Source organism: Mercenaria mercenaria, chromosome 1 (assembly GCF_021730395.1).
Source record: "Mercenaria mercenaria strain notata chromosome 1, MADL_Memer_1, whole genome shotgun sequence".
Taxonomy (NCBI): Eukaryota; Metazoa; Mollusca; class Bivalvia; order Venerida; family Veneridae; genus Mercenaria; species Mercenaria mercenaria.
In genome coordinates, this window is record NC_069361.1 from 19,464,652 (window position 1) to 19,571,084 (window position 106,433).

The 106,433-nt window shown below is 35.1% G+C and overlaps 1 protein-coding gene and 1 long non-coding RNA gene across 5 annotated transcripts; one reads left to right on the forward strand and one right to left on the reverse strand.

Annotated features, from left to right (window-relative positions):
- Positions 1-6,696: 6,696 nt before the first annotated feature.
- Positions 6,697-10,126, forward strand: LOC128556392 (uncharacterized). Its single transcript, XR_008370617.1, has 3 exons — positions 6,697-6,770; positions 7,703-7,822; positions 9,596-10,126. It is a non-coding gene; the product is annotated as an uncharacterized LOC128556392 (long non-coding RNA).
- An 8,023-nt stretch (positions 10,127-18,149) lies between these two features.
- On the reverse strand, positions 18,150-100,403 carry LOC123524136 (uncharacterized). 4 transcript variants are annotated; one of them, XM_053541387.1, is made up of 13 exons: positions 100,355-100,403; positions 90,512-91,052; positions 89,502-89,603; positions 88,212-88,274; positions 86,261-86,400; positions 83,944-84,151; positions 79,565-79,680; positions 78,103-78,308; positions 75,331-75,458; positions 64,353-64,389; positions 38,366-38,695; positions 28,633-28,694; positions 18,150-23,137 (listed from the first exon to the last, which is right to left on the reverse strand). In XM_053541387.1, the coding sequence occupies exons 2-13, from the start codon at positions 90,653-90,655 to the stop codon at positions 23,003-23,005; spliced, it is 1,671 nt and encodes a 556-aa protein (XP_053397362.1). In that variant the 5' UTR covers positions 90,656-91,052; positions 100,355-100,403; the 3' UTR covers positions 18,150-23,002. The 4 variants fall into 4 exon arrangements, with proteins under 4 accessions (XP_053397362.1, XP_053397359.1, XP_053397370.1 ...); XM_053541384.1 differs by having other exon boundaries at positions 100,299-100,398; XM_053541395.1 differs by having other exon boundaries at positions 100,292-100,371.
- Positions 100,404-106,433: the final 6,030 nt, after the last annotated feature.

Below are 106,433 nucleotides of genomic sequence, written 5' to 3' on the forward strand. Positions count from 1 at the left end.
AGTTTCACACAAAAAAAGTCAGTTGCCCAGGGGTGAGTTCACTATGAAAAGCCCTGTCGTCAGGGGATTAGTATCATTATTTAAGTCATTCGTCAGGGGATTAGTATCCCCATGTAAGTCAGTTTGCATGGGATGTAGTATCACATGTAAATTATCATCAGGGGATGAAGGGGTCACTATGTAAGTCAGTTTGAAAGGGGATTATTACCACAAATGTAAGTCGGTCGTCATGGGATGTAGTATCAAAAAAGTAAGTGGGTCGCAGGGATGTAGAAACCACTATGTAAGCCCAGCCCCGTCATGGAAATGTATATCACTATGTTTAGTCAGTGGGTCATGGGATGTAGTATCACTAGTAATTTCATCGCCCAAGGAAAGTAGTATCCATTTAATCAGGGGCCCAAAATGGGATTTTGTATCACTATGAAAGGCCCGTTGCCAGGGGACGTAGTTTCACTAAAAAAGTCAGTTGTCAGGGATTTGAAACCCTATGTTTTTTTCCGTTGCCGGGGGACGAAATTTTAAACTATAAAAGCCCAGTTGTCGGGGTTTGTATATCACTAGTAAATCATTTGCCTTTGGAATTTTTATCACTAGTAAGTCATTTTTGCCATGGGAGGGTAGTATCACTATGTAAGTCAGTTGTCAGGGAAAGTAATTCACTATAAAAAGTCAGTTATCAGGGGATGTAGAAATCACTTTTGTAATCACTTAAAAACTGAAACATTATTAAAAACCAGCCCATTTTGGTTCCCGGAACATCTAACACTTCATGAAGCTACTAGCAACGCTAAAAAAAGGGAACTCCCAAAATTTTCCTATAAACAAATGTCCTAAAAAAGAGCTGGGTATGGAAAGTAACACGGACTTTTTAGCATAAATTATTCATTATTCGACCATAACCTTTTGCTGGGGTTTTTTAATTAAAATAAAAAAGACACTTTTAACACTTTTGTTGTTTAAATTATTGGTTTTTCCAGAAACGATGATGCCCCCTCCTGAAGCCCGACGTATCATTTTTCCCGTTTTCCCTTCAAGACAGGAATAAATTTTTTTTTCTCTCTTCTTTTGTCCCGATACCCCTTTCTCGTTGTACCCCCCGGGGTGCGGGCCAAAAAATTGAAAGGAAAAAACCTAGACGATAAAAAACCCCAAAAAAAGCCGTATTGTAAGGTCAAAAAGAAAGGGTTTTTTTGGCGTCTTTTGTTTTTGGTTTTAACGTGTTTGGGGTTGGGAAACAAAAACACAAAGGGTAGCTGTTTTTCTTTCTTTCTTTTTTTCCCTTTTTTTCCCTTTCTTTTTTTCTTTATTTTTTCATTCATTCATTTTTTCATTCTTTCCCTTTTTTTATTTATTTATTTTTTTTAATTTATTTATTTATTTTTTATTTTTTTTTTAAATTCTTTTTAAAAACTGACATATTTCCGAAATACAAAATCGGGACCTTTTTAAAATGTCTGTAACTTACATTTTTTAAAAAAATATTGTCGGGACTGAATAAAAAATTAAAAGAAGAAAATTTTGGGGGGGGGGGGGGCATTTTTAAATGCAAGAAAATATTTAAGTCAAACAAAAACAAACTGCTAAATCGGGCTAAAAATTTAAAAAAGGGGGAGGCCCTATGATCCAAGTTTCCGGCCCATTTTAAACATTTCATTGTAAAAAATTTTTACCTCAATAAAATTTACTTTTAAATTTCTAGCAAGATATTAGGAAAGTATTTTCATAAAAAGATTCTAACTAAATAGGAATTTACTGTTTGTACTAACGGAATATATGAATAAAGGGTACTTAAAAGTAAAAAATTTTTGTTCCGGTTCCCTTTTCGAAAGCCCAAAAAAAACAGCTACCTTCCACAAAAGAGTGACGAGAACCCTTTTAAAAGTAGTACCCAAAACAATCATAAGATATCCATTATTATGAAAAATTGGGGGAAAAAGTCTAAGCATGATGCCCCCCTTTTATATAAAGCCGGGGCTAGGGAAAAAACCAAACCCTAGGGGTTTTTGCGCCCAAAGCATGGTCCAACCAGCCTCGAAATTCCGCGCATTCGGGTCAGGCTCCATGCTTTTCGTTTTTAAAGCCTTTTGGGAAATTTGGGAAAAAACTTTTAGCAAACAGCATGGATCCTGACCAGACTGCGCGGATGCGCGGGCTGGCCCGGGATCCATGCTGGTCGCATACCCATTATTTTGGGTTTTTCCCCCATGGCACGGCTAAATTTTGGGGCCCCTCGTAAAAAAAAAACCTTTAAAAAGTGAAAAAGGGCCTTTCTTTTCAGAAAAAAAAGAAGGGAACAGGGGAGAGCTTTTAGCCCTAGGGGTTTTAAATCCGAACCCTTTTAAACGATTTTTAATAGAAAATTTAACGAGGGGCCATATGCCCCATAAGCATTTTCCCTTATTCAGAAGAAAAGGGGATTTTGGCTTTTTTTCTTTGTAGATCTGGAAAACCCAATTAAAAGTCATGTTAAAAAAATCTAAAAAAATTTTATCACGAGAAAGCGACAAGTACATTGTTTTCAACTCCCCTTTTTTAAACCAACAAAATTAGCCCCTAAATCAAAATTTTAAAAAAAGGGGTTTAATTCAATTTTCAAATAGAATAGGTTACCACTTTTTAGTAAATTGCATCACTAAATGGGGAACACTTTCATTAACCACACTTTTAAAGTTGAAGTACTACTCGCTAAAATCTTTTCCTGAAAAAAATAAAAAAAACCCTTTTGGGGCGGCGCATTTTTACCGGAATTCCCTCGTCCTTCCGAGAAGCGATCTGTGTAATAAAGCTTTTAAAACATTCGTTTTTTTTTTTCCCCCTTTCCCAGGAGGGGATTTTTAAGGCTTTCGTTTCTTTAAAAAAACTTCTTTTCCCTCTAAAAAAAAAAATGGGAAAAACCAAGTACAAGAAAAAAGGTCCCTCGCATTTCTAAATAATACATGAGCCGCGCCAGGGGAAAAACCCAAAATAAATTTGGGGTTTGGGGACCAGCATGGAAACCAGAACACCGCGCCAAATCCCGGTCAATCAATTTCTGTTCGCTAAACCCCTTTCTTAAATTGGAATAGGCTTTTAAAACGAACAGCATTTGGGTCCTAACCCAAATGCGCAGATGCGCAGGCTGGGCTTTGGGCCCCCTGCTAGCGCAAAAAAAACCCCCCCCTATGTTGGTTTTCCCCAGGGGGCCCGGGTCACAAATTTGTTCTTATGTTTTTCATAGAGAATTTAAAGGTTTGTGCCTAGATGAGAAAAATTTACGGGGGAGGTGGAGGAAAGGTTTTCGGGTGAGGGCCCATATAAGCAATTTTTTTTTTTTAAAAAAAAAAAAAAAATGTGCGACAACCGTTTTTAAAATGAAAGTCAAATTCGTAATGACGTCAAATTATATAATAAAGTAATCAACGACAAAACCCCAAAACTCTTTTTGTTTTTTTAAAAAAACTCAATTTTTTGACCACTATTTTCCCTTTGTTTTGGACATTTCCAACACAATGGTGATTTTTTTTCAAAAGCAAATTTTTTCAAAAATTTTTTTATGACAACAAATCGACCCTAAGGGCACATGATTAACTGACCTATAAACACTGTTCCCCATGTTAAATGACCATTATCAAGAAAGATATAAGGCACCCCCGATATCGGGGCGAAAAAACCCGCAATGACAGGAAAAATTTAAAATTTTTTGGTATTTGAAAAAAGGGCCCCTTTTTAATGAAATTTTATGTTATAGTGATGTTTTGGAAATTTTTGTGCTTTCGGGAAATCTACACCTTTTCCCCTTTTAATTTTTTTTAACCCTTTCAAATTTTTGTTTTTTTCCATCCCAAGTTTGGGGACAGAAACCCTACCCTTTGATATCGGGGAAAAGGGGTTTTGCCTAATTTTAAAACTTAATCAAAAAGTTAATGAATCCTACTTAAAAAAAAAAAACAATAAAAACAAAAAGCCCTTTAATTTAACGTACAAGGGCAAAAATGCGAAAGTATTTTTTGAAAAAAACAATTTTTTTTTTACAAAACCGAACAATATTTAACCGTGAAAAAAAAAAAAAGTGAATGGAGGGGGGGCAAGAAGGACTCATCAAAAGAGAGTAATTTAAATTTGGAAAATTTAAAAATACCTAATATGTTTTAAATTTAAATTCCCCCACAATCGTCCCCCCAATTCGTTAAATTCGGCCGGATCTGTCCTTGATACAATTTTTTTCGAAAAATCTCCCAACGATAAAAGTGTTTGCCCCACGGGCTCGTGCACCAACTAATCCGTTTTGGGGTTTTTGCAGAAAAATTGGTTTTCATGAAAAAACGTGCTTAACCCTACTTTATAAAAATACTTTTGGGTTTTAAAAAATGAAATCAAATCACCCCCAAAACGTGTAAAGGGGGATCTGAACTTTAAAGTTAGAAAAAAAAATTACAATGTTTTAAATTTTTACACTTTTGGGATGTTTCGCCTAAATTTCCTTTGTTTTATATAAAATTTTTTAACCCAAAAAAAAAACCAAAAAAAACAAAACACCCGGGCCCATATAAGAATATATAATACATGCAAAAAACAACTTACTCTGAAAATCCGAGGAATATAAAATGCCTTGTTTCCCGTTTGCAGTAAAACCTTTCCACTTCCGGTTTTTCGAGAATTTTTTAATCCCGCAAATAAATTTCAAAAATTTTAAGAACGTAAACACAAAAAATTTAAATTTTATTTTATTTTATTTTTTGTAAAAAATTTAAGTTTGGGAATTTTTAAAAACTTAAAAAATGGGAAAAAATCATGAATTTCTGTCAAAGTTTTTTAAATATTCACAAATCAGTGTTTTTTTTGGGAAAAAAAACAAAACACTCCCCGACCCAAAAATTTTCTTCTTTGTAAAAAAAATTTTTCAAGGGAGCAATTTTAAAAAATTTCATAAAATTTTTAAGAATTTTTTTTTAAAATTGCTGGGCACTTTTAAAAAATTCAAAAAACTTAGTGTTTTTTGAACAAAACAAAACATTTTTACGACTTATTTTTTTAGAAACAAAATTGAAGGCCCAAAAAAATGCAAAAAAAATTTAAAATTGATTTTAAAAAAAAAATATCTTTTTTTCCAAAATTTCGATTAATGGTGTTTTTTTTTTTTAAAACTTTTCCGACACTTAAATTTAAATTATTATGTTTTGGGGTTTTTTTCAGAAAAGTTTTAAATAAGACCCAATGGGAAAATTTTGATTTATTTTTCCCAAAAGATTTCAACGAAATGTTTAAAACCCATGCCGTGGGGGAAAAAAATTTAAACAATGTAATTTTAAAAAATCAATATGTTTTTTGTTACCGCAGGTTAATAATTTTTCCTGTTCTTAGTTATTTCGATTTTAAAAAAAAGAGCGAAAGTCAAAAAAATGTACTTTCATTTAAACTCGGGTAGGGAAAACCCGAAATTTTTTACTCTGAGCTGGGACAGTTACAACACCTAAGCACTAATTGAGATATTTTACTTTTTTTGGGGCAGTCGGAAATGGTTTTTTTGGGAAGAAGGCGTACCACTGTTTGCTTTTCTTTTGGGTTTAAAAACAATTTAAAAAGAATTTTCATAAAAGACTTTTACGAAACCCGTTTATCCAAATTTTCCCCAAACCCAACCCTTTGGGAAATAAATTGAAAAAATTTTTCCCGCAAGATAAGAGGTTGGGTTTCAAGCTCTGAAATTTGGGGGGCATGTGGGACCTAATGGGAAAAATTTAAAAAGAATTATACCAAGATTCTTCCGGGGAAATATTAAAGCAACTTTAGTTAAAAACAAACCGGGTCATTTTTTCCCGAAAAGAAAGAAAAGTGCAACTCCCGCCCCCGCTCGCTGTAAACCAAAAAACGCCCCACACCCTCGTTTGTTTTTTTGTAATCTAAATCCTTTTTTTCAAAAAAACTGCCGTTGATCTGGGGAAAAACGTTTTCGTAATTTGAACCCCTTTCCTTTGGGTTGATATGACTCGGGAAAATTTTAAAAATTACTTTTAAATATTTTTTAAGTCGGTAGATCTATTACTATTTATTTTTTTTCATTAAGGGAGATTTCTTAGCATCAATGAGAAACAAAACAATTTGGGGTGTAAAAATTATTCAAGACAGCTAGTCTAGCAGCTGAACTATGTACACTTAGTATTCTAAACAGACCAGTGCTTGCTAGGATTTCGGAAAATACAGAAGTGCAGACAGATCCCTAGTTATTGTCAATAAATATCGCAAATATTTTACAAGCAAATTTTAAGACTTTGGCTTGGCTGAACATGCATTCTGAACAAAGAGTCATTTAAAATATCTGTATAGTTAATCAACAAACTTTATGATTTAAGGGAGGTAACGAAGCAGTATAGAGACGTTGCAAGTTTATGTACCTGCAGACTTTGTCTTTATAAAAACAAGTGTACTGTTAGGATATTTTAATAAGTTTTAGTCATCGAGAGTATTTACTTAGAAGACAAGAGCTGTCGGCAGGACAGCACTGAGCAGGCTTGACTTTTCTCAGTGCTTGACTCTGAATTATCTTATATAGTACCAAAGTTATGTCCAGAAAACGAAGTTTGTTAAAAAATTTAAGTATGAAAGTAGCATAATTTAGTCAAAAATACAAATCAGTTACGGGAATTGTTACCACACATGCAGATAATGATGATAAAGGTACATTTTAAGTTTAAAATCTTTATCATATATTGCATTAAACAGGGTGCATGTACCACGTGACTTTTTCGCTAATCTGGGGTGCCAAAAACATGGCGGATTCCTCGATAAAGGTAACATTTTCTTAAATATCTTTTCACCAACTTGTTCAAATAAAAAGAAACATAGATGAGTGCCGTCTCATATGAAAATCCAACACTCGGCTGCAAGTTTTTTGTTTCAAAATCCGCTCGTTTTCTCTAAAAGTGCAACAGCGCATCTGAAGTGAACAAATTTGAGGATGTTAAGACGGGGGACATTTCGCAAATTCTATAGATAAACCCTTAAAAAGGCCATAAAAGACTATTTTGCGACACGGATATTTGTACGAGTGTTGTCTTGACGTATACACTTTAAGAAATTACAAATTAAGAGCCTTCAATAGCTTCCGAGTCCAGATTTATCAAATTGCTAAGCAGGGGTCCGTTTTTCTTGATGCTAAGGCGGGGGCGTGATTAAAAGATATGTTATTGGAAGTTTTGTATTTCATTAACCTGCTTCATTTAAGTTTTTTTTCCATGTTTATACTGCTTACTTTAAGAAAAATCTAGCTATATGTCTGGTAAATTTCAAATTGTTATGACAAATGAAAGCTTTTCGCCGACTGTAAACTGTAAAATTTTACCTAAAGTGAACTACTTAGTACTTAATTTGACTGATTTAATTGAAAATGCATCAACTTTCACTTTATGTACTTCATTTCTAACGCGATTGAAGTGTCATGTCTAGATAATTTTATAGTAACCATGTAAAGAATACTGTTAAGTTTTTGAAAAAGCATCAGTTTATATTGAATTCTGATTCAGCCGCGTTAACTTAATTTTTTTAGGCTGAATAAAATACATTTGCGCATCTGACGTTAGCGATAGTAAGTTGTCAAAAGAAATCGAAATGTATGTTATTTCCAGATATCTTATTTTAAGACATTTTGTTAAGAATGTCCTTTTTGGTTTAAAAATATGAATTATTATTATCATTGTAGTACTAAAGTGCATTTACATTTCAGACATTTGTGTGCCAGGAATGCGGAAGGGCTTATAATTCCAAAAAAAGCCTTCTGCACCACGAAAGAGGCCACAGAAATCTTGGACCTTACATGTATAACTGCGGCGAGCGGTCTTTTCCGGTGAGACTAATAACATTATTATATTACGATCTCACATTGGCATATTTTAAGCATTGCACATTTTGTCCATCTCTTCTTACTTCTAGGAATTGGTTTGACTATAATTTGGATTACTTTACATTTTTCACAGCTGATACTGCCGTGGATTGCAGGAGACCGTTTGGTCCTGTATTTCAATGACCCTTAGTATGATCTGGTGCCCAACTTCTCAATCAAAGTAAATTTGAAAATCATTTCGAATTTCAAAATATGGTCATTTATGATTTACTTTTGGTCGGAAAGGTAGCGCTTTTCCCCTTTATTTTTTTTTATTAATTATTGTTCTTCATCAATTTCAACTGAAGTGCATTTAGTATATTAATAAATGGGTTCAAAAGGAAATTCTGTGACAAAAATGCATTTAAGAAAAATTCTTGTTGATAAGAGTTCCTTTATTTTTGAATGTGAATTGAGGCATTACAACCTGGAATGATTGTACTCGACTGCCTTGATTGTAACCAAATGTTTGAAATTATTGTTACCAAAACTGTTAGTTTGTTGCTAGGCACGTTTTTGTTTCGATGATATTGTTGGTAAAAATATATGTTGTTTTTTTTTGTACCGAATAGCCTACACAGCCCACAGAATATCATTTTACTGAGCCTGTAAATGTCTCAAGTCGTTTGAACGAAGAATCGGTCTGCGATGTATATGCTTGAAACCGATTCTCATCTTTTTTGTAGATCGAAAGGGACTGAAATTGGCTTTAATTCTTTTTCAGTGCTATTAGCTTTGCAACAACTTACTAAGAAACTAGATAGTGTCAACGTTTTTGCATGCATTCATAAATGATTTTACCTTCAACTTATTAGTCATTTATTCATTTTATGAAATTTAATGCCAGTTGTATTGTGGTCAGTTTATCAAACCATCGTTCCTGGGAAGAACCGGCACCATATTCAAATCTTCTTAAAGAAAATGTCCACTTTCTTTCATAAGAGACATGGTCGGTTTCGGGCTTCGAATCACGGTCGTCTGTGAGAGAGATCTTAGAACTTGACCTCTTTATAGTATGATTAAGTATCAAAATGATCACTGCGTCTATTAAACTTGCAATGTGTTTTATGATAAATATTGGCTCTGAATTATGTTTTCTTCTGTGGTAATCCAATGGTTTAAAAAAATTCTTTAAACTTTAACCTTCGAACATTTACTATGATTTCACAACACATGTGAAGAAATTACCGGCACATACTCTGATAATTCAATACATGTATCTAAATAACATTATTAAGACTTCAGTATGATAATTTATTTCATTTCAAACTGCAGTTTAGATATATATTCCAATAAAAGCCGTAAAAATAGCACACAAGATCTAAAAAGACAAATTTTGAGATTAACATTGCTGTGCAGATTCTAAACCATTTTCAGAAGCAAAGCAAAAGCAAGAATGGTTCACATTCTTAATAATTAGAGACCTGTTTCATCTAGAGTTATCGAAAGTTAAACCAAAGAAACCAATTAACTTAAACAATGAAGACAAAACGAATGCGATAAAAAACAGACTTTTCCAAAGCCGGCTTGGAAATGTAGTAATATTGTTAAGAAGCGTCAACTTGACACATAGGGTGTCACCCAGGTATTGAAGTACTTCCGGGTCGTTGTATCCTAGGAAGCAGTTCTTTGAAATTTGAAGTTCCCAACTTGAGGCCATCTCTACTTTGACTTGTTAAACATTTTGTGTCATTTCTGATGCCTTTAACAGTTGTTTTGTTCGTGTGTTTTTTTCAGGACTACATTTCTGTGCGGAAAGCTATTCCAGACTGGCGGCCATGACAGATGTGGGTTGGAAATCATAAAGAGTGACTGAGTACTTTGATATGTAGCAAAGAAGTTCAATGTTGATGATAGTGTTTCTTTATGATTTATTGAATACGATCAGAAATACAGAGCTCTCAATGCTGTAAACTTTTTGTTGTGAAATTCGCCGCTGAATCCATTTCCAAAAGTGTTTGTTTTACTATACAGCAAAGAAGGAGAAATTGTACCGGGCCGACACCACAGAGTGAAAGTTGGCGCATTTTTCATTAAATCAGTCATATTAAGCATTTCACTTTAGGTAAAATATGCAGTTTAAAGTCGGTAGAAAGCTTTCATTTGTCATGACTATTTTAATTTTAACATACATATAACGGGATTATTCTATAATGAGCAGTATCAATATGGAAAAACTTTAACAAAGCGGGTAAATATAATACCAAAGACTTCCATTACCAAATCGTTGAATCATGCCCCCGTCTTAGCATTAACAAAACCGGACCCCTACTTAGCAATTTGATAAATCTGGCCCCGGAAGCTATGTAAGGCTCTTATTTTGTAATTTCTTAAGGTGTATATGTCGCGAGAATATTCATACAAATATATGTGTCGCAATGTAGTCTTTTTCGGTCTTTTAAAAGGTTAATTTATTGAATTTACGAAAATGTCCCCCGTCTTAACATCATCAATTTTGTTCACTTCAGTTGCGCGGTTGCACTTAAAGAGAAAACGAACGGACTTTGAAACAAAAAACTTGTAGCCGAGTGTTGGATTTTAATGTAAGACGGCACTCATCCATGTTTCCCTTTATTTGAACAAGTCGGTTAAAAGCTATTTAAGAAAATGTCACTTTTATCGAGGAATCCGCCATGTTTTTGGCACCCCAGATTAGCGAAAAAGTCACGTGGTACATGCACCCTGATTAAAGTTATATCCAGGAAGTGATGATTGCAAAAAAAACTTTAAGTACAAAAGGGGCATAATTCTGTCAAAAATACAATAAGAGTTATGGAGTTTGTAACCACACATGCAGATGATGATTATAAAGAAATATTTTTAATTTCAAATCATAATCTTTTAAAATACCAAAGATATGTCTATAAACGAAGCTTTTGTAAATATTCAACATGAAAATAATTCCAAGTATAACAACTTTGTGACCTTGACCTTGGGTATAATGGGCCCAGCCCCTGTACATACTTTGTTTGTATGCTGGACAATGTTTATGTAAAGTAACAGTAAGATAAAAGCATAGTAACAAATGTATGACAGAACAAGAGATCACAGAGTGATCTTGGCGCCCACCAATGTGTCATTTTTGTGTGTTTCAAATTTCAAGACTTACTGACTAGCTCAAGGTCAAACTTCATTTCCATACACAACACTGTGCATGTGGTCTAAATTCGAAAGCTGTAACTTGAGAAATGTGAAAGTAGGTCACTAGATCAATTTCAAGGACAAAGTTCTTTGTACACAAAACTATGCATGTGCATCAATTTTGAAGACTGTAGTTTGAGAAATTTGAAAGTAGGTCACTAGGTCAATCTTAAGGTCAAAGTTTATTTCGGTACACAAAACTATGCAAGTTGTCCAAATTTGAAGGCTGTAGCTTGAGAAATGAGAAAGTAGGTCACTAGGTCAAAATCAAGGTCAAATTTCACTTCACAACACAAATCTATGCATGTGGTCCAACTTTGAAGCCTGTTCCTTCAAAAATGTGAACGTAGGTCACTAGGTCAATATCAAGGTCAAAGTTTGTTTCGGTACACAATCCTATTCATGTGGTCTAAATTTGAAGCCTATAGCTACAGAAATCTGAAAGTAGGTCACTAGGTCAATCTTAAGGTCAAAGTTCATTTCGGTACACAAAACTATGCAAGTGGTCCAAATTTGAAGGCTGTAGCTTGAGAAATGTGAAAGTAGGTCACTAGGTCAAAATCAAGGTCAAATTTTATTTCGGAATACAAAACTATGCATGTGGTCCAAATTTGAAGCCTGTACCTTCAAAAATGTGAAAGTAGGTCACTAGGTCAATGTAAAGGTCAAAGTTTGTTTCGGTACACAAAACCATGCATGTGGTCCAAATGTGAAGGCTGTAGCTTGAGAAATGTGAAAGTAGGTCACTGGGTCAAAATCAAGGTCAAATTTTATATCGGAATACAAAACTATGCATGTGGTCCAAATTTGAAGCCTGTACCTTCAAAAATGTGAAAGTAGGTCACTAGGTCAAAATCAAGGTCAAATTTTATTTCAGAATACAGAACTATGCATGTGGTCCAAATTTGAAGCCTGTACCTTCAAAAATGTGAAAGTAGGTCACTAGGTCGATGTAAAGGTCAAAGTTTGTTTCGGTACAATTACCATGTAGGTGGTCCAAATTTGAAGGCTGTAGCTTGAGCAATGTGAAAGTAGGTCACTGGGTCAAAATCAAGGTCAAATTTCATTTCGGAACACAAAATTCTGCATGTGGTCCAAATTTGAAGCATGTACCTTCAAAAATGTGAAAGTAGGTCACTAGGTCAATGTCAAGGTCAAAGTTTATTTCAGTGCACAAAACTATGCATGTGGTCCAAATGTGAAGGTTGTAGCTACAGAAATGTGAAAGTAGGTCACTAGGTCAAAATCAAGGTCAACTCATGTCAAGGTTCATCTTGCCACTCAAAACTATACATGTGGTCCAAATCTGAATGTTGTAGGTTATTGACAAGAAGTTTTTATAAGCTTTTCCCTATATAAGTCTATATGAACCATGTGACCCCCAGGGCGGGGCCATATTTGACCCTAGGGGGATAATTTTAACAAACTTGGTAGAGAACCACTAGACAATGCTACATTACAAATATCAAAGCCCTAGGCTTTGTGGTTTGGACAAGAAGATTTTCAAAGTTTTTCCCTATATAAGTCTATGTAAACCATGTGACCCCCGGGGCGGGCCATATTTGACCCTAGGGGGATAATTTGAACAATCTTAGTTGAAGACTACTAGATGATGTCACATACAAAATATCAAAACCCTAGGCCCTGTGGTTTTGGACAAGAGGTTTTTCAAAGTTTTTCCCTATATAAGTCTATATAAACCATGTGACCCCCGGGGCGGGGCCATATTACACCCTAGGGAAATAATTTGAATCATATTGGTAGAAGACCACTAGATGATCCTTCATACCAAATATCAAAGCCCTAGGCTCTGTGGTTTGGGGCAAGAAGATGTTCAAAGTTTTTCCCTATATAAATCTATGTAAATTATAGAAATAAACAAAGGGCCATAACTTACTAAACATTTGTTGAACCAGTCTGATTTTCAAGGGGACACAACTAGGGTACCAATACATCATTCTGACAAAGTTTGGTCAAAATCCCCCTGGTAGTTTCTGAGGAGATGCGATAACGAGAAATTGTTAACGGAAGGACGGACGGACGTAAGGACGACGGACCACGGACGCAGAGTGATTTGAATAGCCCACCATCTGATGATGGTGGGCTAAAAACAAAGGTTGTCAAAAAACTTTAACCTTAACAAGAGATCTAAGAGTGATCTTGGCGCCCACCAATGTGTCATTTTTGAGTGTTCCAAATTTCAAGTCTTACTGACTAGCTCAAGGTCAAATTTCATTTCCATACACAACACTGTGCATGTGGTCCAAATACGAAAGCTGTAGCTTGAGAAATGTGAAAGTAGGTCACTAGGTCAATGTCAAGGTCAAAGTTTGTTTCGGTACACAATCCTATGCATGTGGTCTAAATTTAAAGCCTGTAGCTACAGAAATGTGAAAGTAGGTCACTAGGTCAATCTTAAGGTCAAAGTTCATTTCGGTACACAAAACTACTATGCAAGTGGTCCAAATTTGAAGGCTGTAGCTTGAGAAATGTAAAAGTAGGTCACTAGGTCAAAATCAAGGTCAAATTCTATTTCGGAATACAAAACTATGCATGTGGTCCAAATTTGAAGCCTGTACCTTTAAAAATGTGAAAATAAGTCACTAGGTCAATGTAAAGGTCAAAGTTCATTTCGGTACACAAAACTATGCATGTGGTCCAAATTTGAAGGCTGTAGCTTGAGAAATGTAAAAGTAGGTCACTAGGTCAAAATCAAGGTCAATTTTTTTTTCGGAATACAAAACTATGCATGTGGTCCAAATTTGAAGCCTGTACCTTAAAAATGTGAAAGTAGGTCACTAGGTCAATGTAAAGGTCAAAGTTCACTTCGGTACACAAAACTATGCATGTGGTCCAAATTTGAAGGCTGTAGCTTGAGAAATGTAAAAGTAGGTCAATAGGTCAAAATCAAGGTCAAATTCTATTTCGGAATACAAAACTATGCATGTGGTCCAAATTTGAAGCCTGTACCTTCAAAAATGTGAAAATAGGTCACTAGGTCAATGTAAAGGTCAAAGTTCATTTCGGTACATAAAACTATGCATGTGGTCCAAATTTGAAGGCTGTAGCTTGAGAAATGTAAAAGTAGGTCACTAGGTCAAAATCAAGGTCAATTTTATTTTGGAATACAAAACTATGCATGTGGTCCAAATTTGAAGCCTGTACCTTCAAAAATGTGAAAGTAGGTCACTAGGTCAATGTGAAGGTAAGTTTTTTTCGGTACACAAAACTATGCATGTGGTCCAAATTTGAAGGCTGTAGCTTGAGAAATGTGAAAGTAGGTCACTAGGTCAAAATCAATGTCAAATTTCATTTTGAAACACGGAACTATGCTTATGGTCCAAATTTGACACCTGTACCTTCAATAATGTGAAAGTAGGTCACTAGGTCAAACTCAAGGTCAAAGTTTTTTCCAGTGCACAAAACTATGCATGTGGTCCAAATTTGAAGGCTGTAGCTACAGAAATGTGAAAGTAGGTCACTAGGTCAAAATCAAGGTCAACTCATGTCAAGGTTCATCTTGCCACTCAAAAATATACATGTGGTCCAAATTTGAATGTTGTAGTTATTGACAAGAACATTTTAAAAGTTTTTCCCTATATAAGTCTATATGAACCATGTGACCACCGGGGCGTGGCCATTTTTGACCCTAGGGGGATAATTTGAACGAACTTGGTAGAGAACCACTAGATGATGCTACATTACAAGTATCAAAGCCCTAGGCTTTGTGGTTTGGACAAGAAGATGTTCAAAGTTTTTCCCTATATAAGTCTATGTAAACCATATGACCCCCAGGGCGGGGCCATATTTGACCCTAGGGGGATAATTTGAACAATCTTAGTTGAAGACCACTAGATGATGTCACATACAAAATATCAAAACCCTAGGTCCTGTGGTTTTGGACAAGAGGTTATTCAAAGTTGTTCCCTATATAAGTCTATATAAACCATGTGACCACCAGGGCGGGGCCATATTTGACCCTAGAGAAATAATTTGAATCATCTTGGTAGAGGAGCACTAGATGATGCTTCAAACCAAATATCAAAGCCCTAGGCTCTGTGGATTTGAACAAGAAGGTTTTCAAAGCTTTTCCCTATATAAATCTATGTAAAACATAGAAATAAACAAAGGGCCATAACTCACTCATAAATTGTTGAACCAGTCTGATTTTCAGAGGGACACAACTAGGGTACCAATACATCATTCTGACAAAGTTTGGTCAAAATCCCCCCAGTAGTTTCTGAGGAGATGCGATAATGAGAAATTGTTAACGGACGGACGGAATGACGGACGGACGGACCACGGACGCAGAGTGATTTTAATAGCCCACCATCTGATGATGGTGGGCTAAAAATAACCAGAGTATAACACCTTGGTGACCTTGACCTTGGGTATAATGGGCTCAGCCCCTTCGCATATTTTGTTTCTATACTGGACAATGTTTATGTGAAATTACAGTAAGATATAAGCAATAGTAACAAAGATCTGACAGAAAAACAAAGGTTACCGAAAAACTTTAACCAAGAAAGGTCACACCGACGCCGGGGCGAGTACAATAGCCCCCCTCCCCCGTTCTCCGAATAAAGGAGCTAAAAAAATATAAAACTTTAATACAAAGATTCTAAGTTAAGAAGGGGTATAACTATGAAAAATTCAAATCAGTTATGGGGATTAATTCTCCTGGTGTAGACTTTGATAGTAAATAACTATTTTATGTTTCAAGTCAAATGCTTCGAGGGTAACAGAGATACTTGACTTTATCATAAACTTTAACCAAAAGATTCTAAGTTAAAAAGGGACATAACTCTGTCAAAGTTCAATCACAGTTACGGGAATTGTTTCTTCTGGTGTAGACTTTGATAGTAAATAACTAAGTAACAGAGTAACAGAGATATTTGACTTTATCAAAAACTTTAACCAAACAAGAGGACCATGATGGTCCTGAATCGCTCACCTTCTCCACATGACCCAATTTTCATGAAGATCCGTTGAAAAATATGGCTTCTAGAGAGGTCACAAGGTTTTTCTATTATTGACCTAATGACCTAGTCTTTGAAGGCACATGACCCAGTTTTGAACTTGACCTAGATATTATCAAGTTGAACATTCTCACCAATTTTCATGAAGATCTCATGAAGAGTATGGCCTCTAGAGAGGTCACAAGGTTTTTCTATTTTTACACCTACTGACCTAGTTTTGACCACACGTGACCCAGTTTCAAATTTTATCTAGATATTATCAAGGTGAACATTCAGACAAATTTTCATGAAGATCCATTGAAAAATATGGCCTCTAAAGTGGTCAAAAGGTTTTTTTATTTTTAGACCTACTGACTTAGTTTTTGACTGCAGTTGACCCAGTTTCGAACTTGACCTAGATATCATCAAGATGAATATTCAGACCAACTTTCATACAGATCCCATGAAAAATATGGCCTCTAGAGAGGTCACAAGGTTTTTTTATTATTTGACCTACTGACCTAGTTTTTGATTACACGTGACCCAGTTTCGAACTTGACCTAGATATCATCAAGGTGAACATTCTGACCAATTTTTATGAAGATCCATTGAAAAATATGGCCTCTAGAGAGGTCACAAGGTTTTTCTATTTTTAGACCTACTGACCTAGTTTTTGACTGCAGTTGACCCAGTTTCAAATTTGATCTAGATATCATCAAGGTGAACATTCAGACCAACTTTCATACAGATCCCATGAAAAATATGGCCTCTAGAGAGGTCACAAGGTTTTCCTATTATTTGACCTACTGACCTAGTTTTTAAAGGCATGTGGCCCAGTTTCGAACCTGACCTAGATATCATCAAGTTGAACATTCTGAACAACTTTCAAGAAGATCCATTGAAAAGTACGGCCTCTAGAGAGGTCACAATGTTTTTCTATTTTTAGACTTACTGACCTAGTTTTTGACCGCAGTTGACCCAGTTTCGAACTTGAACTAGATATCATCAAGATGAACACTCAGACCAACTTTCATACAGATCCCATGAAAAATATGGCCTCTAGAGAGGTCACAAGGTTTTTCTATTATTTGACCTACTGACCTAGTTTTTGATGACATGGACCCAGTTTCGAACTTGACCTAGATATCATCAAGGTGAACATTCTGACCAATTTTCATGAAGATCCATTGAAAAATACGGCCTCTAGAGAGGTCACAAGGTTTTTCTATTTTTAGACCTACTGACCTAGTTTTTGACCGCAGTTGACCCAGTTTCGAACTTGACCTAGATATCATCAAGATGAACATTCAGGCTAAATTTCATACAGATCCCATGAAAAATATGGCCTCTAGAGAGGTCACAAGGTTTTTCTATTATTTGACCTACTGACCTAGTTTTTGATGGCACGTGACCCAGTTTCAAACTTGACCTAGATACCATCAAGGTGAACATTCTGACCAATTTTCATGAACATTCATTGAAAAGTATAGCCTCTAGAGAGGTCACAAGGTTTTTCTATTTTTAGACCTACTGACCTAGTTTTTGACCGCAGTTGACCCAGTTTCGAACTTGACCTAGATATCATCAAGATGAACATTCAGACCAACTTTCATACAGATCCCATGAAAAATATGGCCTCTAGAGAGGTCACAAGGTTTTTCTATTATTTGACCTACTGACCTAGTTTTTGACGGCACATGACCCAGTTTCAAACTTGACCTAGATATCATCAAGGTAAACATTCTGACCAATTTTTATGAAGATCCATTGAAAAGTACGGCCTCTAGAGAGGTCACAAGGTTTTTCTATTTTTAGACCTACTGACCTAGTTTTTGAAGGCAGGTGACCCACTTTCGAACTTGACCTAGATATCATGAAGATGAACGTTCTGACCAATTTTCATGAAGATCTTGTGAAATATATGGCCTCTAGAGAGGTCACAAGGTTTTTCTATTTTTAGACCTACTGACCTAGTTTTTGAAGGCACGTGACCCAGTTTCGAACTCGACCTAGATATCATCAAGGTGAACATTCTGACCAACTTTCATAAAGATCCCATGAAAAATGTGACTTCTAGAGTGGTCACAAGCAAAAGTTTACGGACACATGCATGCACGGACGGACGACGCGCGCTATCACAAAAGCTCACCTTGTCACTTTGTGACAGGTGAGCTAAAAATAACAACTCTCAGTGTTGTAACACATGTTTTATTTGAAAATATTAAATAGATTTAGTTATTAGTTTATGGTGATGATCAACATACACATTTCTTCTTCTCAGTGACTTCAATGTTCAACTCTTAACAATACAATTCTTCTGGTAACAAAATGCATTTGCCATTAGAAAAAAAACCTACTGGCCTAATTGGTACAAATTTTATGCAAACCAGACTTGTAACTGGGTTTACTTATTAGATTAATTTTGTTTTCAACTGAATGATAAGACAGGTCTATCATAGTGGGTCCACTAAATTCAGTAATATCAGTCTATTAACTCTATAAATATGCTTGCTAGTAGAGTTGTTGAATTAGATATTGATTTGTACCTTACTTATGATGTAGATTTGTTTAAAAGTCATCAAAATGCTTTTTCCAACAAAAGCTTTCAAATGCTGCAGCAGCCATTTAGAGATTATAAATTGTTAATGTTGCAATTAACTTATCACTGAATATTACCATTAAAATTGTGCATATTTTATCTTTTATAATTTGTTTAATAATTTTGTTTACAAGTTTTATGGCAGTAATCTCTAAAATCATGAGTAAACTTAACAACTGTACAAAATGTGTGTTTGTTTTAAATATTAAGCAAAACAAAAGACTTCTACTGGACAGTGCAATATGAACACAAAATGAAGTCAGAAAATGTGTACATTTATACTTATCAAATACAAATTCCGATGCCTTCAACAATCATTAAACATGTATTAGAAAGAGATCTATGAACATACTGAGGGTTACATTTCATACGGAGGGAAATACAGCAGCTAAAGAACTCTATAATGCATCAATTATTGTAATCAAGGACGTAAATTGATAGATATTTATGTCATTGTTGTAATGAACTACATTGATACATACGTATCTGCACAAGATAACTATATAAATTCAGTTTTTATCATATAATCTAACAGCTTCATTATCAATTCCTGATATCTCCTTCGGGAACTCTTGGAAAAAAAACTTACCCAATAATCTACTATGACGTTGGTCTTTGTATACACTGATTGTTATGACGTTAAAGTTACGTTAGTCTCGATACAGACAGGCAGATATGAAAGGCTTGCAAGAAAAACAATTATCATCAGATTCTTGGCATAAAACAGAAAAGCATTAAGTATAATCATGGTATTTATAGAATGTGTGTATATTTCTTAACTTCAACAGACATAATACCCTTTTGTTTTTCATTCACAAAATTCACAAATCTTCATTTCTTGATGAAATAATGTCAAGTTACAATGAAAAAGGTTCTATACAGACATCTTTAACAGACATTCTTTCACTACAGTCAAAACAAACAAAACAAGAACACAAACAAATGAATATTTACATTCCTTACTCTGTGTTGTTCAAAAACCAACATACTTCAATTACATATTAACATAACTATTTATAAACAACACTTTTTCTGAAAAATGTAAAATGCTAAGGCACAACAGGGAAGTCACCAGTCCTGTCAGATGAGAAAACAATGATAAAATAAGTCTAGTATATCTACATTCATCCACAAAGCACATAAATACTGATTCTTCTGATACCTGACTATACAATACAATTAACACCCTTTATGTTTATAAATACTACCTTGTTGACAGGTTTGATATGCCCTTTAATGTGAGGAGCGTTTCTCCCACTAAATGCAAACCAATACCACATACATGTAACTTTTTTTCAGGTGTGGAAGTCTGTGCATCAAACTTTCATTTTAACTTCAGTGTTAGTCAAAACATATCTGAAATAAATCTGTTGCAGCAAAACATATGCAGAAATTGCATATTTTGATATAAAAGACAATAAACTCATCTAATTAAGTATTATAAAATACTCAAAATTCCCCATGATCCTACATTGAAACTTTTAGAATATAATTCATATCTCGTGGATTCCATGGTTGCATTTATCCACCAAATTAAATCCTAATCAACAAGTTAAAGTCCCATTCATTAATCTTGGTAAAAGAACCCACAAATTCATATCCCAGGAATAATCAATTTTCAGTGAAACCATGAAAATGTTTTCACAGCATGGTATATTTTTCAGTAACAGTTAACATGTCATTCAATCAAACCTATTATTCTATAATACAAAATTTTAAATGAAAAGTAGTTCAAGAAAGCTTCAATGAATGCAATTAAAAAGTTTCATACATATCACAGACACACATAAATGCTTTATACAGATGATAAATGCAATATATTCTATATCTCCAAAATTGTAAAATCAGTGTAAATTTTAAATGGCTGTTTCCTTATATAAAATAAGACCACTTTTCTCAATGAAAAAGCATGTAAAACATTTTACAGAAATGCATGTTGCTGTTCTAATGTAACTTATAATGACATGTCGAAACAAGAAGTAAAGCATTTTAATTTGTACAAAAGGAAGAATCATAGTCGACTTGATTACAACAGCGTAATTATTCAAATATCAAGAAATCTTCCACAACAGGCCAAAATATACATTTTTTACAGGACTCCTTATATACTATCAGCCTGGCCATAGTTAGTAATAGTGACCAGTCTCTATTCAACACATGTTTACTGGGCTTACAACTCAAATTTTTTTTAATTAAAACAGCGAAAATTAAGTTTTGATGTCATGTAATAAAATACATATTGTATGACTTGCCAGTCAATAATCAGAACTCTTAGTCTTAGGTCCTTCTGATATTGGGCAATAGTTTTCACTACTGACCAGCAAGCTATTCAATAACCTAACCGTCTGAAATTTGATACTCCAGAACAACCATGCATACAGGTTATTTTCCAAACGGAAGATTCACAATTATTACATGCTCACTGTACAATGAAGGGGGTAGGATGGTTCTACTTCTGCAAGAGACTATTTCATTGTCTTCACATACTAATATTACTTAAGTAAAACCCTTTGCTAAGCCAATGATAAATATTTAATCTATTAAATGTGAATAAAAATGCAAAAACAGATATTTCGAACAAAATTCAGGTGCCATGCATTTACAGATTCTTTTTGATTTTGACAAGTGGCTTTCAAGTGCACACACTGTACTACGCTCAATATATACTCCCTCACCTACCTCCCACCTCAAACCATGTTGTCTCTAGCATATATTCTTAGAACACAAAATATATGACTATTTAGATCATAGAAGAATCGCTTTGTATGCGACTCACACAAAGGGTATATAATCAGACAGTGCTTCCTGACACAGGAAAATTATGGAAATCTTACAGTAAATGTGAAGATACAGTTATCTCCAAAGAAATGGAGCAGCTTAGGGTATGACAACATCCCCATTCTTTCTTATGTGGGCATTATCTTAGATGGTAGATAAATCATTAACAAATTGGATAATTATACACATAAAGACAAACTATAGTCTGAATTCAAATTCAAATGTTAAACTAGACCTGTTTACATGATGGCCTGCCAGAGGCAAATGGATGTATAATTTTGTTTGCTCTGACCTTGACCTTTGGCCAAATGACCTCAAAAACAACAGTCATCTATCAACTACCTGCAACCATCTACCAAGATTGACAAAGCGTTGCAGAAACTGTTTTCAGTCTCAAGATCACTCTGATCTTGACCTTTGACCTACTGACCCTCAAAATGATAAAGGTCATCTATCGATCACAGGCAATCATCTTGAGATCTCTGATGACTGAAGACCAGTGTTTTTTTAGTTATTAGAGGAAGAACGTTTTCAGTCTCAAGGTCACTGCGACATTGACAATTTACCTACTGACCTACAACCCAGTGGAGTTCATCTACTCACTACAGGCAATCATCCTATCAAGTTTGGTCGCTGTGAGAACCAAGCTTTCTCCAGGTATTGATCAGAATTCAAATAGTCTACAAAATGGTATGTGCACTGGCTGCCCGACTATGTGCAAAACCTCTCTACTTCAAGAGCCATATTAATATAAATGGTCTAACTTCATTTGCTTGATCTCATGGGGCTCAGTGAAATCTGTCGAGCTACCTGAACTCAGTTTCCAGCAGTCATACATAAATAGGTCTTAATTACCATGGAAACATCTATGACCTTTTAGAAGTAACGCAGATGTTAAAAAGTATATTAATCAAGTAAATAACAAAAACACTTATTACAATATCAAACCTTAGACTGATGGATTTTCACAGTTAATGTTTCAGGGTTTCACCAAGCTCTATCTGAAGAGAAATGTTTTGAAATATTGCATATACCCCTAATATACCAGAACCTATTATCTTTGCAAAAGAAATGTACCATGCAGATCTTAACTTAAATTTAGCCATACATTATTCATGAATGCATTTTACAAGAACAGTATATATAAAATACATTAACTAATGAAATGAAACAGGAATGTACAAGTAGAAGCACACTTATTCTAAAGTCTGTTATAGCTGTTACATATAAATATTTGAATAAGTTTCCATTTCATGCACTATCACATTTATATTTCTATGTACCGGTATCTATGACATTTTGTATATAAATGACAACTTGACATAATTGTTAATCAAACCTTCTTACAAACTTCTTCGAAAGTGTATGAAAGTCAATATGAGCCGTGCCATGAGAAAACCAACATAGTGGGTTCGCTAACAGTTTCTCCAATTCCAATAGGCTTTAAAAGCGAACAGCATGGATCCTGACCAGACTGCGCGGATGCGCAGGCTGGTCTGGATCCATGCTGGTCGCAAACCCACTATGTTGGTTTTCCCATGGCACGACTCATATTAATTAAATAAAACATGATTTTTACAGCTTTAAACGAAAATGCTGCATGATCCAGGTCAAGACACTGACGATGATTTTGCTGAAAGGTTGCCAGATGAGTTAGTCGTCGACCAATCATTGATCTCTTTGATCCGACTGGAATGTTTCGTGGCTGGAGTCGTGGCTAGACTGACGTACAATTGTCTTCACTAATTCTTCATGTTCATCTAAAATCTGCTCTAAATCTTTTTTCCTCTGCTTAGCGTCTTCCTATAAGAGTACAATATTTAACATTATATATCTAGAAGCTAGGCCAAAGGTACTTATTAATAACATGATCAGTTTCTAGGGATCGTGAGTGGCATTGAACATTTCATTACCTTCGATGAACATACTCGATCAAACTGCACCTGCTATTAATTTGCTTGGTTTGCATTCAATGCTTTCAAAGATCTTCATACAGATTTTATTACTTTTTTTTTCACTAAAAATGTAGAATGGTGAAATAGTAGAAACCACAGAAACATGCATATTCATGTGAGGCTTTAAGAATTAGCATTCTTTTGAGTCTAACTAACTACTATTATCTAAAACGTTTTATAAACTGCATCTGGCTGAAAGAAACTCAGACTGGGCCGCCATACTTTTCCATTTATATCACCTAGTGGTCTTATTCTATAATCTACCAAACTAACTCTCATTATGGGCTTAATGAAATAAGAACAGAATGATGGTTTGGGATTCATACCGATACTGAATTTAAAAAAAAATAAGTGAACTAGTTCATTTCACTCGAGACCGATCTTAAAGAACTTTTTAATCGGATTTAAACTAAACAGTATGCACTTGAGCGATTATATCGTAGTCTGTAAGACAATATAGATAACAGAAAAGATTAATGGTATAAATATTATAATAACATTATTCTCAAATGAAATTTTATAAGCCATCTGCAAGACTATATTTCTTATCACTCAATGATTTGCAGTGCACTGAACCAAAAGGTTCAGCAAGTTTAAATTCCATATACCTGTACTTTCTGGTACTTCTCTCAATATTCTGATCTTTTCTTTTCTTGTAAAAAAACTGGGCTGCTTTTAGAAATAATGCTGCAAGATCAATAATTTGAACAAGCATCCAAGAAAAATGAACATCAAAGACATATTTCTCAGAAAAATGACTTTTTCCCAAATAAATAACATACAGATTCAACTACTGAAGCATTTCAACAGAACTTCACAATATTTTTTCTGTAATTTTGGTGTATTTAAGTTTGCAAAATGTACCAAACAATTTTAGCTAGTGATAGAAATTAACACACCAGATTTCATAGTTAACAATGCATTTAGTTTATCTGTTTCTAAATCAATTATATAAACAAGAGCACCGCCTTGCGGGTGCTGACGCTCATCTGATTTTTTTTGTGTAATAGAAATATTGTCCTACCCATGATTTTCTAAGTCTAAAAAGGGCCATCATTCTTGCAAAAAGCAGGATAGAGTTATGTTTCTTGATGTACAGTGTCCACTTATGATGGTGAAAAACTGTTGCAAGTTTTAAAGCAATAGCTTTAATAGTTTATGAGAAAAGTTGACTTAAACATAATACTCAACCAAGAAAATGATTTTCTAAGCCCAAAAGGGGCAATAATTATTGCAAAAAGCAGGATGGAGTTATGTTGCTTGCTGTACAGGGTCAGCTTATGATGGTGAACAAGTGTTGCAAGTTTCAAAGCAATAGCTTTGATAGTTTAAGAGAAAAAGTTGACCTAAACATAAAACTTAACCAAGAAATCTGATATTTTCTAAGTCAAAAAGGGGCCATAAATCTTGCAAAAAGCAGGACGGAGTTATGTTTCTTGCTATACAGGGTCAACTTATGATGGTAAACAAGTGTTGCAAGTTTTAAAGCAATAGCTTTGATAGTTTAGGATAAAAGCTGACCTAAACATAAAACTTAACCAAGAAAAACTGATTTTCTAAGTCCAAAAGGGGCAATAAATCTTGCAAAAAGCAAGATGGAGTTATGATTCTTGACGTACAGGGTCTGCTTATGATGGTGAACAAGTATTCCAAGTTTCAAAGCAATAGCTTTGATAGTTTAGGAGAAAAGTTGACCTAAACATAAAACTTAACCAAGAAATCTGATATTTTCTAAGTACAAAAGGGGCCATAAATCTTGCAAAAAGCAAGATGGAGTTATGTTTCTTGCTATACAGGGTCAGCTTATGATGGTGAACAAGTATTCCAAGTTTCAAAGCAATAGCTTTGATAGTTTAGGAGAAAAGCTGACCTAAACATAAAACTTAACCAGGCAACGCCGACGCAGACGCCGACGCCGACGCCGACGCCGACAACCGCTCAAGTGATGACAATAACTCATCATTTTTTTTCAAAAAATCAGATGAGCTAAAAATGATAATAAATATGTTGGATTTATCTAAGAAAATTGCCCCTCATTTGGAAATTTCTAAAGTAAATGACAGTATATAAAATAACTTGCTTCTGTTACTGTGATTTCTGATTTAACAAATGTCATATTATTAAGCATGTAAATTGAGTTCATTTTGTATGCAAAAAAACATAGTCAAAAAACACCAGAAACTGAACATTTCTCATAAATATTCATTTGAAGGGAGCCCTCAATCACAAAATATTTTACCATTAGTCATATTTAGAAGCATTACAACTTCTGAACAAGGCCAACACCAAAAAGTGTCTCACCCAAGGGCAAATGGACTCATGCTAGGGGATTTAACACTGACACATTATATTTTTAACAGTTTTTCCAGAAATTGTCATTTTTGTAAATTTTCAAAGGCAACAAATTAAAATGGCTTTTGTCATTTTTGCGAACTTTCAAAGGCGTAAAAAAATCGAAAAAAATGCTAATTTCTTCAAGGTCACTAGGGGGCCAGGACACACCAGGGGAGGAGGGGGGGGTGTAAAATGAGTTTCTGAACCATCCTACATGGTTTCAAAACAATATATGTAACAGTTTTTGAATTATTCTCAATTGTTGACGCCGTCGCGTCACCACCTCTGGAACTTGCATCACTTAGTCTCTCTTCCACTAAAAGTGGGCAAGACAAACATGAAAATTACTTTATGAAAACTGATTCCTCAATCTGACTGAAGTACATCTCCTATTACGCTACGCATAGGATCTGAGAACGGCCTATTCATAGCCTCGTTCTGACGACCCTTTCGCTAGCCAATCAGAGCCTAACTTACAACATCTTGCAAATCTACCTGTAGCCTTGACTTTTGATATTTACAATTCTTATGTCGTAATGTATCAGATAGCCGGCTAGCTCAGTCGGTAGGCCACTTGCTTTGTAAGCGAGGGGTCCCTAGTTCGAGCCCTAGAATGACTGCACATTTTTCTTACTCTTTGACATTCGAACAAGTCGTCTGATTGGATAAAATAAAAATAGCTATACTGGAAATCCAAAATATACAGAAGACGAATGTGAATGGGTCGTTCTCAGATCTTCGTTTAGAAGATCAAGTACTTTAGTCAGATTGACTGATTCCTTATAAACAAATCATGATGATGAAAGTCCAAATGTTGGTGTGTTTGTTCATAAAATGACGAGAAATATACACAGTAAGAAATGTCCACTACCTCAACAATTTATGCAGTAACTGTTGTTAAAGCAGGATTTCCATGCTTTTTGTAACATGCTGTCATCAACTTTCAAAATTTCTAAATTCAGAGGCCATATTTTCTTCTGTAAATCCTACCACTTTAGCAAATTATTTGAGCCGTGCCATGAGAAAACCAATATAGCACATTTGCAACCAGCATGGATCCAGACCAGCCTGCGCATCCACGCAGTCTGGTCAGGATCCATGTTGTTGGCTAACGGTTTTTCTAAATGCAATAGGCTTTGAAAGCGAACAGCATGGATCCTGACCAGACTGCCCGGATGCACAGGCTGGTCTGAATCCATGCTGGTCGCAAATGTACTATGTTGGTTTTCTCATGGTGCTGCTCATTTAAACTGTAACTAAAGCTATGTAAGCTGGCACTTATTCATGATCACAAGTGGAACACAGTAGGCTGTGTTTTCTTAATATCAATAATTCATCATTCAAAAAACCTTGCATAACTTTGAAGTGTGTACTTAAGAAATATTTCAATTATTTCAGAGTTTATGTGAAATGAATAACAGAATATAACTGGCAAATCCATAAACTGTGCTAATGACTCGAGGCTACCTTGCCAGTCATATTCTCTCTTTCATTTTACATCAACTCCAATAAAATACTACTGAATCATTTCTTTTTTCTATTCATTTGCTTACAACTTTTTTACCAAGCTCATATTTCTGTTGCAGAGAAAACAACTGCTATGTCATCTAAGGATTATTTACCCTAAGACTACATGTGGGCACCATCAAAACAGTGGCATGTTAACACTAAGCAGTGTTATTGTATAGTGCATTTTATTTGACCCGGGGGGCGTGGTTTCGCGACGGTCCACTACATTATTGTGCAGGGTATGCAGTATATGTAACCAATGTAGCGTTGAATTTAGTTGTTGGTTACCGAAGATTACGGAATTAACCAATAATATTGCCCTACCTATTTTGCTCGTTTTTTGAGATTTCCATTATTTGCGCCCAGCCCCGCCAGGTTGAATAAAACGCACTATAACTAAATGCCTTTCCTTTCTGCTGTTCAAGCTAAATGAATGTAATAATCTTCAATGGAACAAATAGGGTGATTGTTAGTCCAATAGTCCTTGTTTGGTACTTCTTACAAACCTTTTGTGTGTGTGTGTGTGTGTGTGTGTTTGCACTAAACATACAAGCAGCCAGTGAAGACGAAAGTCACATTATTCTTCCATGGTGAAAACACAATAATCAAGCAGATCTTCACAATATTAGCATGCAGAACATTCATTTGTTTTAATGGTATATCATAGGGCATGCATAATTCACTTCTAGTTTAAAAGTATTATTATAACATAAATATAAAAATCTAATGAATTTTGAGAAATTTCTACTTCCTAAATCAGTAAATGTCCAATTTATATTCTACTGTTAAGAAAACAACTAAAGTTATCTTAAATGACCCGAACTTTTAAAGTCTATAAAAGACTATAATAAACCACTGAATAATTTCATATCCAAGGGGCGTAAGTAGTTTTGTACAAAATCTTAATTATTATTGAGTGACTGCCCTTTCAATGAGTTAAAATAAAAAAAAGGCAAGGAAAAACCAAAGAACTATAAAATACACAGAATGGCAACTGGCTGTAATCTCGCGTGAGCTCGTGTCAGAGCGTGATTCGGCGTTATCTTACTTAAAACAAACATTGGCGAGCATGGAGTTACAATTTGTACCTTTAAAACTACATTTAAAATACATGATGGCTTCTAAAAACAAAATTAGTTTAATTTGAAATGGTCTTAAGACACGAAGTACACGTTTTTTGCCATCGAAAGAAGCATGGTCATACGGTGATAATTATTTTACCGATGAATAATTGCTTTCGCATACAAAATGGCGCGTGGAGAAAGCACCACTTCCGGTAACGAAATCTCGTTTTTTTGTCACGGGGATTGGCGAGATCTGCTCTATATGCCTTTCAAGTTGCCAATCTATTTATTTTTATAGCTCTTTGGAAAAACGTAGGAAAATGAGACAGTGCATATTTTAACTATCATGCTGTTAATGTAGTACATCCATGTTAGGAGATCTGGAATACATGTATATATATCTATGGTAACTATGGTGACAACTGTTGGAAGATACCTGCATAGAGGCAACACGTGCCTCGGACGCTCTTCTCTCTTTCTCTCGGGAAGGTATCAGTTCTAAATAAAAATATTCAAATAAAACTGAATTTTTTCTCTTATACCATTAACCTTTACCCTGCTAAATTTCTATAATGGATTGGTTTATCATTCAATTTGGGCAATACCATTTATTATTAGAAGGGGTGTTCACTTAAAATTTACTGACTGAATAGCGAACAGTGCAGACCATGATTAGCCTGCACGGATGTGCAGGCTAATCTTGGTCTGCACTGGTCGCAAAGGCAGAATAACTCATCGCCAGCAGGCTAAAGGTTAATGGACAGGACTGAAAGATATGGTGATAGGACTAAGCTGTTCTTCCAGAATTTAAATGTCACAAATACTGGTTTGGAACCAGTTTCCGGATATAATATTTGCTATTCTCTCATGGCATAACAGTACATATCAATGGTCACCAAACTGCCAAAATCACTAATGAATGCAACAGTGTCTACTCCCTTTAATTCGATATTTTTCAATTTTTGTCTTAAACGTAGTTCATAATTCATATAGATATTTATTGCAATAGCATAAAATCATCAGGCCTGCATACAAAAAAAATTAATACATTGAAATTAAGAGGTGGTGAAAGGCATATTCGTGGAGTAAAGGGTTAATTAATTAATTAATTAAAAAGCAACCTGTGATATAACCATAAATGGATTAAACTACCAACAAGGTACCACAGCAAGTTAAAACTGTACTAACTAAATGCCCTTGTGCAAAGGAAGACTGGTGATTATCATTTTAAAATTTCATGTAAATTCTTATTTGTGAAAAATGCTTCCTTGTAGAATGGTTGAACTGTTTCATAAATAAAGCAGTCACTTTACTTGTCTGGAAACTGGTCCTACCCGGAATCTTATTCCAAGCCAGTTTTTTGACAAATCAATGGCGCCAGCAATAAACACCTGCATCCACTCCAGTTTTTAGCTCACCTGTCACAAAGTGACAAGGTGAGCTTTTGTGATCCCGCGGTGTCTGTCGTCCGTCCGTGCGTCCGTAAACTTTTGCTTGTGACCAATCTAGAGGTCACATTTTTCATGGAATCTTTATGAAAGTTGGTCAGAACGTTCATCTTGATGATATCTAGGTCAACTTCGAAACTGGGTCACAAGCCATCAAAAACTAGGTCAGTAGGTCTAGAAATAGAAAAACCTTGTGACCTCTCTAGAGGCCATATATTTCATAAGATCTTCATGAAAATTGGTCAGAATGTTCACCTTGATGATATCTAGGTCAAGTTCGAAACTGGGTCACGTGGGGTCAAAAACTAGGTCAGCAGGTCTAAAAATAGAAAAACCTTGTGACCTCTCTAGAGGCCATATTTTTCATGAGATCTTCATGAATATTGGTCAGAATGTTTATCTTGATGATATCTAGGTCAAGTTCGAAACTGGGTCACGTAGGGTCAAAAACTAGGTCATTAGGTCTAAAAATAGAAAAACCTTGTGACCTCTCTAGAGGCCATATTTCTCAATGCATCTTCATGAAAATTGGTCAGAATGTTCATCTTGATGATATCTAGGTCAAGTTCGAAACTGGGTCACGTGGGGTTAAAAACTAGGTCAGTAGATCTAAAAATAGAAAAACATTGTGACCTCTCTAGAGGCCATATTTTTCATGAGATCTTCATGAATATTAGTCAAAATGTTCACCTTGATGATATCTAGGTCAAGTTCGAAACTGGGTCATGTGGGGTCAAAAACTAGGTCAGTAGATCTAAAAATAGAAAAACCTTGTGACCTCTCTAGTGGCCATATTTCTCAATGGATCTTCATGAAAATTGGTCAGAATGATCATCTTGATGATATCTAGGTCAAGTTCAAAACTGGGTCATGTGCGGTCAAAAACTAGGTCAGTAGGTCTAAAAATAGGAAAACCTTGTGACCTCTCAAGAGGCGATATTTTTCAATGGATCTTCATGAAAATTGGTCAGAATGTTTACCTTGAAGATATCTAAGTCAAGTTCGAAACTGGGTCACGTGGGGTTAAAAACTAGGTCAGTAGATCTAAAAAATAGAAAAACCTTGTGACCTCTCTAGAGGCCATATTTTTCATGAGATCTTCATGAATATTGGTGAGAATGTTCATCTTGATGATATCTAAGTCAGATTCGAAACTGGGTCACGTGGGGTCAAAAACTAGGTCAGTAGGTCTAAAAATAGAAAAACCTTGTGACCTCTCTAGAGGCCGTATTTTTCACGAGATCTTCATGAAAATTGGTGAGAATGTTCACCTTGATGATATCTAGGTCAAGTTTAAAAGTGGGTCACGTGCCTTCAAAAACTAGGTCATTAGGTCAAATAATAGAAAAACCTTGTGACCTCTCTAGAGGCCATATTTTTCAATGGATCTTCATGAAAATTGGTCAGAATTTTTTATCTTGATGATATCTAGGTCACATGTGCTCAAAAACTAGGTCACTATGTCAAATAATAGAAATAACGATGTCATACTCAGTTGAACACTGGGTCATGTGGAGATAGGTGAGCGATTCAGGACCATCATGGTCCTCTTGTTTAATTATCAAAGAAAGATCTTACTCCCTGAAAGCCAGTGAGTATATACTTGAAGAAAGACATTCAGCACTTTATATGTTTTCTCCTATATTTGATCTAAAGGTTAACTTATTGTTAAGCCAGATGATTTCTGTTTTTGTGCTCAGTTATGTCTGGCTTGTGTCTATTCTGTTTTTTTTTTCAGAAATGACAAAAGCTGTCAGAGGACAGCAACGCTCGACTATTCAACAGCATTGTCAATTGAATAAATATAAGTAAAAAGGGGCATAATTTTGTAACAAACCCTTATCAGACCATCACAGGGAACAAGTGTGTTTAGTTTCAATCAATTCACATTAGCGGATACTAAGATACCAGCTAAATACATGCAAAAACTTAACCAAAAATTGCTTAGTCAAAAAAAAGAAATTTTGTAAAAAAAAAAAGCAAAACAGAGTTATGGAACCTATGCAATGTAAGTCAGTTCTTCACAGGGAAAAAGTATGTGCAGTTTCAATTCATTCCCACAAGTGGTTACTGAGACATCAGCTTACATACAAAAACTTAACCAAATCGGGAAGCCGGCAAATGGGTGAGTCCAACAGCTCTACCTATTCTAAAAACTGATGACATCAGGTAAAATCAAATGCAAAACAAAATCCCCCCATACAAAAATCCCACTACTCAATTTTGCAAAGGCAGAAAAAAACCTCCCACATTTGATTTTGTTGAGTAAAAACTAAAAAAATAATAATATAATAACGGTTATTTAAAATAATTGTTAATACAATACAAGAGCACCGCCTTGCGGGTGCTGACGCTCATCTGATTTTTTTTGTGTAATAGAAATATTGTCCTACCCATGATTTTCTAAGTCTAAAAAGGGCCATCATTCTTGCAAAAAGCAGGATAGAGTTATGTTTCTTGATGTAGAGTGTCCACTTATGATGGTGAAAAACTGTTGCAAGTTTTAAAGCAATAGCTTTGATAGTTTATGAGAAAAGTTGACTTAAACATAATACTCAACCAAGAAAATGATTTTCTAAGTCCAAAAGGGGCAATAATTATTGCAAAAAGCAGGATGGAGTTATGTTGCTTGCTGTACAGGGTCAGCTTATGATGGTGAACAAGTGTTGCAAGTTTCAAAGCAATAGCTTTGATAGTTTAAGAGAAAAACTTGACCTAAACATAAAACTTAACCAAGAAATCTGATATTTTCTAAGTCCAAAAGGGGCCATAAATCTTGCAAAAAGCAGGACAGAGTTATGTTTCTTGCTATACAGGGTCAACTTATGATGGTGAACAAGTGTTGCAAGTTTTAAAGCAATAGCTTTGATAGTTTAGGATAAAAGCTGACCTAAACATAAAACTTAACCAAGAAAACTGATTTATTAAGTCCAAAAGGGGCCATAAATCTTGCAAAAAGCAAGATGGAGTTATGTTTCTTGATGTACAGGGTCTGCTTATGATGGTGAACAAGTATTCCAAGTTTCAAAGCAATAGCTTTGATAGTTTAGGAGAAAAGTTGACCTAAACATAAAACTTAACCAAGAAATCTGATATTTTCTAAGTACAAAAGGGGCCATAAATCTTGCAAAAAGCAAGATGGAGTTATGTTTCTTGCTATACAGGGTCAGCTTATGATGGTGAACAAGTATTCCAAGTTTCAAAGCAATAGCTTTGATAGTTTAGGAGAAAAGCTGACCTAAACATAAAACTTAACCAGGCAACGCCGACGCAGACGCCGACGCCGACGCCGACAACCGCTCAAGTGATGACAATAACTCATCATTTTTTTTCAAAAAATCAGATGAGCTAAAAAATGATTTTTCAAACAGAATGAAGTGAGAATTTTGTTAAATAGAAAAAACCTCTAAGAGGTGATTTTGTCCACCTTGGTAAAATTATTTTGTCCATATCCTGGTGAAACGGATGCAACGGTTCAAAATTGGTCGAACAGTGTGTTGGACTTGTTCATTTTATAGTTTAATCATGTTCCATACATTGTATGTTAATATCTTCATTCATTTACCTGTTTTCAGTAAAGTATTGTACTGCTTCAGTGAAATAATCAGTGAAAGATAAAAATTTTTTTAATTTTTTCACTGAATATATTTTTCTCTGTTTAATATGGTTAAAATTTAAAAAACAACAGAAAATAAAAAGATAAATTGTTTGTTAATAAATGCCATAAAAATTATATAATCTTTTATTATCAATGTTACATATTCATATTTTGGAAGTTTACATCCCAGGTTAAAATTAATATGATGGTTAATCATTGATACACTTTCAATTCAGGTCAAAATGGACCATCGGATTTAAAACCTTAATTCTGGACATTGCAGATTTTTAAGATTGCAGGCATTTTTTAGATAAGAAAATGCAAATTTTATATGTTTTAAGTTAAACTAAAGTAACAACACTAAAACAAAGCAAATAATCATGATGTTAACGAAGTTAAAACATCAAATATCATCATAACAATCAGAAAAATGTTCCTATTTGATGTGAAGACACATAAATAATATACATCTAACTGTAATTAACACAAGGTGGATTCTGACAGTCTTCATCACTCTAAAATATATCATGACGTCAAACACATTAATTTTGCAGCACTTGATGACAGATTTACAGAATAAATGACACAATGATAACATCACTTAACTACAGGCAAAACTTGCAAGATCCGACAGGTTAATGTAATATTTTATAACAGAATGTCACTTTCAGTCCACCATACTTGAAGGATAATTTATTTCCAAGCTGACCGACATCATATGACAAGCTCATTATTTGCTGCTAGAAAGTAACCTTATCACGGTATGATCCATTATTATGACATAAACACATATGAGCCATGCCATGAGAAAACCAACATAGTGGGTTTGCGACCAGCATGGATCCAGACCAGCCTGCGCATCCGCGCAGTCTGGTCAGGATCCATGCTGTTCGCTAACAGTTTCTCCAATTCCAATAGGCTTTAAAAGTGAACAGCATGGATCCTGACCAGACTGCGCGGATGCGCAGGCTGGTCTGGATCCATGCTGGTCGCAAACCCACTGTGTTGGTTTTCCCATGGCACGGCTCATATATTTTGCACCAAAAGATTAATTTAAAACATCTTTTAATGTAGAAAAACTATGCAGGAAATATATTCAGCTGTTCAGACACACCAATAGACAGTAAAGGCAAACATCCTTTTAGAGTATCTATGGAATGGCGATGGACCAACAAGAAAATATGTCATTGCAATAAAAAAAGCTGTCTGCACCTGTTTACACTATACATCATTTATTTATATGCTCAGTACATCTAGAAATGCACAATTTTTTTCCTCGATTTTTTCATACTTTCCTTGTACATATATATTTGAGGTTTGTGTTGTTGTATTGTAAAATCATCAAAAACCAAAACTCCCCAAAAATCAAGGAAGTGTGAATTATCATGCTAAAAAAAATATTGACTGTAGACCAAGTGTTGCATTTCCAGATGTACTTGGTATATAAGGAAATTATATATTTATGTCCTTCATATTATATAAAAGATTTATTAAAGATTTTCTAGGCATCTGTAGTGTTAATACAGCTCCAAAACATTGAAATTTTAGTACATTTGTAGAAACGTATCATATGTTTTTTGTTTTTGATTTGGCTTTAGAGCAGTTTTTCAACAGCATTTTACTTAGTTAACCAACCCAGTGTTCAGCAAAATCTGTACCAGTACTACTCCTCTGCAAGTAATTTTATTGCCAACTTCTCCACATGAATAAGAGGTGGAAGATGAAATGACTTCTGTCAAAATGTCTTTTATTAGATCATAACAGAGAACATATGCCTTGCCCGGGGATCAAACTTTCGACCCCACAATCCATTGATCTGTGCTCTCCCTACTGAGCTACGTAAGCAGGCTGGCTGAAATGTATGATGTACTTCATGGATATCAGAAATTTCAAGCCACATACATTTTACATATATCAGCTAGGACACTGAATTAATATCACATATATTTTAGCAAAATGAACTAAGTGATATATATTCTACCTGTATGTTCTTTTATCTTGTCAATCGTATTATCTCTGGATGTGATATAACTCTCATATTTCACTCTTCATTTCATTTCTGTTCAATACTACTATTGTGTAATCTTATACTTTTTAGGTATGAAGACTGGATCTTTTGCGTCATAAGCAAACAAACTATTATTGGTTTCTTGAAGAAGAGCTCACAGAACACGAAATGCCCCCTTGATGCATTCAGTAACTGCACAGTGAACAGAAATTATTTGGTCACAGTGCACTGGACATTTGACGTACTGACCTCAAATCAATAATTATGGGTCATTTACCAGTCATAAGTGACCTCTGTATCAAATGTGATCTTAAACCAAAGTATTCTCTAGTTATTTGGCAAAAAAAGTTCTACTGTTCCGCATCAATGTGACCTTGACCTTTGACTTACTACCTCAAAATCAATAGGGGTCATCTGCTGGTCATGACCAATATCCCTATCAACTTTCATGATCCTAGGGCCAAGTGTTCTTGAGTTATCATCCGGAAACTGTGTAACTGTTCTGGGTTACTGTGACCTTGACCTTTGACATACTGACCTCTTTCATGATCCTACACCCAAGCATTCTTTAGTTAACATCTGTTATCCGTTTAACTGTTCCAGGTCACTGTGATCTTGACCTTTGACTTACTCACCTCAAAATCAATAGGGGTCATCTGCTGGTCATGACCAACCTCCCTATCAAGTTTCATGACCCTAGGCCCTTATCATCCGGAAACCATTTAACTGTTCAGGGTCACTGTGACCTTGACCTTTGGCCTACTGACCTCAAAATCAATAGGTGTCATCTGCTGGGTTTCATGATCCTAGGCCCAAGCGTTCTTGAGTATTCATCTGGAAACAATTCAATGCGACCTTGACTTTTGACCTCAAAATCAGTAGGTGTCATCTGCTTGTCAGGACCAACTTCCCTATCAACTTCCATGATCCTAGACCCAAGTGTTCTTGAGTTATCATCCGGAAACCGTTTGGTCTACATACTGACAGACAGAACGCCCGACCGACATCTGCAAAACAATATACCCCTCCTTCTTCGAAGGTAGGCATAAACATGTCACCTGTAAGCCCAATATGCGAGTCCAATCCCAATCTTAATAACAATTTCACAGAAGACAATAATTATGTCTACAGTCAATTATTCTCCACCTCTGATTCATGTGGGCAAGTTGTAAGCTACTTTCAGAAAATACACTGGTACAGGTACAGAACTGTGGATCACTGGTTAGGTACACTGACTGCATGGGTACTGTTGAAACATGGTGATAATCCCAGACAGCGAGAAATATATAAACAAGCTGATACTGCTGAGGAATCCAGGAAAACTGGGTAGCCTAGGAAATATGTCTGCCATTTCATAAACTACAAGTACTGTTGATCAATGTTGTTGAAAAATGTTCAATTTATATTAGACAATTAGACTACATTTATAGTATGCTGAACTAGAAATCATCAGAGTTAATTCTATTAGATTTATTCTCTAAGACTTAGGCCATATAAAAATCATGATTGATGTGTAGAAAATGATCCAAATGTCTGTCTGTTAACTGAAAATCTTAGGAATTAAGAATGTCTGAAGTACTGGGTTCAATGAGGTTCAATATGAAACATTAAATGATGGAGTAATGGGTGCAGTTAAGGGTGTCTATATTATATATAATGAAGTTAAATGTCCTAAAATACAAATATTTAAGAATGTATCTTATTATTTGGTAAAAAAAAACATGCTATACGCAGGCCTTTTTGCATTTTCAGTTCACAAACTTTGACCCTTGCTTTTTGTCATACATAAAATGCTGAAAAACATCCCTTCTAGAACAAACCTGTTCTGCCCATATACAGTCAAATTTCCTCTACAGATGAATATTGTTTTCAACATATAATCATCTAACATGTGGGCTTTATTAAAGTTGAGTAATAAAATAACAGTGATAAATAAAAATCAAAACAAGAACTACTTTCCTTTGTACCAATACAAAAAAAAATCCAGTGACAAAAAATATTACAGCTAATTTTCATTTAATTAATTAATTGGTACTGGTTAAGTGAATTCATTTACAACCTAGTTTTATTCCTTTTTGGCAAGAATTTTTCTTACTCTTTAATTGGTTTTGAGTGCTTACGCATATGACAATATTAATAAAACATCACTTAAGGTAAGTTTTGTTTGTTTGTTTTGGGTTTAATGCCGTTTTTCAACAGAATTTCAGTCATGTAACGGCGGGCAGTTAACCTAACCAGTGTTCCTGGATTCTGTACCAGTACAAACCTGTTCTCCGCAAGTAACTGCCAACTTCCCCACATGAATCAGAGGTGGCGGACTAATGATTTCAGACACAATGTCGTTTATCAAATAGTCACGGAGAACATACGCCCCGCCCGAGGACCTAACTCACTACTGAGCTAAGCGGGCGGATAAGACCCAAAGCAATCCCTTTGGATATTATATATAAATAAAGCAAGAGCTGTCACAGGAGATAGTGCAGATAATTATGTATTCTGATGCTGGATTGTTAAAAAGAGCTAGAACTTTCGCTGGAGTGATTAATGCCCCTGATGCAGATGGTGCATTTTAGTGTAAATTCAATGAAAAAAATAGTGAAAACCTTGTTCTTCCTTTAATAAACTATTAAAAATGCATAATTTCACTAGATCTAAATGTATGTTAAATGCAATGCACCAGACCTGCTCAATACCAGCAATGTCCGGGTCGGGTGGATCACACTTTAATGTCACAGATGGCAAAAAATTACAGTTAAACATATGTGTTTACACAGGCATGTTAAACAATAGGGAAATAGCCCAGATCAATATTAACTTCAAATATGACTGTTTACTTTATCAAAATATGCATACAACTTCAATTTGAAGTGAGCAACAATTGCTTATGAAGATCTCAATTGAATAACATAATGCTCCTTACAGCAACCAGACACAATCCTTAAATCTACCCAATTTAATAAGGCTTGCATATATATGCAGCTGCATAAAAAAAAGCCGCAAGCCTGACTTTTATCTATTATGTATGCTCTAATTGCTTTGTCCACTTCTTTTTCCTTTAAATATCTTATTTTTTTACAAAAGAAAAACATAATTATTATACATATTAAATAACTACCTTTGTCATCTAAAAAAATTTCTTGTTTTTTGCCATCTTCAGTTTCAAGATCAAGCCGTATAGTCTTGTCCCCTTGTTCTGATCTACCCTCCATACTGATGTTCCCCTGACCTACCACCTCAAGACTAGTGTTATTCTCTGTTTTTTCGACTGGTTTTCTGTCTGAATGTTTTGCAACGTTTTTCTCTGAGCGACTTGTGTTGGCTGCCTCAGCTGTTCCCGTGCGATCGCTTAGTGGTACTTTATCTTCCGAACTCAACTGGAAACCCTCAGCACGTATTTCTAATGGCCCTGTGCTTGTTAATGAATTGTCATTGCGTGAAAGTCGGTCTGAAAAAATAGTTTCTTTTCTTTAATATTATGCTACAAGTAATTTAACAGAAGGTCTTAATAGAATTCTATTATCTGCATAATATTAAATGCAATTAAAGTACAAAAAAATAATCATATTAATAATAACTTTATATATAATATACTATCTTAGCATAATAGTTTCTTATTGTGTTCTTTTCCTTTTCATTCCCCAAATTTATATCACTTATCCCAACATTAAAGTCTCTCGGAGAACTATTAACTGACTTTAAACAGTTATGAACTTATGATACAACAGTTGGAGAATAAAGAGAGAAATAATTATTTTTAGCCATTGTTTGCATCCTCAAAATAACATTTTCATCTGGATTTTCCATTAAGCAGAGAAAGTAGAGACTCTACCACAAAGCCAGAAAGCAACTATTATCTGTGTAGAATTGCAAATATCTGAGTTTTTATCAAATAAGTGATTTACAACAATTCTTATTAATGTTTTTCTTCATTCATCTAAGTAAGCCTGTATTTGAACATCAATGCAATTTCTGATACCAAGTATAGAAACTGCTCCAAAATGAAATTGGATGCTTACATGGAAAAAGAACATTCTTCTGACTAATATCGGTGCTATTTTTTCTTTTTTCTGTCGTTCTTTATCTGACACCCAAAACTAATATACAATTGGATTTTCCCTCTTTTAATAGAAACTAAGGATACTTTTATTTTATTAGCACCATTACAGAGTTTTAATTGGACTATTAGAATGCTTGTAAAGTGGTGATTTATATTTATTACTTTTACAGTATTTGAGGATAATAAAACTGGTAAATGTAGCCAGTTTATTGAACACAATAAAATAGAGATTCACAAGATCCTCAATGGTTTGCTAAAATTCACTGTACTAAGAAAATTATAAAATAACCTAAAGTATCTTAGCTTACTACAGCTTTACTTTTTAATTCAGTAAAATATTATTGGAAAACGATTGAACTACCGGTAGTTTTTTGTTAGAAAATGCAATTTGCTGTAATTTCGCCGTATCTTAAAATTCATTTTATTACACATAAAAATAAATCTTAAAATACTATTTTATTTCGTTGAGTAACATCTGAAACTGAAACTGCTTTATTTGATTAAACGCCTAATTTTACACATAGTATATTCACCGGCGTTGTACATTAAATTATACTAGATTTATATAGCGCCAAAGGCGCTTTACATAGTTCAAATGCAGCCACACAGGGCGCATAATTCATCCTCTACTAGTACAGACACAGAGCGATCTGACCAGAGGGACAGAGTGAGAAAAAGCCCCCACGACAGAGAGATCAGAAATCAGATACAGGCTTATCCGGCTAACTTAGCCTAGCTCGTTTCGAATAGACAGCCTGGTTCTTTAACGTGCCCAGTGTATAGCACTGATACACGCAAGGATTGCCTGGGTTCCTGACCAGTACACCTCTAGTTGGGTGGGAAACACTGAAAAGCGTTTCTGAAAATTCCCGAGTAGCTGCCGGGGATCGACCCCGACCTCAGGATTGGAAGGCCAGTGTGCAAACCACTGTTGAGTAACATCGGCAAATATCGTGGAAATTTCAGCTGTTCTGTAGATGTAAATTCTCTGTTTCTAATTCATTTAAATGCATTTATCACAGAAAAATAATTATATATAAGCTGATTATATATCTTACGGTAATATTTAATGAATGAAGTCTGCATTTTTTTTACAAAAAAAAAATGGCAATTTCTACCATTCTATTTTTTACAAAACACAGAATGTTCGAGAAAATAATGCATTTCTACAAATTTTTGACATTGTTGATATTTAAAAATGTCCCCATCTTATACGAGGGTCAGTGCACAAGACCCTAGATTGAATGTTTGATGTTTGGGTGCATCTAATAGGCGAGTGCATTTATTTATCTACATGTATTTATTTATTATACCAAATTTATATATTTTATATTTTCATTATAAACACGTTCAAAGGCGCTTTACATATAGCAAACGCAGCTACACAGGGCACGAAATTCATCCACTACTAGTACAGACACAGAGCGATCTGACCAGAGGGACAGAGTGAGATAAAGCCCCAAGAACAGATAGAGAGAAATCCTCTTTTTTTGATACAGACTTGTCCGGCTAACTTAGCCTAGCTCTTTACGAATAGACAGTCTGGTTCTTTAACTGCCCGGTGTATAGCGCCGATACACGCAAAGCCGTTTTTCCTGGGAAGAACCAGCACAGGCCTCTAAGTTAGGTGGGAGACACTCAAGAGCATCTCAGAAATTTCAAGTGCCTGGACCGGGATTCGAACCCCAGTCCTCTGGATTGACAGTCAAGCGTGTTACCACTAGACCACCAGCCCACCTAAAATGGATGGTAGTTCTTTGTTAGAAAATGCAATTTGCTGTAAGTAAGGGAAATGGACTTGCAGTATAACTTGCTGAATGTAAAGGAAATAGACTTGCTGTATATAAGAGAAACAGGCTTGCAATATCAAAGGAAAATAGACTAGACATATGTAAGGTTAATAGGCTTGCTGTATACAGGGAAAATGAACTTGATGTATGTAAGGGAAATGGACTTGCAAATTATTTAAGGTTAACAGACTTACTACATGTAAGGGAAATAAACTTGATGAACAGTATATAAGGGAAATGGATTTACCATATGTAAGGTTAATGGGCTTATTATGTAAGGGAAATAAACTTGCTGTGTATAAGGGAAATGGACTTGTTATATGTAAGGTTACTGGCCTTGCTGTGTACAAGGGAAATGGATTTGTTATATGTAAGCTAGTTATTGGCCTTGCTGTGTATAAGGGAAATGAAGCAGCTATATGTTAGGTTAATGTCCTTGCTGTGCATAAGGGAAATGGATTTCTATGTAAGGTTAATGGCCTTGCTGTGTATAAGAGAAATGAACTTGTATATAGGGAAATGGATCTGCTATTTGTAAGGTTAATGGGCTTATTATATATTAGGGAAATAAACATGATGTGTATAAGGTTAATGGCATTGCTGTGTATAAGTGAAATAGACTTGCTATAATTATGTAAGGTTAATGGGCTTGCTATATGCAAGGGAAATAAACTTGCTGTGTGTATGGTTAATGGCCTTGTTGAATATAAGGGAAATGGACTTGCCTCAAGTAAGGTTAAAATAACCTTTTTTATTTTCCTTTCTTATACCATGCATGTGATTAAAACATCTGACTTCACATCATTTGTTCATTTGCCTTGTATATGACCATCCATTTATCTTGCTTATAAATTGCCAGTGACCAAAGACATTACTATGAAATTTCTTACTATTTCCTCTGTGATATATGTGCAGAAGAAAACTAGTATATCAATATCATGTTGAACAATAGCTTGTAGAACACGAAATGCACGCTCCCCCACCCCCCCCCCCCCCCACCCTTGATGCATTCAGTAACTGCAAAAGGAACTGAAATTATTGGTCAATGTGCACTGGACGTTTGACATACTGACCTCAAATCAAGAATTATGGGTCATTTACAAGTTATAAATGACCTCCATATCAAATGTTATCTGAGACCAAAGCATTCTCTAGTTATCTGGCAAAAAAAAGTTCTACTGTTCTGGGTCAATGTGACCTTGACCTTTGACCTACTGACCTCAAAATCAATAGGGATCATCTGCTGATCAACCTCTCTATTAAGTTTTGTGATCTAAAGCCCAAGCGTTCTAAAGTTATCATCTAAAAACGGTTTAAATATTCCGGGTCACTGTGACCTTGATATTTTACATACTGACCTCAAAATCGATAGGGGTCATCTGCTAATCATGATCAACCTCCCTATCAACTTTCATGACCCTAGGCCCAAGCGTTCTGGAGTTATCATCCGGAAACAGTTTAACTGTTCTGGGTCACTGTGACCTTGACCTTTGACATACTGACCTTAGAATCAATAGGGGTAATCTGCTGATTATGATCAACCTCCCATCAAGTTTCGTGATCCTAGGCCCAAATGTTCTCAAGTTATCGCCCAGAAACCGTTTAACTGTTCTGGTTCACTCCTATCTACTTGCAGGATCCTAAATTAACCTAAAATTCTATGTTAAAAGGAGGCATATTTCAGAAAAAAATGGCCCCAGAGTTGTAGACTTTGTGCCTTGTGGTGATGATGTGGACCAACTATTTTAAGTTTGAATTAAATACATTTAGTAATAACTGAGACAGAGTGAAAGTGCACCAAAACTTTAATATGAAATTCTATGTAAAAAGGAGGGATAATTCATGAAATATTTGTGTGAGGGTGCAAGAGTTATGGCCCTTGTGCCAGATGATGTGGGTGATGATGAGGAATAACTATTTTAAGTAATTACTGAGATAAAGAGAAAAAAGAGAAAGTGCATCAAAACTTTAGTCAAGGTGTGGATGTAATGCCAGGGCGAGTAGGATAGCTCTCCATATACTTTGTATAGTCAAGCTAAACACCAAAAATTCCAATTATATGCTCTCTGTTGCAGAAGTAAAACAATGTAAACTTCTATTTTCGTGTTTCTGAATCCATCTCAGAATTGACCAAAAAGACTTTTCCCAGGATTTTGGGCTAAAATCAGAGGTGCATATTTTACACAGGTGAGGTTAACAATCGATGCTATTTTTATGAAACTCTTCAAAGTGGTTAAGAAGGAGCGGACTTGAAGCTGAGCTACTTGACCTTAAACCTCATAGTGTAACACTGACCTTGGTCACAGTGACTTTAATACTCTGCAAGAATCTTATATAGTCTTGATGAGGTTAGCAACTGATACTAGTTTATGAAAATCATGTCCGCTCTTTTAGAAGACAATGGAGCAGACATAAATTTAAGCTATCTAGCCTTTGACTTCCAAATATGACCTTGACCTTGGACCTTGTGACCTGGATTCTGTGCTCTGCACATTGTCTTGCTAAGTTTCATGAAAATTTTCCAAGCAGTTTAAGCAATATCTTTAGCTATTTGACCTTTGGTCTCTAAGTGTGACCTTGACCTTTGACCTATAGTGACCTGAGCTTTGCATACTGCACATCATCTTGTAGTTTTATAAAAATCTTCCCAGCGGTTAAAACAATATTGCATGAACACAATGGACGGAATGACCAATGGAAATGTGTGACATCAATACAGCCCCATATATTTTAAGAATGTCATTTAGGTGAGCTCAAAATTAGCCTTTTATAACCTAAATAACCTTCAAAACCTAAATATTAGCAATTTTACCCCACATCTTTGAACTTGGTAAAATGAGAAGTAGAAATATTTTGAGAAATGATCTAATTAAAGATTATCATATATCTCTGTAATCTAAAATAATTATAACTAAATTAAAGATTATCATATAATCTATAATCTAAAATAAATATAACAAAATCAAATTTTATAATGCAGTAATTATCCTTACAGCATTTGTATGCTGATAGCAATAGTGTTGATCCCAGTCTTATAATTATATATTACCACTGAATTGTTTTCTTTTATTTCTGTTCTCACAAAATTTCTCAAGAAAAAAAATTCCCCAATTTAACTATTGTAGTAACACAACCTTACAAGAATGGTATAATAATACATTTATTGCAGAATAATTTTACCTCCTGTTATCAAATTAATCCAATTAAACAATTATCCACTTGTATCTTCAATTATAGGATTAATTACAAAGAAGTCACATATTAACTGTATTACCTCTCTCCTTCAGTAACACTACTCTCCCGAAGCTCGCCAGTAGGATACACTTACCTATACACTAAGGTACACACCTTTCGCACTACAAGATTCTAACAAAGAAATTTCACATATCTCTCCAACAGATATATTAACATTTACAGAACATTAAAGTGACATCTCCCAGTTTATAAATGGATATGGGAAAATTAGCATGACAGAATTGCTATATTTGGACCAGAAAAAAGACAATAAATTTACATTCTTATGAAAGATTTTCAGCAAGCTAAATTTGTAAGACACATCCTTTCACTTTTTAACAAAAAAAATTGTCTCAAATTAATATAATATATTCATCTGACGTAAATGCTAACCTTTTTTTGCAAAATAAAAAAAAATCTAAAACTCATTTATATATTAAGGTAATTGAATATGCGAAGCCTATTTAACACTGATCAAACAAGAAGATACAACAAATATTACATACCGTATTCCTGTTAATAAATGCCCAATTGGTTTAAAGGTGGGGCTTATATAAGGTGCATTCAAAATTCAATTTTTTTTACCAGACATATTTAGGAATTTTATTTTTTGAAATTATCAACATACACTTAAGACTGGTTTGTCATTTAGGATTTATTTATTAAGCGGCTCTAATGTTAGGGCATAAAGTACATTCGAAACCACATGTTTTTGGGATGGGTATCAGCGTGTATATTTCTCCTATAATACAGCACAATTATTCTTTGCAGTATCTTTTAAGATTATAGCGGCCCATAGTGTCATTCGGCAAATTACGTACTCATTATGTGATTTTGGCATTTTCAATCTTTACCGGAAGTGATCAGGGTGTTCAGCTACTTTATGTCCCAATAATGCCAAACTGCCTGACAGAAATTCCTAATTATATGGTATTTTACGAGTGTCGATATGGGTCCACTGCCTTAAATACAGAAACATTTCATCAGGTTTTTATACTAACCATTTAGAAAAAAGTGACAGTTTAACAAATAGATATACAGATTTATTATATTAAAATTGATATAGGAAAACACATCTATCGTTCTGACAATGATTTGTCAATAAATCAAATCAATGTAAATATTTTCTTGGTATCAGTTCACTCATATTAAAGATATCCAAATCCCATCTTCCACCAAAATAATTCATCTTTAGATATAAATTTACTTCAAATGAAGAAAATCCTCATCAAATTTTATTACTTTGTTAAATATATAAATTAATTGAGCTACATTCATATATAACAAGCAAATTCGATGAATTGGTATCCCCTGCTGAAAGGGTTTGTGGTGAGGAATGGCAAAAAGATATATCCGGCAAAAAGTTAAGGATGTTAATAAGAAGCAAATAATTTCATTAGTAAAAATCAATTTAACAGAAAACAAATGTTTAATTAAAGAGTACATAATAAATGTATGGTACTTTGATCCTGACTAAAGAATTATTTTGAATGGGATATGCTTACTGTAATAAGCTTAGCTTTTAAAATTAAATGCAGTTAATTGAAATGTGAGCTTGAAGTTTAACTGGAACGAAATATTGTCTTTGAGTGGTTTGGCACCAGGTGTTGCAGTTTAACATGTACATTTGAACTTAAAAGAACAGATGTCCTTAACAGAACACAGGTAAGATATCTTGAACATGGCTGAGGGCAAGGTTTGTGCAGTCACAACTTAACATGTTGAAGGTTTGAACATTAAAAAAAAAAAAAAAAAAAAAAAAAAAAAAAAAGGAATGGAAATATATATATCTATAGATATATTTATTCTTTTAGGGGGTGGGGGTGCAGGGAAATGGGAGAGGGAACACAATTTCACATGTTGATTATAAATATTGATTGAAAATTAAAAATGAAAAGAAAAAAAAAAAGGGGGGTAAAAGGGTGAAGTTGGGTGGGGGGGCAGAGGATGCATGATCAGTGCTGGGCATGACTGGGTGGAGAAGTGAGGTGGGGGAATGGTACAACTTGGAAGGTTTGAAAAAAATCTAAAATAAGAAATTTAAAAAAATATATATTTTTTTTTGGGGGGGGGGGGGGGGGGGAGGGGGGTTGGGAGGGGAGGGGGTGTGACCAAGGCAAGTGGGTGACCAGGTGTGGGTGCGAAACTTCACATGTTTATAATAAATGTTCATAGAAAAGAATGAAAGAAATTTAATGAAATTCTGCCAAATGGTAAGTTTGTTATGTACAAATATGTGGATTTTTAGACAATTAAAGGGCAATAACTCTGAAGTTACAAAAGAAATCCATACAAAATTGTCTGTGCACAACCACATTATACTGCTCTAAATTCTGTTAAATTTTCATAGTTCTAGGTCAAATATATCAAAAGTTATGATGCAGAAATTGCCATATTTATAGTACCCTATATAGTTAACACTAGAAACTTCTAAGGGCCATAACTCTGGTGTTACTTGTGCAATCTGTCTGAAATTTGATGGGCCCCATAACCTTATAATGGTGAACATGTATATAAGTTTGTTTGAAAAAAATCTAAAATAAGGAATGATTTTTTTTGGGGGGGGGGGGGGGGGGGGGGGGGGGGAGGGGGGGGGGAGGTGTGTGATCAAGGTAAGAGGGTGACCAGATGTGGGTACACAACTTCACATGTTTACAATAAATGTTCATGGAAAAGAATGAAAGAAATTTAATGAAATTCTACCAAATGGTAAGTTTGTTATGTACAAATATGTGGATTTTTATACAATTAAAGGGCAATAACTCTTAATTTACATATAAATCCGAATGAAATTGTATGTACACAACCACATTATGGTGATCTAAATTCTGTTTAAGTTTCATAGTTCTAAGTCAAATATATCAAAAGTTATGATGCAGAAATTGCCATATTTATAGTACCCTATATAATTAACACTAGAAACTTCTAAGGGCCATAACTCTGGTGTTACTTGGGCAATCTGACTGAAACTTGATGGGCCGCAAGAACTCATAGTGGTGAACATGTATATGAAGTTTTAAATAAATATTCCCTAGATATTGCTCCTGACGGACAGATGGAAGGACAGAAAGACGGACGGACAACGCCAAAACTATATCCCTCCGACTTTCATCGGGGGATAATAAAATCACCCATGACTGTATGAATTGATAAATAACAACCACATAAAACATGAGTCAAAAGCCTCTGTCATTTATTCATGCATGTATAGATATTTGCCAATTTTTCAATGTTAAACACTAAATGACTGATGTAGTGACATGCCTCATAATATTTAAGATTTCTACAAAAATTGGACATTTTGTGGTTGATACTCTAAAAGCAGTACCTGATTGTATACTGAAGATTCAAGCTTAGCTAGACATACAACAACATCATGCACACTATTCTGTCAGAATATAACTCAAAGTTAGACAAACGAAAAACATTCCAGCATAAATATTTCAATATATTCTTTAAGAAATCTTTATATTTCATAACTAATCTTTTATAAAATTAAGAAAAATCAACAAAACTATATAACAGGTGTTAAAAACTGAAGAAGAAAAAACAAATATCCACCTTACATCAATAATTTTTTCATATTAAGATCTGACATCTAACAAAGCTTAGTGTAGCTATGACGTCAATGCAAGGCTAATTTAATATATCATTCATACGGAGGTCATATAGGATAACTATAGGCAATATAACTGGTTATTTTAGGAACTATTTATCTCTTAACACCGATAATAAAACCAGTTTTATGCATAAATTGCTAGATTTATACAGCCGCTTTTCAAACAGTAATAAAGCAATCTTTCCTGCCTCTCTAAGAAGTATTTGTGAGAGATAGGTTAGGAAGAAATGTGTGTTTCTGGTCCACAGACAGATATATCCACAGATTCAAAAACATCCATTTTATTTGTAACTATTATTCTAGATCTAAAAATTCAGCTGCAGTTTCCCCACAAGTGTTCAAGGATTTATAATCAGTTCCACAAATAACCAACAACTTCTCTACAGGATGTAAAACTAGAGGGATGAATGGCTTAACTCAATCAGCCAATACCTATATGAAACTTCTGTCTTGTGTATTTAGCTAACTGGGTGGGCTCCATTTCCGGTAAATAAAATGAAATTGCATAAATCTAGACAATCATGTCTGATTATTTATTGTAACTGGTTTTTGCTATACTGGATATCTCTATTTACAGACGCTAATTAACCTTGTTCCAAAACGGGGAAACTTTTCTCACAAAGTCGTAAATAATTTCAGGATGGGCAACTAAAAATAGAAATGAAAACTTTGTGAATACTTCATAGAAAAACCAATTTTATTGAAATTCTGTATTTTCTTTATATAACATCAAACCAGTAACTGTTCACCAAGATAATTGCTCAGAAAAGTTTTAAGATTGTAGTACTACTGAAGTTTGAAAGCATTAATAATTTTGTTTCCATGTAAATCAAAATAACAGATACAAAATGTTGTATAACTGACAAACATTACATGATTAGTTATCATTGATAAAATAGTTATCCACAAAGATACAGATCAATGCTGCATACAACAAATTTCAACACTGCATCTGCCTTTCATATTCACTGTACAAGACAAACTGTTTCATTCCAGTATAAGATTATTTTAATCTATTTATTTCCCCCATTTTCTCAGTTCCATGTAAATCTGAAGGCATATTAATGCATATTCGAGATTTTCTACTGGCTTTGATTGAAATTTAATGCATCTGGATTAAACTGCCAGGTATGATTTATGCCATACTGATTAGTTTTACATGCTTTCAAATCCATCAAAATAGTTTCATACTGTAGATAATAAATGATATTATTGGGTAATCATTTAATTTTGTGGGCACAAAATTTCGTGGTTTTGGTCAAAACGGCAATTTCGTGGGGATATGAATTCATGGATTTCAACATTTGATCATAAAATGAATGGGAATTTTACTTGTTCGTTGGGATTAAATTTTGTGGATTAATTCAACCATGAAATCCACAACAAGAGGGTCATGATGACCCTGGATCGCTCACCTGAGTAATATGAGCTACATGCTTCAAATGTCAAACTGATGATAAAATATTAAGAAAGTCAGTAGGTCACATTCATGGTCAATGAAATTCAGTGTTACGATTTGTGTGCAAAACTGTGTATGTCATCAAAATTTCAAGGCTGTATCTTAAAAAACAAGAAAGTAGGCCAGTAGGTCAAGGTCACAGTCAAGTGATATCATATTACTTGGGGTCATCAGGTAATTATAATCAAACAGTCTTGGAAATAGGATCAGATGATTTTTTAAGTATTTTTCCTATATAACTCACATAATAACTAAGTAACCCCAGGGGCATAATTTTGAATAATTTTGGTATAGGACTACTAGACAATGCATCATACCAAATATCAAAAGCCTAGGTCGTATGGTTTCAGACAAGAAGATTTTTAAAGCTTTTTCCTATATATAAAACTTGGGACCCCCAGGACAGGGCCTCTTTTCACCCAAGGGGTACAATTTGAACAATTTTGGTTGAGGACCATAAGACAATGCTACAAATCAAAGGTCTAAGTGTTGTGGTTTCAGACAAGAAGATTTTTAAACTTTTTTTCCTAATTATAGTCTATGTAAAACTTGGGACCCCGGGTTGGGGCCACATTTGACCTTAGGGGGATAATTTGAAATATTTTGGTAGAGGACCACTAGATGATGCTACATACCAAATATCAAAGCCCTAGGCCATGTGGTTTTGTACAAAAAGATTTTCGAAGTTTTCCCTATATAAGTCTATATAAACCATGTGACCCTTGGGGCGGAGCCATATTTGACCCTAGGGGGATAATTTGAACAATCTTGGTAGAGGACCACTAGATGATGCTACACATGGAATTCAATTCTTTGAACAATTTTGAAAGGGGGTCATAAAGGATCATTCCTGTGAAGTTTGGTGAAATTCTGTCCAGTGGTTTTCTGGAAGAAGATTTTTTTAGAAATTGTTGACAGACGACGCACGACTGACGACGAACGATGGACATCAAGCGGTCACAATAGCTCAACTTGTCACTTCGTGACAGGTGAGCTAAAAATTAGTCCCCCACGAATATTAATGATTTCACAGTAATTTCAAGCTCCTCATCTTTCATAATTATTTTGAAAGATGATTTTATGGGGAGAATGAACCTCAGATAACTCAAGAGATTGAAAATAAATTAAATGAACACGAAATCTGAAATAAATTAAGACAATCACTTGAAACTGGAAACAATAGCTAGATGCAGCCCAATAGTAACAGCATCCCTTTCTAACACATGACCCAATTTGTTTTCCTATTTTACATATATAACTAGAGCTATCACTAAAGGTGATGAATGTACCCCCCTGCATGCACTGACACAGTACATTGCAATTTCACGCACACAAGATTGCATAATTATGTGGACTGTATGTATATAGACTGTATGTATACATTATAGTAACAAAAAACAAAGTCCCATAACTATGCAGAATATTCATCTAAAAGAACGTAACATGCACCATGCACAACTAGGGTTGGTACTGATCACTTGTGTGAAGTTTCATTAAATTGTGTGCAAGGGTTCGGAAGATTAGGCGCGCACAAGATTGCATATGCAGACTGTATGTACATAGTATGTTATCAAGAAACAAAGTCCCATAACTCTGCAATTTTTGTCGTTGAAAGAACCTAACATGCCCCATGCACAACTACTGTTGTTACTGATCAGTTGTGTGAAGTTTCATTAAATTGTGTCAAGGGGATGAGGAGAAATGGTGCGCACAAGATTGTGTCTATGTATATAGTATAGTAACAAAAAACAAAGTCCCATAACTCTGCAATTTTTTTTCTGGAAGAACCTAACATGCCCTATGCACAACTACTGTTGTTGCTGATCACTCGTGTGAAGTTTCATTAAATTGTGTCAAGGGGATGAGGAGAGATGGTGCGCACAAGATTGTGTCTATGGACAGACAGACAGACGGACGGACGGATGGATGGACAGACAGACAGACAACCTGAAACCAGTATACCTCCCCTTACAACTTTGTTGTCGGGGGGTACAACAACAAACAATGACAAATGCCCCCGAGCATTTATACAAAGCAATTTTAAAATCCCTTCACTGATGGCAGAGTTATGGACCAGACAAGAAACAGACCATGTTAACGTAGTGTGACCTTGACCTAAGAGCTAGGGGTCTGGATCTTGCACAATAGGCATATTGTCTCATTATGGGGAACATTTATGCCAAGTGATTTCAAAATCCCTTGATGAATGGCAGAGTTATGAACCAGACATGAAACAGACCCTGTTAACCTTTGACTTCTAAGTTTGACCTTGACCTTAGAGCTAGGGGTCTGAGTCTTTGGCAAGACACATCATCTCATTATTATTAACATTTATGCCAAGTTATTTCGAAATCCCTTCATGGATGGCAGAGCTATGGACCAGACACGAAACAGACCCTGTTAACCTTTGACCTCTAAGTGTGACCTTGACCTTGGAGCTAGGGGTGTGGGTCTTGCGCATGACATGTTGCCTCATTATGGTGAATATTAAAGCCAAGTTAATTTAAAAATCCGTTCATGGATGGCAGAGTTATGGACTGGACACAAAACAGACCCTGTTTTAACATTTGACCTCTAAGTTTGACCTTGACCTTTGAGATAGGAACCAAGGTTTTGCGCACGACACTCCATCTCACTGAGGTTAACACTTGTGCCAAATATAAACAAGATTGCTCCATTCAGGTCAAAGTTGAAGTCTGAACAAACAAATCCTGATGGACCCACAGACGGACCCACACACGCACATACACCAAACAGCCATTTGGACAACTATGTCTTCACTTCCGCAAGCGGGCTTAACAAAAAATCAATTAATTTCACAGTACAAGGGAGACTGACCATGTGTCAGAGAAAAAATAATCTTTCCTCTTTTAATATGTGCTTAAAAATGAATCAGTGTTTTGAGGCTGTGTGCTATGATTAAGAACTATGTGTTTATCATAATTCCTTGAATTCAATTAAAGCAAGGACCAAATTCTAACCTTTAATTAAACTTGCCTAACAACATGTTTCTTTCCTGCAAATAAAACTTATATAGGCACATAAAACAGGCTTCAGTTTGCATGAATTAAGTAATAACATGTAACCCTTAGTTTAGTAAATAATCTTTGAAAGAATCAATTTAACACCTGTTTCTGGGTAATCAAAAACATATGAAAGAATTGCGAATATTTGTTTGCCTCTGCTGTTGTTTCAAGCAACCAGTTTTTTTGTCTGAGGACATGTGAATCGATCAAGATTCATTAACCTTTACCCGATTAAATTTCTAAAATGGACAGGTCCATCATTCAATTTAGGCAGTATCACTTAAATTCCCAATTGTAGTTACCAAGATACATAATAATTTATCAGACTTAATACATACCAGAACTTAAGTCAGAAAAGGGCTTATCTTTGTATAAAAGGGAAGACGTAGTTATGAAACTTGTGTACTGGCATGTGCCTACAAAGGTCATGTGTTCTCCAAAGGTCAAGCCATTCTCATTATCTTCAGTAGATACAGTTTTTACACTATAATGCAGTGTGACCTTGACCTTTTACCAACTGAACCTAAAACCAACAGGGGTCATGTAATGACCATGAGCTGAATGTGCATAAATTATAAGTTCGAGTACCATAGGTCAAAGCATTCTTTAAGTTATAGGGCTGAAACAAAATTGATGACGGACAGATGACCTGTACCATCAAATCAAATGAAAATACTTTCCTTTCAGTATAATTATAAAAGGTGGACATGAACATGAATACTGGGATGAGTAGGTAAGCCTTTCTTATACTTTCTGTAGTTGATCAAACAGCATAATTATTCTAAAGAAATAGAAAGTGTCAATAATAGTATGTCCTGAATAGTTATCTCAATAGCAAATCATATTTCAATACCTTTGCTACACATGAAACAATGAGACATTTAATCTGTTATTAAATCTATATTTGCCCTCAGTGATTCAGTTTCCTATTGCCTTTGAGACTATTGACAATTTTTGCTATATTGTGAGCTTTCTTGTCATATTCAATGTTTGAGACAGCACATTTGTCTATTTGAGAATTTCACAATGGCTTTAACTTTGACTTACATAATTAAGTTGTTTTACTGCAATTTATCAAAAATAAAATAACAAATTAACATGCAAACCTCATACCAATTTTCTAAGTCGTCATCAACAAGGACCATAAATTGATTTAATTTCAGTAAAGAGTTCTCTAACTTAGTCATAAATATATATCAAGACAAGACAGCTAGAGGTGTACTGGTCAGGAACCCAGGCAATCCTTGCGTGTATCAGTGCTGCACACTGGGTACGTTAAAGAACCAGGCTGTCTATTCACAACGAGCTAGGCTAAGTAAGCCCGACAAGCCTGTATCTGATTTCTGATCTCTCTGTCATGGGGGCTTTGTCTCACTCTGTCCCTCTGGTCAGATCGCTCTGTGTCTGTACTAGTAAAGGATGAATTATACGCCCTGTGTGGCTGCATTAAATTTTGAACTATGTAAAGCGCCTTTGAACGTGAAATTGATCACGAAAAGGGCGCTATATAAATCTGGTATAATAATAATAATAATAATCCCTGACTGTTCTACTTTTATTCACTCAAAACCGTGGATAGCTCAAGCACTTTGCTCATCTCTTTAAAATATGAAACAACAGGTGTCTTACTGTAGGTGATACAACTTGATAAACCATAACCAAATTTTCTAAGTCACAAAAGATCTATAATTGGAATTGAATTTAAACATGACTGTGTTAATTCTTTAGTTATTTCAGAATGTTTGGTGACTGGGCAACATTGTGTGAAGTTTCACTCCAATACATGTAGTTCTTACTGAGGAACAGCTTGATAGTTAAACGCACACTTCACCTGAATTTTCTAAGTAAAACAAGAGCCTTGTTAGACATGGCCAATCCCCCGCCGGGCATATTATAATTGAAGGCTAAAGTTCCTGGCAAGTTAGTGTCTGAAAGTATGTTTTGGGGAAAGCTTTGAAGAACCATTTAGTTGTGGTCCGCATCAGGGGTTTTAAAGATGTGAAAGAAAGAATAAGTCAGTGGTGAGGTGGTTTACTGCTAAATTTTATTAATTTTCATGAACAGTATAGCTATGATGTTTTTCTATATGGCTACTGTAAAAAGAAGGAATGGAAAGCTAACAGGGAACACGAGTGCCAGAATGTCACAATATATGCCCGTCACAGCAAATTTCTTTACTCTAGCAGCTGTATTTGCAAATGAATTTTAATTTTGTGGTTGTTTAGTAATCATTGTAAGTCTTTTGCTTTTCTAAGTCCACAAAAAACTCCTTACCAGGTAGAGATATCTTAAAATACACGTAAAATTGGAAAGTAACATCCATGTTGTACCACAGAAAAGTGGTCTTGTTTTTTCCCTACGGTCAATTATAAAAAAGTTACAATATAAGTTATTTATAGTAACAACTAAGGGGAGTTAATCTTAAACAAAAAAAAAAAATTGCAAGTCCACAAAAAAATCTTTACCAGGTAGAGATTGGTCAAAATATACCTCAAAATTGGATGTAGCATGCATGTTGTACTACAGAAAAGTTGTCTCGATTTTTCCCTACGACTAGTAATGAAAAAGTTACAACAAAAGCTATTTAAAGTAACAACAAAGGGAGGTAATTCTAAAGAAGGGAACTGCGCATGACACTTCGTCTCATGATGGTGTATAATTGTGCCAAGTTACATCAAAATTCCTCCATGCATGAAGAAGAAATGCTTCGGACAATGTCATTCTTGTATCTGACCTTTGGCCTCTCAGTGTGACCTTGACCTTAGACCTAGGGACCTTGATCTTGCGCATGACATTCTGTCTCGTGGTGGTGAACATTTGTGCCAGGTTATATCAAAATCCCTCTATGCATGAAGAAGAAATGCTCCGGACAATTTTTTAAAGAAAATATGATAAAGGGGAATAACTCAAAAAATAGGCAAGGTAGAGTTATTGTTCTTGCACACTGCACTTCCTCCCAATGTGTTCTATCAGTGTATGAAGTTTGAAGAAAATCCCTCCAGTACTTTTGGAGTTATGCTCCGGACAAATTATTTTAAGAAAATAAGATAAAGGGGAATAACTCAAAAAATAGGCAAGGTAGATTTATTGTTCTTGCACACTGCACTTCCTCCCAATGTGTTCTATCAGTGTATGAAGTCTGAAGAAAATCCCTCCAGTACTTTTGGAGTTATGCTCCGGACAAAATTTTTTAAGAAAATAAGATAAAGGGGAATAACTCAAAAAAAGGCAAGGTAGAGTTATTGTTCTTGCACACTGCACTTCCTCCCAATGTGTTCTATCAGTGTATGAAGTTTGAAGAAAATCCCTCCAGTATTTTTGGAGTTATGCTCCGGACAAAGATCGTTGCGGACGGACGGACGGACGGACGCACGCACGGAGAGCATTTCTAATATCCCCTTCGCCTTTGGCGGGGGGATAAAAAACAAGCCATAATAATTTTTCTACATTAATTTTTAATAAAGTTGGTGCTATTTTAACTTGGTTTCTTCAGTTGTGAAGCAGTGTGAAAAGTCTCAATCCAATACATGCAATGGTTAATGAGATATGAACTTGCAAGTAAAACTTTAACCAAGGCGTGACACCGAACACAACACTGCCAGGGGTGAGTACTACGTAGAGTACTCTCACTTTTCTTGGACTTGCTGAGTTGAGAACTATACTCCTATGGCACATTACTCTCACAGTGCACCTTTGAATTCATTGTCATTTTTACCTCAAACAGGAGGAGCTGATAAAATTCTTCATTTTTAATGGCATTTTACCTTCATATCATTTGATATTTTATCATTTGATATTTAGTAAGTAAAAGAAACACCAAAAAAAACAAGAGGGTCATGATGACCCTGGATCGCTCACCTGAGTAATATGAGCTACATGTTTCAAATGTCAAAATGATGATAAAATATTAAGAAAGTCAGTAGGTCACATTCATGGTCAATGAAATTCAGTGTTACGATTTGTGTGCAAAACTGTGTATGTCATCAAAATTTCAAGGTTGTATCTTAAAAAACAAGAAAATAGGCCAGTAGGTCAAGGTCACAGTCAAGTGACATCATATTACTTAGGGTCATCAGGTAATTATAATTAAACAGTCTTGGAAATAGGATAAGATGATTTTTAAGTATTTTTCCTATATAACTCACATAATAACTAAGTGACCCCAGGGCGGGGCCTCTTTTAACCCCAGGAGCATAATTTGAAAAATTTTGGTAGAGGACTACTAGACAATGCATCATACCAAATATCAAAAGCCTAGGTCGTATGGTTTCAGCCAAGAAGATTTTTAAAGCTTTTTCCTATATAAGTCTATATAAAACTTGAGACCCCCAGGGCTGGGCCTCTTTTCATCCAAGGGGTACAATTTGAACAATTTTGGTTGAGGACCATAAGACAATGCTACAAACCAAATATCAAAGGTCTAAATGTTGTGGTTTCAGACAAGAAGATTTTTAAACTTTTTTTCCTATATAAGTCTATGTAAAACTTGGGACCCCCGGGTTGGGGCCATATTTAACTCTAGGGGGATAGTTTGAATAATCTTGGTAGAGGACCACTAGATGATGCTACATACCAATTATCAAAGCCCTAGGCCATATGGTTTTGTACAAGAAGATTTTCAAAGTTTTCCCTATATAAGTCTATATAAACCATGTGACCCCTGAGGCGGGGCCATATTTGACCCTAGGGGGATAATTTGAATAATTTTGGTAGAGGACCACTAGATGATGCTACACACTAGATATCAAAGCCCTAGGTCCTGTGGTTTTGGACAAGAAGATTTTTAAAGTTTTTCCTTTTGGTTGCCATGGCAACCAGAGTTCTGCATGGAATTCAATTCTTTGAACAATTTTGAAAGGGGGTCACCCAAGGATCATTCCTGTGAAGTTTGGTGAAATTCTGTTCAGTGGTTTTCTGGAAGAAGATTTTTTTAGAGATTGTTGACGGACGACGCACGACTGACGACGAACAACGGACATCAAGCGGTCACAATAGCTCACCTTGTCACTTTGTGACAGGTGAGCAAAAAATACACACCAAGATAAGTATAATATTAAACAATCTAATAATATTAAGGAGAATGCTGTGTCACAATGATGAAGAGCAAAGCTTTTGTGTTCATTTTTGTTAATAAAGCTTTCTTGCATCATATCACAAACTTTGTTTTCTTTTATGTTTTTGGATTTAAGTAAACATTTTGATAATATTTATTTATATGACTGGTCAGTTAACTATATAAACTTTTAAAGTTATCAGTTTGGCTCTAAAATGTAATGTATGGATTAAAAAGGAATGACCTTGACATAAAACCTTCAAATACAGAAAACATTATTTTTGTCCCAATAGAGGATTAAAATCAGTTGTCAGGCTCTAAACCAAATTAAACAAGAGGACCATGATGGTCCTGAATCGCTCACCTCTTCCCACATGACCCAGTTTGAGTATGACGTCGTTTTTTCTATTATTTGACATAGTGACCTAGTGTTTGAGCTCATGTTACCCAGTTTTGAACTTGACCTAGATATTATCAAGATAAAAATTCTGACCAATTTTCATGAAGATCCATTGAAAAATATGGTCTCTAGAGAGGTCACAAGGTTTTTCTATTATTTGACCTATGGACCTAGTTTTCGAAGGTACGTGACCCTGTTTTGAACTTTACCTAGATATCATCAAGGTGAACACTCTCACTAATTTTCATGAAGATCTCATGAAAAATATGGCCTCTAGAGAGGTCACAAGGTTATTCTATTTTTATACTTACTGACCTAGTTTTTGACCGCATGTGACCCAATTTCGAAACTGACCTAGATATCATCAAGGTGAACATTCAGATCAATTTTCATGAAGATCCATTGAAAAATATGGCCTCTAGAGAGGTCAAAAGATTTTAATTATTTTAGACCTACTGACCTAGTTTTTGACCGCAGTTGACCCAGTTTCAAACTTGACCTAGATATCATCAAGATGAACATTCAGACCAACTTTCATACAGATCCCATGAAAAGTATGGCCTCTAGAGAAGTCACAAGGTTTTTTTTATTATTTGACCTACTGACCTAGTTTTTTAAGCCACATGACCCAGTTTCAAACTTGACCTAGATATCATCAAGGTGAACATTCTGACCAATTTTCATGAAGATCCATTCAAGGGTATGGCCTCTAGAGAGGTCACAAGGTTTTTCTATTTTAAGACCTACTGACCTAGTTTTTGATCGCAGTTGAACCAGTTTCAAACTTGACCTATATATCATCAAGAAAAACATTCAGACCAACTTTCATACAGATCCCATGAAAAATATGGCCTCTAGAGAGGTCACAACGTTTTTCCATTATTTGACCTACTGACCTACTTTTTCAAGGCACGTGACCCACTTTCAAACTTGACCTAGATATCATCAAGATGAACATTCAGACCAACTTTCATACAGATCCCATGAAAAATATTGCCTCTAGAGAGGTCACAAGGTTTTTCTATTATTTGACGTACTGACCTAGTTTTTGATGGCAAGTGACCCACTTTCCAACTTGACCTATATATCATCAAGGTGAACACTCTGACCAATTTTCATGAAGATCTCATGAAATATATGGCTTCTAGAGAGGTCACAATTTTTTTCTATTTTTAGACCTACTGACCTAGTTTTTAAACGCATGTGACCCAGTTTCAAACTTGACCTAGATATCATCAAAATGAACATTCAGACCAACTTTCATACAGATCCCATGAAAAATATGGCCTTTAGAGAGGTCACAAGGTTTTTCTATTATTTGACCTACTGACCTAGTTTTTGACGGCACGTGACACACTTTCAAACTTGACCTAGATATCATCAAGGTGAATGTTCTGACCAACTTTCATGAAGATCTTATGAAATATATGGCCTCTAGAGAGGTCATAAAGTTTTTCTATTTTTAGACCTACTGACCTTGTTTCAAATCTGACCTAGATATTATCAAGATGAACATTCAGACCAACTTTCATACAGATCCCATGAAAAATATGGCCTTTAGAGAAGTCACAAGGTTTTTCTATTATTTGACCTACTGACCTAGTTTTTGACGGCACGTGACCCACTTTCAAACTTGACCTAGATATCATCAAGGTGAACGTTCTGATCAACTTTCATGAAGATCTTATGAAATATATGGCCTCTAGAGAGGTCACAAGGTTTTTCTATTTTTAGACCTACTGACCTAGTTTTTGATGGCACGTGACCCAGTTTCAAACTTGACCTAGATATCATCAAGGTGAACATTCCGACCAATTTTCATGAAGATCTTGTGAAATATATGGCCTCTAGAGAGGTCACAAGGTTTTTCTATTTTTAGACCTACTGACCTAGTTTTTGATGGCATGTGACCCAGTTTCGAACTTGACCTAGATATCATCAAGATGAACATTCTGACCTACTTTCATAAAGATCCCATGAAAAATGTGACCTCTAGAGTGGTCACAAGCAAAAGTTTACGGACGCACGCATGCACGCACGCACGGACGGACGACGGACACTGCACGATCACAAAAGCTCACCTTGTCACTTTGTGACAGGTGAGCTAACAAGAGCTGTCTGATGACAGCGCGCTCGACTATTCGAAGAACTGATTGCAGAATGGGGTCAAAATATTTCCACGGATATTCAGACAAAAGAAATAAATAGATTAGACAAACAATGTTCCTGTATTACTTTGATTTCGATAAGTCTTGCACTAAATGGCAATATATGAGCCAATTTCAAAGTCCAAAGAGGGCCATAATTCAGTCAAAATAGTTATGTACTCTTGCCTACAGATGGAAATCATAATGATAAACAAGTGTTCAAAGTTTAAAAGCCATATGTCAAATAGTTTTGAAAAAAACATGGACTTGTATGAAAACAGAACCAATTTCAAAGTCCAAAAAGGGCCATAATTCAGCCAAAATAGATGACAGAGTTAAGTTCTCTTTCCTACAGATAGAGACTATTATACTAAACAAGTGATAAAAGTTTCAAAGCCATATGTAAAACACTTTACAAACAAGAGCTGTCCGTAAGACAGCCAAGCTCGACTATTCGAAATATTGTCACAGAAGCAGGAAATTATTACCCAAAATGTTAAATATCAAAAGAGTTTTAAGTTCGAAAGGGGACATAATTTGACCAAAATACATATCAGAGTTATGGGACTTGGCGCTATTAACTAGTTTTATAACCCCGAAGAAACATATTAAGTTTCAATTCAATATCTGCATTAGTTTTGGGGATAGCAACTTGCATGTAAAACTTTAACCAGAATTTTCTAAGTCCAAAAGGGGGCATAATTTGCTCAAAATACATGTTAAGAGTTATGGAACTTGACCCAGTGAGGTTGGTAATTGACCTAGAAAAAGAATAATAAGTTTCAAAGCTATATGCCTTTTGGTAATGCTGTATGTACTTGCACGCAAAACTTTAACCAGGATTTTCTAAGTCCAAAAAGGGGCATAATTTGCCCAAAATACATGTCAGAGTTATAGGACTTGGTGCTATCAACTAGTTTTATAACCCCGAAGACACATGTGAAGTTTCAATTTAATATCTGTAGTAGTTTTGGAGATAGTTACTTGCATGTAAAACTTTAACCAGGATTTTCTAAGTCCAAATGGGGGCATAATTTGGCCAAAATACATGTCAGAGTTATGGGACTTGACCCAGGGAGGTAGGTAATTGATCTAGAAAAAGAAAAAATAAGTTTCAAATCTATATGCCTTTTAGTAATAGCTGTATGTACTTGCACGCAAAACTTTAACCAGAATTTTCTAAGTCAAAAAGGGGGCATAATTTGCCCAAAATAAAGGTCAGAGTTATGGAACTTGGTGCTATCAACTAGTTTTATAACCCCGAAGACACATGTGAAGTTTCAATTCAATATCAGCATTAGTTTTGGAGATAGTAACTTGCATGTAAAACTTTAACCAGAATTTTCTAAGTCCAAAAGGGGGCATAATTTGGCCAAAATACATGTCAGAGTTATGGGACTTGACCCAGTGAGGTAGGTAATTGATCTAGAAAAAGAAAAAATAAGTTTTAAATCTATATGCCTTTTAGTAATAGCTGTATGTACTTGCACGCAAAACTTTAACCAGAATTTTCTAAGTCCAAAAGGGGGCATAATTTGGCCAAAATAAAGGTCAGAGTTATGGGACTTGGTGCTATCAACTAGTTTTATAACCCCAAAGACACATGTGAAGTTTCAATTCAATATCTACATTAGTTTTGGAGATAGTAACTTGCATGTAAAACTTTAACCAGAATTTTCTAAGTCCAAAAGGGGGCATAATTTGCTCAAAATACATGTTAGAGTTATGGAACTTGACCCAGTGAGGTTGGTAATTGACCTAGAAAAAGAATAAATAAGTTTCAAAGCTATATGCCTTTAAATGATAGCTGTATGTACTTGCATGCAAAAACTTAACCAAGGTGTGACGCCGACGCCGACGCCGACGCCGACGCCAGGGTGAGTAGAATAGCTAGACTATTCTTCGAATAGTCGAGCTAAAAATATGAACTGGTACGAAAAACTTAACCAAGATTTCTAAGTCAAAAGGGGCCATAATTCAGCCAAAATCCTTGATGGAGTTATGTACTCTTGCCTATAACTGGACATGGTGATGATAAACAGGTGTTGAAAGTTTCAAAGCTTTATCTCAAAAGACTGTCAAAATATGAACTGGTACGAAATATTAACCAAGATTTCTAAGTCAAAAAGGGCCATAATTCAGCCAAAATCCTTGATGGAGTTATGTGCTCTTGCCTATAACTGGACATGGTGATGGTAAACAAGTGTTGAAAGTTTCAAAGCTTTATCTCAAAAGACTTTGTCAAAATATGAACTGGTACGAAAAACTTAACCATGATTTCTAAGTCAAAAGGGGCCATAATTCAGCCAAAATCCTTGATGGAGTTATGTGCTCTTGCCTATAACTGGCCACGATGATGGTAAACAAGTGTTGAAAGTTTCAAAGCTTTATCTCAAAAGACTTTGTCAAAATGTGGACTGGTACGAAAAACTTAACCCAAGGTGTGACGCCGACGCCGTGGTGAGTAGGATAGCTCTACTTATTCTTCGAATAGTCGAGCTAAAAATGCAGTTGCAATTTAGTCAATTCCTGTATTGACTTCACAATCAACCATGGCAGTCATGAACTCAAGTTCTGAGATAAACTTTATGAGGCTAAAGCTCACCAGTCTAGGGGCCTCTAGCTTAGTGGTTCACTGAAGTGGGTTTGAGCCTCACTCTGGGCGCTGAATTCTTCAAGTGAGGAAGCCATCCAGCTGGCTTATGGAAGGTCGGTGGTTCTACCCAGGTACCCGCTCGTGCTGAAATAATGCACGAAGGGGCACCTGGGGTCTTCCTGCACCATCAAAGCTGGAAAGTCACCATATGACCTATAATTGTGTGACATTAAACAAGACAGCCTGGTCTGTTCTATGTAGCATTAGGTTAATATGTTTAGGGGAAACCATGATTCTAGATACCAACAAGCAAATCCAATTAATTATTATCCTGCTTAATTTTCCTTTCCTCCCACTAGAATAACTTATATTAAGGTGAGTCCTATATTGTACAGGTGCTTTATACCTGGCATGCACTTTTGGAATTGAAGCTTCTTCTGTACCTTTCACTATACTCTAACATTACCAAACAAGAGCACCGCCTTGCGGATGCTGACGCTCATCTGATTTTTTTTTTGTGTAATAGAAATATTGTCCTACCCATGATTTTCTAAGTCTAAAAAGGGGCATCATTCTTGCAAAAAGCAGGATAGAGTTATGTTTCTTGATGTTCAGTGTCCACTTATGATGGTGAAAAACTGTTGCAAGTTTTAAAGCAATAGCTTTGATAGTTTATGAGAAAAGTTGACTTAAACATAATACTCAACCAAGAAAATGATTTTCTAAGTCCAAAAGGGGCAATAATTATTGCAAAAAGCAGGATGGAGTTATGTTGCTTGTTGTACAGGGTCAGCTTATGATGGTGAACAAGTGTTGCAAGTTTCAAAGCAATAGCTTTGATAGTTTAAGAGAAAAAGTTGACCTAAACATAAAACTTAACCAAGAAATCTGATATTTTCTAAGTCCAAAAGGGGCCATAAATCTTGCAAAAAGCAGGATGGAGTTATGTTTCTTGCTGTACAGGGTCAACTTATGATGGTGAACAAGTGTTGCAAGTTTTTAAAGCAATAGCTTTGACAGTTTAGGAGAAAAGCTGACCTAAACATAAATCTTAACAAGAAAACTGATTTTCTAAGTCCAAAAGGGGAAATAATTCTTGCAAAAAGCAAGATGGAGTTATGTTTCTTGATGTACAGGGTCTGCTTATGATGGTGAACAAGTATTCCAAGTTTCAAAGCAATAGCTTTGATAGTTTAGGAGAAAAGTTGACCTAAACATAAAACTTAACCAAGAAATCTGATATTTTCTAAGTACAAAAGGGGCCATAAATCTTGCAAAAATCAAGATGGAGTTATGTTTCTTGCTATACAGAGTCAGCTTATGATGGTGAACAAGTATTCCAAGTTTCAAAGCAATAGCTTTGATAGTTTAGGAGAAAAGCTGACCTAAACATAAAACTTAACCAGGCAACGCCGACGCAGACGCCGACGCCGACGCCGACGCCGACAACCGCTCAAGTGATGACAATAACTCATCATTTTTTTTCAAAAAATCAGATGAGCTAAAAATCACCAATGTGGTCCAGTGAATGTAAAAACGTCGAAGAAGAATAAATAATTAAGAAATTACAATTTATAGTATCTGATCCACAACTTTGAACAGAAACAGTTCATGGAATGGCAGTCTAAAACTAAAGGTCTGTTGTCCATGGTGATGCAACATGAGGTTAGTCAGCTGATTCTAGATATCAACTATACTGTATACTTCTCAAATATACTTACCAATATCTTTGATTGGAGAATCATTTCTTGGGGTACCCTGAAATAAAAATGCATGTTCCATGGATATATGATAAAACATTTAAATAAAATCCCTACAAGTCAGGTGAAAAATGATAAAAGTCAAAAATAATGTATTTGGAAGCCTGATAGCTGAGTAAGCAAACCACATAAAGCTTCAATCAATTCATAAAAACTAGGCTGTTTATTCCTGCTAGCCTGCAGGGTTTAATAATGACTGAATGATCTACTGTTACATCTTACAACAGGAAATACAATATATTTTCCTTTATGTGCAGAACTAATTATTTTGAAGATCTGATATCACATGAAATAACAGAATATAAAGTGGTTATTTTTATAAATTAAAGCAGGATAGTATCTACTTGATGATGGAACTTGCAACTTCAAACACCAGAACCAGTATATCTCACAGTGCATCCAGACAACACAGATTCAAAGAGGCAAAACATAAAACCGACAGAAACAATCGGTAACTGTTCAATACTCACTGCTATTAGGGCCATACCAAATTGATATGTCGTTCGTCGGAACTACCGCCATCAATAATTTCATTCCCAAGAAAAAAAAATAAAAATTACCCGCCCGCACGTACATAAAAATCTCCGAAATTTTTTTATTTTTTTTCGATTATACGGTCCGGAATAATAACAGCAAAACAGGTTTTATCGCTGTTTTAATGCGTCAAAGTGATATTGATCGGATTTCATGCGTCATGTAGCTGATGATCCAAACTCAAAAAGTCAGGAATTATGGTGTTGTTCATCATTTGTTTTAAATCTGGAGTGTCCTTCGATGTGCCGGTAGGTAATGAAATATGCACATTCTACTTTTGTTCAATACAGTGAAAAGAACGAAGCCCGACTTGTAAGACGTGCACGGGGATGCAGTTAAAAATATTTGGAAATATTGTTCAGATTTAAAGTTTTCAAATCATTTGTTATCAGCTGTTTAATTCAGCACGTTAGATCTAGAGCCCAAAGCTGAGGCCAACTACTATCTTAAAAAATATTTGTTCACAGATCCTGACCGACCTATCACATTGTCTCGGCCCAAATCTTTTTGAACGTAACTTCTTTAGTACAGCAGTCAGATATTCTATCAAAACACATTTAGTCAATTTAAAAATTGTTTAGCTTTTCAAATAAGTAGTGTTGATATGAAAATAATTTCTAACAAAATCTGTCCTTTTGTAACCCCAGTTTTGCCTGTTTGACGCCAGGATATATTTAAAATTGGCTGTAAATTGATTGAACGAAAGAAACTGAAAAAAAACAGACTTCCCCAACTCTAAATTTATAGTTCAGTCAAAGCACAACAAACAACACTTTTAAGGGTGGCCATATTGGGATCATTCTTTGTCCGTCTGTTATTATTTTTGCCTGAAATGAATCTATACCACAAAAGCTTAGGCTAGCCTGATCATGATCTGTTAAGAAATTATTCCATAGGGATTCGAGCAATGTCGAAGCATCTGTATGCCCAACTCCGTTTGGTCTCACTGGTCAAGTGGTTTATTACTTCCCCTCACCTCTATGGGTTGGAGTTCCACTAGGGGCACAAATTTGTTCATGTGTCAAAGCCATCTAACTGTGTTTCAGAAGAAATGTTATTCCACACAATCATGTGCCTGTTTTGTCTTAAATATTCCTCATCCTGTGCCATTAAATAGGCACGTCTTCAGATTAATGTAGAAAAATCAAAATTAAAAATAAGACACTCATTCCTTAGTAATTAAAATTACAAAATAAAAAAAATAAAGTGATTCAGTGAGTTTTGGCAAGAATTTATTTGCAAAATCATTCATGTAGTCTTTAAAACATATAGAAAAGTTATATACTGTGTTACCCACACTGTAAATGTTTGATTTCTGTGTTATTTCTAAAGAAATGTTAACTTTATATATAATCATAACCGTCTCCTCAAGGGTTCAAGCTGGGAAAAAAAATAAATAATGCCCGCTCGCTCCATGTAAAATCTACCCGCCTCTGAAAAAATCAAAATTGAGAAAAAAAATAATAAAATAAACATTTCGCTCGCCCGCTCCTATTTTTTTGAAAATTTTCCGAAGAACTATTAATCAATTTGGTATGGCCTAGAGGAAATAGAGATATAGTTGGCATTATATCCAAGTTACAAATTACTACAATACAATAGAAAACTGGTTGACAGTTTGAACAGGGGTATGGCCATATTGGCATATATTTACATGCATGGCATGGCAATTGAATGAATGTATGGACTTTTTAAGCATAATTATCTAGGACCTTCAGATGATATAATGAAAACAGCAGCACTTTGAAAATAATTTGCAGTTCTTGGCATTATATAATTTACTCTCCTATTCTGGAGCTACTCAGTTAGAATAAAGAATCACCTTTTTTCGTAAACTGATATATGACAGATATATTCTCAAAATCACACATATTTTGAATTTGTGATTCATACTGTACATGAACAGAAGTAAAACTAAAAACTATCATGAACTTTTTTAATTGATTATGTTAGTTTGTGGCATCAAGAAAGAAAGGAAAATACCACAGGGGTGGGGGTCCTATTAAATTGTTTTTGACAATAAATTACAACTGAAAAGGTGGACCAAACACTACGTTTTTTCTACTATGCCCTTTTCAATGAATATGGGCTAGGTAGCAGAAACAGCTCTCATCAAAAACAATTTTGAAATAAAAACAACCTGTAATTATAAATGTGTGACAAATATTCCTTTTAATTTCTCATATAAACCTACCACAGGACGGAAGAACCACTGCTGACTATAACCATAATTAATAAAACCTAATTTTCCAGCATGGATTGTTGTTCAAGTGTTAAATATCATAACTTCATCAGAAACATAAACAACTAAAAATTATTATGAATTATGAAATCACAAAATTGATAAATGGGCCTATGAATGCCGGAAAAACAACATTCTAGATGAAAAGTAGGCTAATTTATACCTGAATTTCCACATAAAACATTTAGTTAGGTATTATTAGCTATAAATTAAAATAGGGAAACTGTAAAATACTAAAGTTAAGGCATAAATGCCACAAAAAACATAAATTCTAAATCTCATGTACGTTTTATAAGTATTTGGTGGAGGAACTATTTTACAATCACACTGACCAATATCCAAATGAACATAATAAATTGTTGGTGGTAGATGATAACTTAGACTAGCCACTTACTAGGACTGACTCCATTTCATATAGACAAAAGCCTGTCTATTCGAGAGATTTTCTAATAGGAATGAAGTTAAAATTATCATACAGACTGGCTCAAATCACTGTATCAAATCATAAAAATGTTTAAAAATGATGTTATTATAGTCTGGGAGCTAGTCTAAAGTTAACTATCATCATGAAATAAAGGTTTTTCTCAGAGAGTATTATAAATGAATAATAAAGGAACTTTCATCATGACAGATTATGCTACCACAAAAAAGCTGCAGAAAGAAATATCAACTAGTCTCCATTGAAGATTTTTCGCCATTCCAGGATTTGAAATGAAAATCTAAAATCACATTATAAACTATGTGAATTCAGTAAGCTTTTGTTTGGAAATGACAAATCTCTAATCCAACTAGAAATTGCTTTTGTAAAAAAGCACATGTCTCCCCAAATGCAAAGTCCTATAGGCAAGAAGTCAATAGGGGTCAGGTGCAAAAGTCAAAGAGACACTGATAGTTGGCTGCAATAGGGATCATCTACTTCGCATGTCCAGTCATCCCGCTAAATTTCAACACTATTGGCCTAGTGGTTCTCAAGTCACTGTTCAGGCTCCTGTGACCTTGACCTTTGATCAAGTGACCTCAAAATAAATAGGGGTCATCTACTCTGCATGTCCAATCATCCTTTTAAGTTTCACCATTCTAGGTCAAGTGGTTCTCAAGTTATTTTCCAGAAATGATTTTACATGACCAGGCCCCTGTGACCTTGACCTTTAATAGACTGACCCCAAAATCAATAGGAGTCATCTCTATTCTCTCTGAATGTTCAATTCCATTCTGATATGATCGATCTTTCAACATTTCGGATCAAGATGGTATCTACCTGATGTTCATTTGATCAATGAAAGTCTGGTTATATCAAAGGGTTCATGTCAGGCCAATGTGACCTTGACCTTTAACGGAGTGACCCCAAAAACAATAGGGGTCATTTATTCTGCATAAACAATCATCCTATGAAGTTTCAACATTCTGGGTTAAGTGGTTCTCAAGTTACTGACCGGAAATGGTTTTCAATGTTCAGGCCCCTATGACCTTGACCTTTAACGGAGTGATTCCAAAATCAATAGGGGTCATCTACTTTGCATGTACAATCATCCTATGAAGTTTCAACATTCTGGGTCAAGTGGTACTAAAGGTATTGATCGGAAATTGTTTTCAATGTTCAGGCTCCTGTGACCTTGACCTTTGACAGAGTGACCCCCCAAAACAATAGGGGTCATCTACTCTACATGACAAATCATCCTATGAAGTTTCAACATTCTGGGTCAAGTTGTTCTCTAGTTATTGATCGGAAATGGTTTTCAATGTTCAGACCCCTGTGACCTTGGCCTTTGATGGAGTGACCACAAAACAATACGGGTCATCTATTCTTCATGACCAATCAGCCTATGAAGTTTCAACATTCTGGGTCAAGTGGTTCTCTAGTTATTGATCGGAAATGGTTTTCAATGTTCAGGCCCCTGTGACCTTGACCTTTGACGGAGTGACCCCAAAATCATTAAGGGTCATCTACTCTTCATGATCAATCATCCTATTAAGTTTCAACATTCTGGGTCAAGTGGTTCTCTAGTTATTGATCGGAAATGGTTTTCAATGTTCAGGCCCCTGTGACCTTGACCTTTGACAGAGTGACCCCAAAAACAATAGGGGTCGTCTACTCCAGCAGCCCTACAACCCTATGAAGTTTTTAGGTTCTAGGTCAAATAGTTCTCCAGTTATTGCTCGGAAATGAAGTGTGATGTACGGACGGACGGAAGGACAGGGCAAAAACAATATGTCTCCCCCAGAGGTGGGGAGACATAATTAAAAGTCCTATTTAATCACTTAATTATCATTTTGCATATAAGCTGGAATAAGCTGAAACTTAGAGGAAATTAGAATTTGCTTTGTTTTGTTTTTATTCATCATTTTGAGAAAATTTTATTTTCTGCTGAAAAGTTTTTAGAGGTTTGTCATCTAAAATGAAGACCATTGATATGAAAATTTGCTAGCAAGAAATCTCGGCAGTGAATACAACATTACGATTTCACTCAGAAGACTTGAGTGCAAATGCATCAAGTATGTATATCTATTGAGCCCCATATCTATGATCTAGCTTTTCTATACCAACAATGTGAAAGGAAACTTTGAAACATTCAGTACAAACCAATCAATATCTTACAATAGCTCTTTAACTAAACAAATACTGAAAGGTAAAAAATTATTTGTAATCAAATTTCATATGAAAGCCTAAATAGTTAAAAAAAAATAACTGATAAAATTCTGTATGGCTTGGCATTGTCAATATATTCATTGTTTTCCTATCTTACTTAAGTTACAAATGTTTTTTCCCCAATTCATTCAGTGTGCAAATATACAATGAAATCAATTTATTTTGTAGGTGAAAATTTTATGGCTTTTGCCAATACAACTTTTTCGTGGAGATATAAATTCACAGACAGTAAATGAGGCAGATATTTATTTTTTTATTGTAACTTTACTTTGCTGAATGAGACAACCCTGAAAATTAAATGAAAATTGGCCTGTCACGGATGTTAAAGACAGTCTACAGCACACTGTAACTAAATTTGAAGAAACTAGAGCTATCACTGAAGGTGATGAATGTACCCACGCCCACCCCCACCACCACGCATGCACTGACACAGTACAGTGCAATCTGATGCACACAAGATAGCATAATTATGTGGACTGTATATAGACTTCATGTAGATATAGACTTGATCTATATAGTATAGTAATAAAAACAAAGTCCCATAACTCTGCGGAATATTTTTCTGAATAAACATATCATGCACCATGCACAAGTAAGGTTGGTACTGATCACTTGTGTGAAGTTTCATTGAATTGTGTGCAGTGGTGTTCAGAGATTATGCGCAAACAAGAATGCATGCATATACAGGTTCTATGTATATAGCATAGTAACAAAAACAAAGTCCAATAACTCGGCAGAATATTTATCTAAAACAATGTAACATGCACAATGCACAACTAGGGTTATGCAGACTCTATGCATATAGTATATTGATAAAAAAAAAAAAAAGTCCCGTAACTGTGAAGAATTATTTTCTGAAAGAAGCTAACATGCACCATGCGCAACTAGGGTTACTACTGACCACCTACGTTAAGTTTCAAGCCATATGCGGTTACTTTGGCCGTGAGTCACCAAAAATAAATTATTGATTAGCTGCAATACCTATTCAAATGTTGGTAAGTGAAATTTCGTGTATATACATGCATTATTAACAAAATAGTAATACAATATAAACTGACCGACTAGGAATTTTGTTGAGTGTATAGTATAGTAACAAAAACAAGGTGCTATAACTCTACAAATTTTTTTTTCTGAAAGAACCTAACATGCACCATGTACAACTAGGCTTGGTATTGATCACTTGTGTTTAGTTTCATTAAATTGTGTCAAGCGGAAGAGGAGAGTTGGTGCGCACAAGATTGCATAATTATGCAGACTCTATGTATATAGTACATTAACAAAAAACAAAGTCCCATAACTCTGTAGAATTTTTTCTGAAAGAACCTAACATGCACTATGCACAACTAGGGTTACTCTTGATCATTTGTGTGAAGTTGTGTTCAATTGTGTGAATGGGTTCAGGAGGCACGCACATGATTGCATAGACAGACTGTATATAGTATAGTAACAAAAAACAAAGTCCCATAACTCTACAATTATTTTTCCTGAAAGAACCCAACATGCCCCGTGCACAACTAGGGTTGGTACTGATCACTTGTGTGAAGTTTCATTAATTTTAGATTGTGTCAAGGGGATAAGGAGAGTTGGTGTGCACAAGATCACTGGTGCCCATCTAGTCTTGGTGCCCATATGGGTGCCTCCACCTCGAAAAAAAAAAAAAAAAAAAATTAAAATCAGTTTTAAGCCTAAAACGAAAAAAAAAAATTGGATTTTTTTTTCCCTGTATAATTATACTCTTATATGGAAAAGGTGCTTGTGTTGCCGTAACGCTATGGGGGTTTACTAGGACATGCTGTGGAACAATCAAAAAGTCCAGTTCAGTACCAATGCAAGCTACCCTGCTGCCGTTTACACATTGGGCATTTAGAAAACAGTAAACAATCCTATTCTACCTAGTATACAACCTTAAATAACTTACATTTGAATTCTAAGACGCCAACAATGGAATAGGTTTTCTACTTTCGTTTTGAAACAAAATGGCTGATCATCACTGTTATTTTGCAAGTGTCTAGACAATTTGGCTTGTTTGAATTTAAATGTAAGTTATTTAAGGCTGTTTACTAGGCAGAACAAGATTGTTTACTATTTTATAAATGCATGATGTGTAAATTGCAGCAAGGTAGCCTTAGCTGTTACTGAACTGGATGGGCACCTGTGCACAAGATTGTGTCCACAGACAGATGGATGGACAGACAGACAGACAACCTGAAACCATATACCCCCTTTACATCTACGTTGTGTCGGGGAGTACAACTATTCTCCAGACCTGTTATGGAGACCAATGTTACTAACAGCATATCCTTTATTCAAACACACACCTTGACTACAGTTTGTTCCCCTATTTTCTGTAACAAGATTTTTTCTTCATTTCTCTTTCTGCATGAAGCAAAACTGTTACTATCATATATGAACCGCATCATGAGAAAACCAACATAGTGCATTTGTGACCAGCATGGATCCAGACCAGCCTGCGCATCCATGCAGTCTGGTCAGGATCCATGCTGTTCGCTAACGGTTTCTCTAATTGCAATAGGGTTTGAAAGTGAACAGTATGGATCCTGACCAAACTGTGCGGATGCGCAGGCTGGTCTGAATCCATGCTTGTCACAAATGCACTATGTTGGTTTTCACATGTCGTGGCTTAATTATCATTCTAAAGAACAATATGGGTGGTAATAGGAACTTACTGAATTTTCAAAATATCTTGAAGAGTTTTGAACTCATCATTAAAAAACAATTTTGATGGCAAAATCAGTGTGAAGAGACTGTTATAAAACTTTCAGGATATCTATTTATGGTCAGCAAAATAAGCAACATTTTCATGCTAAAATCTTGTAAAATTTCTAAAAACATCTCAATAATTTCCGAAATTGTGATTTTTTTCTGATTTTAATGATATGAAAGATAAATTTTTGACAAAAAAAAAAGAAATTATTACAGACATTTTAACAGTTCAAACAGATCCTAATGTCACCATTGGAAATCTTCAGAATGGTGTATAGTTTTATCGGGAGCCACACCTGTTACAGATTAGCAACTGTTCCATGGAGATCTTTACTGTTTGTTGTTTAAATGTTACAAGTCAATTTGACAACCAAGTGTCAATAATAAAACAAACAAATCAAGGTTTTCAAGTCTAAATGCTGTTAAATAGATATTTCATTCTTTGGTAAATGCCATCTAAATACCATTTTAAATACCAGTTTGATTTTGTTTTTTGTAATAAATGTCATCAAGTAAAAATTTAGTTTAATAGACGTTTCAAAGTTTCCTTTCATAAATCTATTGCCTGAACAATAAGGTCATTACTTACAGTGTCATGGATGGTCCATTTCCCCTCCCCCCACAAAAAAAAACAACATAAGGCAAACTTTTGACCTCATAATGCTAGAGTCTTGATCCAAACTCATTTTATAGTCTACCAAAATGATAAACTCTACAAAATTTTCCATAATGTAATTTTTTCATGCAAAATAATAGGTCAATCAAAATGTATTACAAAATTCCATGCAAATGACCTTGTTGCCATGCTTTACTACAACTAAAGGGAGAGAACTGTTACCAGCGTAAGAGATTAGATTGTATTTCTTGACCAAAGGCTCTGAAAATTAAGCGGACAAAAGAATAAAGAAAACATGCAAATTAATAATTAATACAGATATTAAGTATGTCTGCTTGTCTGCTAAATAAATATGTTAATTACGAGATGTCAAGACAAATTAAATTTTTGGTTTTGTTCTGATATGTTTTAACGTCACATTGACGCAATTATAGGTCATATGGCAAGTTTCCATCTTTCTATGGTGGCGGTACATCTTCTGGGCATTATTTCAGGCACAGACATGTTACTGGATAAATCCACTAACTTCCTCATGTGAAGGAATACTACACCCCAAGGTGAATTTTTAAGTCTACATTGACGACTTAATCACTTAGCTACAGAAACCCCTACAAGGCAAATTAGAAATTAAATTACTGAAGAAAGTTTGAATGATGAAATTTGTTGTGAACAAACAAAATCTTGACAAGTATTTTGTTCTGAAAACTGTACTATTCATGGTGGGAAAAAAATATTTAGACATCTACTACACTTTGCCCACTCCTAAATTCTGAATTGTTTTTGTTACCTTCTGTATTTTCAAAATTGTTTAACAAACAGACAGACACAGAGCAAACTAATTGATCAACTGAGTAAATGGACAGTAAAACTAGATGAAAGAAAGTCCTATATCAGCAAAATGAAACTTCAGAAATAGACAAGGAACTTTCCCTGTAAACCTCCAACCTTTAATTGTGACCTCGACATGGAGTATAGTCGGGACTTTACCAACATGTCTCCTTATCAGAAACATATTGCCAAGTAGTGAAATGGATAACCAGCCAATTATTATCCCATTTTCTAGAAAGGCAATATGTTTCTCTTGACCTGATTACGAAGACCTGAATGTAACTAACTTAAGACTGTGCAGTGACTTTTAATTGTTGTCAATTATAAAAACTTTGATAAAAACAAAGTTACTAATTACTAATACGATCTACTGTACACTGTGGCCAATGTACAAAACAACTGAATCTGTTTGATATGCAATGGTGAACCTCTAGCAGATAAGATTGTACAGCTTTCCTGACTGTGCTGACATCAAGGATATTTCGGAAGTAAATTGGAGAGCAAAGTCATTACTCAAGAAATCACCTTTCAGAGGGTAACACTATACGCAAGAACTTTTACCTTTTGTTATGGCATTTGTAATGGCTCATGTAACAGACAGTCAGCGGATCAATATTTCACGCAAGTAAATAAAACATTATAATTGCTATGGTAAAATTTCATAGATAGAGAAAATATTATGTAAATGTTCTGTAAAAACAAAAGAAATCTAAGGTAGGCTAAAACCCAGTGTAGTCTGGAAAGAAACTGCATATCACAGAAAGTAGTCTGGTTTAAGCTGTTACATACTGATACATGTTTCTTTAACAATATTTGTCATAGCCTTAAACCATAACAACAAATGCTTTACCATCCTATTTTCAACATTTTCAGCAAACAATATGAATTTGCTACTAAGGCAGTTTAAAGCTGTTACTGAATTCTATGATGTGATTCAGGTACTATACAAAGTTTAAGATGAACTAGAGCATTGAATATGGCCTATTAACTTGTATGTTTAAGGTAAAGATTATAAGCAGAAACAGGTTAAGACAAATCTGAAAATCTAAAAATTAAAGAATGTACCATCTCAGCCAGTTCAAGTTGAGCGTGCCATGGCAAAACAAGTAGTGGCTGCGACAGCGATCCAGACCAGCCCGATCAGGATCCATGCTGTTCGCTTACGGTTTTTGTAATTGCTATAGGCTTTGAAAGCGAACAGCATGGATCCTGACTAGACTGCAGGCTGGTCTGGATCCATGCTGGTCACAAACCCACTATGTTGGTTTTCTCATGGCACGGCTCAATTATAGAATGAACTTGGAATAAGATATCTATTGGGATAAAATTTCTAGTAATGCAAAGTTACCCTCCGTAATCTCACTCCCTCGCCCTCGCTCCAAGCTGACTTCCGTCCTTGATTTAATGAGCGAGAAACAGCCCCACTACCAGTACTTCCAAATATTTTGTCTCCATTTAACAAATTGTTTTGCTCAGCTAGAAAATAAGTCATGCAACAATAAATTGAGAATTTAAGGTTAACGTGACTGACAGCTACACACATTTAGACATGAAGTTATTAGGCAGAAATTAATGACAGTCTCTACATTTGACTTGAACTGTCACAATATCTTGTGTTTACCTGTTATAAAAGCACACCAAATTTAAGCCTGTCATTATAAAAACTAATAAAAACAATGATATACAAAAAATACCTTAAGTATTTTTGAGACTATTACAAACTGTAAGACAAACAACAACTGTTTCATAACAGCATGCCCAACTTTTCAAACGATTGTCAGTAAAATAGTCTAAGATGATGTAAATTGTGTAAATTCATGTAAGAGTTATGGGACTTTATTCTGTGATATCTTGTCCAATTGCATCCACCATCTGTATAAAGTTTCAACCAAGTATTTGCATTAGTTTTGGAGAGAGTAACTTCATTGCAAAACTTCAACCTGCATCATCAAAGTCCAAAAAGGGACATAACTAAAATATAATTTAGATATATGTGACATATATCATTTGCCATGTTCTATCTGCCTTTGAACTTGTATGAAGTTTCAAATCAATATCTATATTGACTTTTGAGAAAACAATGTTTATGTAAAACTTCAATCTAGAACTGTACACGAAGGGGGGTGGGCAATTTATTTAAATTAAGTAAGACTTATTGTACTTGATGTTGTAACATAGTGTTATTACATGAAAGACAAGTGTAAAGTTTTAACATAGTATCTATAATGGTTAAAAACACGGTACTGTACACTTTGAAAAACTCTAACCAAAATTTCTGAGTTAAAAAAGGGCATTATTCAGGAAATACTGCAGGTAGAGTTATGCATCTTGTCACACTAATGTGCACTTTCACTATGAGCAAGCACAAAAAGTTCCAATTAGATATCCTAAGTAATGAAGTATATATTGGATTTTATTAAAAAAACTTCAACAAAAATTTCTTAGTTGAAAAGTCGCGTAACTCCAAAAACACTGCAATTAGAGTTAATAATTTTGTCGCACTAATGAATATTACCACTATGAGCAAGTTCAGCAACTTTCAATTGAATATTTTCAGATATGAAGAAGGTATTTGACTTTATAAAAAGTTTAACCACATTTCTAACTCAAATGTGGCTTAATTCTGGAAATATTGCAGTTAAGACTCTTGTCACACTAATGTACATTGTCACTATGAGCAAGTACAGAAAATTTCAACTGAATATCTTCAGTAATGAAGAAGATATTGAGCTCGTAAAAAAAACTCTAACCAAAGCTGATGCTGGTGCCAGCAAAAGTTCAATAGCTTTCCTTATTCTTCAGCCAGCAGAATCAAAAATGCAGGTTAGACAGCTGAAGGTCAAAGAATTCTCCAGTAATTGATAGATCTAGTTAACCATTTTCAGCCTGTAGGTCACTGTGACCTTGGACTAATTGACCTAATGACCCTTAAAAAAGAGAGAAGTCATCTACTGCAAATTTGTCTTGTGATTTTGACAGTCGCATTTGCTCAATCATTATTCCATTACTGGTTTCAGACCAGTTTCCGATAAGTACCAGTATCCGAATACTCGTAATCTGTCCTTCCGCGTAACTCTTCAGAAAGGGAGTACTGTATATTTTGGAACGCTAGCTCACAAGCAAGCATCAAGCGAAATTTCATTAACCTAAGTTAAGTTTTTACACAGAAATTCTACCTTCTTTATTTAGCAATCCTGCGCATGTGCAGCGCATGTGCAGAAGATAACCCCATGCTGCATAATTAAAGGCCAGTTCCCACCCCCCACCCACACTTTGTGCTAAAATCAGACAACCTCCTAAAAGTTTCTAAAAACATTAATTATCCATTAAATTTGCTGCTAGTGAAATAAAAAAATGCTTAAAAATTAACAAAACAATGGAATTTTATCTTTGACAAGAAAAAACACAAGTAAGGAGGGTCAAGCCATGTCCTTTACGGTACAGTATGTTATAAAGCTGAAGGTAGTCACAGACTTTTGACAGGAAAAACTAGTAACGGTTAAATACATTTTTTAAAATCAAAATTATAAAATATTTCAATGATTTATGTTTTTAAAGCTGCTCACAGAGCCATTTGTCGGAAACTGATACTGTAGATTAACCATTAACGCTGATTAGACTATACTTTCAGAGCCCCTATTTCGGGACGCATGTGCAGATAAGGCTGGTATTGTTTACATCCTTGCAAAGAGGGAAGACTTACGTTTATAGATTTGTAAATGACTTGTATTTGAAAACAAATATAGAGAAAACCTTCATTTTTTATCGGAAACTGGTCTGAAATCAGTACTAACTGGAAACCATTTCAGTATCAAGGTCACCATGACCTTGACCTTTAACACACTGACTCACATATCGTTAATGAATTTATGATTTCATTTATATATTGCTGATTTTATATTTTTAACAAAACAATATAATTCTTGTAACCTCTGCTTAAAGTAACACTTACCACTTACCGTTACAAAAAAAAACCCACTACAACATGACTGTTGACATGCTCAACAGCTAGGGTCATACCAGATACAATGGCCTAAAGGTCATGGAAGCCTCACTTAACAGATATACAATAACTGATTGGACACTTATTCAACATTATAATTATATAATTATATATTACCTTCAAACTGTGAACTAGGAGAATTTCTTTTCTTGGTACTATTGGCTGTGCCACTTCTGTTAAAATGCTTGAAGAAATAAGGAGCTGGTACCAGTGGTTGCCTTTGATTATGCATTCCAGAGGCAGGAACCGTCTTAGGTCGAGTGTGTTCTGGCTGCAACTCAAAATCTGCTAAGATCTCAGCCTTGTTTGGGTTCCGGTAGCTCCTATAAACAAATAATGATACAAGTTCACTAATTAATTAATTAGTTAATTGATTATCGCTTTTCTTAATTGTTAATTCATATACAGTTTGTCCAACTTAATCTGAAAAGTCTACTTTCTAAGTTTATTACACTAATATCATCGGCCTCATTTGAAAAGGACGAACCTGCATTTTTGCCAAAAGAGTTTTAAGACATTTTAGAAAAGGTGAAGACTTAGTGTTCCTGCATCTTTTGCGAAAATATCAGATAAAATAGCCAATCACAAAGGTCAAATATTGTCACATCAGGAAAGGATGTATAATAAATTTCATCAACATGCTAAAAAGATATATTTGCAATGAAAACGCCATTTTGTATAAATTACATAGTTTTGAGTGTTTTTTGAAATAAAATGCAATAAATGATTTTTCTTAAATTCTTTTAAATCATATTCATGTAGCGGAATGGTGTGGTTTATAAGATAGTTTTTGCATATACTACTTTTTGACACTGATTTTTTTAAATTGTATATTTCTATTTGCAGATACGCTGTTTTCAAATTTTCTTTCTTTGCGTCTCCTGAAAAACTGGCATTTTGCAGGTACAACCTTTTCGACTGAGGCCGACAATATGTTACTTTCATCCTAGGCCTGACCTTAGACATTTGAAATGATCAGTTACATCCAATTTAAAATAAAGATATAGCCTATATAGGACCCTTATAGATCCCATCACATAGTGGACTAATATCATGCAAACTAAAGTAGGCTGAAAGTTTAGGAATCTGAAACATAGAGAATCAATGCTGCAAATGTCCTTGTCCAAAAAACACAGGACATATACCATGGAAAATACCACCTTTAGAATGTTTTTTCAAAATAAATTTTAAAATATTTTGTATCATGTTCAATCTTCCTACCATTTCTCATGAAACTCTGGGAATGAAATATAATTTAGTAGGATATACTCATACCTAAACCACAGCAGAACCTCACTACAGACTTGAAAATTATCATGATTGTAGATGATTTATAATTATTATCTACTCCATTACATCTGTCTAGTGTAATAATCCATTGAAGAAATGTTCTTTACAGAAATTGTGGGCAAAATATGGAAACTACGCTCATTCAAGGATCCTAAAAGTTCAACATGAACACTGCATTCTCCGATGAGCTAAAAAGAAACTAAAGAGGAACCCTGCTACAGAATAACTACAATGAACTACAACTTTATAATTTTGGGCACAACAAGTGAAGCATAACTGTGAAACCAACCTGACTGTAAATCCAGTACTGTAATTTCCTGGTGTGTACGTGCCTGGTGTATAACTGCTGGGTCTTGAACTTGGCTTCCTCAATGGCAATAAACTATGTAAAGACTCAACATTACCCTGTAAAGTCAATAAATATTGATGTATCAGTAGTTGGTTCTGAGATCTGCTAGAGGCTGCCATACCAAAAAATATGAATTTAATGAATTTATGCAGAAATATTCATGATATGTAAATATTTGACAATCTGAAGTTACCAATTTCATTCCAATTAACTGTTTTGATAAAAAGTATCAGAGGCCCTGAATGAGATAGTATCAATGAAAAGTAGAAAAAACAAAAAAACAATAATATTTCATGGATACAATGCTTGTATCATTCCACAAAAGTCCCATTTATTTTAACAAAAACTTCCCATTTGTTTATCTTTGAAACTAGAAACCAACTAATTTTTCAATTCCCATTGTTATTTTCTCTGTAACAATGAAATTTACAACAATGTAGCTGTCTCCCGCAGTTGAACATAAACTATTTTATTATATACCTTTATTATAAATTCTGTCACAAATATGACTTGTATTTCACAAGTAAATACAACAGACAGAAAAAAATGTATTGTACCATTCGTATTGTATGTTGCTGGAATACTTATAGTTGAAGTAATATGCTTGACCTGACTCACTGCTATAAATAGTGCACATAAAAACTACACTCAGTTCTACTTTAACATCCATAAACATTGAAGACTTCGTTCAAAACAAAACAACAAACTAAAAGGTGGAGGTATATAATAAAAGTGTCTTTATACCAGTAGCTAGATCCGTGATTTTGTATTTGGCTCTTGTGGATTTACCAGGTCAGATCATACTTGGCCCGGGCACCCCTCGTGTGATCCGACCTTGCAAAACCCACTGAGACGAATACAGCATCCAAGATCAAGCTATTATAATTACACTATTATATCTGCAGACAAAATCTGACAGTTATTCATTTTCTTAGATTCTACCAGAAAGCCTGCAATGCTTCTATCAGCAGAAAAAGTACAAGACAACCAATGTAGCTGGTATTGAATTATGGGCCAGGTGAATATACAGTGTGTGTCAACCAATCTAACTGGTATTGAACAATGGGCCAAGTGAATGTACAGAGTGTCTTGACCAATGTTGCTGGTATTGAATTATGGCATGTTTAAACCAATCTAACTGGTATTGAACTATGGGCCCAGTGAATGTACACTGTGTCTTGACCAATCTTGCTGGTATTTAACTATGGGCCAGAAGAATGTACAGTGTGTCTGGAACAATCTAGTTAGTACTGATCTATGGGCTAGAAGAATGTACACTGTGTCTTCCTCTGGGCCAGGAGAATGTACACTGTGTCTCAATCTATCTATCTGGTAATGGGCTATGGACTAGGTGAATGTAAACTGTGTCTCAACCAATCTTGCTGGTATTGAACTGTGGGCTAGGTGAATGTAAACTGTGTCTCAACCGATCTTGCTGGTACTGACCTCTGGACCAGGAGAATGTACACAGTGTCTCAATCTATCTATCTGGTAATGGGCTATGGACTCGGTGAATGTAAACTGTGTCTCAACCAATCTTGCTGGTATTTAACTATGGGCCAGAAGAATGTACAGTGTGTCTGGAACAATCTAGTTAGTACTGATCTATGGGCTAGAAGAATGTACACTGTGTCTTCCTCTGGGCCAGGAGAATGTACACTGTGTCTCAATCTATCTATCTGGTAATGGGCTATGGACTAGGTGAATGTAAACTGTGTCTCAACCAATCATGCTGGTATTGAACTGTGGGCTAGGTGAATGTAAAGTGTGTCTCAACCGATCTTGCTGGTACTGACCTCTGGACCAGGAGAATGTACACAGTGTCTCAATCTATCTATCTGGTAATGGGCTATGGACTAGGTGAATGTAAACTGTGTCTCAACCAATCTTGCTGGTATTGAACTGTGGGCTAGGTGAATGTAAACTGTGTCTCAACCGATCTTGCTGGTATTGAACTATGGGCTAGGAGAATGTAAACAGTGTCTCAACCAATCTTGTTGGTATTGAACTATGGACTAAGTGAATATCTATGGGTTAAGAGAATGTACACTGTGTCTTGACCAATCTTGCCGGTATTGACCTCTGGACCAGGAGAATGTACACTGTGTCTCAATCTATCTATCTGGTAATGGGCTATGAACTAAGTGAATGTAAACTGTGTCTCAACCAATCTTGCTGGTATTGAACTGTGGGCTAGGTAAATGTAAACTGTGTCTCAACCGATCTTGCTGGTATTGACCTCTGGACCAGGAGAATGTACACAGTGTCTCAATCTATCTATCTGGTAATGGGCTATGGACTAGGTGAATGTAAACTGTGTTTCAACCAATCTTGCTGGTATTGAACTATAGGCTAGGTGAATGTAAACTGTGTCTCAACCAATCTTGCTGGTATTGAACTATTGACTAGGTGAATGTAAACTGTGTCTCAACCAATCTTGCTGGTATTGAACTGTGGGCTAGGTGAATGTAAACTGTGTCTCAACCGATCTTGCTGGTATTGAACTATGGGCTAGGAGAATGTAAACAGTGTCTCAACCAATCTTGTTGGCATTGAACTATGGACTAAGTGAATATAAATTGTGTCTCAACCGATCTTGCTGGTATTGACCTCTGGACCAGGAGAATGTACACTGTGTCTTAATCTATCTATCTGGTAATGGGCTATGGACTAGGTGAATGTAAACTGTGTCTCAACCAATCTTGCTGGTACTGAACTGTGGGCTAGGTGAATATAAACTGTGTCACAACCGATCTTGCTGGTATTGGCCTCTGGACCAGGAGAATGTACACAGTGTCTCAATCTATCTATCTGGTAATGGGCTATGGACTAGGTGAATGTAAACTGTGTCTCAACCAATCTTGCTGGTATTGAACTATGGGCTAGGTGAATGTAAACTGTGTCTCAACCGATCTTGCTGGTATTGAACTATGGGCTAGGTGAATGTAAACAGTGTCTCAACCAATTTTGCTGGTATTGAACTATAGGCTAGGTGAATATAAACTGTGTCTCAACCAATCTTGCTGGTAATGAACTATGGGCTGAGAATGTAAACTGTGTCTCAACCAATCTTGCTGGTATTAAACTATGGGCTAGGTGAATGTAAACTGTGTCTCAACCAGTCTTGCTGGTATTGAACTATGGGCTAGGTGAATGTAAACTGTGTCTCAACCGATCTTGCTGGTATTGAACTATGGGCTAGGTGAATGTAAACAGTGTCTCAACCAATCTTGCTTGTATTGAACTATAGGCTAGGTGAATGTAAACCGTGTCTCAACCAATCTTGCTGGTATTGAACTATAGGCTAGGTGAATATAAACCGTGTCTCAACCAATCTTGCTGGTATTGAACTATAGGCTAGGTGAATGTAAACCGTGTCTCAACCAATCTTGCTGGTATTGAACTATGGGCTAAGAGAATGTAAACTGTGTCTCAACCAATCTTGCTGTTATTGAACTATGGGCTAAGAGAATGTAAACTGTGTCTCAACCAATCTTGCTGGTATTGAACTATGGGCTAGGATAAGGTAAACAGTGTCTCAACCAATCATGCTGCTATTGAACTATAGGCTAGGTGAATGTAAACTGTGTCTCAACTAATCTTGCTGGATTTGAACTCTGGGCTAGGTGAATGTAAACTGTGTCTCAACCAATCTTACTGGTATTGAACTATGGGCTAGGTGAATGTAAACAGCGTCTCAACCAATCTTGCTGGTATTGAACTATGGGCTAAGAGAATGTAAACTGTGTCTCAACCAATCTTGCTGCTATTGAACTATAGGCTAGGTAAATGTAAACTGTGTCTCAACCAGTCTTGCTGGTATTGAACTATGGGCTAAGAGAATGTAAACTGTGTCTCAACCAATCTTGCTGGTATTGAACTATGGGCTAAGAGAATGTAAACCGTGTCTCAACCAATCTTGCTGGTATTGAACTATGGGCTAAGAGAATGTAAACTGTGTCTCAACCAATCTTGCTGGTATTGAACTATGGGCTAAGAGAATGTAAACTGTGTCTCAACCAATCTTGCTGGTATTGAACTATGGGCTAAGAGAATGTAAACTGTGTCTCAACCAATCTTGCTGGTATTGAACTATGGGCTAGGATAAGGTAAACAGTGTCTCAACCAATCTTGCTGCTATTGAACTATAGGCTAGGTGAATGTAAACTGTGTCTCAACCAATCTTGCTGGATTTGAACTCTGGGCTAGGTGAATGTAAACTGTGTCTCAACCAATCTTACTGGTATTGAACTATAGGCCAGGAGAATGTACCAAGGTGTCTTTTCAGATACAAAATATTCACAGACTACCTTACTCACTTTACAAACTTTTTTGAAGCATTCCTCAATGCCACCAAGATCATCCCGTTCCTTGGCCATTCTCTGAACCTCTTCAACTAGTGCATCAGACAATGGCATGTTAGATATATCCCACCCATAATGTTCAGCAAAACTCATCAGTCCAGTCAGATTTTCTGATCTTGTCACTCCATTATTTATGATGCCCGTGTAATTTCTTGGGTTTCTCCTGCAAATAAACAATAATCTTAACATCAAAAGCTCAATAAAATCCTTAAATAGCAGTGAATTAGCCCATGATTATTAATGTAGCTACAAGATACCACAATACAGAAGTATCTGCTTATAGACACAATAAAACAGCAATCACTGGGTAAGAAGAAACCAGCCTTTACAGTATATCATTAAGAAACCATAGCAGCGCAAACAATATTGAAGCACAACATACAGAAATGTAAAAATAGAATAGAAATATCCTTTCAATACTATACTGGGATTTGATTTCCATACATGCACAAAATGCCATATAAGTGTAGTACAGTGCTTAGGTACAAGAAAACATTGAGTACTATACTAGTTTAAAAGAGAACACTGTCACAACCATACCATAAACAGCATTGTACTTTACACCATGCTTCCGAATAACTGAACCATTAGATTCATAAACCATTGCACTGTTAAGACATACACTAAAACACTGAGGTACTAAAATGCTACACTGAGATAATGTAGCATTGCAGTCTACAGCAGATACCAGAGCAATGCAAACAAGTTGAAAGATTTCCTGCAGCCAGAAGTTATACAGGCCAGATATTGTTACGGATGTATGTGTGACTACTCAGCCTAACAAGAGCTGTCCTGGAGGACAGCAACGCCCAACTATTCAACAGCCTTGTCAATTGAATGAATACTAAAGTCGAAAAAGGGTAATAAATTTGTAAAAATTTGAAAAAGGGTTATGGAACCTTCACAGTGCTAATCAGCTCATAAAGTGAACAAGTGTGTGAAGTTTCAATCCTTTCCCATAAGTGGATACTGAAATACCAGCTTACATACAAAATCTTAACCAAAAACTGCTAAGTCAAAAAAAGGGGCATAATTTTTAAAAAAATGCAAATAGAGTTTTGGGACCTATACAGTGCATATCAGATCTTGACAGTTAACAAGTGTGTGAAGTTTCAATCCATTCCCATTAGTAGGTACTGAGACACCAGCTTACATACAAAACCTTAACCAAGAATTTCTAAATCGAAAAAGGGGCATAATTTTGTAAAAAAGCAAAATAGAGTTATGGAACCTAAGCAATGTAGGTCATTTTATCACAGTGAATAAGTGTGTGAAGTTTCAATCCATTCCCACAAGTGGTTATTGAGATACCAGCTTACAAACAAAACCTTAACCAACAATTTCTAAGTCGAAAAGGGGGCATAATTTTATAAAAAAGCAAAATAAGAGTTATGAAACCTGTGCAATGTAGGTCAGTTTATTACAGTGAATAAGTGTGTGAAGTTTCAATCCATTCCCACAAGTGGTTACTAAGATACCAGCTTACATACAAAACCTTAACCAAGAATTTCTAAGTCGAAAAAGGGGCATAATTTTGTAAAAAAGCAAAATAGAGTTATGGATCCTGCGCAATGTAGGTCAGTTTATCACAGTGAATAAGTGTGTGAAGTCTCAATCCATTCCAACAAGTGGTTACTGAGATACCAGCTTACATACAAAACCTTAACCAAATCGGGACGCGGACGCAGATGCGGACATCGATGCATGGGTGAGTCCAATAGCTCTACTATTCTTTGAATAGTCGAGCTAAAAAGTAACTTATGCTTGTTTTTTATCATACCATTACGCTTTAATGTAGGAAATATTACTCCATTCTACATGTTTTAGAAGTAGATCTATGAAATATGTATTTCTTAATTCTGAAAGTTATTGTTTTGACAAATTGTTTTGTAACACAAATCTTTGGTAAAAGTAACCAAAGTCCACGATCACTATCCATATGCGTAATCCTTTTTTGGGCATACTGTGAAATCATTAATATTAATGGGGGACTAATTTTTGTTGGTTTCTTACACGAGTCAAACCATAAAATTAAAATGCAAAAAAACAAGCGAGAGTCCCATTCACTTTATTTTCTGAAGACAGTTGAAAAGTATGAAATTATATTCCCACAAAATAGTAATTTTGGCCAATTCTAAGTCTACTATTTTACCAAAAATTCATTTTAACTTCACAGATCAGTTGTTACTGGTAGAACACTTTACAGCATCACTTACTGACACTGCATCTAATGATCACACTGAAAATGTATAAAATATATATAGAATTTCACCTTATAAGTTCGTCAAAATGTTTAGGGTCAGCAGATTTTGCTGGTCCCCATTTTCTGTGTTTTAACTGTTTTGGATGTGAACACCTGGGTGTTGGATTTTCCTCACCATATACATCACTGGATGCTGGCTGGTGCTGTTTCTGGATAGAAAGCATCGCGTTAATTTATATTCTGTCTATTTAAACTACTAGAAAATCAAGAGAGATTATTACTGTTTTCAAAAAGTACTCATGACTAAGTTCAAATATATCTTGGTATTTTATATATTTTATTCAAAAGTATTGCACACAAATTAGTGGGACCTTTTCATTTTTAAATATCAAGGGTCTACGTTGGTATCTACTGGTAGGTAGAATCTTTTGCATATTCTGTGGATATTTTTGGATTGATTTAAATACAAGTAAAATGCACTAGTCAATCAGTAGCATTTAATGACTGTTCTTTGTTAAATGCCTTAGTCAACCAAATACAACATTAAAATGAAAGAATGTATTTTACCCACACTGACATCCAAATGTTCATTGCAAAACATGTTTTAGCTTCAAGTAAAATGGAGTTAACCTCCATTGATGCATGTATAATACAGCCTGCTGTCATTTCTTGATGTTGTAATATATTCCTAGCGGGTCATTATCTTTGGAAATTTTAATACAGCAGGATAAATGCTTTCTGTGTAAGTAATTTGACCAGCTGAAACCATTTCTGACCAGATAAATGAATCAAAGAAATCAGAGGTTAACTAGAGATACTTTTGAGAAAAGCGCATGTCTCCCACAACTACCTAATCTTCTAAATAGTAAGTCAGTCTTTATATACTGTTTACTTAGTCCACATGTGCATGCGCTTTCCTGACACCAAAAGGACGCCTATACTACTAGCAGTATAGGCGCCGGTTTAGGGGTAAAACTGTGCAAGCAAATCTGAGTGTTTTTGGTAAATCAAGGGCCATAATTCCAAAGTGCCTATGCCAATTTGGCTACTTATCGAACTTGGCCAAGCACTTATTGGCAGACACATTTTGTTGAAGTTTGGTGAAGATCGGATGAGAAATGTTCGACTTAAGAGTGCGCACAAGCTTTGTGACAGACACACAGACACACACACAGACTGGAGTAAATCAATATGTCTCCCACACCACTGTGTGGTGGGAGACATAATTATTGGAGTTGGTCACACTTCCTCTGATGACAAGAATCAAGCTTTTGTGAAATACAGTTATTCCACTGTACAAAGTAACCTTTTCTCTGATAAATTGTCTGGGTCTGGCTTAAACGAGACTATCGCTTTTCAATGACAATTCACATTTTCATAAGATATAATTATGTGTGTGTCAAAAATGTCAGAATAAAAGTTATTTGTTTGTTTGTAAGCTAATTTACAGTTGCTACCAGAAACCCATATGAGCAGCACCTCCAGGAGACTGCTAGTAATTTTCGGATACTGAAAGATACAGGTAAAGGTAAATTTTATTTACCGTTGCTTTGTGAAACAATTAACATAAGCTCTGTAGAGCTTTTGAGCGACCCTATTTTAAGAACAGTTAAAACCAATATACCTTACCCCCAGCAATTTGCTGGTACCCATTTACTGCTGGGTCGACTGAGGCAATAGTGATAAAGTGCCTTGCCCAAGGACACACCGCAATGGGAGTAGCCAGGATTCGAACCAGGGGTCTTCACCTCCATAAGAAAGCGTCTTAGTCCTCTCGACCACTGCGCCCACTACAATCATCAGATGCTCCAATTCCAGAAACTTCCTTGGTTCTTTACCATGCCAGATGTAAAAATGTAAAGCACCCACACAGGGAACTCTTATCCAAATGTGGTAGTCATTTTAGCTGGACTCCCAATCCCTGATTTCATTGTCAGGCAGTGAAGTCAAGCATACTGGTGCACACATATGCCATACTTGAACTTTCCTGAAAATCTCTATAACATAATACTCTAGTTACCTTTAAGGCTTTTCCTCTAAATCCTCTCGTTTCTTCTTTGACTCTTAGCAATTCAACCATTTTCTGAAGAAGAAAATGTAAAAATATTAACTTCTTTCATCTTTCTCATTTCAAGCATATATAGGAGAGATCGTGTTTGTATACAAATCCCTTGTATTTTCTATTTTTAGAACTGATAAGACAAATATCGGGTGGCAGACACCCAGCGTCCATGTTTTTTTGTAAACAGTAATGTAATTCTAACAGCTTAAACTTTCTTAAAAAACAAATGATATCAATAATCTTTTGATCAATGGAAATAATATAAAACAAGCAATTTATTGATTACTTTTAATTATCATTTCGAAATAAAATGGATTTATTATGAACGCTTAACTTACAGTGTTTTTTCTAAAAGTTTGGAGCATCCCTACACCACTATTAAAATCATATGTCATTTAAAATGGTTATTCATTTTAAAAAGATATTGAAATGAGAAAATATGAAAATCGTAAGCATTTTAAAACTTTCTGAATTTTTAAAATCCATAAATGAGCGAAAAAGTTATTAAAAATTAAAAATTCCGATCCCATACACAAACGATGTAAAAACATTTGTTTTGCCAACCACCAGATAAACAGGACCTGGTGTTAATGCGTGACGTCACGGCGATCTCTCCTATAAACAAAAAGCTAAAACAAGTTCTGACCTATTCAGAATAAATACAGAAACATGATTTTACACTTTGTATATTTAAAGTACAAATACATTTTAACTTTATACCACTGTTGCATTCCTAATCCCATGAAGCATGTATTTCACTGCATGGTACCCACGGAGTAAGTGCATTACAACACAACATTAGAACTTTTGCTTTGCGAACAACTGACATAAATTGTTAGCCCTTATCATGCTTGATTCTGCCTTTGCCACCAGTGCAAATCATGATCAGCCTGCAGGTCTGTGCAGTCTGATAAATATCTGCACTGTTCACCATTCAGTAAGTATCTTTTTGGTAAGCACCCCTATAGTTAATGATACTGTCTAAATTGAAAGAAAGAGAAGTTCATTATAGAAATTTAGCAGGGTAAGGGTTAACAATTTGTTCATTTCAGATATTTACATCTACAACACTGGATCAACTTAAAACACAGTGAATGAAAAAGAAAATTGAACTACACAATATGAATCAGTTTGTTTAAAACTGACCTCCAGACACTTAAAAATAAATTAACCCGTTTATTTCATACTTCGGTTGAAAGTACCGAACCATTACTCATTCCTTTAAAGTAAAGCTTTAAAAATTCATACATATCTCCTATCCTCTGCTGGTGTCCGTACTTTCTGTGATACACCCGCCCTTGGCCGTGCCATTTTTGCTTCTCTGTTGGCTGGAGGGTTTACATTACCTTCCTAAAATACATAAAATACTACAGGACATGTTCTAATATAATCATGAATCCAAGAAAAGTAAATGACCAGGAAAAACTTCAAGACCAAATTGAAAACATCATCAGATATCACGAACAGATTTTAGCCTAATCTTTTTAGAAGCAAGTCATCACTAAGCAAGTTAATGCCCAAAGAATGCCGAAACATTGACGTAATTGAAAATTAATCACCGACTGTCATATTGATCGCTGACTGTCATGGGACCTTTTCCATAATTATCAAGATAAATTAAGATTTAATTACAACTATTGTTAGCTTAAAGAAAGTGTGGTGAAAAAAAATAAAAATATTATTGCTTTAAATCAACAATATCGGACCAACTGAAATGTACTTTTTAAAGAATGTATTAAAACTTTTTTCCTGACACACAGTCTTAGGAGACTAAGTTTCCATAACACTGATTGGATATCATTTAAAACTACCTCTTAAACTATTATATGTTTGTATTGCTTAGGTTTTTACGAACAGCCGTGGAGTAATAAAACTTATCTTCATCTCTTACCTAAGTTTTAACTTTTTCCTAAGTAGAAAGATTTCATAAACAGGGCCAATGCATTTTCCTAATACTTCTTTAAACTTTCTTTTTCTTTGTCACACTAAAAAGTCCTCCTTATTCGCGAAATAATTTTAGACTTCTCACTGTTTCAAAATCTCATAAAGTCAAACTTTGTTTTCTCAAACTCAACAGGATTGAGTCACTGAATAACATACATTATACTGGTATTTTGCTGGTACCTGATGATGCATTGGGTTCCAGTGAATTTTGAGTAGTGTTTAAAATACACAGTTTGAGAAAAAAGAAGGTTCACTGTACTATGACAAAGCTCAATGATTTCATTTGTTTTAGGATCAGTAATTATAATACAAACCAGTCCAAGGTAAATTCCTGTCATGTTTCGAGGCTGGTTCCTACTTGGTACACTTGCAGAGTAATACGGCATGTTTCTGGTAACCGGCAGAGCTGATGTTGGATGCACGTTCCTCATCATTATTATATTGCTGTCAGTGTACATTTTAATGTCTTTTTATTTGTCTTAGAAAATAAAAATACTCCTCAAAACTTTCAATATATTCATAACCAGTTACTCAATTACAATATTTCACCACTACTAAACTCCTTTTTTCAACTCTTCTACTGTCTGTGATGTAAGGTACTGATTATATCAAACAAATTTGGAAATCCTCTGGTTACTTAACATGCTTATTGCATTTAACAGTCCAAACTTAAATCAATAAACTGTCATTAATTCCATATCACCGTTTTCTTTCAAATCTGTTTAATTGATTTCCCATTATTCAAATCAATAAAAGCGAACCAACCACATACTCATTTAGGTATGAAGTCTCTTCTCTATTATAACTAATAACATTCCGTCAGAAAAATTCTTGTTGTTATCTTGACCTCCACTTCTGAAAAGAAAAAAGAACTCTATTAATTTTCAAACAGATTTTATAATCTACTTTCTTTTCTTTCTGAAAGAAACATTATCAATAAAACATGTGTTTAAAGCTCTTAACAAAGGCTCCGCATAAATATTATACTCAAAATGTAAACTGCTATTCAACTATCCCTTTATCCTGACTTTTAATTATAAATATTTAATGTAAAAAAAACCAAAAAAACTAAGTGCCTACCAGTACACAAATGCACTTTATTCTAACTTCATTTATAATATATACTTAACAGGTTTAATTAAGTAAATACTTTTTCCGACTAACAAGGCATTAAATCTCAATAAATACAAGGTTATTAATGGCCTGTATTAACTTTTATAATGACAAAGTAGATTTTAGCTTATTGACTTTATTCACTTCTTTGGCATGTGATCTTACAACTTTAAACAATTATATAATCAGTATATTAAAATGCTTTATTGTATTTCAATACTGGTGTTATATATACCGGCACTGACTTCCCAAAGTAAGAAAAGAAAAAAGTCATCAGAATGAATTCCTAAGAAAATAGCTACATGTATTTGCACTTGTTCCGTTATGGAATGAATATATTGTTTCTATGGACAAAAATACCAGCTTGACGCTCCTAAATAATCTTAATTTGTGATGCATCAGACTTAAAATATGCAAAATTATAATTACATTGTATATAGAAAAATCTGTCTGCTAGAAATAATTGTGAAAAATATTTTTCAAATTAAGAAAGCAAGAGGAACATGATGGCAGTATATCAGTTACCTGACACAAATCGATACATGCTGTTTATAGTTTTAACATTATCATATGATATTTCATGTAGTTCATGTAGAGTAGAAGCCCGGAACATCATTAGATGTTAAGCGTTGTCGCTTCTTAGGCCCATTGTCGCTTCTTAGGCCCATGATATGAAAAGTGAATTTTCAAAATTTTACAAATTCCAAGGTGTAACACTATGCAACATATGATCTTTTTTGCACTAGCAATGTTTTTCTGTAAAACAGGGGACCCCAAGGATGGGGTCAACTTTAACCCCATGATCTGAATGAATGTTTATGTAGATGACCACAACACAAAGCTACATGCAAAATATCTTAAGCTCAGGGTATTAAAGATTTGGAAAAGAAGATCTTTAAAGTTTTTCCTATACAAGTCTTCTTAAAACACGTGAACAACAGGGCAGGCCCACTTTTGACCCCAGGAGCATGATCTGAACAAATCTGTTAGATGACCACTAACAAGTTTTTCTTATATCCATAATTATAGGTATTAGGATTTTGAAGAAGATTTTCAAAGTTTTCATTTTCCATTGCCATGATTCTTCTAAATTTCTGTGAACAACTTCAGTAGACAACCATCCAACTAATATCCAGGCCAAATTTCTACCAAATTTTTTCACTGGAGATGAGTGGACAGACTGGCAAATGACAGTTGATGGCCATTCAGTGAGTGATCACAATAGTTCACCCTGAGCACTTCGTGCCATAATTATAAACTTACACATTTTAGAAAGGTCTTATGTCTAAAACAGATACAATAAAACTGATCATAGTCCTTGTCACTATAAAAAGACATAGGTCAATAAGGGCATAAAAGTGTTAAACATCATCATCTTTGAACAATGTTTACAGCTAGGGGTTACCCAATTTATTGGAATGGACTACTGCATTTTCTGCATTATTTCCTGCTTGAGATGACATGTGTCACAGTCACAACTCCAGATTAATTTCATGCATCTTAACAAGACAGCACGCTCCACTATTCCGCGATTTTACAGTAAAATGAATTTTAATAATGTCTCAATAAGAGACGTCTACTTTAAAAGGATGATACACACATGCAGAAGATGATGGTAAAGATACATTTTAAGTTTCAAGTCATTATGTTATATTATACTAAAGTTATATCCAGAAAGCGAAGATTGCCAAAAAACTTTTAGTATGAAAGGGGCATAATTCTGTCAAAAAATACCATTAGAGATATGGGTATTGTAACCACACATGCAGATGATGATTATAAAGAAATATTTTTTTAATTTCAAGTCATTATCTTTAAAAGTACTAAAGATATGTCTATAAACGAAGCTTTCAAAAAAAATTTAACATGACAATAATTCCAAGTTTAACAACTTGGTGACCTTGACCTTGGGTATAATGGGCCCAGCCCCTGCACATACTTTGTTAAGTTTGTTTGTATGCTGGACAATGTTTATGTGAAGTTACATTAAGATATAAGCAATAGTAACAAAAATATGATAGAAAAACAAAGGTTGTCGAAAAACTTTAACCTTAAAAATAACATAAGAATAACACGTTGGTGACCTTGACCTTGGGTATAATGGGCCCAGCCCCTGCACATACTTTGTGTGTATGCTGGACAATGTTTATGTGAAGTTACAGTAAGATATAAGCAATAGTAACAAAAATATGATAGAAAAACAAAGGTTGTCGAAAAACTTTAACCTTAAAAATAACCTAAGTATAACACGTTGGTGACCTTGACCTTGGGTATAATGGGCCCAGCCCCTGCACATACTTTGTGTGTATGCTGGGCAATGTTTATGTGAAGTTACAATAAGATATAAGAATAGTAACAAAGATATGACAGAAAAACAAAGATTGCCGAAAAAAATTAACCAAGAAAGTGACACGCCGACGCTGGGGCGAGTAGAATAGCACCCCTATTCTCCGAATAGTGGAGCTAAAAATTAAGGTACTTTGATTCATTATAGAAACAATATTTTGCACGTTTTACTAATATGCTTATTTGAAATAGGTATATGGTTCCCTCCTTTGATGTGGGTGTGCAATTTTCATGCTTTTGCTAGTCTGACCTACATAATCAATGATAATGTCAAGTTATGATGACAACTAAACATTGCATTAAAATGTGACATTCTACTTTTCTTTCTTGATGTTACTTATTGTTACAATGGACAATGTAAGACTGATGGTCAAATTCTTGACTGGACAATTTATATATTAGGTTTCTGCAACTTCACATAACAACATAGCAAGACTTAATTTGAAACAAATGGCCTTTTTCTGTTTAAAGAAGAAAAAATAAAAAGAATAAATAAATAATGAATCTACTTCTTGAAAAAATATGCGAGTATCCCTTTAAAATAAGTGCAGTGAAAGAGCATTATGCCCTCTTAACCATACAAACAAGAGCTATCAGTAAATTGATGTATGCTCCCAAATTTATCTAGGAAACAGTGTGACAGCAAATATTTGCATATAGATATATGTACGAATAAATAAAAAAACAATGAAAGGAAATGAAATTTTGCAACTATGCTGATAAGCTATGGGTTCAAACGTACTGTTGATAAAGTTTTATTCAATACCCAGCTTCAATTCCATTGTCTTTTTTAAGAAAAAATATATTATGAATTAAAATCTAATGATGTAACTAACAAGAGCTGTCACAGGAGACAGCGGGCTTGACTATTTCGATGCTGGATAGTGAAACTGGGCACATTTGATGAAACTTAAGGTGTCACTGGAGTGTTTAATGACTCTAATGTGGATGAAGATATTGGATAATAGCTTGAGCCTGTGTCAAAAGTATTAAGTAATAAGAGAGATAAGGATCAAGTGTATCAAAACATTAAAAAAGTATATTCTAAGCAAAAAGGGCGCATAATTCATGAAATATTGGTGCACCTTGTGTCATGCTGAATCAAATCCATTTTGAAATAACTGAGATAGAGTGAAAGTGCATCAAAACTTTAACCCGAAATTCTAAGTAAAAGGGGGATAATTCTTTAAATATTGGTACCAGAGTTATGGACCTTGTGTCATATAATGTGGGAGATGATGCTGAACAACTACTTTCAGTCTGAATCAAATCCATTTAGTAATAACTGAGATAAAGTGAAAGTGCACCAAAAATTAAACTTGAAATTGTAAGTAAAAAGGGGGGATAATTCATGAAATACTGGTGCAAGAGTTATAGCCCTTGTGTCATATGATGTGAGTGATGATGTTGAACAACTATTTTAAGTTTGAAGTAAATCCATTAAGTAATAACAAAGATAAAGAGAAAGTGCATCAAAACTTTAACCAAAGTGCGGACGCAGAAGGACGCCGACGCCGATGCCAGGTTGAGTAGGATAGCTCTCCATACTTTGTATAGTCGAGCTAAAAATTATTTTGTTTTTAATTTAATCTTTTTGCAGGGAAAGTAGGATGGAGGGTGTTTATAATGTTGTGGTGTGTAACTACTGAGATATGAACTTCCCGACAATTGCAAACAGAATTTTTAAAACAAGAGCTGTTCCATAGGATGACACATGCCCCCGATGGCACTTTGAATGAATAGTTATGGCCAATGTTAGAGTTTAGGACCTTTGACCTATGGACCTGGGTCTTGCACGCAACACGTCGTCTTACTGTGCCACACATTCATGCGTAGATATTTTAAAGTCCATGCATGAATGACAAAGATATGGACCGGACACGCCCATCATTGCACTATCATGAAATATGACCTTTAACGTCTAAGTGTGACCTTGACTTTTGAGCTACGGACCTGGGTCTTGCGAGCAACATGTCGTCTTACTGTGGTACACATTCATGCCCAATAATTTTAAAATCCATGCATGAATGACAAAGATATGGACCAGACACGCCCATCAATGCACTATCATGAAATATGACCTTTAACGTCTAAGTGTGACCTTGACCTTTGAGCTACGGACCTGGGTCTTGCACGCGACACGTCGTCTTACTGTGGTACACATTCATGCCAAGTTATTTGAAAATCTATCCATGGATGACAAAGATATGGACCGGACACGAAAATTGCGGACAGACCGACAGACGGTTCAAAAACTATATGCCTCCCTTCGGGGGCATAAAAATGTACAGAAGTGGAATGATTGTCATCACGATGAAAGCAAGAGTTATGGAACCTTTATCATTCATTTGTTATATTATCATGGCGAAGACTCCCATGAAGTTTCATTCAGTTGTGATGAGTATATATCATCTGTGACATAATGCTTGCTGAAAACAAGATGTCTACACACAATGCCGATGATAGGGTTATGGCAACAGTTTGGTGATTTTGGTCATGGCAAGCAAAACCTGATGATGCCAGCCGGTGAGACATTCCATTCCATGTAGTGATCTTTAGCTTCTTGTAGATATAAACTGTATAATTTATCATATCCGTTAACACCCTTGTTATCCGGATAATAAGAAATGCTCTGATAATTCCAAAATGCTTCAAAATGGCAGATGAACGCTTCTGAAAATTTCAGGTTTTTCGGTAAGTTGCTGTGGGTTGATAAGACATTTTCAAAAAGAATGAATGGTGATTTGTTTCCATGGAACTCAAACTATTTTACTGTATTTTTGTGAATACAATACACAATATGTTAAATAGTTTACAAAATCCATGTAAGTTTAGTTTGAAAATCACATAAAAAATTATGTCAAATACTTGTATTTTTAAAATTCTTAAAACTATCTGAAGCACATTGCAGCTTCCCTTACAGAAGCAAGCCTCTGTGGCGTACATGCTGCGTATTTGCTGTGTATATGCCGCGAACACAGTAGTACACCAGAGGAGTACATTTTACATACACGCTTGCTGCTTACATGCCGCATACTATTTCGACGAGTACACAGCATGTACGCAGGAGGTCACTAGTACACTTCAGGTACGCAGCACAGACTCTGAGAATTTAAGGAGTACACTGCATGTACGCAGGAGGGACTTGTACAAGAAAATAGTACACTGCATGTACACCGCAGATACTTTGAAATTTGTGTAGTACACTTCATATACGTGGGAAAGACTTGTACAATTTCCTTTAGCATTTATTTTTAAGTGTTTTTTTTATAAAGTCTGAAGTAAACTTCATATACGCGGGAGGAACTTGTTCATTTTCTTTTGGTGTTTATACTTAATTGAATTTTTTTAGGTAAAAGTCTGAAGTACACTTCATGCAGGAAGGATTTGTACATTTTTTTTTTTTTTTGGAAGCAAGAACTTGATTTCCGAGTAACTTTTATCTTAATAGCATAGAATAGTTCAGATTACTGGTATTCTGAACAGTGAAAATTTGCCAAACTATTTGCAATGTTCATTTGTGAAGCTTACATCTTAGTGATTTCTGAGCTGCACCTTGCACGCAGTGTAAAAATATATTCTTTTTCATTTTGAATTAATCCTGGAGCTTTCTAACTTGGATAATTGAAAAGCCTTATTTGAACTTCGTTGCATTACATTTTGTAATACATGAAATAATTACCAAGATAATGCCTCAACAGCGCCCGAATGAGAAGAATTAATAGCTCTCACTGTTATTTGAATACTCTTAAGCAAAACACCATTCTATCATGTTTTATAAAGGCTTTAATGCTCATTATGTTAACTCATTAAGGCCTCACCAAATTAAAAAGTTGTTCATCGGATTTGCCGCTCGTATATTTTCAGAACATTTTTTGGCTAATTGCGCTCGCCCCACATTGGAAAAAATCAATCCAAAATTTTTTGGTGCGCTACTTTTTACAGAAGTAAAAGTGTATAAATGCTTATATAATTCCAGTCATAGATTGTTCTCAGATGGATTTTAATCAAAATAAATACATACTACGCACACATCATCTATAATAAATCATAACACTTATATTTAGTTGCATTAAAGTTGTTTCCCCTTGATGCAGTTACGCCATTTTCTTCAAATGTTTATCAAATTACAAGCTACAAAAATTGATTTATTTCATTGAAAAGTGGATGAAGAAAAACATACTAATTTATTTGATAACATCAATCTACATTATTTTGGTAAGGGTAAATACTTATTAATGCATGTCACTTATCTTTTTTCTGTTTTTTTCTGTCCAAATGATCAGCATTTGCATATGAAAGTTGGTGGGATAAGGAATATACATTATCACAGCAGTTTCGCCACAGGAGTACACAGCATGTATGCAGCGGGAGTACACAGCATGTATGCCGCAGGACTTGGGCCAGAAGTACGCATCATGTACGCCACAGGAGTACACAGCATGTACACCGCAGGACTCGGGCCAGGAGTACACAGCATGTACGCCGCAGGAGTACTCAGCATGTACACCGCAGGAGTACACAGCATGTACGCCGCAGGGGTAGTACACCGCAGGCTCATTTGCATGTGAAAAGTGTATGTGCCGCGTACATGCTGCATACTATTTCCCGCATACTAAATTCCTCCAGCGTACATCCTGTGTACTATGTAGTCCACAGCATGTACACAGCAAGTAGTACGCGGCAGAGCTCATTTGCATGTCAAAAGTGTACTACAAACGTACTATTGGTGTATGTGCGGTGTATATCCTGCGTACTATTTAAAGCCCTTGATTTCAGTACACATCATGTACGCATCAAGAGTACGCAGCAGGCCTTTTTCTTCTGTAAGGGTTATTTCATCAAATTTGTTCAAGAAATGACAAAGAAGCACCAACAGAGATCAAAAGGCACTTAATACCATCATAAAATATGCTAACTGAACACCTTAATCACAGTGTGTCAGAAGAGGAGAGAAGTATAATTTTAGAGATAAATTCAACATTTTGTCATGAAACTGAACTTAGGGAGTGTTAAATGACTCCCTTCATTTCCCCCTTTCCCTCTACTGCAATAGTCTGTTGTATTCATTAAACATTATTATAGCTGGGGAGTATGTCATGGTATAGGACTTGAATATTTAAACAGGAAGAAAATGTGTAGGTGGCTGGGTAGCTCAGTCATTAGAGCATCCAAACAGTATTCCAAGGCCTCGGGTTTGAGTCCTAGTCTGGCTGTACTTTTTTTTCTCACCCAGTGACAAATTGATTAATTCAGAACATTTTACAATGATCTAACACAGAAATCTTAAAACAAAAGTTGCTTTTTAAATCTCATTTTGTTACTGCAACAGTTAAAAGTTAAATTTCAATGATATATTTTGCATTGAACAGGTCATCATATAATAAATAGTCTAACAACCACCCTGGTGTTTGACGTGTTGTTCTCCCCTCGCATGTTTTATCTTAGGTCCAAGAAAAGACAAAAACTAGCTATATAGCTAAATCTAGCTATAATACAGTTAGAATTAGCAATAAAATCAATAACAATAATGCAAAATATGTCAAAATCAAATTTAACAAAACAGTCATAATCTCATCTGTCCCAATAATTTATAAGATGAAAGACAATTACACAAAACCAAGATATCTGCAATCTCATTTTCAATAAATGCAGCAATATTTTGTGATAAATCATTGAAGAATGAGACTCATCGTTGCATAAGACTACTAATTTAGCAATAATTTAGTAATGACTTATCACAGAAATTCTCAACATGACTGTATTGAAACTGAAACTGCATAGATCTCCATTCTTTGCCATGGGATAATAACTGTTTTATATATGATACTGACATATATTGAACAACTGTTATTATAGAAGTTTTATAGCTATTTCTAGTTATATGTAGCCAGATTTAGCTATATAGCTAATGTGTGACTTCTCTGGGATCTGTTGAAAAATAGATAAATATCTATTTCAGTATGGATAATTATGTGTTAGAAATTAGAGGAAAAACACAAGAATTATAATATTTGTCGCTGAAATTAATTAGTTACAATATTTTTAATGAAAAATAGCGACCTACAAAATATGGGAGGCGAAAGTTGAAAGAGCTATAGTTTTTTGTAAAACAATTTATATGGTAATATACTGTATTATTAAGAAAGATATAATGTTAATGAACACATCTGCATCATTTTTGAAATGAAAAGTCTTTATCTTAAAAAGACACTGAAATACCTATATATCAGTTTAGGTCTTATATAGTATATTGCCCATATAGAACATTCAAAAAGTATGTTTCAAGCACCTGTGAAAGTAATCAAAACGTAAATTATCAAACTCAAAGCATGTCAATTGAGTCAAATCCGACATTTACTGGACAACCACTTCTTTTTATAATGTATTGCACTCTGTAGAAGTAAATGATGATTGTTTAAAACACAATTTTTTTATAGTCGGGCATAAATATAAACAACATTTAGCTACGTGTAGCTATTATCCAGCAAAACGTTTTGGGTCGAACTAAATTGAGAACGAAAAATACCGTATCCAATGTAAACGTTATTGGAATCACCTCAATTTCTAATTACTGGAAACACTTTTTTAGTGTTTGAGGCTACTGCCGTAAATGATATTAAAAGATGAGTTACATCAAACCTTGCTGGCCTGTAACTATCTGCTCTAAACACATGTCAAACTGATAAAAACTCTACCAAGTATGCGATCAACTTGCCAAGGCCACCATTAACCACGCACCTGCTAAGTCTCGTTTTGGAACAACCAATCAAAGATCAGATCTGAAAGTGACATGTGCCGGGAAAATTTGACAGTCAGCTGTCCGCCGAGCGGTCTGGCACATTCATGAGTGGATTGTGTTTAATGACTTATATTTGTGTATATATCCATACTAATATGACTACTGATGTAGCTGGATATATATGCTAACTGTATGAAATAGTACTGACAGCTGCTATTGAAAATATACTATAGACATTTATTGTAAAAGATTCATACTTTGCTAACTATGTAATTGTTCAGCAGATATTTTAGTGATAGTGATTGAAGAAAGGCTTTAATAAGTTGTTTTTTTTTATGTGAGTAATGAAGTCTGGATGATTTATTCTTATCACTTAACTCTTAATAAACTGGCTTAAGGTGCACTTTTGGGAATGGATTGAAACTTCACACACTTATTCACTGTGATAATCTGACTTACATTGCACAGGTTCCATAACTCTATTTTGCTTTTTTTTACAAAATTATGCCCCTTGTTTTGACTTAGAAATTTTTGGTTAAGGTTTTGTATGTAAGCTGGTATCTCAGTAACCACTTGTGGGAATGGATTAAAACTTCACACACTTATTTACTGTGATAAACTATCTTACACTGCACAGGTTTCATAACTCTATTTTGCTTTTTTACAAAATTATGCCCCTTTTTCGACTTAGAATATTTTTACTTCTAACTTCCACACTTCTTACTTCCGACTTCAAAAAAAGGAAAGTTTGAAGTCAGAAGTGCGGAAGTTGGAAGTCGGAAGTCAGGAAGTTAGAAGTGTGGAAGTTAGAAGTAGGGAAGTAAGAAGTGTGGAAGTTGGAAATCAGAAGTCGAAAGTTAGGAAGTTAGAAGTCGAAAGTTAGGAAGTTAGAAGTGCGGAAGTTAGAAGAGGAAAGTAAGAAGTGTGGAAGTTGGAAATCAGAAGTCGAAAGTCAGGAAGTTGGAAGTCAGAAGTGTGGAAGTTAGAAGTCAGAAGTGCGGAAGTTAGAAGTAGGGAGTAGGAAGTCAAGAAGTTGGAAGTGAGAAGTGCAAAAGTCAGAAGTCAGAAGTGGGAAGTACGGAAATCAATTGTCCCTCCAGGGCTTCCATAGTATGGACTTACCGAACAGCTAATATTTATTTACCGTCGCTTTACAAAGCATATTTTTACTCCCACCTTTGACATTTACAGAATGTTTCGGATGCACGGGAAATTGTCCGGCATGTAATGGACGCGTTTCTTTCCCGCCAAAATCTTAATAGCGTGTCCGCAATTATTTTTTTCAACTTCTTTCAGGTTTGGCAAAGTATTTTCTGTGCGATTTGGACATGAAAGGATGTTGCTTAACACCAATGATACAAAATGGCGCTTATAAATTGTCTTTTCAGAGAAACAAGAAATATCTTTAAAGAAACTGAAACTGAAATCTGAAACTGTTTTATTTGATTAAATGCCTATTTTTACGCAAAACATATTCAATGGCGTTTTACAAATACATAAAAATACGACAAAAATTAAGATATTTAATGACATATAACATAAATTAGCATAAATACCATTGTGAATAAACTATTTAGTAAGCATTAAAAAAAAGATCAGACATCAGATAAGATTAATAAAATATTAGAATGTATATTAAGATACAGTAAGACAGCTGTTTGTTATTAAGTAAGAATAAGTGGGTTATTGCGACATGTCCAGACGTTATTACAAACAATTGTATTTTGTATTTGTTATAATATAGTTCATATTCGAATGTATTTACACAATAAAATCATCCAGTTCACGTTACTTCAATTTCTTAAAAATTACAGTCACAGTCTCTAAAAGAGTGCAAAGTAATTTCCAAAATAATGAGTTTTCAACTTCTTTTTGAAAACATCTATTGTGTCTGAGTTCCTTATTTCAAGAGGCAATTCATTCCAGAGTTTAGGTCCAACAGTACCAAAACTTCTGTCGCTGAACGTTTTGCGCTTGTTGAAAGGAACAACGAAACACCCAGTAACGGAGTTTGAAGAACGCAAGTTTCTTGTCTGTGTTTGTTTTATGAGAAGTTCAGAAAGATATTCTGGAGAGTTTCCAACTGAACAATTATACATGTAGGTGAGCATTTTGAATGTGATTTTGGCTTTGATTGGTAGCCAGTGAAGTTCATACAGCGCTTGCATGTTACCGGAAACAAAGAATTTCTTTTTCTTAGGTCATATGAATAAAAAGACCATTTAAGAGGAGTGAGCTAGCACCTCACATTTCTCTCAGGAGCGATAAAAAACAACAACAATATCAAATCGACTATATTTGTTGGGTTTAACGTCGCACCGACACAATTATAGGTCATATGGCGACTTTCCAGCTTTGATGGTGGAGGAAGACCCCAGGTGCCCTTCCGTGCATTATTTCATCACGAGCGGGAACCTGGGTAGAACCACCAACCTTCCGTAAGCCGACTGGATGGTTTCCTCACATGAAGAATCCAACGCCCCGAGTGAGGCTCGAACCGATGAGGGGCAAGTGATTTGAAGTCAGCGACCTTAATCACTCGGCCACGGAGGCCCCCGACTATATTTGATCTTGAATATATCGTATATGGTATGACACACTGAATCATGAATGACAACAACTGTGTTGATATTTCATATGTATTTTGTATTTAAAAAAAAACTACAAACAGGTAAAGTGCCCACCTTGAACACATTTGGGAGGATGCTACAAACCAAGTTTAATCAAGATAGTTTAAATAAAAGTATTTCTTTTCTTTGCTTTAGTGGCTCTTTGAAGGACCGTGTGCTCCCATTTGAATATTTAGGAAAGGATTTTTATAAGAATGCTACTTACCAAGTTTGATAAAGATCTGTCAAGCTCTTACTTAGAAGAATATATTTTAATTTATTTTTATTTTTAACTCTAGTGGACCCTGGAATAAGTCAAGTTTCCTCATTTCTACAAACTCAAGAGAGGACCTTTTAATGATGCTATAGACCAAGTTTTATGGAGATCTGTCAAGCTGTTAATGAAAAGGCATTTAAATGTTTTTCTCTATTTGACTTACCTGAGCAACATGCTCAGGTGTGTTTTTATCACTCCATGTCCATTGACAGCCATCATCTGTGGGCATCAACATTTACTTAAACATTTTCTCTTTTGAAACTAATGGTCAGAATTATATGAGAATTAGTCTGTAGCATCCTTGCATAGATTTCTCTCAAGTTTGTTTAAATGGTTCCACTTGTCTACATTAGAGGTTGCCTGAGCTTAACAGAGAAAAACTTTTAAACAACTTCTTCTCATGAAACACTAGATGGATCTTCACCATATTTGGTCTGAAACAGTCTTGGACTGACACTTCTCAACTAAAATAAATGGTTTTGCTTGCCTGCACATAATCAATGTCCTTCAGAGCAACAGGTAAACAAAGCTTTAAACAACTTCTCATCAACTGCTTCATAGATGATCACAAAACTTGGTCACAAGCAACCTTACATTGACCTTTCTCAAAATTGTTCAGACAGTTCTGCTTTACTGCACTTAATTGCCACAAAAGCTTGCAAAAGAAAAATAAAACAACTTCTCATGAACCACTAAATATTCACTAATGTTCTCAGAACCATCTTTTCTCAATTTTATTTAAAATGGTTCTGCTTGACTGCTCTTGATAGCCACCAGAGCTCAAAATAGAAAAAAAAATCTTGAAACAAATTCTTGTTGAGAACCACATAATATATTTATTTTGATCTGGTCATTCTTGTAAGGACTTTGTGTATCCTTTCAATTAATTCAGAATGATTTATAGAAAGGAGAAAATATATCTTATAAATAATGTTACATTACTAATTTGAAATTAAGATGTCCAAGGAGATCACGCATTTGACTGTTTCAGTGCCGGATAGAAGATAGGACACATCTGAGGAAGCTGGAGGTATCACTGGAGTTATCACTGGAACTATCACTTGAGTGTTTAGTAACTCCAAAGTGGGTGACAATATAAATGACTCCAAAGTGGGTCTGAGTCAAATGTATTTTAAGTAATAACATGCATACAGTGAAAGTGTACCAGAATATAAAGTATAAAAGGGTCATAATTCATGGAATTTTTCTGCAAGAGTAATGCATCACGTGTCATATCATGTGGCTAAAAATGTGGGAACATTATTTCAAGTTTGAATCAAATCCATTTAGTAATAACTGAGATATAGCAAAAGTGTATCACAGCTCAGACCTGATATTCTATTAGAAAAAGGGGCAAATTTCATAAAATATTGGCACCAGAAAGATGTTGATAGTGATGCAGTAAAAGCTTTTCAAGTTTGAATCAAATCCATTTAGCAACAACAGGGATATGATGAAAAAGCGGAAGTAAATAGGGGACATTATTCATGGAAGATTTGTGCCAGGGTCATGCACCTTGTGTCTAAAAGGGGGCATAGTTTGATCAAAATATAATTATATCAGAGTTATGGATTTGATGCTGTCACCTAGTTCTATAACCCCGAAGACACAAGTGAAGTTTCAAATACATAGTTTCTACATTAGTTTTGGAGACAGTAACTTGCATGCAAAACTTTAACCAGGATTTTCTAAGTCTAAAAGGGAGCATAATTTGGCCAAAATACATGTCAGAGTTATGGGACTTAATCCTGTGAGGTTGGTTATTGACCTAGAAAAAGAAAAAAATAAGTTTCAAAGCTATATGCCTTTAAATAATAGCTAAAATTATGTGCTTGCAGTCGTAACTTTAACCAGGATTTTCTAAAGTCCAAAAGAGGGCATAATTTAACCAAGATGTGATGCTGAAGCCAGGGTGAGTTGAATAGTCGAGCTAAAAATTAAAGTTTATAATTATGCTGATGTGGTCGTCAAAGGAGACGACTGTTATTTTGACTGTAACTACTATGATTGTGTCTCCTTCAAGGCAGAAAATTTTTTGCCAAAGTTGTCAGTCCCTCCATTCACACGTCATGTTTTCTTTGCAGGTTAATCAAACTTTGTAGGAAATTCAAACCGAACAATCAGTATCAAGCCTAACTGTGAACACTATTGTCACAGTTTGGTCAACAGACTTTTAGTGTAGTCATTGTTCTGCATTCTCAAAAAATCTTACATCTTTCAATAAATGAGCCATGCCATGGGAAAACCAATATAGTGGCTATGCGACCAGCATGGATCCAGACTAGCCTGCGCATCCACTCAGTCTGGTCAGGATCCATGCTGTTTGCTAACAATTGCTCTAATAGCAATTGGTTATGAAAGCGAACAGCATGGATCCCGACCAGACTGCGCGGATGGGCAGGCAGGTCTGGATCCATGCTGGTCGCAAAGCCACTATGTTGGTTTTCTCATGGTGCGGCTCAAATTCTGTTCAGAACTGTTAAAATTAATTACTGTAAGGTTTGTACTTTGGTTGTTTGGGCTTTAGGACTCAATTTCACTTCTATTTTCTTCTAAAACCAGTTGGTATCAGGTTGGGGTGGCATAGTTGCACTAAGTTTGTTAACAAGAGCTGTTGGAGGACAGCGACATTCCTCTTTTGAAATAAAGTTACATGAATGAAAACAATGGCAAGGACAATTATGAACGGGGCAAAAATTTTGCTTTCATGAACATGAGCTTTTCTTCTGATGCAGAATGGACATCTACCAACCTACAAAAACATACTTAACAAGGAGCTGCATTTTCAAAACACAAAATCATGCAGATGGATATATGGCCAAAGATGTTGTTTTTTGAGTTTTTAAGTTTAAAAATGAAAATCATCTGAAGTTCAAGGTCATCTATGATGGATCAGTTTGTAGGTCTTGCCACAAGGTGTATTTAGTGAGAGTATAAACAAAATTAGGTCATTTGTGTGGGCCGTAGCACCAAAAATGTCATTTATTCAGGTTTTAAATTTGAAGGTGAAGGTCATATGAGAGTCAAGGTCAGTTTGTATGTCTTGTCACAAGGATTATTGAGTGTGAATATGAACTAAATCAGATCATTAATGTTGGCTGTAGGCAATCTGGTTTGTAGGTCAAGGTCATATATTTATGGTCAGTTCT

Coding starts and splice junctions, on each gene's coding strand:
- LOC123524136 (XM_053541387.1), bottom strand. CDS start 90,655: ATGTACACTGACAGCAATATAATAATGATGAGGAACGTGCATCCAACA. Junction 88,275..89,501: donor CAGCAGAGGATAGGAGATAT/GTATGAATTTTT, acceptor TTTCTTCTTCAG/AAAATGGTTGAATTGCTAAG. Junction 86,401..88,211: donor TTAGAGGAAAAGCCTTAAAG/GTAACTAGAGTA, acceptor CTTTCTATCCAG/AAACAGCACCAGCCAGCATC.